This window comes from Cornus florida, unplaced genomic scaffold (genome assembly GCF_030987335.1).
Source record: "Cornus florida cultivar Cherokee Brave unplaced genomic scaffold, ASM3098733v1 CherokeeBrave_3.0.0_Hap2_Chr11, whole genome shotgun sequence".
Lineage (NCBI taxonomy): Eukaryota > Viridiplantae > Streptophyta > Magnoliopsida > Cornales > Cornaceae > Cornus > Cornus florida.
In genome coordinates, this window is record NW_026775581.1 from 96,479,658 (window position 1) to 96,623,836 (window position 144,179).

Consider the following 144,179-nt stretch of genomic DNA (forward strand, 5'->3'; position numbering starts at 1 on the left):
TTGTGTTCATTAAAGTTTGTTTACCATCTTAAAAATTACTAAATAATTAATTAATGGTCTGAATTCCATTCAGTATTGTTCTTATTTAATAAAAGTTTTAACAGAACCAAAATAATTTTTTTTTAAATAATAATAATTGTGCAAGAAATTTGATAAAAAAAAAAATAGAAAGAACTTTTTTATTTTTTTCGAAAATTCAAGCAATATATTGATATAAGAAGTAATGTATAGGGATGGACTGAAGTTGGACCAACTATACCACATAGTCCAAACAACTGGAAGCCAATACAAACAGAGAGACAATCAATTGTTTGGAGTGGGCTGTCTTGCACCAACTACATAGAAAGAACACTATCATCCCCAATCTAGGAAATGCTACTCATTAACACGTCCTCCAAGGCATTGGAGGGAAATATTTGGTTTGGGCTGGTGGGGTCCATCCAGTACCTTATGGCCCAACTTAAACAGACTTATGTAGTTTTTCAGGCTAATCCACTCATGTCATTTAAGAGGGCAGCCCAACGGTATGAGCAGGACCCTCAATAAATTGGCGCAACATTCAGATAGTTTAATATTGTCTAGGCCCAACCACATAGAAAGCTTCTCTCCGTTGTTATACACAAAAATGGATACTTAAACTTTTAAAGCATCTTCCAACGGACAATGTGGTTTGGTTCCGTGTAATTATGCATATGGACATGTGTAAGAGGTATCTCCGGTCGGATTTGAATGGGAAGTGAAATAGGTATAAATAGGTGGGTATACAATCAAGGGCGAATTCAGGAATTGTCAATGAGGTGGCTAATACAGTAATAATTTTTTAAAATTTTTGGGCTAAGCTAAATTTAGGTATATATATATATATATATATATATTTGGGACTGGGGCCTGGACTTGAATCCTCCCTGGATCCGCCAGTATATACAGCACTATCCGATATCTTAAGATTTTTGGTCAACATTTGAAGTGACAATTATATATAGGCTTAAGGTGAACGACTAAACGAGCTTAACCATAACCGTCAAAAAAAAATTATTTTTTATTTTTTATTTTTATTTTTTAAATTAAAGAAAACACAAATTCATTATTCACAATATCTAGGAGACTAGGACACGAACTCTTAACAGACTTTGGATAGAAATGGACTAGAGACCCTTTTAGGCATGAAGTTGATTGTTTGGTTCAGAGTCTAAACAATAGAAAAGAAAAATAATACTAATAGACTAGTAGTTGTAAATGGCAGTCATTATTGGCAGCCCATTTTGTCACACACTCCTACAAAAGAAAATTAATGCTAGTCGTTGTAATGGCAATCATTGTTGGCAGCCCATTTGGTCACAAGAACTTTTATCCTCAATCTCTGTGTCTCTCTCAATCAATCCTTATTCTACAAGTGTAAAATTAAAATTTGATTGGTTTGTGACCATTTTTTTTTTTTTTTTTGGTTGGCCAAGGTTTATGACACTTTGCTGAATGACATTGTGTTTTGTCTTGAATATATTTTACTTCTCTTTTTTTTTTTTTTTTTTTTTTTTTGCCTTTTTATGAATTTCTCTTTTACTTGTTTAGTTTAGTCTAATTACACAATCACAAAGCTAAATAAGAATGGGAGTTCGCCCCGGCCCATTTAAAATATTATGGAGACTGTTATAGAACAGAAACAACTTTATTGAAATGCCTTTTCATGTAAATATTTCGAAAAAAATGCTGATTATTATTATAAAGACATATGGTGTTTGGTCATTGTATGTTTTGTCCTTAATGGAACAAGGTAGCTAAAGCTGCTAATGCAGTCCTGTTCTTTCATAATCCCAATATGTGTGGGACAACTTGACCTGCATAGTGAAAGCTCCATTACATACACTAATACATACATACTATTAATTTAGGATATCTATTAATATTTATACTTCTCAATTGTAAAACAAGTTTGGTAGTTAGGTTCTTAATTGGGTAGTGTTAGGTAGAGGATAAAGTCAATGCAGCAAAGACCTAATTTTGAATTAATAGAAGCACAACATGAAGCTTACAAACACCATTGTTACATCTAATAAACATGTAAGATTTGCCTATACTCTCAGTGGTCCAAATTAAGCACATGAATAAAACACTCAAATCTGCCAGTTTTAGGCCATTATTGGGGATATTTTGTCTTTAAGAGTATCCTTTTCCTTCATTAATTGTCTGATACATACTTGTGTTTATTTACTTTACTCCTGGCAACTCAACTGAAACAGAAAAACAAAAAAAAAATGTTAATAAGAGAATTTATGCAACTTTGGAAGCATATTTGAATCTGGAATGAGCAAAAATTTCTTTCAAAGTTTTAACTAAATTTCTTTCAATTCTAAATTAAATATGTCGATCACAATCCAGTGGCGGTGCTCCCAAACGTCACACAAATTCCATTGAAATACTGGGCTTATGGCATAGCAATAACATTATATATGCTAATCATGATCACATTGCAATGTGTTGTACAAGTTGAAATATACATTCATTGATCTTTTTTGTGTGAATATATTAGCGTTAGGGACTAAATATGTGTTTCAACCAAAAAAATTGTTTGGTTAGCCAATATAGCCATTAATACACTGTTTGGGTCAGCCAAACAGTACCTAAAACGGTTATAATGTCAATAGGAATATTAAAAATTTTGAAAAAAAAATAAAAAATCACTTTTTTTCAATTTTTTAAAACTTTTTTTTTGCCCAAAAAGCCTTTAAGGCACTGTTTGTATCAGCCAAATAATGCTTAATGGCTCTTTAGTTCAATTATTTTGAGGAAAAAAAAAAAAAAAAAAGACCAAAATAACCCAAAAATCTGATTTTTAACTTTTATTTCAGCCAAACATGGCCTTACAAATGGTGTTCTGAGCTAAAACATGGACTTCAACCACAATTTTTTTTTTTTTTTGAAAAAAAAGAAATTATAGGCAGGTCCGCACTCACTAATTGGGTCGCCGAAAACGGTGACCCAATTTTGGCGACCCAAAATGGAGCAGGTTGGGTGGCCAAAATGGGCCCAAATCGCCAACAGGCTAACCGTTGTACTTGCTTTAAGGGACTAAATATGTATTTCAAACAATCACAAAATACCCGGCTAGCGAAGATTTATTGAGGGTTTTATCGGAGAAACGGTGTGTTCATGAGAGTTAGTTTGCCATCTTAAAAAGGATTGATCAAATTTCATTAAGTATTGTACTTATTTATAAAAATATTAACAGAAACAAAATAATTTTAAAATAATAATAATAATAATAATTGTGCTACTCATTAACATGTCCTCCAAGGCATTCGAGGGCAATCTTTGTTTTGGGCCGGTGGGGGTTCATCCAGTACCTTATGGCCCAACTAAAACAGACCAACGTAGACTTATTTCAGGCCAATCCACTCAGGTCATTTAAGAGGCCATCCCAACGGTATGAAACGGACTCTCAATAAATTGGCGCAATATTCAGAAAGTTTAATATTGTCTAGGCCCGTCCACAAAGAAAGCTTCTCTCCATTATTATAAACACAAATGGATTACAACCTTTGGAGAGAAGGGACACCCAGTACTCATAATATGTTTTTAGTTCAACACACATTTGGAGTGGAGAGAAGAGATCGTACCATTAGACTAGAGGCTCTTTAATAAAAAATATAAAGTTGATTGTTTGGTTCGACAAATAATAGAAAAGAAAAACAGACTAGTAGTTGTAAATGGCAGTCGATGTTGGCAGCCCATTTGGTCACACACTACAAAAGAAAATTAATGATAGCAGTTGTAATGGCACTCGTTGTTGGCACGAAACTTTTATCCCCTCTATCTATCAATTGTATCGTCTAGGCCCAACCACATAGAAAGCTTCTCTCCATTGTTGTAAACAAAAATGGATTACAACCTTTAGAGAGAAAAGACACACCCATTATTCACGATATGTTTTTAGTGGGACACGAACTCTTAATGCACCTTTGGAGAGAAGAGATTGTACGATTAGACTTAGAGGCCCTCTACTAAAAGGTATAAAGTTGATTGTTTGTTTCGAGTCTAAACAATAGAAAAGAAAAATAGACTACTAGTTGAAAATGGCAGTCATTGTTGGACAGCCCATTTGGTCGCACTAATACAAAAGAAAATTAATGGTAGCAGTTGTAATGGCACGCATTGTTGGCAAGCCCATTTGGTCACGCGAAACTTTTATCCCCTCTCTCAATCAATCAATCAGCTCAAAATCTTCTCCAACTCCAGCAGCTGTGGTGGTTCTGCAGTATGTGAGGGCCCACCCGTCTATTTTGTTGTTGCCAAAGATGCTCCACATATCTGTGTGAATTTAATTAAGTGGTGGTGAACTGAAAAGAAAAATGTGGAAGTAAAGTTGATTTTGATTCTTTTTTGTTTTTTGTTTTTTTTTTTTTTTTTTTTTTTTTTTTTTCTCGGCTTGAAAAAGGAAGACGCACTAAATTTCAATCATGGCTCTGCGATCATATTGGTTCACTTTGTTTTTTTGTGATACCTTTTCAGTAAATAATGGTCGTGACAGAAATGATGTTTTCACACACTAATACTCGATGAAGATATTAGACTTTCCTTGCGTTTAGATTCAAACTGGGAACTAATTTTCACAGATGAGGAAGAGGGGTAAATAAGTGTCATCTACCTTACCTTACTTTATCTTTTATAGGCAAAAAAACACATGTTATTCACACATTTATTTTGTTAATTTAAAGAATAAAATTCTTAAAGCTATTTTGATACGGATGAATGAAATAAGATAAGAATGAAATGAACCAAAGAATAAAAAATAAAAAGCCATTCTCTGGTTTGATTATGTATGGCTTAAAAAATAAAACTATCTATACATATGGGCGGAGCCAAGAGTTAAATTCAGGGAGTGAGAATTTTATTTTTAAAAAAATAAGAATAAAAAGGAGAAAAAAAGGAAAGAAAAATGAATTTTGAAAGAAACAAATTAAAGTATGATTAAACAAGGAGAATTTAACCTTCTAAAAAAGGTAACTAAAGAAATTTAAAAGTAAAAGATAAAAAATAGAAAAAAAATTTAAAAATTTGGAAACTAATAGAAAAAAAATTTAAAAATTTTGAAAACTAATAATTTTAGGAGGCAGAATATATAAATTTTTATATATGTGTGTAAAACAAAATTTTTAAAATCATATATATGCATAGGGCGGGGCCCGGCCGGGGGCATGTGCCCCCTATGCACAAGCTAGCTCCCCCTCTTTCTATATATATGTAAACCAAATATATATATTTATAGAACAATGTTTGTCTCACCCGCATAAGTAGAAATATTCTTCTGATACTAACCTGGATCAATAAAAATATGACATGTGTCAAAAGCTTTTTTAAATAATTAATAAAAATTGTTTGCTTTCATATTGCAATCCATTACAGAATAAGCTAAACAATTAGCCCAAACATGGTAAATTAATTGGTTGCTCAAAATTTTGGATGCCACTAGAGTTATCCGTATTTATTTATTGGTTGGTCGGCCTCTTGAATCATTCTGGAAATGGGTTGCAAAAGAGATGGCAGACAACGAATGTGGCGGCTAGAATCATCTCTAAAGATTAGATGTAAAAAATTAAGGTTTTGGAATGAAGAAGGTGGTGGAGGTCGGTTGGTGGAACAAATAATTAATATTAGGGTTTCAGAATTGGGGATTTGGTGGGAAGAGGGAAGGAATAATGAGTTAATGAGAGGGAAAGCCCACTACCAGGTCTCACACAAGTAGAGATGGCAATTTGACCCGCCTCCGCTGTTACCCACTTTGTTTTTGGCGATTTTAGGGGACCGTTTAACTTATTTGGGCGAAGATGGTTTGATGTAATAAAAACTTGTGTGGGTTTGGTGCAGAGGCGAGGGGAGGTCACCCCTCACAGCCCACCCCCCGCCCCGCCCAGCCCGTCCCGTTTAGATAGACAAATTATTTAAGTACCATTATTTCATTAGTATATATATTTCTCGGTATATATATTAAGTACTCTATCTAACAATATTAAAGTAACAATGGCGAAGAACTGAAGATGAAATAAAAAATAAAAAATAAAAAAATTATTTTAACAATAATTAAATTATGGTCTTAAACGGGGCGGAACGGGTAGCCGCGGGGGTAAAAATGTTAAACGGTTGCGGGAATGGGGTGGAAGGTTTCTTCGTTTTTACGGTTTTGGGAGAGGACGGGGGCGGGGTTTTTAAACAATTGCGGGGGTGTGGGAAGGTACACTCGCCTAAACCCGCTCCCGTTGCCATCCCTACACACAAGCATGAGAGAAATTTTTCTTCCTTTTTGGATGACCTATGAAAAGATTCAAATGATTCAGGTTTAATTTTTTAATTTTTTTTGACACATGTCATATTGTTATCGGTCCATATCAACATCAGAATGAGAACTCTGTTTATGCGGCTTAAGGCAAGCTTTTTTCATATTTGTATATGCGTAAATATATATTTTCTTTATCTTCTTCTCTTTGTTTTTTCAATCTTCCAAATACGATGTATATTTGAAAACTGAAGAGGAAATATCAAGAGAAGTTGTCTTTTATTGGTTCTCTCTCATTGACATGGAAATTTACTCTTGTTTCTTAGTCAATAATACAATCTCAACAACATGCATCTCTCGCATCAACATATTTTAGTGTTTTATCGCTTATCACTGTCCATGGATGCAAATCGCCGCCTTTTTGGTTATCGATTGACTTCAATGAATCAAATCGCCGTTTGATATCGGATTGGTCGTCGATCTATTTTAATGGTTGATTTTGGTTTGGTCAATTGACTTCAATGACTAATTTTGCACTGATTTCGAATTGGTTATTGATCGCCTTCAATGGTTGATTTGGTCTTCAATGTTGTTTAACATTGATCACCTTTAATGTTGATTTCTGATGCAAAACTGATGGAACTTGAGTTGTGTGAGAAAAATGTGTTAGCAATCGTTCAAGTAAAGCAATTTTTAATATTATTTTTACTCCATATTTTTTGAAGTGGGAATAAAATAGCCCATTCCTTTTATTAAAAAGTGGAATGATTTTGATGAATCGGCCTTTTTCCGAGAAAGGTGAAGAATGCCCTTCCAAAATAAAAGTAATGATTTCCTTCTTCTTCTTCTTCTTCTGAGAGATTTTTATTGGAGTAACAAGCGAATTTGGTAGATTTCTAACAAATTTTTTTTACTCTAAAATATTTTTAAATAAAGGAAAGATAAAGAGAGTGTGTAATAAAGAAACGGGAAAGTGATAATGTCTCTTTGATTTTTATGAGTTGAAAATTGCTGAATGATATTAAATATTATCCGATGGACCAAGTAAAGTAAGAAAGGAGGAAACGTATGCGAAGGAATATTAAAATGTAGTTAGGCTGTTTAATATTGTAATTTATTTTATCGGACTTTTTCCAGTGATGTCTGTTATTAGCATCTCATCATAGACTCTTATACTCCATATTAGATTAAAAATAAAACAATGTGGTCGGCTGCTCTCATTTAGGGTTGCAGAAAAATTTCAATCTAAATTTATAAAATCGTAAAAATATTATTTGGTGACGGTTTGAAATTTTTTAGAATCAAATCCAACTGTTTATATATATATATATATATATATATAATATAATATAATATAATCTTACAATTCAAATCACTTATAAATTTATATATATATAATATAATATAATCTTACAATTCAAATCACAGATAAATTTGTAACAACTATTAATTCTACAATTCACTCTTAATTTTCTCAAGTCTTATCAATTTATTATATACTTTTTATTTTTTGTTAATTTACAATGGTTGAATTTTGTTGATTTTCTGAATTGTGACTGAATGTTTGTTGTTAAATTAGTAATTTTGAATGTGGTTATTAACAATTTTGAATGTATTCACTTCAGTTTCAAAAGTGACATAGAATAATGGATTAAATGTTGTTGGTTTATTGTTGTGTATTTGGATTTTAAAGAGAAAAAAAAAAAAAAGGCGTGAAAATGAACCAAACCGAACTGAACCAAACCAATTTCTCACAGTTTGATTTCTTTGATCAAATGGTTCAATTTGGTTTTAGATTTTCCGGAACCCTTAGGATAGGTTTGGTTTCAAAAAACTTTTAAATTAATCCAAATAGAACCGTGCACCCCTACTCTCATTACAATAGTTATCTCTGTAAATAATATATAAATATATATATAATTGAATCAAACTCTTCTCAATCAATGCATATAAATAATAGTTGAAAAAAAAAAATACATATATAAGAAGAAGTCGGTACCTATCAAACTATGTCAACCATGAAAAGAAAGATGTTAGTTTTCAGGAGGATTAATGCAATGGATAAATTAATCTGATTATTTGGTATTTATTACTTTGTTATATCTTAAACTCTTTTGATAGTAGATGAAAGATGCATTGGTTAGTAGACGAAATATTACTTTTAAGTGTGAAAATTTAATAATGTCTTTATTTTCATATAAAAGAATAAAAATTGATGAATTGTTCTTTAAAAACATTAAAGATATTAATAAATGCTTAATAATTTATTTGTGTTATTGTGTAAAATTAGTTTGAGAATGGAGTTCATTTTACCATAAATAATTTATCTACGCTGAATTTCAAATGAGGTCCATTGCCATTGAAGGGTCCATAGACTTAGAAATGGAGTACATATTAAATGCGTGAAGTACATGTTAAATAGGTCAGTCATGTTAAGATATTCTCAATCAACAATAATGTATCATTTCACAAAAATTATATATATGAATATATATATATATATATATATATATATATATTTATTTATGAAATTACAGATATTTGATTGCACCGTTACCGCAGGCATGCTTGCGCAGTCAATATCTAAAAAGGATGTATTATCTTGGATTATCCATTGTGGATTATTAAAGCAACTGGTGAAGGTATTTATTGGGAAGGATGTGGTTCAGTTTACGAGAAAAAAGTGGATATGCAATCAACGATGCACGTGTAGGCGTTTAGTGGTAGCAGATTATCAATGACGCGGCCCACCTCTGACACGTAGTCCGGATTTCTCACGTGGCCCATACAGTCACTGATGTCGGCAGCCTACTTTCAACGCTCACAAGCCACGTGTCTTCTTTCTTATATACTCCTACTGAATCCGTTTGGGATTGCAATTGTAACTTGTTAGAGCGGTTTCAATTTGAAAAATTGTGTTCAACACTATTTGGTAGAATACGCACTTTTAAAAGTAGTAGTTTAATAAATAAAATAAAAAACGCATTTTGATAAATTTAAAAGGGCAAATTACACTTAGACCCTTTGAAATTAAGTTATTTCTCATTTAAATGAAAATTTTGATTTTAATTTTTACTTATGTTTAAAAGAGCGATTTATTATTTTACTTACATTCCAAATATCAATTTGTAACAACGTCAGATTACTTTTAAGTATAAAATGATTATATTACCCTTTAATCTCTTATTAACTATTTCTTGTGACCAAATTACCCCAAACACAAGACTAATGTGTAATCCGCCTTCTCTCTTTGTTCCCGTTAGTGGGCCAGCCGAAAGGTGGTTTATCCATGGCATTTGGCATGAGGATGATGTATCCTTATTACATGTAAAAGTCAAAAACCCATTACTGGCCAGTAGGCCTGAACAACTAAGGCTACATCACTGCCTCCTCTCTGTTTTTCCATGGCGGCAATAGAATCGTGGCGGAGAGCTCGAGAATGTAGGGGCACATCGACGGCGATTATGGAGTTGGTCGTGGCTGTTCCAGTAGTCAACAAAGCTATATTTGAAGTCAAAATGTTTCGAGTGGACAGCCTGGGGTTTAGGTCACCATCGCCGCCGCCGGCGGAGATCAGAACGACGAGCACACTGGACAGTTACGGAAAGAGCAACTTCCGATCAGTGAACCTTTCGACCGGCTTCCGCAACGCAATCGAACGGATCAGAACGAATGTCGGTTACTTTTGCATGAACTACGCCATCGTCGTCCCTTTGATCCTCTTCCTCAGCCTCTTCTGGCACCCGATCTCGCTGATCGTCTTCATAATGGCCGCCTGGCTCTTCCTCTACTTTCTCGCAACGAGCTGCTTGATTGACGACTGAGTTGTGCTGATCGTGCTCTCGGTTTTGACGATCTTGTTTATGTTCCTGACTCAGGCGACGGACAACATACTGATTGTGCTGATTGCGCTTTCGATCGGAGTGGTGGTTGTTGCGGTTCACACAAGGAAGACCGAAAACTTGTTTGGGGACAAAGAAATCATGGGAACCGGTGGATTTTGACCAAAACTGTAAGCCGTAGTATTAAAAAAAAAACTCTTATTTTATTATTTTCAAAATTGGATTTATGCTTTAACCAACTCATCAACTCATTTCATATATAGGGGATTTTTTGTCTTTTAAGATTACAAATATTCTGTATTAAAAAATTGAGAGTAAAATGGTCATTTAGCATGTATCAAAAGTCAAAAAGTAAGTTCGAGTATAAGTGAAAGTTAAAACCAAAATTTTCATCGAGCTAAAAATAACATAACATCAGGAGTCTTATTGTAATTTACCCAATTTAAAAATTAAAACATTTAAAATTACATTTGAGTAGAGTTTGATATATATATATATATAATATAACCTTCTTTTATTTTTATAATTACAAGACTATTCGTAATAAGAAAAAAAAGAATGTATACAAATAAAACTATTAGAATAATAACGTACAAGTAAATAAGAGTGTCTAATTGAAACTCCGTCATTGTATAAGAATATATTTAGACTAAAAGAGTCTTGTTTAAGTTTTTTGTAGTTACCCCAAAACATTGTGTGTCTAACAGTTTTTTAAAAAAATAAATTTAATTTTTAATTTCGTTTAGGGGTAATAAATATGTAAGATTCTAAGCATTGGACTCATGATTATTAAACTCAAATAAATTTACATATATTCCTTAATATGGGATTGTAAATATTTTCATAAATATAAATTTGTATAAATTGGTAAATTTTATTAATTTAAGTTCATGAACATGCCTCATAAATGTGAATCAGAGTGAACTTAAATACGCGTTTAAATCAAACTTTAATGTTTATTTATTTATTTATTAAACAAGTTCCATTTACACTTTGAAAAATGATTATTGTACGGATTAGTTTTAGTGAATTGTCAGACCTATTATTTTAATTAGTCAATTATACAATAAATAAGGAAATGAATCATTCCACTTAAAGACCATTTTTCAAGTTCGATACGTGATTCGTATCGGTCACTTTACAGTGACTTTGTCCGTGTCTGTTACACCACGACCGTGATCAATAAAGTGACCTTGTCCGTGTCTGTTACACCACGACCGCGATCAATACCGCGATTGTAACGAATGTTGCGAATCATGATCTGAACTAAGCCCACAAAATACAGAAACAATGAATCCTGGTTTGGCTTGGTCTATTTATCAATTCATTTTATACTAGTATTTAATTTATCTCTTTTTGTTGTTTTAATTTTGTTATTCTCTGGATTCGTCTAAAGGAAAAACAGTATTACACCTTATGAAGTATTTCTTTGGTTTATAAACTGATTTTTTTTTTTGTTGTAAAATAATATGTGACATAAGAGGAAAAGAAAATAATTTAGTTTGAAATAATATATGAAATTTAAAAGAAGATAATAAAAGTTAATTAGATTTTTTGCCAATAAAAATTTAACTTGCACAATAATTATAATTTAATATATATCTCATACCTCTAATATAACTTATCTTAAAATTTTGAAATCTAAATTTAATAATTAATCTTTGATTTTATAATTAATCTGAATGGACCATTAGTTTGAATTTCATGATTTACTTCATAAATTAAAATGGTGCTCATTTCACATGCTCGAGTCATTTCCTATCAAAAATTATTTGAGTTTTTTTCAAAATCTTTTTAATAAATTAAACTTTTTATAAAAAATTAATAAAACAAATTCACACACTCAATTCAAATAGTTTATTTGCCTTGCTTATGGTAACTCTCCCTGAATTAAGTATGAGGATATATTTTCTGGGTCGGCTCGTTTCAGCCGTACATGTTATTCACGCACAAGAGCATATTGTTTACGTGCGACTCAGATGAGTAAATCACCTACAACCCGCAACAGATTAATTAATTAAATGGATCAAATATTATTATACTCCATTAAAGAAGTGCTTGGAAGCCACGTGTCATCATGCCATGTGTAATTTACATGCGGCTCCCAAAGAAGTCGAAGTTATGCAAGCCTTTACACAAAATTTCAGTACTTTATAACCTTTCGAAAATAAAATTTGCAGTAGTTGATTGAACCCTCTCAAAAGTCCTATACTCAATTATGGTAGCACTCAATTACGGTTGCACTGGCCCACCCTTAATAAATCAACTTGTCCCACAATCAATTGTGACAGCTATTCAAATTATCTTTATGAAATCTTTGTTTAAGACTGAAGATGAAATTTTTTGAATAAATGAATGAAATGGATAGAGTTGTCACAGTTGCTTAAATTCATAGATTCAATCTATATAATATTATTTATTGCATAAAACTTACAATGGCAGTAGGGTTACGGATTGGATGGCAATGGGACGAAATATTTTTCATAAGCTTTTTCCTACCTGCAAAGTTTTAATATAAGTAATTATTCCAAAGCATATCCTTTGATGTACTGAATGAAAATCTCTAATATACCTCTTTTGCTTTGTTTAGTTATATTAGTGTTTTGAAATTAAAGATGGAGATATGTTTTAAGTTTGAGCTATTTTTTCTTCAATTTTGAATACACTAACTCCATACAATCCAACACAATATAAATACGGCAGGCAAGAAAAAAAAAAAAAAATCAAACTTCATAAGAAAAATATTTTTAAAAATTACAATATTGAAAAATAAGAGCGTACAAGTTCTTACCCTCTCACTCCCACTTTATAAAACTTAAAATTTATATCTTTCACACTTCCACTATTGCTCGGTCTAATTTGGGAAAATATGTTATCTTACCATTTCATTTATAATCAATCTAACCGTTGACGCACAATTCAAAGTTGAGGAGTAAGGAAAATCTTTCTATTAAATCTGCAACAAAATTTTGAGGTTCTATGCATATGTTAAATTTATTACTTATGTAATTCAAATAGGGAAATTAATTTTTATTCTCTAACATTAAAAGTTTTCTTGTTGGTTTTTTTTTTTTTTTGATTATTTTGGAGAATTTTCAAATGCAAAACTTTCTTATAAAGTATAATTAATTTGAAAAACAATAAATTTTGATATATCAATGTGAGTTAGAAGAACTTAATGCTGCATTTGGTGTGCATGAATGGAATGTAAGTGAAAATGGAATGAGAATATGATCCATTATATTATTTTATTGTAAATATGAAATGTGTAATAATGAACTGAAAATAACGTTCTAGCGTTTGGATAGACTAATTTAAAATCCAGAATGAAATAAATTTCAAATTGAATTCTCCAAAATATCTCTTTTAGTAACAAATAAATTAAATTAACAAAATCACATTATTTTATAATTTTTTAAAAATAAATGGAGGCAGTGCTAGTGGTGGAAAGCTGTAGTAGAGTAAGTGGTGGTGTTGGAAGGCAACGACAATGTGAAGGAGATAGTGGTGTAGGTGGCAGTGGTGAAAGGTGATGGCGGCAGTGGTGATGAAATACAATGGCGGTGGCAGTGGTGGAAAGCTGTGGGTAGTAGTGAAAGTTGGTGACAGCGGTAGTGGTGGTAGTGGTGGAAGTTGGTGGTGGTGGTGAAAGGCAGAGTTGGTTGTGGTAGAAGGTAATGATAGTTTTTGAACTTGAAATATGAGAGTTTTTTGGGAAGTTGATTTTTTAAAAAAATTATTTGAAAATGGAATGATTATTCCATAGATTTAGTTGTAGAATGAATTTTCATTTTAATAAAATGTCCCTTTCACTTCAAATTACATGCTAAATAAAAAAATTATTAGAGTAAATATTTCATTCCATTATATTCTTGCGCATCAAATATAATATAATAATAGATAAAATAGTAAAACAAATAAACATACTCTGTAATTACACGTTAGAAAAAAGTCCGAGAGAATAAAAAAAACGCCTGAAAAAATTGCACATACCTCCTCTAATGATTCAAAGATTATACTGACCTTAACCATCTAAAAATTTGCAGAAGTGACCAAGAAGTCTTATTGTCTCATATTATACTCATAATAAAAACGCGTAAGAGCAAGAGACAAAAAGGAAAGAGAGAGACTTACCCAAACAAAAAAAAAAAAAAAACCGTAATAAATAAAGAAAAAAAAAAAAGACGAGTGTGGTCCGTGTGGATTAGAGGAACACGTATCACGTGCACAGTTGGCCGACAGCACGGGCTTTGAAGCCGGTGGGTCCCACTCTAATGGACGAGTAAATCCGGTTGGATATCGCCGTCTAACTTATCAACTTTAACTCCACGTTAGAATTAATCTCGGTACACCCAATAACATATCGCCACGTGAGCACATTTCACTACGTGTTGCAATACAACCGGAAAAATAAAGTCCAAACTGGATTATTGGACTTTACCATTACATGAAAGAGGAAGTGCAACGTGGACCACTTACCCAGTGACAGATGGTTATCGATTAAGTAATATTCCACTGCAACGCGTATGGTTTCTATTACTCCTTTATAATAAGTTCTGGCAACCTGATTTACAGAATGATGCTAATGAAATCTCCGAAACAGTTTAACAATGTGTGTTGCGAAACAGGGTATTTTTACATTATGGAAAGAAAAAAAACAAAGGGACACATTGTGGAATTATTGGTATGGATGTGGGGATATGTGATTTGGTCCCCCCTCCCTTGTGAATCATCAAAATGTCCTTTTTCAATAACTATGACGTTTCTGAAAACCCCTCCTATTTTGGGTTATTTGTAATATTCCCCTAAATTCTTCAAATTCTTATAAGACCTATAAAGATTATTATATTTATTTTTAAGGCATATTTGGTTTGTAATTTTAAAAATAATTCTCAAGAGTTGAAAAATTAAAAAATTGTTTTCAGATAATTATCTTTTATAATTTCATAAAAATAAATATTTTATAATTACGTCTTCAAAAAATTAAACCAAGCAATACGTTTTCAAAAAATTAAACAAAGCAAAATTTTTGTACAAAATTTTTTATTTATTTTTATCTTTAAATAAAAACTGTTTAAAAATTACAAACTAAACAGCCCTAGATACTCACTTGTCTATGTGTTATTTGAATGTTAATTCACTAATTTAAAAACTAAGAAAACATCACTATGTTACATTCTTTGATTAATTATTATGTTATTTAAAAATATTAAATATTATACTTTAAAGCAGAATTACAACTTTTAGAAATTCTAAGATTTGTCACCGTTTTACAAGAGAGTGCATTTTTTAATGGCTGAACACCATATGATATTCATGTAAGTCAATTTAGGCCCGTCGCCTAAAACTCCGTTTCGAGAAATGCCCACCAACTTTCTTTTTTTTTTCCTTCTTGTTTGTATTGTTGATGTCCACGATCGTGACGCAGTTGTTTGATTATTTATTTATTTATTTATTAATGTATGATCTTTAATAAAGGGATAATATAGAAAACATGCATAGTTGAAGGGTATGTATATAATAATGGGTATATAAAGTAAATTTTAGTCTTGCGGAGATCCAATGCCTATCCATCTTTAAATACTGTTTTCGCGGATTGCTTTCATATCTCATTTCACACTTTTCTCTCTACAGCAAAGATCGGATCTGCAGACTGTGTTGGCCATCTTCAATATCTCTCATTTTGGAGTTCAGATCTCTCAATCAAGAGTTAGTTTCTACATCTACATCTCTTACTTCACCAAATGATCTCTCAACTCTCTCTCTTCAGATTATAGTGTAGATGATACGTCCATGAACTCAGATCGGCTCCATTAGGATAACTCGATCCATATATTTTACTCGATTCAAAGGTTTTTAGTGGTTTAATTTTATCCACTTGTCACTGTTTGTCTTCTTCTACGCGTCTCTCTCATTTTCTCAACAATTTAAGTTCATATATATTGGTTATTTAATATATACACATATTTGTATGGATCTGTGTGTTAATTCTTGTGTTTTATACTCGAAAGTAGCAAATTCAGTGTATATGTTTCTTATGCAGGTGAAAAATGGCTCAAATTCTGCTTCACGGGACACTCCATGTAACGATCTATGAAGTGGATCATCTGCACGGTGGTGGAGGTGGTAAGCCGGGTATCTTCAGGAAGGTATATTGTACTATTGCAGCGTGTCTGCTAGCATATGTATGAAATGAAAATAGACCATTATGGTCCTCTTAATTTTTAAGTGTAATGCCCGTTTTATGGTGTTCTTATCTTCATTACTGTTTCCGAAAGCAACTTTTGATGGTGTTCTTATCTTCATTACTGTTTCTTCCCCTCAGTGCCTCTTCTTTTTCTATTTACCCCCTTTTGTGATTACTACTTTTTTGGGACATTTACTATCGGTTTAGAATATCAGCCTTTTACCAAATGTAATTCTTTGGGATTCTGTTTTTCATCTTTTGATATAGGATCCATGTCATACAAAGTGCATCTGGACATACCCTAAAAGTTAGTGGGTGGCATGAATGATACCCGTGTGAGATCTCAATTGTGTCATAATGCAATTTAATATATGAGTGAATTTCTTGTGGCATGACAATTTACACTCCTCTAAATTCCACCCTTGTTCTAGAGAGTTCAATCATTGAGGCTCTGTTTGTTTCGATGTAACATCATTTTTCTTCATATTTTCTAGTGTTTGGTTGAAGTTCTAAAAATAAGTTACCGAATCTTAGAAAATGCATTATAAAGTTATAAACATCTATGTAAGCACATATTTAGTTGCAAATATAAACATTCTATATTAGTTTACATATATTGATATATAAGCATGTATTTGAGTATGTAGAAAAATCCGTACACAAATACACACACACACACACACACACTTACATATAACTTTTAGATGGATTTGTAAATATATTTGTGTGTGTATAGGTGTATATATACATGTTTGTTTTTAATGTGTATATATGCTAATGTCAATTGACAGGACTATTGGTTGGCATATTTTTTAGTGTAATTAAAATGACTTACGGAAAACCTTTTGTTTTTGTTTTGGTTTTTAAGCTATTTTTGTTTTCCTAAAAGATTGTGTATTTACTATCAACCAAACACTGGAAAATGTTTTAGTGCCAAACATCCTTTTCGAAAAATATTTTACGTCGAAACCAGAAGGGTCTGAATGTCTTCATCTCCAACCCCTTTTATCCTGCAATTTTGTATTTCATACGTGTCTTAATATGCATGGTGTATATCTATCAAAAAAAATATATATGCATGGTTTATTTCAATAATTGAAATTGCCCCTTTTTCTCTTTATTTATCATAGATGTTTTAATAGTATGATTACATTCAACAGGTGCATTTTAATTTTTATATGAAATTCAGTATTATCAATAACATATATTATCTTACTTTTATATTTTTCAGATTACAGTATCTAGTACCTATATTTTGGATATCAAGATATCGCCTTCCCCTTAAATTATATTTTCAAGAAAGAAAAAGGATATCTATTTATTTGGGTCCCATATGATTTAAAATGGATCTAGTGGTTCTCTTTTGCATATATAATTTATTTATTTTGCCTAATCTACAAGATATTCATGCGGCTCATGCCCATGCAGTGCTCAAAATCTGCTGTTATTTATAGCAATTTGTTTAACTGGTAAACATAATGTTGTAATATAAATATTGTAGGGAGGTCAAAAATCACGGTAACCCAGACGTAAACCCCTCATGTGGGGTTGGGACCGTTGGGAGTATCCAACCCAAAAGGTTAGCCCATTAGGTGGAGTGTTCCTTGGCCGATGTAAGTCCCAGATTTCCTTCTTCACCAGCAGATGTGGGAGCCTCGCGTCGGCCAAGGGATTCCTGAGTCGACATGGAGCTCCCTGGGACCTAGCTCTGATACCAGTTGTTGGGTTGGGAGTATCCAACACAAAAGATTAACCCATTAGGTGGAGTGACACTTGCCCCATATAAGTCCCGGATTTCCTTCTTCACCAACCAATGTGGGACTCGTTAGGCTGCTCAACACCTCATTATAGACGCCACTCCCCCCTACCCCCCCCCCCCCCCCAAAAAAAAAAAAAAAAAAACAAAAAACCTCCCCCCATAGCACAGCTATTTTCCATTTACGTAAAATGTTTCCTGACAGAAGAATCTCCATCTCGTCCCAAACACTAAACATTCCTATTGTTGTTTTACTATTTCATGAATAATTCTCATGTATTTGTATATGTCTGTTTATTTAAATTTTCTTAATTTCCCGCAAATGATGGGGAAGGAGGATTTTGTGATTGTATGGTAAATCTAAATATGGGTTTTTATATGCCCTATGAAATTTTATTTGGAATTGTGCTTATATCCCAACTATTGTGTTAATGTGCTGCTAGAACAGAGAACTTGAGGCTTTTCTCCTGTTCAGTTTAGTTTTAATATTGTAATGATATAACCAACAAAAGAAAATAAAGAAATTGTTCTGCTGATTCTATTATTTTACAAGCTATTAAAAGTTTACTTAATAGAATAAAGATGTGAAAGATAATGTAAATGCAAAGTTAGACTGGTGCAAAATGTTACTGTGTTTGAAGAGTGTGGTTCTATTGCTTCACCACGGTTCTTGTTTGCTTAAAATTTGTGATTTTTGCTACTCTAGTTACATTTATTTATGGAGACCTCGTGTCCAGGATTAAATGAACTCGATTAGCTTCTAATTGTCGTCCAATGATATTGATACTAATATGTATCTAATATTTTAAAATCTTACTGGAATTTTCGCTTTTCTTATAAACCTCTCTCTCTCTCCCTTAAATCAATACATATCTAGATCATTTTTCATATCTAGATCTTTTTGCTAGTCTTCCAAGTTCCAACATAAATCATGAATAAACAGCATACCAACCAAGGTTGCTGAATCAATGATGTTGAAAAGCAGAGTAAAATGTTTTGAGGAATATGGATTTATGAAGTAACTTTGCAAGTGATTTTTTTTATTTATTGTTTTGTACGTCAGACAACTGCAGACAGCGATGCTGTTTGTCCAGATCGGGCGAGTTGGGGCTAAATGTGAGCCCAACTCAAGGTACAAAAACCATCAAACCAGGCCTTAGCCAATCCAACTTTTAGTCCATCAAGCGCAACCAAAGCCCAACTCGGTCATGTTTTCTGAACTTGGGTTTGGTTCAGGTTGGTCTGATTATACTCAATTTGCTTAGATTAGACTAGGATTGCTCAGTTAGACTTGAGTTGGTCTTGGGTTAATTAAAATGTAGGTCAGATCGTGTTGGACTTGGGGTTTCCGAATCCTCTGCCAACCCCTACCCCAATTGAGGTCCAATCCAATGTAAAAATATATATATATATATGGAAAAGGGGCTGCCGAAGCCCGTCTGAAAATTGGATTGGCTTCATTTTGTGCTGCATGATGGTTGAAAAGTTTTATACACTTTAACATTCTCTAATGTCTTTCAAAGCTGAAAATTTATATAAGGTATGGGTTGAGCTTTTGTTTATGAACAATCACTATTTAGATGATTGGATCAATGGCTTATTTTTTTTATCCTTAAATGTAATTGAACTAATATGAAATTCAGTCCGTCCTTCAATTTACTTGTTCCATATATGGATTTTCAATTTTCAGTTCCGTTAAAAATTTATACTAGAGATCTGGCTTCCAGTGCATTTAATGTTTCGTTTCACAGATACTTCAAGTTATACTGAAAATCCCCCAATTTTTGTAGAAAGGGTAAAATTGAAGGCTTTGGTGATATTCTTGTAAGGCATGTGGTAGTTTATAAACTAAGGACAGCGACAAGGATATGTAACATTTTCTTCTATCTTATCAATGGAGTACTTAAATTGTGAAAATGGATATTTTCGCATTGTTAATGAAAGCTTTCCATGGTTCTATCACTCTTAGCAGCTCATTATTATATATAATATTTTCCATGCTCATTCTTTGAAGGTTTTTTTTTTAAGAGATTGTTTCATAACACAATAGATTCTTCCTTTGTTGAATTTGAATTTACCGTTAATTAATGGTTTATCTGCATTTTTCTTCCTTCTTTTGCGTTCTCATTGGTGAATTCTTCCAATAGCTTATGGCGAACATTGAGGAGACCGTTGGCATAGGCAAAGGGACTCCCAAAATCTATGCAACTATCGATCTAGAAAAGGCTAGGGTTGGGCGGACCAGAATTATAGAAAATGAACCCAACAGCCCCAGGTGGTATGAGTCTTTTCATATTTATTGTGCCCATACAGCTGCAAATGTTATATTTACTGTCAAAGATGATAATCCAATTGGGGCAACTTTAATTGGAAGAGCTTACGTACCAGTTGAAGAACTCCTAGATGGGGAAGAGACAGATAGATGGGTTGAGATTTTGGATGAGCACAAAAATCCTATACATGAAGGTTCCAAGATCCATGTGAAACTACAATTTTTTGATGTCGCTCGAGATCGTCAATGGGCTCGTGGAATTAGAGGCGCCAAGTTTCCCGGAGTTCCTTACACATTTTTCACACAGAGACAAGGATGCAGGGTTTCTTTGTACCAAGATGCTCATGTGCCTGACGGATTTATCCCAAAAATCCCTCTTTCTGGAGGCAAGTATTATGAGCCCCAGAGATGCTGGGAAGATGTCTTTGATGCACTCACTAATGCAAAGCACTTGATTTACATTACTGGCTGGTCTGTATATACTGAAATCAGCTTGATAAGGGACTCCCGGAGGCCAAAGCCAGGAGGAGACATCACGCTTGGGGAGCTGCTTAAGAAGAAGGCAAGTGAAGGGGTGAGGGTTTGTATGCTTGTTTGGGATGACAGAACTTCTGTGGATGTATTCAAGGAGGATGGGTTGATGGCCACCCATGACGAACACACTGAAGACTATTTCAGAGGTACTGATGTGCACTGTGTCTTGTGCCCTCGTAATCCCGATGATGGTGGAAGCATAGTTCAGGATTTACAAATCTCTACCATGTTCACTCACCACCAGAAGATTGTGGTGGTGGACAGTGAGATGCCTAGCGGAGGATCACAGAGGAGGAGGATTGTGAGTTTTGTTGGGGGTATTGATCTTTGCGACGGAAGATATGATTCCCCATTCCATTCCCTTTTCAGGACATTGGACACCGCGCACCATGATGATTTCCATCAGCCAAACTTCCCTGGTACTTCAATCACGAAAGGTGGACCCAGGGAGCCTTGGCATGACATTCATTCCCGGCTTGAAGGTCCCATTGCTTGGGATGTTTTGTTTAATTTTGAGCAGAGATGGAAAAAGCAAGGTGGGAAGGATGTACTTGTTTCGCTGAGAGAGCTTGAAAGTATTATTATTGCCCCATCTCCAGTAATGTACCCTGATGACCATGAGACATGGAATGTTCAGTTGTTCAGATCCATTGATGGGGGGGCTGCGTTTGGCTTCCCTGACACGCCTGAAGATGCGGCCAGAGCTGGTCTCGTCAGTGGGAAGGATAATATCATTGACCGAAGCATTCAGGATGCTTATATCCATGCTATTCGACGAGCGAAGCATTTTATATATATTGAAAATCAGTATTTTCTCGGAAGCTCCTTTGGCTGGTATTCGGATGATATTAAGATCGAGGATGTTGGTGCTTTGCATCTAATTCCAAAGGAACTTTCATTAAAGATTTGTAGTAAGATTGAGGCTGGGGAGAGGTTCACTGTCTATATTGTGGTTCCAATGTGGCCAGAGGGAATTCCAGAGAGTGGATCAGTTCAGGCAATATTAGATTGGCAGAAGAGGACAATGGAGATGATGTATAAAGATATTGTTCAGGCTCTCCAAGCTAAGGGAATTGAGGAGGATCCAAGGAACTATTTAACATTTTTCTGCCTTGGTAATCGGGAGGTCAAGAAGAGCGGAGAATATGAACCTTCAGAAAAGCCAGATGCCGATACAGATTATATGCGAGCCCAGGAGGCCCGGCGCTTCATGATCTATGTTCATGCCAAGATGATGATAGGTAAGTGGCAGCATTACATTTTTATAGTTAAGTTGCATTGCCTTGTGGAAATTTACTGCTATTCAAGATACAAAATCTTCAGAAGTCTCTGCTAATTTTAAATTAACACGAATCTTTTGTCTGCACCAAAACTTATAAAATGACTCGAAATCCAATCAAAATGTGTTGAAATTTTATTAACATAGAACTCCATGTCGTAGATATTGAATATCATTTGAGTTCAAAAATATCATTATTTAATGTTCTTGCACATTAATGAACATGTGCAAGAACAAAAAATTTAAGTCGGATTGTGAAGTTAACCCATTTCTTTTACAGTTGACGATGAATACATTATAATTGGATCTGCCAACATCAATCAGAGATCCATGGATGGTACCAGGGATTCAGAGATAGCCATGGGAGCCTACCAACCATATCATTTGGCAATCAGACAGCCAGCGCGAGGTCAGGTTCATGGTTTCCGGATGGCCTTATGGTATGAGCACCTTGGAATGCTTGATGACACCTTCGACTGCCCAGAAAGCACTGAATGTGTCGGGAAGGTGAATCAAATCGCTGACAAATATTGGGATATCTTCTCAAGTGAGAAACTTGAACACGACCTGCCTGGTCACTTGCTCCGCTACCCCATTGCGGTTGCCAGTGAGGGCAACGTCACAGAGCTGCCGGGATTTGAGTTCTTCCCCGACACCAAAGCACGCATTCTTGGTGCTAAATCGGATTACCTTCCTCCTATCCTTACTACCTAAGCGGGGAACCCTCTACTTGAAAAACATAGCGAACTCTTTTAACTTATCCTCTCCTCATTTTACAGGACCAGTGGTTCCTAGTAAGGATAATAAACTATGTTGTGGCATAATCTGCAGAGATGTTATAATTTTCTGCATATTTGTTCATACTAGGTTTTACAAACGGTTGGGTTATTGCTTTTGTGTGATTTTGATGCTCCGTATTCTAGTCACTCATCCCACTTCTTGTTATTGAAATGTTTTTGTTACTTGTTGAATTATGCTAGTCTTAACTAATCTCTTTGGGCGACATTTTAGTAACGTCTTTATTTTATTTGTAGACTTTTTAGTAACTCGCTATTCATAATATAGAAAGCTTTTTCCTAGGAAGCATGAACACTCTTTAGGGTGATGTGGCCACGACACGGGTCGGACACGGCTAAAAGTTAATTGTTAGGTTAATTATTTCAAATTTAGTAGAAGGTTCGAACCTCTGATTTATATCCAGAGTCAATTTGATAAGGACTACATGCATAATGTTGTTCAATTAAATTTTTATAAAAAGTGAAGTGCATTTATCTTCTCCTATTGTCAAAATATTTCAACTAAATTGATAAATATACTCAAGTGGAGTCGGCGAGTACGCAAAGTGCAGCTTTGTATACTCGGCTAAAATATTGTTAGTCTTAGGAATTATTCTGGTTGAAATAATTAGGTTAACTATTATTGTTATTTAAAGGCAAAATTATATATATATATTTTTAAAAGGTGGAGTGAGAAAAACTGCTAAGTCCTTTTGGTTTAATTCTCAAAATAACAAAAATTTCAATCAATTTGAAATTAGAAAAAAAAAAATATTTTGAGAATTTTAGTAGATTATTATTTAAAATCAAGTCTTATTTATAACTCAATTGTCAAAAAATAATCAACCAAATAATTATTCAAAACATCTTTTTAATTCCATGAGAAACTTTTTCTAAGAAAACCAAATAAAATTGATCCAAAATACAAGCCCTTTAGGATAAAAGGAGACGTGAAGCATTGGCTCATTTGTATAGTCCAAACCGAACCGAACACCAAGAAAGCACCAGCTACTACTTCTTTCTTTCATTCAAAAAGGCAAACTCACTCCTCCAGATTCTTAAGCCTATCAATATAGTCCTCACATTACAATTCTTTTTTTCTTTTTTGTATCAGGTAACTATTCTCCTACAACACACACACACACACTACATAGTCTACATGCTCGCGTGGACCTGTCATACAATAAATATAGTATATACTACTATACAGTTTATGCGTTCGATCTTTCTTGTGAATTGAAACCAATTATATATAATATATACTACTATATGTATTCTATTCTGAGCTCACATGGTGTGTTCTTAGCAACAGCCATAGCCGTCTCCGGCGCCGCAATCTTCCTCGCCCTGCTCCGGAGGGAAAAAAATTTCCCACCTACACAAATTTCCTCCGGTAATCAACTAATTCATCCCCATCATCCCACAAAGCAAATTCTACGTTCTTGCTTATCTTCAGGTAAAAGGTCACCTTTCCTTGCTTTATCATTCAATTATTTCTAGAGAACTATAAAAAAATAATTATTTTAAAATAATTTCTTTTTAATGGAATTTTCAGAAAACTGAAACTATTAACAAAATTAATTTTTTATAATTTTAAATTTTCAAAAAATTTTAAAAAAACTGAACCACACGTGCCTCAACCTCATTGTTATAGAGTTGAGATTCTGCTATGCCATTTGAATGAATGTGTATTTGTTACTTTTTTTAAGTTTTGGATGAGGATAATATTGATTTGTTTTGTTTGTTTGGTTTAAAACATAGATGAAAAGAGAAGGGAGAGAAAGAAGAAGAGAGTTCAATTTGCTGATAGCGTGAAGGATGGTGAGGAGTTGAGGAAAGAGAAGAAGAGGAAGTCAAAAAGAAGTTGGTGGACGGAAAATCCTGAAATCCACGGAATACCGGGGAATCGGGTGGCTTTGTACAATGGAATTCTCAGAGATCGTGTACCAAGGATGGAGTGCTCTTATTGATCAATCCAAGGTTTGGGTTTTGTAATTTGTTTGGGCTGAAACAAATTTGAAGGGAAAGGGACCATGGATTCTAAATACTGGAACTTGAAGCTTATTTGTCTATTCTCGCTAGCACGCTCTTAGGCGTGTTTTGTTTTAAGCCATTCTTTTGTTGCAGTCTGATTTAAATAGTAATAAGAAGTATGTTTGGTAGCATGTCCATTTGTCATAAGATTTTTTGAAATAAAAAATATTAAAATTTATTTTGTTAAAAAATATTACAAGTTCAAAAAATATAATAATTAGTTTAAAAATATCATTTAAAAGTTTTTCATAAAAAAAAAATTTATTTATTACTTTTCATCACTACAATATATATTACTAAATTGATGTTTTGATTTTTGGTCACTATCAGGAAATGTTTTAACACTGTATAAAACAACTGTCCATTATCTTAACATAAATAAAAACATAAAAAATAATGTTTTGATTTTTAGTTACTATTCACGAAATGTTTTAACACTGTATAAAACAACTGTCCATTATCTTAACAAAAACAAAAATATAAAAAATAAAAAGTGTATCAAACAGGCCTTACTCACTCAGAATAGATTTTATCAGGATAGAAAGAAAATATATGAAATACCAAATTATAAAGAAAAAAAAAATTTTATAAGTTTTTTTGACCGGCACCGGAACTCACCTGTGCAGGCCCGAATTTCAGTCGAGGGTTATAGTTGAGAGAAAAAAAATAAAAGAGTTGGTGACAATTATTATGTGGCTCCAATTTTATACTCTCTATTTCAAAAAGAATATTTCTTTTGAAAAACTGTCACTCACAAATAAAAGACCACAAATTAACCATAAAATTTTTAAAAATATATATTACTTGATTTTTGTTCTCTCAGCTTATAAAATTGATGACTTACAAATTTATTTATTTTCTCAAATTTTTTTTTTTTTTTTTTGGGTAAGATCAGTGATGCATGCGCCGAAAAAGTTTGACCGAATTTAAGCCTATTGCTGATATGGCAACACAGCAAATGTTCCAAGTCTAGCCACTTTGTTAAATAAAAATTTAAAGACCGAACAACCTTCTAGTATCCCTCCCCACCACAGTCTTCGTCAACCATCCAGAACCTCCACATTCTTCCCTCTTCTACATCACACGCCACTCTTCTGCTTCCTTATCATCCTTTTTAATTTCTACAATCTTTTGTAATATCAATTGTTCCCTTTTTTTAATTTTCACATTGTCCTTCTAAGTTTAACGGTGTATATTATTAAGTTAGGAAATATTTGAAAACTCAACGGATAATTATAAAAAAATTAATAGTTTTTTGAATTAATTTGTTAAATGAAAAAAATTAATTTAGAACACCCTAAAATAGAATAGTGAACAACTAATATAGAGAAAAATGGACAATATAATAAAAGGCTTAGTTTCTTCAATCTTTTGTAATATCAATGATCACTCTTGCACTTTATACTTTACAAGTATGTGTAGATACATACAAATTTAAGTTTAAGATAAATTAAAAAGAGAAGTTAATGTATCAATAAACAAAGGACAACTCCAATTGTGTAGCACACAGATTTGGCATTCTCTCATTCAATGTATTAAGAAATCTTATAAGATGTGTTCTGCGGCTTGAAATTTGAACATTGGAAGTAGAATTAGTAAAATTTGAAAAAATATTGATTCAATTTTTTTAGACTTCTTTTTTTTTTTCAAATTTTACAAAATTCAATTTTAAGTCTCCAATTCCATGCAACCGAATACATCTATAAAAAAATATAAATTGTACTCTCAACATGGCATGCATGCACCCGAGTCTCAACGGTAAAACCCCCTTTTAATTTCAAGCCTAACTAAGTTGACCAGACTAAATGCAATGAACATAGAAATCTCTCCATCTATGTGTAATCTGCAGACATTTTTAAGTAAATTTTGGAATGCAAGAGGCGGGAGGAGAGAGTGAGGACGAGGAAAATTCAAAGAAGAAATGGAGTAAGAAGGGGCTTCCTAGAGAATCCCAACTTACCATAACTGAGGGCATTTTTACACCATTTGAAGTCCAGATTCATCCTTTTCTATGTCTACAATTACAATTGAAAATGAGATTATTATTATTTTATTATTTTAAATATTTAGTTATTTTCAAAATATAAATAAACATAAAGTGAAATGTTGAACACAAAACATTTCAATTGTTTTGCGTTTTTCGCAACTTAATTATCATTTGCAAGTTCAATATGATTTTGTTATCTCCAAAATTTAGAATTTAATTATTATTTAAAAATTTAAGAATGCAAAATAAGTTATTCCTTCTTTCTTGAAATAAAAACACTGTGACCCGTAAAAATGAACACTTATTTTAGAACAGAAAAAAGTAATAAGTGTTTGAGAGAGAAAGTAATAAGATGCTTAATCAAGTTGTTAGCCTAATGGTTAAATTTCCTTTGTGAATGTTAATATTTATCTTTATTATTTTTATAATGTAAAAAGAAAAATTTAGTACAATTATTTACAAGCATTCGCTTGTATATTTTTGTTGCCTTTTTCTTTGTAATTTAACATTTGTACTCCATTTTATTACTTTAGTTTCTATTTCTATTTGATCAACATCAAAAGAATAATATTTGAAGAAAAATTAACATCGAGATTCAATAGTAGATTGTAAACACATTTTAATATTATTTGTGGAGTGTTAGAGGATTTTTACAGAATAATTGTTTAATTTAATTTAATTTATTTTAATATTGTTAAAAAATAGTAAATAAATATACTAGCAGTCTCTAAAATTCCCAATATATATAATTTTTCACTTCTGCTCATTAATTACAAAAAGAAAAAGGCAAAGGTATTCAAGTTCGGAAGGCGATCGATTTCAGGAAGGAGATCGAAAGCAATGGCGGAGGCTCTCAGGTCCCTCTCTCTCTCTCTACATATATATGATTGTATAAATATCAGATGCATTTATATATATATATCTGTATACGTCTCGGTCTGAGTTTGATTATTGCATAAATGAATCACAGGGCTCTATGATCTTTCCTTCCTGGATTCGATGTTTCTCGCGAGAGCACTGTTAGATATCAGATCTATTACAGCTTGGTTCGTTCACATAGCCGCATCGATGGGGTAAGTATATTATCAATTTGATTGTAGACATGTATCCATTTATCATTTTGGCAACATTGATAATTAATGTTCATCTTGGATCGATTTGGAAATATATTTGTGGATATGTAACTTGCGAGTGAGCTTCTTCTGATTTGGATTAGCCCTTTTTTTATTTGGCGGGGTAAAGATTGATGGTTTTTGAATTTATGCGCCACACTGTTCTGGTATCTAGATTTTTATACGAAATTGTTGATTGTGTATCTGTTGAGTGGATTTTGTTTTTTCAGGTCATAAATAATGAAAATTTCAATGTCATTGGAATTGGCAGTGTAAATGCCATTTGTTGAGTTAAGTGATGATTAAGTGAGTAATTTATCTTCTGGGTTTAGCTTAATTTGTTTGTCTGACCATAGGTGTTTGATGAAGAGTATTTGGAAAATGTTGAAAAATGTTTGAAACCTTGGCTTTGATAGCTGGTATTATCAATTCCAACACAATAATAGCATTTAAAAAAATTGTTTATCATTTAGAAAGAATTTATTTGCACATTTACGTCCATATATGATGATAATTTCCGGGATTAATAAATAGTAGTATGAATGAAGGTTACTTTTTATTACTTCATTAGGAATGGGTCATTATCCGGTGTGGTCTCAATTAACTAAGGTAATGGTAGGGATTGACTGAACACAGAGTGATTGCTCTTAGGATCCGAATTCATTTTCTCCTGCTTGACAGGCTGAGCACTATACTAGTGCGCAAAGCAATGGCCCATACAGAACTTCATTATGAATTGAAGGAAAATCTGTTATACAAAGTCCAAGTTACCTAGGCATCTAAAATGCTGGTATTTTTCTTCCTAAAATTTTGAAGAATTACATAAAAAAGATGTTTAGCAACAGATATGATACTTAGGTTGCTGACAAAAGATGAAATGCTTAGGTCTGATAACAGATGGAATGCATAGGTTGACTACATATTTTAGGACTTAGGAAGTCAGGTTGCCTAAGATCATCCAACTATAATTCTTGCCCTAAATAATCTTTGATTTCTATTACGTCATATAACAATTTAATTTATCTCATACATATTTTCCTGGGGGTGTACCTAAGCAGTTAATAGTTCCACTTGCCAATTTTCTTCTTGATTTTGGGTGGACGTTCACAGTGACCATAAGTGGAACTAAAACAAGAAGCGATCTACTTTGAGCAGCAGATCACCTTGTGTGAATGTCTAGTAGTTAGGTGCATCTCTAAAATCTGGGGGGATATTGGTGTCACTAACATATGCACCTGTTAGTTTTTGTGAGAACTACTTGGGATCCCTTTTTTTTTTTTTTTTTTTTGAATGAGTTGACTCTTTATCTTGATTCATATATGAATATTGCTATTCATATTTATACTTTTTAAATTTTTGCAAGTTATGGAATAAAATCCATGTACTGATCTTATTAAATTTCCTTTGATTAACTTCATACTTATTCTTTCACTTTTCCTTTTTTATTATCTCGCTTTAATTCTTTGAGTTATCACCTCTATAGTTGTGCCTTCTCTACTGATCATTGATGTTAATGGATGCTTATGCTTGTTTCCTAGTGTCAGTATATTCTATTTCCTGAAAGTGTAGTGACTATTATCCAACGCTCTAATATTTCAGAGTGTACGGTCATAACTAGACCTAGAGAGGGGGTAAATAGGTCTTGTCAATATTAATTTGAAATTTAAATCCCTTTTAATTTTCCTGCTATTTATGGCTTATTCAATTTACCAATTATCTAACATTCACAGAATCTAACAAATACAAGAGTTTATAAAGAGAGTAGAAACACCAAATTTTTACAAATCTAAGCCCTAAACCCTAAACAGAAAAAACCACAAGACCTATTCTGGCCATGAACAATCTACTATAAGAAAAAGAGGTTACAGTTTAAGCTACAGGACTCAAATTCCACGAATCCCTTAGTAACTCCCAACTCAAGACTTATGTAAGATCACCCCTGATCCTTTTGCTGATTCGTCAACAGACTTGCTTCTCACGAACTCTGTTTCTCCATGAATTGTTCAACACGTCTACTCTTGATCGGTTTACTTGTGTTGACTTTTCTGAACACCTTCTAGTTGATCTTTCTCATTTACATACACCAATTAAGCTATGGACATCCTAGATTGACATAACAAGGATTGGTCTCTCTAAAATTGTAGATTCTCTCTTCTCTCACATAGAGACTCATAAGTCTCGCTCTAGACTGATTATAACTTGGTATTTATAGTCAATATAGAAAAGAGCCTAAGCCTGCGCTCATTACAGCATTTTCTCGAAAATGATCATCACTTTATGCGGATCCCAAAGGAGACCCATGCTATAAGGTAGATTGAATCTTCTAAAAGTCTGATTAGAGAGAGTTCCAAAACTATATGTCTGAAGGGTTCGGCTGACTGACACCTTCTGGAGTTCCATCGATTGAACGAGACACACTGGATTCTATAACAATTTTCTGGAAAATCATTCGATCCATCCATCCATCAGTTGAGGCTTACTGGGCAGCCTTCGATTGATCGACCCATCAATCGAGTTGTTCTGTTTCTAATAAAACTTGACTTTTAAAACTTTTCAGAATCTCTCAATGTCAAAGCTTATTTTTGAGAAACATACTTAGGAAATAATTTTGAGTCTCTCAAGATCAAATCTAGATCACTTTAGGGTTTCTAAGGTCAATTTACCTTTGCCCTAAGTATGTGACTGAGGATCCGAATATCACGCCATGATTTTCACAAATCTTTATCTCCAATATTTTCAACTGTTATAACCCAACGACTCAAGACACTTTGACATGTTACAGCCCACGATTTGCGTAGGAATTTGCCAAGACATGACACATTCTTTGCATTTTCTTCTTTCAATTTTTTTTTTTTTTTCCCTTTTCTTTTTAGTGCTCTATACGTTATACTCCTTATTTTAAAATGCTCAGATTTATTAACTTCCTCTGTAGTAGTACCTTAAAAAGTTGAAAAATCAATAATTATTCTACTTTTGTGAATTAAGGCCGTGTCATCCATAAAAGACAAATAATGCGGGGTGTATTCCTGAATATGCCTCATAAGTCATCCGCTCTGGATCAAAGTAATAATGGCTTTATGTTGATCCTCAATGCGAGGCTGCTGTTGGCAGTTTATCCCTTTGTGGGAATCCTACAAGATCTTTTCTTCTTGAAAGGTGGCTTCTTAAACTTGCAAGTTATGAAATAACACCCCTTCCTCTCTCTCGCTCATACAAACCATTTTCCTTCATTACATTTTTTTCTTCTTAATTGATTATTCTTTAACATCTGTCCTCTGCAAAGTAGTCTCCGCAGCCATCTTTCACACTGTAACATGTTTATGCTGATTCTTACATGTTTCCTTCTTCTTGCTGCTGACCCTTCAGATGTCGCATCCACGTAGTTATCAGTTATCACAAAATTTCTTCTTCTTTTCTTATTAAATAGGTTGTCTTGTAAGTCCCCATTTGAAAGGTTTTGAAATCCTTGTCCTTTGTTTCTCTCTCTGGTTTCAGAAGGTGATTGCTTGAATTGTGTGATTCTGTGGGAATTGATTATTTTGTATCTAGTTGCAACACCATCAGTTATTTGGTCACACATGATTCCTTACAGAACTAGATATTTGTAACAGAGCAGTGGTTGCCATACCAAGCCCAAATTGATTACCTCAATTGATGAGCCATTGAAAGGACAAAAGTTTCAAAAAAAAGGACTTAAGCTTCAAGGCCGGACAGTGTCAAAACCTGGCACATCAGACGACTTTTGGACGACCAGCACATGTGAAATGGACAACAGTGCAGTTCAGTCACGGGGAAGCATTTCGTCAATCAGCACTTCAAACCAGAACCAGACTATTGATCTGCATGGTGCTAACAGTGTGAAGATGCCTTCTGAATTTGTAAATAACGGTAAGTTCTTTTTTATTCTTGTATGTTTACTGACCTTACTAGGCGTTTAGAATGTCCATGTATCTGACTGATTGTGTACATAGAAGCTTAAAGCAGTTAGTGACTTTCAGTTGGAGGGGTCTCTATAGGAACCCATCTGGTACTTTTTAAGAGGAGAATGTTTCTTTCTAATGACTACCTTTCTGTTTATTTTGGAGCTGTTTCTGTGCTTTTTGTTTGGGCTTTATTTTCTTTTGTTGGGGTGGGGGTTGATGGACTCCAATAAAATTTAGCAGGTGGTCAAATTTATTCAATTTCTTAATAATCATTATCATTTTTGACTGCTGGATCTTCTTTGGACATTGACTAATGCATGCTGGTATGAGGAAGAGGGATGGAAAAGGGAAAGTGCGTCCCCTCCATTTCTATGTTTTTGCACTAAAAAAGAAATCTTCATTTAACTTGTAAGAGAATATTAATCATTTAATGCCACTTTCCTCCTCAACCAAACAAATACACAGAAAATTCCTTCCATTTCTTAAGTATATGTCATTTCCTCCCTCATGCCAAACATTTAAACAATAAGGTGGTACACAGTGCATGTGATTTAACCTTGTGCTGTATTACATGGACTCTTCTATCCTTCTTAATGACCTGTATCACCACATCATAACCTGGGTATAGGAATGAGATATATGTTAGACGCATGAAACCAATTCGGTTTGATTATCTACATGTGAAGACTTTTTCAGAGTCCATGTAACATAGACAAAAATTAGATCGTTCTTTTTTTTTTTTTCCCTTCCCCCTTCCGGTTGTGGAGTGGAGTGAAAGAAACTTGGTTTGAAGGGGGAAGAAATGATTGGCGTCATCAATTTTTCATAATATTGCATAAACTACGAGTTGAACTCTGTTTCTGGTTGTTACTGTTTTACATTTGGTTGTGCAAAAATAGACAGTAGACACATTAGGGGTTAGAGACCAAAGGCAGAGGACAAACCTTGTCTTCTGACCTGCTGTGAAATGTTACCACTTTCGTTCTTCTTCCTTTATATCTTTAGCTTATTTTGAATGTTTTGATTGCAGGTCTTCTTTTGTGGAACCAAACTAGGCAGCAGTGGGTAGGAAATAAAAGGCCTGAGAATCGGGCACAACAGCTTCGTGAACCTAAGATAAGGTGAGTTGCTTTGATAGTTTTGAATTGGTCAAAGTGAAAATTGCCCATGATCTGGACATGTTCCAGCATAACCACTCACTATCCATCTATAAATCAAATATGCAAATCTACCGGTCACAACATCATCGAGGCGTAAATTATAATAATAGAATTACAATCATCAAAGTGACCTGCGTGATACTTGATTTGACACATTCTGGTTTGGGGCATGGGAGGATGTCTTAAGTTGAAAAAGAGTTTTTCTTCTCATATGTTCAATCAAATTTGTGAAGAAACTGGAGTGGGTTAGGCTTGGGGAACAGAAGACTAAAATTTAGGGTAAACTGCAAAAAACCCTCCTAAACTGTTACGTTTTTTCAGATGGACCCCTGAATGTACTTAAGGACATGAAGTTAGGTTACCATTAATAGAAACATGAAATTACGAAAATATGCAATTTTTAAATGTCGATGTTTTGCTAATTTCTATTTTACAATATGCACATCCAATAAATTAATGGCAAGTTTATGTGATTCTGAAAATGAAAATCTGCCCAGCCATGACTTGCTCATTTAAGAATAATCCAGTCTTTATGCATATTCTTCTCCTCCATTAATAAACCTCATATATACACATATATATCGATCTGAAGTATAGGACATCGTTATAGTCGTAAGACTGCATAAATTCTTGATCAGATTAACTTGACAAATTTCAAGCTTTCCTGAAAATTGGAAGCCCTGAACATCATAGATTTACTTCACAAGTGAGATGTCTTCATCTAATCCACTATGGGTTTTGTCCATATATAGTAGGATATATGTATCTATGTTTGAGTACGCATGTTGAGTGTGATGGGTCAAATTCCTAAACAGATGGACACTACTAAATATTTATATTATTTTCTAGAGTAAAATAATTTCTTTATATAAATAACTAACATAGTTTCCAATATAGGAATTTTACTCATTTTGAAGCAATGATGTGATAAAAATAAATTAAAAGCTGAATTAGTGGATATGTTTTTTTCCAAAAGTGCCAGATACATATCTCATACCTGTGTCTTAGAATTGTGTTCTGACATGGTTACTTCAAATGCTTTTGAAGAGTCTATGCACACACACACATGCTAAGTTACGGTGTCGGGTGATTTTGGTGGCTATGATTGGGAGTGGTTATTGTGGATGTTGAAGTTGTGATGTGGCCATTGTGAGGATCAGTTCTGATAGTTTCCTTACAAGGTAGTCATGGTATAGAATTGAGAAGATCTGTATGATCAAGAAATATCAAGGGCTAGGTGTCTCTAACTTAGGCTCAGAAATGACTCCATGGGCATGCCCAAGTCAGAAATAGTATTTTCTTCGGTAAAGCTGTTCCACTTTTAGGTCAAGAAATGGTTGATGGGTTGGGTTTCTATGGATTTAAAGGGTATAATAGTCATATTAGTCTTGTGCAATGCACGTGACTAAATTCCGTTAGTTTTTATATTGTTAGTATGATGGCAAGAGGACTATTTGCCAAAATTTGAATTGATTAGGGGTTTATTTTGCCAAAAAATTAGTTCTGGGAGTTGGATAGAAAAAAAATATTCTCAGTGGTGTCTATGCAGTTACCGTAAAATTTATAGCCTATTTTTTTGTCAGTCCATTTGATTTTTTTAAATGGAATTATTTTGATCTATTTGTTTGGAGTTTGGACTCCTATAAAATTTTGTTTCAATCTTTGGGTAGTCATCTTTAAATATATTTTTATAATTCTAAATTTTTTTTTCGATATGACATACTGTGAATTGGAACTCACAAGGCTTCCACAATTTATTGTTAACATGAGAGGCGTTCGGGTAGTTTTTTTTTTTTTTTCTTCTGCATTCCTACTGTGTTCAGTCAAACACTGATGGTGTTTCCAAGGTAAAAAATTTCTGGCTTTGCAGTTGGAATGCAACCTATGAGGGTTTGCTTGGGAGCAGCAAGCCATTTTCCCAGCCTGTACCCCTTTGTGTAAGTTTTGCACCTGCAAGATATTGGTTTTGACTCTTTCGATCTCATTGTTTGATGACATGTTCTGCTCATTTATTTGGAATGAACAGGAAATGGTGGATTTTCTGGTCGACGTCTGGGAGCAGGAAGGGATGTACGATTGAGAAAACAGAAGCAGGAGGTTTTGATGGTTGGTTAGATATTAGAATCCGCCAACACTGTTGTAGAATCAACTTGCTTCAATAGCAGAAACTCAATTGAAAAGAGGACATTTTGTATATTAATTGTAACATTAATATCGCCTGCCTATGCTGATCTTTTTCACTCTACAAGCCTTTTTAGACATGCCACTTGTATGTATGTCAGTATATTAAATTAAAAAAAAAAAAAAAAAAAAAAAAAAAAAAAACTGAGCCTCTGCTTTTCTACCCAGCAGGTCGTTTCTCAGGATTTCTGAATATTGCTTCAGAACATATCGGAAAAGTTTACCAGAGAGTAGAAAATGGTTAATAGGTTGGTTATTCTTCTGTTTTGTCTTTTATATATACTTGGTTTAGGTGAATTAATGAGTTAACCAATTATGTGGAAAGGAAAAAAATAAAAAAATACTATGGTGGTTGTTGGTTAGGAAAGAATTAGAGATAAGCTTAGCATTTGTCATTATTTTCAGATTATGTGATTGTTGTCGATCTTTAAAGATAAGTATGCTCTTAGCAAATGGTCTCAAATCTTTTGAGCTAACTAGAGCAGATATACTATGTTTCTAGTTTCAACTGAGCATGGACAATACGTTGACCATCCATTAGATGCGTGTGTATTGATGGGCTTGGACAAGGCTCATAAGGAAGTGGTCAAGTAACTCTAAGAATAAAAAAATAAAAATTACTCAGCTTAAATAAAGTGAATTTTATAAAAAAGAAAAAAGAAAAGTGAAATTCCCTCTGGATTACTCGCTAAGAATCCGTAGTATGGTTAAGGAACAAGCAAGAAGGTTCTGGTGCTCGTATGGGCCGTGACATGACACCCCCTCCTAGAGACATCTCTTACTGTGCAAAAGCCAACACCTCCAACCTCTTTAAAAATCTCTAATAATACTCTCTCTCTCTCTCACTCATAATAGAAAAAAATACAGCTTCTGTAATCTCTCTCTAAAAGCTTCTCCGGCTATGGCTTTAGTTCGTTTGGCTATGAAGAATGTGCAACAGAGGGTGGTCTCACCTTCTTCATGTTCTCTGTTGTCCCAAAGTTTTAGTGAGAGGAGTCTGAGTGCAGCACACAAACAGAGGTGGGGATCTGAACTTGTGAAGAGTCTGTCGACAACAACCGAGAAGACAACGCAACAACTGCAAGCTGAGGGTGCCAAATCATCAGACAACCGGGAGGTCTCGGTGTCTGAGGGTGCCAAAAAATCCAAGCTGTTTCCCAGTAGGAAAGGCAGGAAGGGACTCTGGAGGAACAACGACCCTCAGCTTGTTCCTTCTCTCCATGGTACAAATTCAACTCTCTCTATGTATAGTTTGTCCATCTCTAGTTGGAAATATTACATACTTCCCTCTTTAAGTCCCAACTCCAACTATGTTTAAAAGTGTAAGAAATTCACCATCGCTTGTCACTTAGTAGCCTCGGATGGTTGCAAACTTTGTATGTTTGTTTTCAAACTAAAATAAATTTTGATAATTCCGTTTGTTGTAGAATTCATTCCTTCAGGGCTTGGAGATGCAATCGTGCAAGCAACCCATAACATGACCAGGCTTCTGGAGAAGTTGGCGCCTTCGCGCCTCCTTGGCCGATTCAAAGAAAAAGATGAGTGCTACATGATGAAGTTTGAGGTGCCGGGTATCTCGAAAGAGGACATAAAGATCACGGTTGTAGATGGTGTGTTGACAATAGTAGGAGAGCACAAGGAAGAGGAGGAAGAAGGGTCTGATGACGAGTTTTGGTCGGCTAGAACCTATGGTTTCTATAACACAAGTATTATACTTCCCGAGGATGCAAAGGTGGATGAAATTAAAGCTGAAATGAAGGATGGTGTGCTGTTGATTACCATACCCAAAAGTGAGGAGAAGAAAAAAGATGTGAAGGAGGTTCAAGTTCAGTGATGTCATTAATTCAATTCTCTATGTAACGAGGCTGCGTTTTGTTGTTTCTTGTGTTTTCATAAGGTACTTTCCCTTTGTTTGGAGTTCAAATGGAAATAAGAGCATGTTTTTGTGATGCTTTTAGGTACTTGTGAATCTGTGTAATGAATGTATAGTTGCAATCTGGTGCGGGCCGATAAGATCATGTTTTTCTGGCCAATTTGGTATGATTACAGAACGATTATGGAAGATGGAGAAATTGGTTTCTAGTCTTCAAGGACTAGGAAATGATTTTTTTAAAAAAAATGAAATTAAGTTTCCGAGGGTGTGAATACTTGAAATTTTGACTGTGACTTGGGCCCAGTGTAAGGCCCTTATACCCGAAACAACAAATTTTTTTTTTTTTTTTTTTTTTGGGGGGGTAAATCAACGGGCTTTTAGGTTAGTTTGGGCCGGGCTTCTTTTGGGTGCCTTTTGTGGCTTATTTGGTCTCTGGGCCTTTTTTGATGGACCTCTTCTGAAATGTTAGATGCGACAATGCCCACAATAGGCCATATTGGCCTATGCGCCTCATCTCCAGACTCTTCAGATGGGTAACTTGGTTATTTTTCACATATATATATATATATATATATATAAGTGTACACTTATTTACAGAAGAGCATCACATGGAGGAAATTTTCATATATTATTCATTAATATGCTTTTAACATTTCAACCACAATAAGTGATTTAGTTAATTGGATTCATAATTTATTTATTTTCAAAAGTTTCATTTGAGGGTATTTTTGCCGAGTAATTGAACCATAATATTATTTATTTATATTGGGTAAAACCTTTATGTAGGGTGGAGTTTGGTTTGTCTGAAAATAGGAAGTGGTCCGAAAAGACAATTGAAACATGTCTGTTTTATACGGATATGACGCCATGCTTTTGAACAGTTATAAGCACAGAGTTGGTGGACTGCAAAGTCTTATCATCTTGTACCAAGACTTTGACGTGTATTTATAATTAATTAAGGAAGATATATGCATTCTCTGAGAGTCGGACACACACATATATAGTCACATGAATATGAATATATATCTCTCCTGTGAAATCTGAACCGTCGGTGTCAATTAACTTTCTTGTCATTTATCGTACTGACAATGGATTCCTATTTAAGATTCTTTTATGAAGAAACAAGTGATACTTGTCGTTGGATTCTTCTGAAGCTTGCAAGTCTCCAAACCTGTAGAAAAATACTCCATACACACTCTTTAAATACTCTGTACCCCATCTCCTAAGGTGGCTCATTGATAGGGTGAATTTAATTCTGTGACTAAAACAGCTAGAATATTTGATGACACATTGTTAAAAGTCACCCATTAGCGGTGGTCTCCGTTAATTAAAAAAAATTACTATAGTTGTATCAAATAAATAATTTCAAGGAGGTTAAAAAAACAGGAGCTGTGTTACGTTAAGGCGATTGTGGTTTGATACTTTATTTTCATCTTTTAATAGTGATATCGTCATTGAAGGTGACTCTGAACCACAGTCAGCTCCTCTTCAACTACAAATGATACTGGGCTCCTCTCGAATGGTGAATATCATTCCAACTCCGTCGTGGTCCAACCGCTAAACACAATAATATATATATTGGTTCACATTAGAAGTTAAACCATGGTCCACCAAAGATAATGATTCAAATCGATCGTGCACTTTCTATGTGACACCCTCATTTTGAAATTCACACACACACCAAATTAAAGACTTTCTTGAGAATTGAAGCTTAATATAATATATATATGTATAAATATATATATATATATATATTCCAAGGAAAATAACTCAGTTCCCAAGTCTATTCAAACAGAACTGTACTGAAAACACACAGTTAACAAAACCCTAACCTTTTCAACTGTTAACAACAGTTCATGCTAAAAAGAAAAAGCAATGTGAACCTCTAAAATGAATCCTTCAACAATATCATTGGGAACCTATAAAATTTGTCATATTTGCATTATATATATATATATATATATATATATATGTATGTAAAGCCTATCAGATAATAACTCAGAGTGTGAGTGAGCATGCATTTAAGCATTTTTGTCAAGATATAGTACATCTTAAGTTTTGACTCCTGTCATTCTCTTACTCTTTCAAACAGATGTTTAAGTTGGTATTCAGCAGCACAGATAACACCAACCATTCATATAATAACATTCACTTGTTTCTAGCTGGAATCAATATTCAATCGCAGAGATAGGACATCTCAACTGAGTAATATTTATTGAGAAAACTATACATTATTTATTTTTATTTTATTAATTTTATTTTTTTACCGTAGATTATTACAAAACACCAACTTCAATTTTGTTGCAGTCTGATCCTAAGGGTAATTTGGTAATTTCAGGAGTCTATAGGATAGTCAAGTCCTCCATTAGCTAGCTACTCAATCGAGGACATCACATACTCAGTTTAGTCCTTCACTGAAAACCTAAAGTCAGTGCAACATTTTCCCAAAAGTAGAAAGTGAATATAAATTTTCCTTTTGTTTGTGTGTGATGCATTTAATTAGTGAAATAGCTCACTGGTTCAGACTACTGTCTCTTTTTCTTGGAAACAGTTTTTAACCTTGTCTCCAAATATATATACTTATATATCTCCACCTTTTCTAAGCACTCAAGTCCATCAAAACTAATTTTCTTCTCCTCCTCCCTCCTCCTTTCACAACATCCCTTTCTTCTACTGCCACATTTATATATACATCAAAAGTTCCATATATATATATATATATATATAATATATATATATCAGTTTTCATTCACTTATGGCTCCATCAAGAAACAATATAATCACAGTGATTCTCATCTTTTCTCTCATATTTCTACCTTCCAAATCAGGTAATTAAGACCAAATCATTTCACTAGACTTTTGTAGAACTTTTCAGTTTCTATATATACAAAAATTATATATGCATGCATTTAAGCATATGCATGTTTTGTCTATTTTACTAATTGCTATGAACAATAATATTATATATGCAGATTTAGTAGTTCAGTCGAAGTACTTATCAACAAGTGAGATTGTGCAGCAAATGAAAATGGTGTTGGGTTCAAGACCTCCAGCTTGCGTGAACAAGTGCATGAATTGTAGGCCTTGTTTGGCTACTCTAGTTATTCCTCCACACCAAAAGAAGGGCTTTAGAGAATCATCTCATGGAGAGGAGGATAACTATTATCTCCTCTCATGGAAGTGCAAATGTGGAGAAAAGTTTTATAAACCATGATCGATGCCATAACGTACATATACATATATATGCGTCATGCATGCTGTCTCTATGTATATCATTTATAGCTAGATAGAAGATCATGACTCATGAGATGATAACATATATATGTGTTATGCTCTCGCTATATATAGATCATTATAATTAGCTAATTAAGAGATTATGCAGGTTACAGTTAATTGTAATGTTAAGTTTCCCTCTCTTGATCTCCTTATTCTCTATGATGGTACTTATTTATTTATAATGACCACACGCATTATGAAAATTTATTGCTAGTTAATTCATCGAATATTATTTCACACTTGAATACGGTGATCGAATTAAAAGGAAATCTCGGATTATAATTCTGCCAAATCTCTTAATTCAAGAATGTATGTAGTTCGAGTGGTTAAACAGTATAAGAAGTAATCTGTAAGTCAGTGAGACACTAATCAGCTAGACTTTATTTTAATCCATGGTTTATGTACTGAAATTAATGGATCATGTAATTTCTTTTATTATTTATTTATTTTTGTTTTTTTCAAAGTTCCTATGTTATAGTCATGGAAGTATTATCGTGAAGAGAATCATTTCCCAACAATTAAAGCATCGTATACCACACAGAGAGGCTTGTGGTCAAAATGTTTCTTTTATGTTGACACAGTTCAAGTGATTAAACATTTGAGATAATAATTATGAAAGTCGGTGTGACACTAATCAGCTTAAACTTAGAAAGATAATCATTTTCTAACAATGAAGCATAACCACTGCCCTTACCTAAAGTGGTTGACCTCCATGGGGTTCAAGTCCGAGTATTTTTCTAGTAAAATACATGTATCGTACTCATATAAAAACAATAAGGGCAAATTTCATCCCTTCACTTCCAATTTTTGGCACAAAATCTCCCTACAATTTTTTTTTTAATAACTTAAACCTCCTCCCCCTACAGAGGTTTTTAAGTCAAAAAAAAATTTGTGAAGGGATTTTGTGCCAAAAATTGAAAGTGGAGGGGGTTTAATGCAATTTGCCCTAAAACAATAATGCATTGTACTTCTTTCAACATTTAAGTGAAAAGACCTTTCTCTCCCTCCTTTACCAAAATTAAGATGGTCAAAAGATAATAAATAGCACCAAACATGGAGATGTCATTTGTAAAGTTGAATTAAAAAGCAGCAGAGTGATGCTTTGGAAGGTCAATAGAACTGTTGGGGCAGCTGTACTGGAGTTACAGAGTAGAAGACAAATACCAAAAGTACACCGACTTGTCCCATGCTATTTGTACCCTTTGGTCAAGCATCTACCTATGCGTTTGGTTTTGCAAAATCTTTTCAATCACTAGGAAACAAAGAAAGCAAAAACACGAGTGTTTTTGGTTACATGAGATTGGAGCATTGGAGTCGGAGTTTGAAAAATTTTTGGTTTAATTTTTTTCATTATTTTTTTAAAAATTTTATCAATTTTAATTTTAAAATTCTAATTTCTTACAACTGAATACACCGTGATCTAATTGAAATAAGCTAACCTGGTTTTTACTCTGAGGATGAACTAGTCCAGGCTTGTTTGGTTCTCAATTTGGCTGATGGGTTGACAGCAGGAAATGCTTCTTCAGGTACTATATTGTTTCTGGTTCAATAGTAATAAAAGAAATGTTTCTTTTTTCTTTTTCTTTTTTTATCTGGAAATGTTTCTTAGAGACTGTAAATAGTTAACTAAAAACTGAAATCAAATCAGAAAGGAAAACAAAACTTCAAATTATCAGTACAGTGCTAAAGCTTGATTAAAAAAAAAAAAATTATTGACTGAATGAAAATATGTCCTGGACAATTTAATCAAACAAAGAATGTACACCTTTTGGCCCTTTCTAGAGCCCGAATAAAATAACAGCAACTGATAAATGATGATGTTGGTGATCATATGCATTAACATTGACCATTTGGGGAAGTTTTTGACTGGAATCAAGGTTCTTTCGCGACCGATAACATCGAATCAAGGCTCGTTCGCGACCGGTATCGAATCACGCTGATAACAACTTAAAATGTTGCAGATAGTATGAGGAAGTTTTTGACTGCAAACATGTAACAAAGAGTGCTGGAAGAGCAACATGGGCCAGGTTTTATTTGTCCACTCTTCACAGCCTGTCTCCATGGACTCAAATGGTTGAATTCCAATGAGATTTTTGACTGGCATGTTTGGGCTGACCAATGGGTATATAATGAGTACCCTTATGATCCTTGCTCCAAAATCAGTATTGGTTGAGGAATCAGAAACAGTTGGAATTGTAATGACTCTCTTCTTGGCAATTGGTTTAGCAGAGGTTCAGATCTTGGCAGGTAATGGAACATAGCCCAGTCCTTGATCCTTCTGAACTTAATGCTGTGTTCGGTAGGAAGGAAATAAAATGTGTGAAAAGAAAATAGGAAAGAATGAGCAAACTTCTTTTGTTTGGTAGAGATATATAAGGAAAGAAAAGAGAATAGGAAGATGACCCATCCTTCTTCCTTTACAAATTTTCATTCATCTTTCTTCCTTTACAAATTTTCATCCACCAAAAAATGGGCCGAAGAAAGGAGGGAAGACAACTAGACTATTACAGAATTTTTAAATTAAATACTATCATAAGTTATAGAAAAAAACAATTAAAATTTTCTCTTTCCTTCTCTCCTAAGGAAGATAAAAAATTATGAGTTCATTCTTTTCTCTTCTATCCAACCGAACAAAAAGAAAGAAATACACTATCTCTTTCTTAGGGATATCTCATCCATCATTTCTTTTCTCCCTTCCATCTGATTTTTTTCTTTCCTACGGAACCGAGCATAAAATTGGAAGAGGGATCAATTACACAAGACTTTCCATGTCTTAGTCATATATTTAAATATGAGAACAGCATTTGCAAACTGGAAGTTCTAATTTCCAATTTCTTGGACAATTTGTTTGGATGTCATAGAGAGTAGAGGAATAGGAAAAGTACTTGTGAACTCTGACAGAAATTAATCATGTGAAAGTAAATAGTCATGAGATTTCACCCTCCAAATAGACAATACTATACTCCTAGCATTTGAAGAACGCCCAAATTTGAAAACTCGTGATCCATGTAAACATAAGCTCATTAGAAATCCCAAAAAGAAGAATAAAATCTTTAAAAGCTTCAGTTTCTTTTTCAGTGGCAACTGAAGCTGATCTTTTGATTCTAAACACAATCAACTGAATATACAAAGGTGCTACACCTATAAAATATCCAGAATACATGATCTATATATCACAAAAATTAATATTTATGGCTCAAAAATGTAAAGAGAGGCTAAGAATGATACATTTCATCCAATGGAAGTTCAGACCCTGTAAGTACATCTTTGTCCTCAACATCTGCTTCTATCATCTTGGACCTGATAGCCGAACATCTGACACGAATGTATCACTATTGCAATTAGTCAATGCTGAAGTGCTTTCTTCACTGCTAGATTTAAAGAAACCTGAATAAAGACGTGAAGTCGTCTTGGAGAAAGTTGGGGGATCAGGTATAGGACAAAGGCCTTCAAGCATTTGGACCACCCTAGTCATTGGTGGTCTCGAGTACATATCATCCTGAATACACCATATGGCAACTTTCATTGCAATGATAACCCTTTCATCGTTTACATCGATGTTGAGTTTCGAATCAAGGATTTCTGTCAGTTTTCCTTCTTGCATCATCTTGAAGGCATAAGAGGGAAAATGGGCTTTCTCTGAAGTATCCTCTGGGTTGTAATTCTTCCTTCCCCCAATGATCTCAAGCAAGACCAAACCAAAGCTGTACACATCACTCTTATCCGAGATGGCATAGTTTGTGATCCACTCTGGTGCAAGGTAACCCCTTGTACCCCTTACTGCTGTGAATACATGACTTTGTTCCCGTGTCATTAGCTTTGCTAAACCAAAATCTGAAACTTTGGCCAGGAAATTATCATCAAGGAGAATATTTTCAGGTTTTATATCACAGTGGACAATCTTTGCATCACACTCCTCATGGAGATATGCCAATCCTTTTGCTGTGCCCAATGCAATATTGAATCTTGTTTCCCAATCCAACACATGATCCTCGCCATACCCAATGTAATTGTTATTCCTGAATATCCATCTATCTAGAGACCCTTTCCCCATGTACTCATAAACAAGGAGCCGGTGAGACCCCTCAGAACAGAAGCCTTTGAGCTTGACCAGATGGATATGATGGATACTACCTATGATGCTAACTTCAGCTCTAAACTCTTTCTTCCCCTGCCCAATGTTTTCCAATTTCTTGACAGCCACTTGGATCCCATCTGGAAGCGCCCCTTGGTAGACCGAGCCAAACCCGCCTTGGCCAAGCTTCACAGAGAAGTTTTTAGTTGCATTACAAAGATCATTATAACTGAAACGTACAGGCATCCCAGAAACATTATCAAGGAAATTGTCCTCTTCCAAGGCCTCTTCAGACGAATCCTGAAATTTCTTATTCGTCTTGCAGAATCGCAATCCTAGAAAAATGAGACCAGCAATAGCTAGTACAGTAGCAACAGCTATAGTCACAGTCACTATAACTAGGACATGCTTGGTTTTCCCTCCCTTTTCTCTATCAATAGAGTTTTTGATAAACGCAACGAAGGCAGTAGCATTTTGTTCAGCACGTCGTAAACTTCCTATCTGGTCAAACAAAAAGCACCTGCCTGAACTGTTATTGTAGAACAGAGCAAGGCATGAGCAATTGCTAAGGCAGGCTTCTTTGCAATCATTCAGACTGAGACTCAAATGGGGTGTAGCAAACCCAATTGAAAAATAATCAAGTCTATCTCCAACATATAAAAGCTCTAATGAACTCCTTGAGCTATCACAGGCTAAGTTGATCAGTGGTTTGCAATTAGGAAGAGAGCCGAGAGTGGATGGGCATTGGCAGCGGTTGTCAAAGCTACACACCTTGTATGGGTCACAAGGCTCCGGTGTACTGCAGTAACTTTGTGGTATTTTCATTTGCTCGGCATTTGATGATCTTCCCTTTTGAAGATCAAAGAACGAGATTGTCCCATCTGTGCCTAAAACGGCAGCCCATGTGGAATTCTGCTCGTTTTGTTCGGTGAAGTTAAACTGCCAAACTAACGTTCTGCTTTGGTCATAAAAATTCCATGAATTGGCAACTAGAGATGCAGAGGATACTTTGCCATTTGTTTTGTATACGGTTTTCCGGGTATCATTTGTCATGGACCAATACAGTTGTGCAGTTCGATATCCTGCATACAAAACCAAATCACCTGACTTGAATTCAAGAAAATGAAACAAGTTAGTGTGGTAGGGAAAACTTTTAAGTCTCATCCCTTCAATAAATTCCTGGCCAGATAAAAGGGTGTCAGTAGGATGGCTAAAACTCTGCCAAAGAATTTCTCTGCCACGGCCAAGCACTACTAAATTCCCCGAGTCCCACAATTCCATAGCTGTAACTCCTTTTCCTGCTGTATCTGTAGACCAAACCACGCCTGTTGCATTTTGCAAGTAAACATTTCCATTTTCATCAAAGACAAACTTGTCACTTTTTCTAACCAACAACTGTCTATTGGCGGTCCAAACATCTCTATAACTGCTCAAATGCTTGACAACTAGTACAAACGATTCTTCCTCCAAACCAGGGAAGAAGCCCAAAGCGAATATCGAGTTGTTAGATAGCAAAAACCATCCTTCTTTGTCAATCCAGTTCATCTGAGACCCTCCAAACCCCGGAGGAATCTGCCCAATGTATTGAGTACCGGCTATGCAAAGTTCAAACGCAAGGAGGAGATAAAAACAGAATGAAGTAATGGAATGGAATCTACCCATAGTCTCCAAAGCAGCAGCCACTGACAGAATTCAGCTAAAATAGCCCAAAATTTGTGTCAGAATTAGAAATTTTCGTTAAGATAGCCAGAAAATATTAATACCCACAATTTTTTCCCCCTTAGTTCGGATATATTCGATTAATTGCAGAAGGAAAACAATGGAAGCACAGTTACAAGGAGAGGGACTTCTAGTTATTGTCCAACCAAAAAAAAGGAATTTTCAGTAAAAAAAATTGAATGAAGTGATTGATTTGGAAAAAACAAAACACACACACACCTTCTCGATAACAATTTCAAGAAAAGATTTCTATATTCAAAAAGTAAAGTAAGATGATCACTAAATTAAAGAAAATCAGCCAATAAACAGTACAGATTTGAACTAGTTCAGTGAAAAGCAATACATCAACTACATGAACTACATCCATATTCATGAATTGAGGAAAGCAGAAAAAGAAAACAGATACGAGCTCTTTCTCATGTATTTAAACCAAATAAAATGAAAAACAAAGTGACAGAAACAAGCTAATACGAGGGAAATTCTTAAAATAATTGATGGGTTCTTTTGTCTGTCATTGGAGATAGCATTACCAGATCATATGCAAAAAAGTTATCGTTTGGCTACTAATTTAGGGCAAAATTAACAAGACAGTGAAAACAGACTACAGAGAAGTAACTCACCTCATTTCGTCATTTTTTTTGCAGAAGAAACAAGTGAATTGCAGATATGGGTTCATAGCTATCTCCTCTGGATGTGTAGAGAGAGAGAGAAAAAGAGAGAGAGAGATTTTCGATGAATATGGCCGGGTTCACTCTTTTTGACGAGTGAAGCAACAGAGATGAAGACTTTGGAAGACTTGAATGAGTTGGCTTTGTCTTTTGGTTTGGAGAAAGGAAGGGGTAAGTTGCGACGTGCGTATTTATTTAAATGACACTGTTTCAATGTTTCAACTACGGATGAAAAGTCCATTTCATCCTCACGAAAGCTTCCATGAGATGATTCGGAGTGCAAATAATATCAACAAAACAATTTTTTCACTCGATCCATTTTAAACTTTGAGCTGCAAATATATATATATATATATTTTTTTTTTCTTTTCAAAATCAAATTGCTTTATTGTCATTCAAAAGCGCTCTTTGGTTTGACGAAGTTAAAATAAAAATGAGTGAATGAAAGGAAAATAGATGCATTTGATTAGTATAAATAAAATTTACAATAGTTATAAAAAACTATCATTTCATGATTTGGAACGTATGAAACATATTAGAAAAGAAAATTATTAAAAAAAAGAAAAAAAAGAATCATGTTCATTTTTGTAGAAATTTTTACGGAAAAGTGGTGGTCACAAATCAGATTGAAAAGATATAAGACAAATTATAAATTTAAAGAATTTTTTTTTTTTTAATTTGTTGTCAAGTTTTTAATCAATTATTGAAAAAATCTCATAATAGAGAAAATGTTGCTTATCAATTATTTAAAAAATTAAAAATATAGAAAAGGAATTGAAAAAATTCATAACAAATAAAATGTAACATAGTGATTTGTTTTATAAAAAAATCTGAACTTTGTATGGAATAGAAAGGTAGCAGAAATCTAATTAAAAATCTTAATTTTGCACTTATAATTTTTTATTCTTCTTCTTCTTCCGTTGAAAACTCTAGAGGCAAAACAATAGCAGCTCTATAAGCAAAACAGAGAAAATAAGATAAATAAAAAATTTAAAAATTTTAACTTACTTAAAAATATAAAATCTGAACAACAATTATAAAGAGGAAATGAGCAGATATAATAGATGTAAAGTACAGAATAAAAAATAAATAAAATACTTTCATTATATTTTTGAAAAAATAAAAATAAAAAATCACAATGCAAACTAAATTTACAAGATCAACCAACCATTGTTGTCACCAATCAAACATTAAAAAAAATAATAAAAAAATAAAATACTTTCATGGTGTTTCGGAGAAAGAAAAAAGAAAAAAAAAAAAAAAAAAACTAAGGAAGAAAAACATAATCCTAATGAACTTACCAGATGAAGCATGTACGATTGTCTTCTGAGAGAAAATTCTGAACACCAATAACAAAGAAAAAAGGATCCGATATTGTAAAGGTAAAATACAAAATAATAAATAAATAAAATACTTTAATGATACTTTTGAAATAATAAAAAACAAATCACAATGCAAACTAAATTTATAATTTCAACTTACCATTGTTATCACCAACCAAATATAAAACACACAATAAAAAAATAAAATACTTTCATGATACTTCTGAAATCCTATCTAACTTATCAGATCAAGTACGTTGCCGCTTTGTGAGAAAAATAATCTAAACACCAATTACAAAGAGAAATGGGCAAATATAAAGACGTAAAAGTAAAACATATAATAAAAAATCAATTTCTTCTTTCCAATTTTATTTTCTTATTCAATACTAATTCTATTAATAGAATTTTGAATTTAAGTATATTCTATCTCTAGACATTTTAATTAATTAATTTATTTATTTATACTGCATTTTAGTTTCTATGTCTAGACTTTTTAATTTTTTTATAAAACCAAATATTATTTATTTCAATACATACATAGAAACATAACTTTCCTTAACTCTTACCAAACATGCATTATTTTTTAATTCTATTTCTTCATACTAAAATTAAAATTAGTAGAAGAATTTTTACCAAACACGTGTTATCATTTCTACATATAAGTTGGTAATGATTAATTTTCAATTAAACAATTACCTATTTTATTTTAAGGGAGGGTATTCCACTTTTTTACGTTTGCACTACGTTCTTATACGAAATGACAATTACATCATTAACTTTATAAATAAATAATTATTACTTTTCAAATGACACAACTATCCTTTTAGATTTTCTTTCCTTATCTGTAATCTTTAATACATTAGATCTCTTTTGGTAAGATAATAATAATAAAAAAATAATAATATTTTGTTTCGAGAAGCAAAAAATTTTTTATGTTGAATAAATTCTCTTTTGACCAGACCCAAAAAAAATAATAACCTTAAAAAAAATTCTCTCTTTTTACATAAAAAAAAACCAATATATATATATATATATATATATATATATATATATATATATATATATTTATTTATTTATTTATTTATTGAAGAAATTATCTCTTTTGTCAGGATCAAAGTAAAAAAGTACGAAAAAGAGGATTAAAAAAATATATATCTCTGTTGAATAAATTATCTCTTTTGATAATACCCAAAAATATATATATATATTTCTATTGAATATATTTTTTTTTTGACAAAAAAAAAAAATAAAGTTACTTCTTTTAACAAGACAAAAAAAATAAAAAATAAATAACTTTGTTGAATAAATTATTTGTTTTGATTGCACCAAAAAAAATAATAATAATAATCTCTTTTGATTGCCAAAAATAAAAGGAAAAATTATATTTTGGTGACCAAAATTAAACATAATTGCTATATAGTGACCTTAAATTTAAGAAAAGGTGAATAGTGACCAATTTTAAAACTTAATTGATATTAAGTGACCATTTGATGGTTTATTACCTAAATAGCCTTCTTATAATATATTATTATATAAGTAGACAAATTTACTCTTTACATTAACCTAAATAAACACTTACTTAAATTGACTAACAAAAAGATAACAGATTATTAGGGTGAGTCTCTGAAGAGAAGATCAAGATGGGAGAGAACTGATGATGGATATTATACATCATTTTCTTCAAGATTCTAAGAGACATGACGAGAAAATTGTAAATTTTCTTCTTATTCATTATTTTCAAGGTATAGTTATTATATTTTACGAGTTGATTTGTCTGAGAGATCTTCCTTAAGATATAAGATTGTAATTTTTAGGAATTTTTAATACTACTTAGTTATAGTTCAAGAAATAATGACTATTGTTGATTAATTTCATAATTTTACTAACTGTTAAAGGGTGTTTCAAAAGTATGATTTGCCACTGTAAATGTTATGAGCGTTCATGTTGGAGAGCCTTGAAAAATAAATAAAGATTGGAAAAGAGATAATGTTGATAAAGAAATTTTAATTTTTTAAATTGGTAAATTGTAAACTAAAAAGGAAAATATTAGATGGTTGAGAGCCTTGAAAAATGAATAAAGGGTGAAAAAAATATAATGTTGGTAAAGAAATCTTAATTTTTTAAATTGGTAAATTATAAACTAAAAAGGAAAAAAAGAAAACGTTGGATTAGAGAGAGAGAGAGAGTAGGAGGATGATGAATTTAATGACTTATTATTTATATTGGATGGCAATTTTGTCATCTAAAATTTATTTTTAAAATGTTTATTAAACTTTTAAGTGTTTTTGACCAAATTATCCTTAAATAGTCACTTAATATCAATTAAGTTTCAAGATTGGTCACTATTCACCTTTTCTTGACTTTAAAGTCACTATATAGCAATTATGTTTAATTTTGGTCACCAAAATATAATTTTCCCAAAATAAAATTATCATTTTGAGAGGATCTCCCAAAAGAAAAGAGTTGGATGAAGGGTAGTTATGGCATTATCAAATAAAGGCATAATGCCTTAATGAATTCAATGACCTTCTCACTTTAAAAGAAAAAGATAAATGGAGTGCAAATAGAGAAAAGTGGAGTGCGAATATCGTCTTCCTATTTTAATTGGTAACTTATTTTAGTTCTTTTAGCCTTGAAGAATTTCAGGTGTGATAAGATTTATTTTAATTGGTAACTTATTTTATTATTTGGTATATTATTTTATTTAAAAGTTTTTTTTTTTGTTTATTAATATAATGGTTTAGTTTACAATAAGGTAAAGATTAATTTTCAAATAAATAATTACCTATTTTATTTTAATTGATAACGTATTTTATTATTTAGTAAATTATTTTATTAAACAATTACCTATTTTATCTATTTTATTTTAGTTGATAACTTGTTTTATTATTTATATATTTTTAATGATGATTTAAAATTCTTGACGTCGCTGTATTTTTAATAATAGTATAGAGCCCTAAAAATTACACTTAACTTACCTTCAAAAAATAATTTGTTGTTTAGTTTATTAAAGAAATAAATTTATTTCAAGTTAAATTCAATTCTTTGCTCTTGCTTGTGTTTCTCCATTCTAAAATAGTGATGGTATTGTTATGAAAATAAATAATGGAATTGATTCCGAAGCTTGGTTATTTCAAGTGCAGGTTGAGATTTTCTTTCGAGGAGTAGTTGATTTCAAATTATTATTTTTCTATATAAAAAAAAAATCCTAATATAATCCTCGGTCAAACGATCAAATGGATTCCTTAATATTTTTATGCATGATAATGTGAATATACTGCGAGAGTGCCCCACTCATCATTATAAAATCATTAGCAGTATTTGGCAGTGGATGAGGGTTATTTTGAGTAATAAAAGTTCTCTTTAGTGTGTGTTTGTGTTCTATATATTATTATTATTTTTTACATATAACACCCTATAATCTTACAAAAACAAGCAAAATAGCCATTGTCACGCACTGCCATGCATAACTAAGCGAGAGAATGATCTATTTTTATTCTATTTCCATTCCATTCTCTGATTCATTTCATTCTTATCTTATTTCATTCCTCCATACCAAACTAACCCTGAATGTATTTACTTTACCGTTCAAACATTAAATTGGTGTAGAAGAAATTTCAAAGAATCTTTTTACATTTTAACCTTTTATGAAGATGATGGTCATATTTGCTTTTATCCTTTTATAAACATGGAGGTCATATTTGTAAATCCAGTTATGCAATTTCAAAGAATCTTTTACGGCACATATATATATATATACATGAAGGGTGTGATTAGTGTGATAATCGGGTATTTTATGTACTTCACCCTTATAGGTGTGATTATCACACTAATCACACCCTTCATGAGCCAAAAATACCATTTTAGTATCAATTTGGGCAAATAAATCTCATCTTATACATTTAAGAAATACTTTATCCAAATTATCTTTATGGAGAGAATTTACATATTAATTAAATAAAAACAAGTCATTGTGTGAAGTGAAGAAAAATGATAACACCGTTAAGGTGGGGGTGATTGAACGCCCATTTGTTTTTTTTATGGTTATTATCATTATTTTTAATAATACTTTAACACTCATTTGTTGCTATGCAGTGACTTATGTGTGTGTGTGAAATTTTAAGGACTAGAGGACAATGATGTCGGATTTTTTTCTCCAATAAAAAATTAACACCTATTTATTGCTATGTAAAGAATTACACACACATATATATATTTGTGATAATTTATTGTAAATTTTAACGTTTAAAAAATTAAATGTGTATTATATATATAATAATAATGAATCGGTATCGTTAATTTAAATATTAAATTATATATTTAATGAAAAATGATAACTATATTAAATTTTAATTGGGAATACAATTTTTTATTTATTTATAATTATAGAAAGAACTAGGTTTTTATTCCATATGATACACTATATATTAATATGACAACTATATTGAGAACAAATATACTCCCTATTTTCTTTGAGATACTTTTTTTTTATCTCCATTTGACCAGTAAAAGAAATAAGAATTTTGTAACTTATAAGAAACTTTTAAGTTTTAGAAAATATAAAACAGTCAACTCAAAAAGAGATAATACATTGTTAGAGAAAATATATAAATAATTTTTTTTTCTTTCCAGAAGATGAAATAAAATCCTTAAAAGTGGATAACACATATCTACTATGAGATTATTAGTCTACACATTTCTTTTGATATTTTCGAAAGAGTAAAATAGTAAAATGAACATTACAACATATTTTATGTCAGATCTATGCAAAAAGTAATTTGAGAAGTATTTTTACTCAATTTTTAAAGAATATGGGATTAATAACATATTTTTTAAAATAGAGAACGAAAGTGCTACGTGGAGTATGCTTTAGGGTATTTCCTGTACTTTATCCAATAATTAAAACTAAAATGTGTTGGTTGTAGGCTCCTGGTACAAGACCATCACTCTTTCTATACACAATAACTCAAAAGAACATAGAAATTGAGAAAGAAGTGTGGTGAGGTACAAGCCTTCAATCACAATGGACTCGATAAGCCCTCTTATGGAGCTTGACCAGATTTGTATTTAGGTAGCTCAGCTGGTTAGAGAAAAGGACGTAAAAATTTTCTTTGGAAAATATTTTTATTTTTTAGGTAAAATATATATATTTTTTAACAACAAAAAAAATATATTTTTTATTCTTTAGTGTTTTGTAAATATTTAAGTCGAGATTGAGGTCAGCTACATTGAATAGATTTTGTAAAATTATTTGTCGAAAATTGATGGGTAATTATTTTTGTTAGTTTTAACACATTTTTTTCTTCATAAATATTTTACGACAACAAAATATCAATATATATATATATATATATATATATATATATAAATATTTTACATTGAAATAAACGTTTTTTTTTTAGACAAGAAGTGTTAAATTAGTAGATACAGAAAGTCAAGTATTGACACTTCAAAATTTAAAAGATAAACAAATCAAAGTCAAGTAAAATATGTTCATATAATTTTAAAATATGATGTCTGGGATTGGGATTGGGGCAATAGTTTAAAAATGAAATAATTGTTCATATAAATATGAAATAACAATCTTTTCCTTAAGTTATCTATTAAAAGATGGATGACCTATGGCTTTTCTAAAATTGTCCCTTTCAGTCTTCTTTTTATTTTTCTATTTCTCCTACCTAACAATGCATTAATTTCGTAAAATTCATTTGAAAACGACCAATGTTCATTATCTTCAACCTATGAAAATAATATATATATATATATATATTTCAAAAGTTGAATGTTTTAGTGCTATTCCATTCAAGAGGCGACTATTTTTATTTAAATATCCAAGAACACCCATGCGTATAAAGAGTATTCAAATCAACATTCAAAGGGTGAAAATGTAATTTGAATCAAACATCGCGATCAATTAATATTTTAAGTTTTCCAGTTCCTATTAATATTATAAACATATTTTTTCGGTCAATTATACCATTTCTGGCCACCTAACAGTTAACACCCACTATCATTTGTCTCATTAGTGCATAATCACTTTCCTAGCATATTCTTATTGACAGACACTTTTAAAATCCCAACATTATTTTAATTCAAGTTTGGTTGAGATGTGTGGAAATACCAACCACACCCCTAGTCAACCTAAGTTTATTATTATATTATAGGCATGTTAAAAGGTCGGACATTACCACAGCCGATAATATATATATATATATATATTTACACTCCGTAGTATAAAATAAAAACTGCACACTACATCTCACTTTATTGTTGCTATTTCATTCAAATTGTCTATTATAATTAATTTTTATTTAAATTAATTAAATAATTATTAATGACAAGGATAAATTATAGTAAACAGTCCCTTGAAGTTTGCCTTAATTACAAATACCTCATTCTTTTCTTAAAAAATTATACTGACCTCACATGTTAGAGACTTTATGTCCAAATGCACACATTGCTTAAAATAACAAAATCGGGAAACAATAAATAAGGAAAACATAGAGGGTGAATGAATTTATTCCCCAAAAAATATTTTCCTTATTTATTTTTTCCATTGTTGTAAACTATAATTATTGTGTGAAGCATTAATCACAAAGAAACATGTTATAATATTTGTAGGAGAACATTAAACACAAACATAATCATAGAAAATTTAACTTCATTATTTTCACATGTCTATAATGCATATCAGACTAATATTATAAATAGTTAAATATAACTCGTAGAGATAAAGCCCAACGTCCTCTTTGCGAAACGAACAACCTGCAATTCCGTACAATAATCAAAGCGTGAAATCCAATTTTTCGCATGGGATATGAACTTTTATAAAGATAAAGAGATGACCCGTTTCCATTGTAACCCTAATATTCACTTTTTATCAAAGTAATGAGTAAATAGTAAAACATTTTCCCTATAATTAATTACTAAAAATATAATTTATAAGTTGACTAAATAATATAATATTAGTTTAATATCTATTTACTTAACAACGTTCAAATTATGTGGGCCACAATTAAAATATAATCTTACAATTGCCACCTTATATCCCTACCCCCAACATCTCCGCATTCCACTGCCATTGCCTACTTCCACCACCACTACCATTGCAATCGCCTTTCTACCACCATCACCATCCACCAATGTCACCTTCGCTTTCAATAGTTGTCAAGAACCAGGGATATTATTGTCAAAAAAAATTAATTTAAAAGTTAAAGTAAATGTAAGAAATATGCTAGCCAAATGTCTTTTTCTCATATTTTTTTTTTGATAAATATATAAAAAAAAGTAAATGTCTTGTTAACGTAACTGCTCATCAATCAATAAAGTTCCGCCTAGAAAGAGAGTTTTCCACCGTAATCCAAAAAAAGTAAAATAAAGTCGGAATCCAATTATAGCAACAAGATTACCCAAATATCCTTCCCGGCCACATTAATATCACCATGATCTCAAACCCCACATGCATTCAAGATGACAAGAACTAGCAAATAAAACCAAACCACAAATATCTATATAATAATAAAGAAAATGTACAAATATGAAAGATAAAAAAGGACAAAAGGAAAAAGAAAAAGAAAAAGAAAAAGAAAAAGAAGCAATTGAAACAAAGAACAAATGAATGAATAGAAAAGATAGAGACACCATAAATATGAGGGAGCAATGGAGAAATAAAAATGAGAGATAACTTAGGAGTAACAACGAGTTACTGATGTTTCAATCATCACAAATTACAATTGGCCACTATCAAGTGCAATCAACGTATAAAAATATGGGTATAATAAAATTTTAAAATACAAATATTTTTTTTTATATGTTTTATGCGGAAAGGTTTTGAAGAAAATAAACCACTTGCAAAAATTATAATTTTCTAAAAAAATTATTTTTATCCTATCCAAAACTCATAAAAGTTTTAAACTTTTTTATTTTTAATTTTTCCTTTGTTGCTACTTCATGCACCCTAAGAAGCCCAATCATTCCTCATTAGGACAACATTTCTTTCTGGGGTTAAATTTGACAGTGATGTGCATTGAGCTGACGGTCAGGCATGGGCCTGGACTTATCGGTCTGCACTGGCCCGGACAGGCCCGGCCCGATATGTTGGCAGGAACATGTGAGGTGCCCCCACGTCTTATCCACATTTTCTCATCACATAGCCAATTCCACTCTCGTAATTAAGCGCGTGTATCGACGGAACTGGAAACGACCGTTAAACTTATGCGTTTACTTCAGACGCCACCCTTGCGCGTGGAATTTTCAAGCTAGTCCACAATAAAGCAAACAAGACACGTGTTAAACAGGTGGTGATCTCATAATCATAAAGCCACACAAAGTTTTTGTAATGGAGACAAACACAGCATTAACGGGCAAATCATACCCGTCAACCGAAATAAAACAAATCGTAAGGCGCAAGTTCATAAGATCTTTGACACCTCCCCAGGTGGGCTTATCATAGCTCCTCCGGTAAGTGGGCATGTGGTGTTTTGTGGCGGTTGCTTCGTTCTAGAGAGAGAAAGTAAGGATTGCGTTGAGAGATCAGAGAGAGAGAGAGAGAGAGAGAGAGAGGGAGAAAAGAGCAAATCTGCGACTCCGCAACGAGGTTTGTGGCTCTGTTCTTACAACTCAACGAAAGAAGCTTGGGATTGGTACAATTTTAGAGAGAGGGGTATGCTTAGAGAGGGAGAGAGGGGTTTTGCTTAATTTGCTTGAAGCTCTGTTTGACGTCTTTTCTTTTTCTGAAAAAAAAGATGAGAGCCCCCAGGCAGCAGGCAAGCTTCTCAATACTCATGATTGTTTCAATTTGCAGGTGAAAAATGGCGAGTGGTGTGGATAAGGAGATCCAAACTGGACCCAAAGACGATACCATGTCCTTGGAACTCCCAGCTCCTCCTGCTTGGAAGAAATTGGTTTCTCTCTCCTCTCTCTCTCTCTCTCTCTACTTTGATTCTATTATTCCTTGCAATTTTTTTTTCCTCATATTATCCATCAATTTTTTCCTGTTAAATTTTGTTTTTCCTTAGCACAATTTCGGATCTGATTTTTTTGATCTCTTATCTGTGTTCCTCTCGTAGAATTTGGGCTAAATTTTCACTGTTTCACTGTTTCAAAGCGAAGGTTTGTTGAATTTTTTTTGTGTTGTGGCAGTGCTTTAGTAGTAAGTTATTATTATTATTATTTAATTTTTTTTACAGTGGTGTGAAACTGTTGCTTGATTAAAGAGTTCTACAATGTGGGTATTGGATGAATAATTTAACTCTCTAGAGTTTAAAATACCAATCTTGTTTATTTCAACGACAAATTCTTTTTTTTTTTTTTTTTTTTTGCCTGGGTTCTTTTTGGTGGTGGTGGGGCCACAAGGGTTTCAAGTGCACTTATTAAAAAGGAAAAAAACAAAGGTTTCAAGTGCACTTATTAAAAAGGAAAAAAACAAAGGTTTCAAGTGTACTTATTAAAAAGGAAAAAAACAAAAGTTTCAAGTGTGAAGGTTCCTAAAATTGAGAGGACTTCAACAACAAATTCTTAGTGTCATGTAGTCTTGGACTGTCTTCATATTGAGAGGATTATGGCCTTTTTGAGTCATTTCTCTGTAATGGAAACTTTGTAGTTTATAACAACAAACTGTGAAAGAACTGTCCGAGATGTGGCCGAGCTGAGAACTTTGTTTGGGATATAGTGCAAGTCTTGCATAGGCCGTCTCCTTCTGCAGCTTGGTAGTCAGCAAGTGAGAATGAGCCGAGAACTTGATATAGGATACTACAGGAGTCTTACTTAGGCTGGCAATATTGCATATGGGCATTTCAACTCAGCTAAACAAAGCCAATTTTTCCCCCAAGTAAACTTTCATTAAACCACCAAAACAAGAATACAAGGAAACAAAGCCATTTTTCAACTAAGTGCATCTGGGAACTTGCCAAAAGAGAAAAATAAAGGCATGGAGGCCAGTTTTGCTTTCTTTTGTGCCAAGTTATTTGTTTCATAATATGTATATTGTTGGCACAATTCTATTCGTTTTTTGAAGTCCATCAACTCGATGCTTTCCAGTCTGTCTATTACTTTGTGCTCTTGGACTTTATTGATTTTGAATTTTAGGATGAAGACTCCAGTATTTAATTGACTTCTCTCTCGACCGTATATCGATTCTTGGATCCTGACCCTAGGAACATCATAATCAGGTTATTCGTCATTTCCATATTGTCAACATGAGTATACGATAATGAGTCAAGGATTTGTTCCCACCTTAACTGTCGATAGTTGAAAGGAAACATAAGCATAGGAGTTATCTTATGTGAAATTCTGCTGGAGGAATTGGTTGTCAATGTAAACATTTTTATTGCTTAATCTAAGTGTTCTAATAGACAGAAAACACCTACACACATTGGATGTAATTGTGGCTCAGGCTGGTGAAGACAATTTGATGGGTGCTTTCGTACAATTTGTTAAGTCTCTCAAGGATTAGGAATGTGTGCAACATGAATCCTGACCCTATGGAAGTCATAATTTGGTGATTCATCATTTCCGTATTCACAACACGAATATATGCTGACAAAAGTATTCAGGGAAAAAAATATGCTGACAAAAGCTTTAGGTTCAAGTGGTATCATTGGGGCAATAGTGGGTGTATGTGTGCTTACCGACCTCCACTCCACCACACAGTCAAAAAAAAAAAAAAAATTGAATGTACGTTGATGAGCTTATCATGCTCAACTTAAGAAAACAGAAGTGCAAGTTTTTCACCTGTGAAATTCTGCTGAAGTAAGAGTTCATTATTATGGTAAAGATATTTATTACCTGATCAAAATGTTGCAATAGAGCAAAAGCACCTTTAGAAATTGGACGTAATTGTGGCACAGTTCGGTGAGTATGGTTTGATGGGTGTTTTGTGAACTGTGTTATGCCTGTTGTAGATTTTTAAAGGAGCATGCACATTAAGGTCATTAGAAAATGTTTGAAAGTGTCCTCCTTGACAAAACAATTGAAAGAAAACAGCAGTACAAGATTTATCATCTGTAAAATTCTGTTGGAGTTTGTTAAATAATTTTATTGCCTGAACAAATTGTTGCAATAGATTGTAAACACCTGTAGGCATTGGATTTAATCGTGGCAGAATTTGATGAGTACAGTTTGATGGTTGCTTTTGTGCAATGTGTCAAGTCTCTTGACGATTAGGAAATGAAGAAACTTGGAAGGTGTGCATTCAGATTATTAGAGACTTATTGGAAGTGTTCTCCATGACAGAAATTTGACTCTGAGTTGAATTGGATGAGAAAAGTCGAGCAATGCTTGCCAAACAATTTGGAATTTAGGAGTTATGTGTCTACTGCTTTCCTGATTACATGCAAATAAAACAATGTCTTATTATACAAATACAATTTGTTGAAGTACTAGGTACTGAAAATGTCAAAAGATAAGTAGTAAATCAATGTTTATTTTTGATTATAACCAAGGTATTATGATATGTGGAAGAAATTTTTTTTATGACATTTGGGGGGGATATTTTGGTCCAAAATGGGAGTAAATTTGGAAAAGAGAGTGATGATAATGTTTGGCATTTTTTGAATTGTTTGGGACAGAAGGGTAAAGCAATCAATTTAAGAAAACCCAAAATTGGATTTATCAAGACCAAGCTCGTTGGGGATGGTGGGTTTGGTTGAAAAATGCCTAAAATGATTTGAAATGGATCAATATTTCTTTTTCATGTTCCTTAAGCATTTTTGTTAAAAACATATAAATGCTAGTGTATTTGTGCTGAACCTTGGTCAGTAATTCCTGTGCAAATATTTATTGGAGGTCATTGGTTCCATGTTTGATGCTCGCCAAAACCAAATTCATCAATTGGTGCACTTCAGCTGGTCAACTTTAGTAAGCATGGATTCTGAGTATTAGTATAGGTGGTTGGGTCCCATGTACTATGACCTTCTTGCTAAAAGTGAACACTTAAATAGAGGCATTTGGGGTTGATTTATAAAATATTTTGGGGTGGTTTCTGGATTAACTTGTGATCAAAATGGAAGTTTTCAGAAATCCTTGTGTCAAGCTAAAATTTGTCAAAATGTGGTGGACTTTTGTGAATTTTGATTCTCTCTCTCTCTCTCTCTCTATATATATATATATATATATATATATATATGTATATGTATAAAATATAAACAGGTGGTGCAAAATGGGGAGTCTATACATAGGAGGATTTTGATCCCATTTTCAGTTGACACATATTATGAAACACTATTAGGAGGGCAGCAATGGCCTCAAAGTTCTCTTGTTTTCCTCTATCTTTGTCATTATATCTCTCTGAAGGCTGCCTAGTTTAAACTTCTCTCTAATTTTTTGGGATCTCCAACTTACGTCTAACATGACTAGCATGACAATACCGAGACACCCACAATTTGTCAGCTCTATTGGGAAGGTATTTTTGTGCAATAGTGGATGCCTAAGACAAACATTGTCAGTGACCTTACAATCGCATTGCCACTAGTGCTAGTCACATTGTTAGCACTTCATCACAAGGTCAACTCAACGATTGTCAAGGTCATTCTGTTTTCTCCGTGAGAGTCAATTATTGCCTTACACCTGCAACGGTATAAAGTTTAAGGTTACATATTGGCGGAAGTGATCTGAGTATCAAAACAATCACTATGTGCAAAATAATGCCAAAGGCTATTTCTATTTCCAATCTTTCCCTCCTAAAATTCCATGTAGCGTGAAGTACATTGAATAATGCACCAACACATTTTGGAAAGATGAAACAAGACGAACAACTCATTCTGACGAAGAATAAAACTGTTTCACTGCAGTATGTACCTCATGATACTAGGTGTTTTCACCTCCCACACATAAGGATTAAAGGCACGCCTAGGCTCCAAAAAAGGCCCAGGCTCGTCAAGACTTTGCTGGTGCTACAAGCCAGGCTCCTTCGGTCAAGTTCACATAAAGTCCTCAGGCTCATGCTTTTTAGCAGGCTCCAGGCTCAGCAAAAGTGCGCCTCTTTTTTTTTAATCATTCGTTCATATGCTTCTATTATTTTTTTTAAACAACGAATTTAGAAACTCTGCATTATGTCATGGTCTTATTCTACGAACCATATTATTTGATCTATATTTAACAGAATTCATGTGTGTATGTTGACTATTTAAATTAAAATAATATATGTTTAAAATCTACATGGTTATTGATTTTTTCTATTGCACAAAATTAAGAGTATTTGATGTAGTTAATGTATATACATATGAAAAGGATTTATGCACATTTTCATTTTCATTTTCATTTTTAATCAATATACATATGATCCTATACGTTTATATGCCAAAATTTTCATTTTAAAAGACCTTTGATTAGTTGTGTTGCATATCTTGAACTGTTCCAAGTGTGTATTGATTTTATTGAACTCATATGCAAACTAGAAAGATGTATGTATACTGATTTAGCTAATCCATTGAATTGACATGTGAAAAAATTCCTTTATTTTGATCTTGACTAGTTTGTAATAAATATTTTATTTTATTTTTTCACTTAATACTCATTTTTATCACACAAGCGTCACACTTGAACTAGGTTCACTCTTGCACTTAGGCTCCAGGAGACCTTGGTGCCCTAGTGCACCTTGAGCCTTTAATAACTGTGCTTCCTGTTGAGCAACATGGTGCCTATATGGCCCTAATGGTGAATATATCCCTGGCTGCATCTACAATGAATCCCAACACTACCCCCACCGTGGATGGTTGATTCAAGACAAGAAGGAGAAGGAGAGAGGTAAAGAGAAGAAGAGTGGGGAAGAAGAAGAAATTAGGGAGGAGAAACTTTGAAATGCATTGTTGGATAATCAAATCAAAAGTGAAAAATCTATATTACATCAGAGAGCGCTTATACAGGCAACCAAAATGAACCCTAATTACAAATTACAATAAGATTAGAAAACTCTAGATACCAACTTAAGTTAATTAGTTAACAATCACTAAAAATGGCAAAAATGAATAGTGAAAATAAGAATAAAAATTAACCATAATTCTATCAATCCTTAATTCCATTTATCTTTGCCCCTTCTAGCATAGGTGTGAATCATCTGTGGCTTGTTAATGCGGGTCATATATTAATTTCCATTTTGGTCCTATGGTTAATGAGACCAGAGTAATTACCACCATGTCTACACCATCACCAATCAATCTTCCTACTACAACGACATCAATCAGCTTTACTTTCCTTGTAACAACCCCTGGTCAAGAGATGCTACTCGCAACATGTAACTCCTGCCTCATCAAGGTTCCCATCTAACAAGAATGGTCTAAACAAACCCGTTTCTACCCTAGCCATACTAGGCCATGACATTTGGCCTCGTTATCCCATTAAAGCTACCATCAAGACCTATTCACTCCCCTTTAGATCTAAATCACGGACTTTGTGCTTACTCTATAATAGAGCTTAGAGTTTCGGTCCCTACCCCATTTGAATCCTTTGGTGGATCAACATCTCACACATGAATGGCTGTATTGGGAAGATTCTACCATCTAAACAAAAGGCTCACCAAGACGCTCATTGAAACAAAAAGTGCTTGAATGAGGATGTCTCACTAAAGACACTTGTTCTCTCCTCACCAATTGGGATTGGCTCACTACGAGCCATGCGCTCTCTCCACATTGTGTCGTCATCAATCCTCCCATAACTTTTAGAGGCGAGGCTGTCCAAAATAATCTTAGGGCACACTCAAGGGTCACCTCATCGTGACCCCATCCGAAATATTCTAAACAGGGGCATTTGAAGGTTGAGATGGAACTTGAGAGGTTGAGCCTTGCAAAGAGGAATCCAAGTTGCCAAACAGACCAAGTGATGGATAATTAAATTTGATTTACCTTCTACAACATATTTGGTGCACCTCTCCTTGTAGCCTCAATTTGGGAACTTATTTTATCAGCTCCTGGACCAAAGATCTTTCTATGTTGCTTGTCCTCGGATGTAACGACCCACTCCACCACATGGTATGATATTGTTCGCTTTGGGCCCCAACCCGCACGGTTTTGTTATTGGGTTTACCCCAAAAGGCTTCATACCAATTGGAGTGACACACATACATACATAGCTCTTTTCCTTTCCACACCCAGGCAATATGGGATTGTGCACCTACAGCTCACCCAATGTGGTAGCTTGTCAGTGCCTCTTGCACACGCCCACAAGGTTGCCATAATCAACCCTCCTTGGGGTTCAATGTCCCCGTTGGCCACACTTCTGGCCGGGTGACTTTGATACCATTTGTAACGACTCGCTTCACCACATGGTATGATATTGTCTGCTTTGGGGTTGAGCCCATATGATTTTCTTCTTGGATTTTACCCCAAAAGGTCTCGTACCAGTTGGAGTGACACACCTACATATATAACACTTCCCCTTTCCACACCCAAACGATGTGTAATTGTGTACTTATAGTTCGCTCAGTGTGGTAACCTGCCAATGTGTCTTGCACCCGCCCACAAGGTTGTCACATCGGGGCTGTCTAGGCCCTTGGATGCAGCTATTGCAAAGCCTTCATACACATTCTATTGCCCATGCCTTTTTCTATTTGAAAATATGACATGGCCATTGCATTGACGGGTCTTGGCTTTGGGTGCAGAGACAAAAATCCTCTAGTATATATTGTAACCTTCACCTAGACTGCATAACATTGAGGGGAGGAAAGTTGAAGAAATTTTTTGAGGTTGCTTGGTCAGTACAATGGCCTAGGTTCAAGACCACATTTTCCTGGATGACGAAGATAAGAACTTGCTGACTCCCAAGGTAAACAAGTCAAACTCTTGGGTTAGAAATTGATGGAAGCTCATTTTGTAAGGTTCAATACCCTGGTGAGAAGTACAGTAAAGATACACCTTGATGAAAGCTGAGCTAATGACCAACACCGTGGGGTTTGAAAGCCACTATTAATTCATTGCTGGCAAGTGTATTAGAAGAGCAGTGGCAGTTGTGGGGAATAAAACAAGGGAAATGATGATCTGAAATCCAAACAGCTAATGAACCCATTCACCTTGCCAAAGCTGTCTTTATAATGGTTCTTTGATACTGCTTGGATATGGGCATGGCAAGTGCCCTCATTGGGCACATTGTGAATACAGTGAAGTAGTATGTCTTATACAAGAAGAAAGTTATAATTATACTTCTCGTGTCTCTGTGTTCATGTCCATATCCTGTTGAATCTTGTCTCTCGTGTCGTGGCATTAAATTTAATAGTTTGAAGGGGTAAATTGAACCTTTCACTGGTGTTGGTAGGTGATTGTGTAAAAGATTAGTGCTGTGTATGTTGGAGAATGTCAGGGGCAGCTGCATAATGCAAAAAAATGCCGAAGGTTAAATTAGTACGAGTTAGCACCCCCCAAATTGATGGGACCAATACTTAGTGATACTCGAAGAAGTTTGCAGCATCTATAAGATATTATAATGACATGTCATAAAATCATACTCAAGGATATTTTCATGTAATTAGAGCTGTCTTATATGTGCTTGACGAGAATTACAAGTTTGTCTGCCTGTTAGCTTACCAATTGCCCCCAAAGTGAAGTTGTTGAATAATGGTCTCAATACTGATATCAATCTCTAACGCCCTCCCTTGCATAGTTGTGTGTGATCCTCAAGCTCAGACACTAGACCTTTCCTGTGATCCTGACTTCCAAAATTTGTACATCAAGTGGGGAAACAAGTACAAATTCAACACATTCCAGGACATACAATGCCCACTAATTACTCCAAAAGCTTAAGCTTTTGAGGATTAGGTGCAACAATACAATGTAATATCAGACAGTGGTGTACACTACTTATGGAGTTAGTGTCAAGTGGGCATGATTTGAGGTGTTGAAAAAGAGCATTAGGAGGTGTAATGTTGAGGTGGACACATGAAGGTTGATCAGTGGCAAGACCATGAACTGATGGATATAGCTCTACTAAGTTTTAAAGAAGTGATGACATAAGAAGAATATATATATATATATATATTTTTTTTCACATGAAGAAATTTATGACAGTTAAGTTGTTAAATTTAGCCAACATGAATCTGTCTTGGCAGCAATTAGTTAACTGGTAACACCTGGATGATGACAATGCTGATGCGTCGTCAAATGAGTGCCTTGTGATTCTATCCTGAAACTTATTTAAATACCAATAACAATTGTTGATAATTCATTTTTAGAATTCATTAAAAAAAAAAAAAATAATAATATGCAAAATTGAACATTTTCATTTTTCAACTAATGATCAAATATGACTATTTCCTTAGAATGTGTGAAGGTTAATGGACCTGTGCAAATTAAAATGATTTGCTTTTATAATTATGGTCGTGTAACTAATGTTCTGTGTTTGTTTGTAGTTTTTAAACATTCTTCTTGTGTCACACATTTCTCCTTGTTTCTCTACAGTTCATGCAGAAGAAAGGTACACCAAGGAAGAATGAGGTCATATTTATTGCTCCAACAGGGGAGGAAATTAATAACAGAAGACAGTTGGAGCAATACCTAAAATCGCACCCTGGTAATCCTGCAATATCAGAGTTTGATTGGGGCACTGGTGAGACTCCAAGGAGATCAGCAAGGATAAGTGAAAAGGCCAAGGCAACACCTCCATCAGCTGGAAGTGAGCCACCTAAGAAACGAGGACGAAAATCGTCGGGTTCTAAGAAGGATAGCAAAGCGATGGAATCAGCAATTGAAGAAATTGAAGGAAAGAAAGAAGTTGAAATGAAAGATGTGGAGGTCACAGAGAAGGAAAATGCAGAGGAAGCACAGAAAGAAAATGAGGCTGAGATCAAAGGTGAAACACGGGAAGAAGCTGAAAAAACTAATAACCTAGATGCCAAAATGGATGAAACTAGTCGAGAGGAAGATGTTGTAAAAGATGCAAAGCTCCAAAATGATGACCTGGAAACCAAAAACGTTGAAGTAGCAGTATCAACGGACAAATCCACAAATGAAGCTGGTGGTGGTACAGAAGTGATTCTAAATAAAGCAGAGAATCTAGAAGCCTCCAGGGAAAATGCGGTTGAGAACGGCGGTGAAGAAACAAAGGAAGAAGCTGATAAAACCAATGACCTAGCTGCCAAAATGGAAGAAACTGGTCCAGAGGAAGACGTCCAGAAAGATGCCAAAATGGAAGAAACTGGTCCAGAGGAAGAAGTCCAGAAAGATGCTGAGATCCAAAGTGACAACCTGGGAAACAAGAACGTAGAAGTTGTGGCTGCAGATAAACCAACAATTGAAGCTGATGGTACTGAAGTAACTCTGAATAAGGCAGAGAGTGAATCCGCCAAACAGGTGTTGGGAGAGGTAGATCAACCACAGGATGATACTGCAGAAGTTCACGGTGCAAATGATGAGAAACAGGGCAAGCTGGAAAATGTCACGTTGGAAACCAACCACGGAGCAGATCAAGCGAAAGCCAATGGAGTGACCCGTCCATCGGAGGAGACTACTAAAGAGAAACAAGAGATGCAGAATAATGACGACACATGTAGTTTTCAGCTCGAGGGCAAAGATGAAAAAATGGAGGGAGAGATGATGGGGAATAATGGCAAGGTTAACCAAGTGGCTCGAGCTGATGCCCCGCAACATCCAAAACCCTCTCCAGTAAGCTGCTAAATATATGCAACACCCTTGTTGGGTTTCCCTGGATTACTGTAATTTAATGTTTATTGATGCTAGATTTAGTTGTCAGTAGTTGGCAAACAAAGCTGTATCCCTTTCAGTGACTCTTTCTATGATGCTGTAGCCCTTGTGACATTATGAACTAACTTAAATTATAATCTGTAGACATCTTATTTGACTTCTTCAGGCACTGATTCCCTTTCTTATGCCTGAGATGATACCCTTGTTTTCTCCCAGTAGATTGTATGATTTCACATTCTTAACTGTTCCACACATGTTTGTAAGGTTGTCTCAGACGGATTGGTAACATAGACGTTAAGTTTTTAGCCAGTTCTTGCTAGGAAACTGGTATGTGATGCTGGTAATTAACCACAAGGAGTTGGTAAGATAAATACTGTGATTAGGCGGGTAAGAGGAAAAGTTGCTGTTGAAATGGTTTAAAATCCTCAGACCAGAAAACTATTTTGCATATTGAGGTGGAAGATATTGGTCTGGTAGGTTGAACCTTCTCTGTTTTTTCCCTTCTCTTTTTCGTAATTGAAAATGATAGGTTAAAACTTATTGATATTACTACAAAAAGTATTTTATTGGAAGATTAGGGGATGGTAGTTGGAAGTTAGAGGGGAGGAGAGTGGAGGGTGTAAGGTTACAGGTTTTCAGATACAGAAACAACATAATTATTCGAACGACACAGTACTTGTCACTGGTAGAATGACGAAGACGGAGAATTTGAAAATATTTTACCCTCTTTTTTTTTTTTTTTTTTTTTTTTTGGGTCATATTGTTATATTTTGGTTCTGTACTCGTCCTTATTGAGTAAACAAAATGAAAAGTTTTTGTGATAGTTAATTGGTGCAATTGTGCAGTTGTGTTAGGCATATATAATCATATTAAAAATAAATACCACGTAAATAAATTATTACCTGAACAGATTAGGACATGCCTACAGCAAGGTCATTTCTTTTATTCTTCCCCTTATTATTCACGTGCAAAAATTAGTGGATAAACTGATTTGCTTTTATCATACATGTAAATATATATATATATATATACATGTAAATATATATATATATATATATATATATATATATATATTATATTAATCACACCAGCATAGATCTCCTTACCCAGTTCAAAGGCTAATGCTGCTCATTCTGGTCACCTCTTTGAATTGCCGCTTCCACTCACCCTCTCCAAATTCTAAACTTCAACGTATCAACCTACGAAAGGTATATAACAATAGATAAGTGCATATAAATAAAGCCCTTTTTAGAGAGAGAGAGAGAGAGTCTTCATACCAATCATGAAACCCAGAAAGGTGTACTTTGGGAGAGAGAGAGAGAGAGAGAGAGAGAGTGAAAAAGGTGGAATCTATTCGAAGCCCTCAAAACCAGAACTGTGGGACTGAAGTATTGGAATCTTTGTTTCTTGGGTCCATGGCATGCCTTGAGAAGAAGCATTGCATTCCAGAAACCACGGTTACCTTCTTTGGATTGCTACAAATCTACATATTGTACGCTCATTTCTTAAAAGGGAATGGTCCTTTGCATTTGATTCTCCATTCAGATCAATGGGGTTCTCTTATTTCTTCCTCGGGTTTCTTCTCCTTTTCATGCTCATCTTTCCCAATTGTATGTACCTTTCTGTCTTTTCAATGTTCAATTTAATTTATTTTGATTTAATTATGCAATGGGTTTGTTGAGGAATTTCATGTTGAATTTGAATAAATAAGGTTGTAGTTAATTGTTAGTAGCTGAGTGGTCTTGCTGATATGAATTATGAAGATAAAATCTAGTTCAAGTTTTCTTATAGATGCTCGAATTTAGTTGATATAAAAAATGGCTTGAGTTTTAATAGGAGTTGCTTTAATTCTTCATGTTAAGTTGTATAAACTTAGGGTATTCTTGGAACTTGTTGAATATATATGAGAAATCGTAGAGACTGCAATTAGTGTTTCCTTTTAAGTTGGGCAGTTCACTAGTGCTATGATTTTTAACTGACCATTGTGTAAATATTGTCTATTTTGCACTCACCCTACTCACGGTCTTCCACACATTTAAGTGTCAGCAACCTCTCTCCCAGGCATTGTATAACAATACTTATATTTGAATGTATTCAATTCTCAAATGAAAAACAACTTAGCTTTCACTTGAACTGAAGTTGGCTGTTTAAATGGGCATGATTGAATCTCTTATATTTATTAGTGCATTGAGCCAATTAAAAAGAGTTTGTAATTAAAATCTTTATGTCCTACAATTTTTTTATTGAGTTTGTGTACCGGTCCTTTATTGAGTTTTACAAAATTTGAGTGATCATATACAAGAGAGGTCTTATTTCTCATCAAATTAGTAGTTTTCCCTAGAAAATGGGGAAGGCAAAGTGTAGTCATGTTTCAAAACATAATTTGTTTTTGTTGTCATATATTTGTGAATCTGTATCTGATGGACTATTCTCCCCCCTCCTTGGCAGTTTTAACGGTGCTTGCATTCACGGGAACATATGGAGTGAATTATGGCAGGATTGCCGACAATATCCCTCAACCTGAAAGTGTAGTGACACTTCTGAAGGCAGCAAAGATTAAGAATATCAGAATTTATGATGCTAGTCATGAAGTCCTCACTGCCTTCAAAGGGTCCGGCATTGAAATAGTGGTCGGAGTGGGGAATGAGTATTTGGAAGAGATGAGCGTGAATGAGGTTCGTGCCATGGATTGGGTGAAAGAAAATGTGCAGCCATTCCTCCCCAAAACTAGCATTAGAGGGATTGCTGTGGGGAATGAGATCCTGGGGAGTACTGATCCGGAACTCTGGGAGGTTTTGGTGGGTGCTGTCAAAAATGTGTACAATGCCCTTGACCGACTCGACCTAAGTAAAGTAGTGGAGGTCTCGTCCCCACATTCAGAGGCTGTATTCGCTAATTCCTTCCCTCCTTCTGCATGTGTATTTAAGGAGAGTATTCTTCCATACATGAAACCTCTTCTGCAGTTCTTTTCACAAATTGGTTCACCTTTCTATATTAATGCTTACCCATTTCTCGCCTATATGAGTGATCCCGAACACATTGACATTAACTATGCTCTTTTCCAGTCAAATCCTGGGATTTATGATGCGAAAACTAAATTGCATTACTACAACATGTTTGAGGCTCAAGTTGATGCGGCTTATGCTGCTTTGGAGAAAGTTGGTTTTGAGAAGATGGATGTCATTGTTTCGGAAACTGGTTGGGCTTCTCGTGGGGATGAAAGTGAAGCAGGGGCCACTGTAAAAAATGCAAGGACTTACAATTATAATTTGAAGAAACTGTTGGCAAAAAAGAAGGGGACCCCTTACAGGCCTAAAAAAGTGATTAAGGCATATGTTTTTGCCTTGTTTAATGAGAACTTGAAGCCTGGGCCGACCTCTGAAAGAAATTTTGGACTTTTTAAAGCTGATGGGAGCATTGCATATGATATTGGATTTACTGGACTTGTACCTTCCTCTGCAGTGTCATCTCGTCTCTCCTCAAAGGTATGCGTTCCTGAATACGTCTTGATTTTTTTTCTCGGTTTTATAAGTAGCTACAAGAATATGGTTTTGCCATTTTATTGAAACATATCATGTTCTTGACCCTTGAACTTGTGTCTCTTGGGATTTCTTAGCAACTCAACTCTTGTGATTGAATAAATGCTACTGGGCATAAATTTCAGGCTGATTCTGGAAAGAGTTCTGTTGTTTCATGTTTAATTGTTCCCACACATATGAATTATTCATAATCTCATTAATGATCACTGTAACTCACACATTTCAAAAGTTAGCTATATGAATTAATATATGGTTCTGCAACAAAATTTTCTTCTTTCATGAACAGTCATACCTCTAGTTCATCTTCTCACTGATCGAATTTTTTTCACCATTGGCGATATGATGATATCATCTCCATCAACCCACCCGACTCACCAGATATCATCACACCAAATGCCATCAGCATCATCAATGATAACTCCATAACCCCACTTTTGCCTCATCTTTACCATTTAAGGGATTTTTTCTCCTCTTCTTTTGCTCTCTCTTGTGAAACCAGAATGATAAAGAATCGCTTTTAATCTTCTATAATGCTTCTTATCTTCTCTGTTTTCTCTCATTTTCTTGGTGATCAAGTGGAGCTAAGTGCTCTCAAAAGGTATGCCATGTCTGCAAAAGCAAAATGACGAATTTATTTTCTCCCATTGGTTTCTTGATTATGACATTCAGCAAATTTAACCAATATGAATGTAAGTTAGGTGGTTCACTGAAATCGCAACATTTGACGAATTTATCTAAACAATGACTTCCAATTTACTAAATTCGCAAGGCATGCATTTGACTATTTCGGCATATTATTTTGTACTTCTTTGTAGTGATTGCATGTAGTAGCATCACGACATTGTAGCATGCTGTTTAGTAGTAACATCAAACAAAATTATCATTCTAAGGATTGAGGATTACAGCGATAAACGAAAGAGCTTAGAAGTGTTTACATTTCTTATGCAAGCCAGATCCTTGTTCTTACTTGTGTTTTGCCTCGTGATATTTATCTTTCTGTTTCCTTGTATTTTAATTCTACAGGATATTGGTCTACAAGGGTGGTTTGGGTCATTTTACTCGTTGCTTTACACGACTTGTGCTGCAGTTCTGCTTTTGATTTTGATGTCTTGACTGGCCATAGCTTCAAGCTCTCATTGTCCCCATTCTATTGATGCAGAATCAGTTCATAGGAGCACTCGGAAGTTCTTAAATGTGCACAAATCATTGTAAAGGAACATGGTATTGATTCATTATTATTATTGTATTTACCAACGCATTCCTGAAATACTTGATGACTGATATGTTTTTGAAATCATTTAAGCAATGTAGTGCAGTCTTTGTAAGAATTTTTCTTGTGTGTGAGAAACCCATACATCATCGTCGTCATCATCATTATACGTGATGTATATAGAAAATCCAAAAACTATCCCGAGTCATTCATGTTCTATGACGAAATCTGTAACGACCCTAACTGATGCCAAAATTTAAAAAAAATTCGGCATAACCTCTCCTAAAAATGGGCCTTCAACAACCTGTCCCAAAACACAAAACACATAAAATTATCTAGCATCCCATTCATCCGTTCATTATACCTTAACATAGTTACTTTCATGGTGGAACATCCACACACCAATTAATCTAAATTATCATAATTACAGTTCCAAAATACAAGATTAATATTTAAAGTCCCTGTCTTACAACGTTACATGATACAATTGCATGGAAACATATACCATAATTCCACTAGATTCATTTACATAAAAAAAAAGATAAGTTCGTTCTTAAGTTACAAGGCCATGAATACTAACTTAGTTACATTTCCATAACTACGAATATACATAGAACGGTCAAAATACAAAATAGCAAATAACCTTCTAACAATTTTCAAGCTTGAGGTGGATTGTCGTCCACTAGTTCATTTCCAAGACCTGAAAAAAATAATATAAATAGTAGGGTGAGCATAAAGCTCATCAGGTGACACTTAAGACACATCTTGTGTCCTTGTGAATCCAAACAAAGCATAGGCCAATGGGAAATGGGGATCATACAATGTCGGGGAATAATACAGCATAACGATTCAATGTCAAGTATATCCAATGCAATGGTATGAGATGCAATACATGCTGGTGTCGCTCCCCATTTTCATAATCCAAAACATCATTTCCAAACTGTTAATACAGCCCGCCCTTTGGTAGCCCCGCCGCGACACGAGAGGAGGATTGGCTAGTGTCCCTGACCCTTGGTAACCCTGCGGCGTCATTATGGGGCCCAGCTAGCTCAACCACGCTAGGGCGACTCCCTAGTCCCCTCTAGGCTATATTAACCTCCGGCCCGTTGGTAACCCCGCAGCGACCGGGTTTCGCATAAAACCATTTCATCAAAAACACTTCCCTGAAATTCCCCATATTTATTTCAAGAACAATTTCTCCCATTTCATGCAAACCCAATGGTATGTGCATGTATCTATGTTCCATACATTCAATGTCATGGCATTTAAAATTCTACACCATAAAATTAAACATTTAACATGTTCAACATCTCCCAAGTAATTATTAACACATTAAGATACATCAAAATACATTTAAACATGCTTTACACATAAAATAACTCACATTCAAATGCATGAATTTCTCTAGACAACATTTAAAATAATCATTGATACAATTAACTTCTAATTAAGCATGCTTGGTATAACAAATGATTATAACTCACAATGGAATAAGAAGGTAGTGGATTAAGGTGTCCCTACCTCAAGTTTGCACCAAAACCCTTAAAAATGGGTCACAAATTTCAAACTCCAAGGAGAGGCTAAAAGCTAGAATTTCTGGTATGGATGCGTAGAGCTTGACGTGAGCTTTGTTTTGCCTCAAACGACACCTAAATCCGCCAAGTAACGAAGAATAAATCTTGCCTCAAAGATTGGGTTGAAAAAGAAAAGAAAATGAAATAGAAAATTGAGAGAGAGAGATAGATACGGGGAGAGAGAAAGAATGAGAGACCAAAAATGGTCTCTAGCCACTTAAGGCTTAGTGGTGGGACCCACCAAAAATTCTTTTCTTTTCTCTTTTTCTTTTTTCTTTTTAATTTACAGACATTACATTCTCCCTAACTTTAAAAGATTTCGTCATCGAAATCAAGACATACCTGGAGAAGAAAACAACTCTGGATACTTAGAGTGAACCTCCTGTTCGAGCTCCCAAGTAGCCTCCTCGACTCCGTGGTGTCTCCAAAGGACTTTCACCATTGGTATCGTCTTGTTCCTCAACACCTTTTGTTGTGTGTCAAGAATCTGAACTGGTCCTTCCTCGTAGGAAACATCCTCATCAATGTCTACATCAACCCAACTCAAAATGTGAGATGGATCTGGCTCGTACTTCCGTAACATCGATACATGGAAAACATTGTGGACCCTATCCAACTGTTGTGGCAAAGCAAGTCTGTAGGCAACCTCTCTTACATGGTCCAAAATCTCAAATGGTCCAATGAATCGTGGAGACAACTTGCCACTTTTCCCGAATCTCATCAATCCCTTCCGTGGAGAAACCCGAAGAAAAACGTGGTCTCCTACCTCAAAGGATAACGACCGTCTTCGCTTATCTGCATAACTCTTCTGTCGGCTCTGAGCTGTAAGTAACCTCTGTCTTATCAACTTAATCTTCTCAGTAGTCTCGAGTACAATGTCAGGTCCTAAGGCGGCTGTCTCGCCTACCTTAGTCCAACAAACAGGAGACCTACAAGGTCTACCATACAACGCCTCAAATGGATCTATCTGAATGCTCGTCTGATAACTGTTGTTGTAGGCAAATTCAATAAGTGGAAGGTGATCCTCCCAACTACCACCCAAGTCAAGCACACATGCTCGAAGCATATCCTCCAAAATCTGGATAGTACGCTCCGACTGACCGTCAGTCTGTGGATGGAATGCCGTACTCAGGTGCAACGCTGAGCCAAACGCTGCTTGAAGTCCTTCCCAAAACTTCGAAGTGAACTTAGCATCCCTATCTGAAACAATGGTTACTGGAACTCCTTGCAACCTTACAATCTCTTTCACATAAAGAACACCAAGCTTCTCTGCATCATCCGTTGCCTTAATAAGCAAAAAGTGAGCCGTCTTGGTCAATCTGTCAATGATGACCCATACGGACTCATTGCCCCTTCGTGACCTTGGAAGACCTGTCATAAAATCCATAGCAATATGCTCCCATTTCCATTGCGCTACAGGTAATGGTTGCAACAAACCGGCTGGTCTCTGATGCTCGGCCTTCACCTGCTGACAGGTAAGGCATCTAGTCATAAACTGTGCAACATCTTTTTTCATCCCGTTCCACCAATACTGACGTCTCAAATTATGATACATCTTGGTACCACCTGGATAAACTGCCAAGCGGGAAGTGTGAAACTCCCGTAAGACGTCCTCACGACAAACAGTAGGAACCACCAACAAACCCCTGAACCGTAGACCCCCATCTGTATACAAAGCCCAATCTTTCACTGTCTCACCACTGGAGATCAAAGCGTGAATGGCATCTAAATCCGGGTCCTGTCTCTGTGACTCAATCACTCGTACAACAAGAGTAGGCCGAGCCATAAGACTAAACAAGAATGCCGGCTCGCTGTCAACATCATCATCAAAACAATACAATCCCATCTCTGCCAAATCCTTAAGCATCTTCCACTTCCGAATAACCAGACAGGCCAAAGGTCCACGAGATTTTCGGCTTAAGGCATCTGCTACCACATTTGCCTTGCCCGAATGATACTGCAAGTCAAAATTATAATCTTCCAAGAATTCAACCCATCTTCTCTGTCTATTGTTCAAGTCCTTTTGGGAGAAAAGGTACTTGAGACTTTTATGATCCGAGTACACCTCGAATTTTTCACCATACAAGTAGTGTCTCCAACACTTCAAAGCAAACACAACTGCTGCCAACTCCAAATCATGAGTAGGGTAGTTGTGCTCGTGAGTCTTCAACTGTCGAGACCCATAAGCCACTACTCTACCATCCTGCATCAACACACACCCTAAACCATTACGTGAAGCATCACAATAGATCACATAACCTAAGCCACGCTCAGGTATCACCAACACTGGAGTGTAGTCAATCTTGTCTTCAATTCCTGGAAAGATGACTCACAGGCTTCATTCTATGCAAACTTAATCCCTTTCCGGGTTAAACGGGTCATAGACGCTGCTAAACGGGAGAAATCTTTCACAAATCTCCGGTAGTAACCCGCTAGACCAAGAAAACTACGGATCTCAAACACATCATTGGGTTGCTCCCAATTCAAAACAGTTTCAATCTTTGATGGATCGACTGACACTCCGCCTTCTGAAACAACATGTCCCAAAAACTTCACCTCTTGTAGCCAAAACTCACATTTCTCATATTTGGCATACAACCGGTGCTCCCGCAAAATCTGTAAAACAATACTTAAATGGATCTCGTGTTCCTCCCGAGATCGTGAATACACAAGAATGTCATCCACGAAAACTACCACAAACTGGTCTAAGTAATCGTGAAAGACGCGGTTCATTAAGTCCATGAATGCCGCTGGAGCATTAGTCAAGCCAAAAGGCATAACAAGGAACTCATAGTGTCCATACCATATACGAAATGCTGTCTTCGGGATATCCTCATCCCTAACCCGCAACTGATAATAGCCAGACCTCAAGTCAATCTTGGATAAACAACTGGCTCCCCTCAACTGATCAAATAAATCATCTATCATTGGCAAAGGATACTTATTCTTGATGGTGGCGTGATTCAATTTCCGATAATTGATGCATAATCTCAAAGAACCATATTTCTTCTTAGCAAACAAGACCGGTGCGCCCCATGGTGACACACTCGGTCGGATGAAACCTTTCATCCTCAAATCATCAAGCTGTCTTTTTAATTCCTCCAATTCAACTGGTGCCATACGATACGGTGTCATAGAAATCGGCGCGGTACCTGGCATTAACTCAATAGAGAACTCCACTTTTCGGTGTGGAGGCAACTCTGTCAAATCCTCCGGAAACACATCTAGAAAATCACGAACAACTGCAGGATAATGTTCTTCCACAACATCATCCTCTTCGGCTATAAGGGTAGCCAAAAAGTAATTACCATGACTCCGTCCACGAATTCCATAAAACGATGAAATGTGGGAATCACTCCGATCTCCCACGAAAAAGAAACAGTCTCCCTCGGGAGTACAAACTGTAACCTTTCCTCTGAAACAGTCGATCGTGGCATGAAAGGAAGCTAACCAATCCATCCCGAGAATGACATCAAAGCTAGTCATTTTTAGGAGGATAAGGTCAAACACAAAAGTCCGCTCGGCTATCACAATGGAACAGTCCCTCACGACTCGGCTCAAAGACACTGAAACTCCAACTGGCGTATCAACACACAACGCCCGATCCATAAAACTGACCTCTAACCCCGATGCAAGTGCAAATGATGATGAAATGAAAGAATGAGATGCACCAGAATCAAACAAAACACGGGCCCAAGAACCAAACACTGGAAATATACCTCGGAGAACTGAAGATCCAGGAGATGCATCAGTCGGTGCAAGGGCAAAGACACGCCCCTGCGGTGCCTGTGCCTGTGAACTACTAATATGAACACCAGACTATTGTGCCGACACAGTAGGAGTATCCCTCCTAGCTGGTCGTGAACCCTGAGAAGACAAGGCAGGCTGTGGTGGTGGTGGCGGCGGTGGTCTGAAACCTGATTGAACCGTAGCCGACTGTAACGGCCTTTGCCGTGACCCTCTGCCACTAGTGGTGCCTGCTCCCTGACTCGGACAGTCCCGAATCAAATGGCCCTGCTGGCCACACCCATAACAAGCCTTCGGAGCTGAAGAAATTGAAGTCAATCTCATAGGACAACTGGACTTGTAATGCCCAGGCTGCTGACATTGAAAGCAAACAATTGCATTCCTATCAAACCCAGCTGGCAACGGAGTGGTAGGAGCAGATCGTGCAGACTGCTGTCCCTGAAACTGAGATGGACCACCCCTGTTCCTTTTCCAAGAAGATCATTCTGAAGATGGCCCTGCACCCCTCTTTTGCTTCAACTGCTCTCTTCTTGCATCCTTCTCTTTATTATCAGCTTCCAGCATCAAAGCCCTTTCCATTGCTTCAGAGTAAACCTTAATGAACTGTGCCGTGATCAATGGCCTCATCCGATCATTAAGACCAGAAACAAACTTCCGAGTCTTGTTAACTTCATCTCTAACCATTTCTGGAGTAAAGCGAGAAAGTGAAGTGAACTTGTTTTCATATTCTGCCACTGACATGCTCCCTTGGATAAGGTTATGAAACTGGTCTTGTAACTCCCATCTTTTGGAAAGCGGAAAGTACTTTTCATAAAATAATTCCTTGAACTTGTCCCAACTCATCTCTTCTACCTTGTATCGGCTCGTAACCGACTTTCACCATAATTTAGCATCCTTAGCAAACTTATAAGTAGCTAGGATGATCTTCAAATGATCCTCTGTCACATCCATATAAGTCAATTGAGTTTCAACTTGCTCCATGTAGTCATCTGCTATCATTGGATCCGCACCTCCCTCAAACATAACCGGCATTAGCTGAGAAAACCCCTTAATAATCTTGAGACGCTTCTGAGCTGGCGTCTCCTCAACTTGAACTGTAGGTTGTGGTGCCGACTGCGACTGAGCAGCAATCGTTGCCCTCACGACATTTTGCAACAAACGATTAAACTTCAGTGCCACAGAACCTCCACCCACTTCTACGGGTGCTTCAATATTATCCCTCTTTGTGGGGACAGCTCTCGGGGGAATCAAGTCCCTAAGAAATGTGTCCTCATCATTTAGCTCCTCCGGATTGGAGCTGGAGCTCTCACCAACATCACCCCTAGTCGGTCTAGGGCCAACTTCCCTGATTTCCTCACGCCGTGATATCGTTCTATAAAACAAAGGAAAATATTCAATAACGATAACACTAAGGTCCAACCGTGAACAACCCAACGCAAAAACATACTGTATAAACATTTAGCATGTAATACTATGCAATGAACACATTAATGTAAGCATATAAACACATAAGCACGTAAGTAAGTATGTAGTTAAGCATGCTTTTTCACATAGCAAAACACTTTTCCAAACAAGGAAATAACAATGCAAATGACTTCCCAGACAACCCTAGGCAAGCCTCTACCCGTCGTCCTAATGGTATTCGAACCATCGCTCTGATACCAAATTTGTAACGACCCTAGCTGATGCCAAAATTTAAAAAAAATTCGGCATAACCTCCCCTAAAAATGGGCCTTCAACAACCTGTCCCAAAACATAAAACACATAAAATCATCTAACATCCCATTCATCCGTTCATTATACCTTAACATAGTTCCTTTCATGGTGGAACATCCACACACCAATTAATCTAAATTATCATAATTACAGTCCCAAAATACAAGATTAATATTTAAAGTCCCTGTCTTACAACGTTATATGATACAATTGCATGGAAACATATACCATAATTTCACTAGATTCATTTACATTAAACAAAAGATAAGTTCGTTCTTAAGTTACAAGGCCATGAATACTAACTTAGTTACATTTCCACAACTTCGAATATACATAGAATGGTCAAAATACAAAATAGCAAACAACCTTCTAACAATTTTCAAGCTTGAGGTGGATTTTCGTCCACTAGTTCATTTCCAAGATCTGAAAAAAGTAATATAAATAGTAAGGTGAGCATAAAGCTCAACAGATGACACTTAAGACACACATCTTGTGTCCTTGTGAATCCAAACAAAGTATAGGCCAATGGGAAATGAGGATTATACAATGTTGGGGAATAATACAACATAACGATTCAATGTCAAGTATATCCAATGCAATGGTATGAGATGCAATACATGCTGGTGTCGCTCCCCATTTTCATAATCCAAAACATCATTTCCAAACTGTTAATACAGCTCGCCCTTTGGTAGCCCCGCCGCGACACGAGAGGAGGATTGACTAGTGTCCCTGACCCTTGGTAACCTCGCGGCGTCATTATGGGGCCCAGCTAGCTCAACCACGCTAGGGCGACTCCCTAGTCCCCTCTAGGCTATATTAACCTCCGGTCCGTTGGTAACCCCGCAGCGACCGGGTTTCGCATAAAACCATTTCATCAAAAACACTTCCCTGAAATTCCCCATATTTATTTCAAGAACAATTTCTCCCATTTCATGCAAACCCAATGGTATGTGCATGTATCTATGTTCCATACATTCAATGTCATGGCATTTAAAATTCTACACCATAAAATTAAACATTCAACATGTTCAACATTTCCCAAGTAATTATTAACACATTAAGATACATCAAAATACATTTAAGCATGCTTTACACATAAAACAACTCACATTCAAATGCATGAATTTCTCTAGACAACATTTAAAATAATCATTGATACAATTAACTTCTAATTAAGCATGCTTGGCATAACAAATGATTATAACTCACAATGGAACAAGAAGGTAGTGGATTAAGGTGTCCCTACCTCAAGTTTGCACTAAAACCCTTAAAAATGGGTCACAAATTTCAAACTCCAAGGAGAGGCTAAAAGCTGGAATTTCCGGTATGGATGCGTAGAGCTTGACATGAGCTTCGTTTTGCCTCAAACGGCACCTAAATCCGCCAAGTAACGAAGAATAAATCTTGTCTCAAAGATTGGGTTGAAAAAGAAAAGAAAATGAAATAGAAAATTGAGAGAGAGAGATAGATACGGGGAGAGAGAAAGAATGAGAGATCAAAAATGGTCTCTAGCCACTTAAGGCTTAGTGGTGGGACCCACCAAAAATTCTTTTCTTTTCTTTTTTTCTTTTTTCTTTTTAATTTACAGACATTACAAAATCACCACTGAAAAGATATATACGGGGATTTAATACAATCAGATATTTTGCCTCAAACCCTCCATAAAATCTAAAACCCCAAAATCTGTGATAAAAAAAAAAAAAAAAGTTTGATTAAAAGTAAGAAGTTTCGATTGAAAGTAAAAAAAAGTTTGATAAAGAATATTATAAACTTGAAAGGAAGAAATATAGAATAAACTTTTTCTTTGTATTAACACACTATTCACAAGTTTACACGAGTTCTCTTTGTAAAAGAGAATACATGCACATAACTAGCTGGCCTAATTAATAATTTCCTAATTTACAGTATTTGACCTAATTAAAAGTAAAAAGTTTCGATTGAAAGTAAAAAAAAGTTTGATTAAGAATATATATATATATATTTTGGACAATTCCATTTTCTTATCCTGAACACTTTATTATTTACAGTGAGATTGTGTTTACGATTTTCTCTCTTCTGAAAAGCTTTGGGAGAATATCTATAAATGAAAATAAGGTTATGCAAACGTAGTGAACCAAATTATGATGGGTGCAATAAGGTGATTATTTCAAAATTTCAAGGCCATCTATAATAAATTTGATTATGGAGAACTTGATATGGCACCATCCGCGACACTATGATAAAGGGGGTCGTCTACTGTCAGTGCAAAGCCTATTCATACCGCGAACTTGATATGGCACCATCCATATCGTTCATTTAAAACTTTTGTTTGTAATTTCAGAATCATCCGAGTCCCGTGAGCTGATAGAGTTGTATCTATAAAAACTTTATAAAACTTGAGTTAGAAAGAGTCTGAAACTGTCTCGTCTTGTCTTATAAGGAGTCAGTTGGATAGAATAAAATTTTTCTTTATGTAAAAACTTCATAACGAGTGTTTCAACGCGTGAATCATGTATTAGGAGAGTTTGTAACATATGTGTCATTGGAGTGAGGTCTAAGGCCATTTCCAATGTAAAAAGCTATTTTTACATGTCAAAGTTATATTATGAGAGATGCCACAGTGTCAAAATGTTATTTTTTAGCAATTATGTTTCAACGGTGCATTTTATCTAAAATGTTATTTGTTGACACAACTACCATTTTTTTTTTCCAACTACCATTGTGTATGGAGTATCAAGAACATATAATCATATGTGGGTGAGTTATATATAAATGGATTTACTTAACTAAATAAAATAAAATAAGTTAACCGGGAATTTTTTTTCTAGAAATGTATGAAGAATTATAAAAATTGCCTAGTATGTGCTTAAGTGATCCTTGTCACAATTATAGCAAATACAAAGGTAAAGCATAAAACTAAATCTTTTCAAAAAAAAAAAAAAAAAAACCATTCACATAATGGATGCTACTGAAAAGTCATTAAAACAAGCAGGGAAATAACTAACTAGAGTACCTCATTACAGAAAGAATTTCCCTAAGGTATCTGAAAGGAACTTTAGCAGTGATATTAAACAAGTGTGAATATTCAACAAGCTATATTGATGTGAATGACATAGTTGTTTTCCTACTTTTTCTATGCAATTCACAACAAATTAAACCATCAAAATTAGAAAATTCTTCTATTCCATGTCTTCAAATCTATAGGTGTTTTGGGATATGTTGCATAATTAAACAGAAAACATGCTACTTTCTTGACATTGATTAATATGATTTGATATTTAATTTTTTGGTAAGCAAGTGCGATGAAAACAATATGCTTAAAATTTCAGCCCCCTAAAAAAAGGTCCAAGATAACAAAAGATAAAGTACCAACTAATATTATATTGTCTCCAAACATCTAAATTATTGAAAATTACCAGCTGCATATATTCTTCAACGCTTGCTGCCTCGGCAGGGAAGACATCCTCGAATGTTGTCTACAAGAAGTAAACAGAAAATGAGGACAAATAGTAAACATTAATGCACAGAGGACAAATTAAAAAGGGAAGAAGAAAAGCAAACAAAAGAACTTGTTCCTAGCATAAAAGCTTAACATCTTCCTAATACTTTATTTTGTGATGATATTGATAGCATATGAGTCTGTAATAGCAATTGAATATCATGAATTTATGTTCTCATCAACAAACTAACTAAAAAACTCTTATTATATATCAAGCAAATTCAAAAACCCAATTCACCCAAATTTTTCCTCACGTATATTGCGATCATTTAAAAAAATAATAATATTAATGAATCAAATTTTCCATATATGTAAGCATTAATTGAGTAACACAGAATCACTCCCACAAAAAAAAAAAAAAAAAAAGAGTACCTAAAAGAGAGCAAGTTTGGTGTGACACATATACATGACGCCCTTTTTCTTCTCTTTTTGTCGTACACAAAAATCAGATTAAGCTCCACATCTCTCTCTATACACACATAGGGGAAAAGAAAATACAGGATGCCCCTTTTATTCTCTTTCTGTCACTGTTTGCCGGTCTCTTCCCTTTCTGTTGCTGCCGTTTTCTTCTCTCTCTTTGTTGCCTTAAAGAAATAGGAGCGAAATAGGAGCCGGTCCCTTCTATTTCTGTGGCCCTAGAGAAATAACAATTGTTATTTCTTGTGCTATAATTGGCATCAGTTTTGGCAAAGTTAAAAATTGGCAACCCATTTTAAACCCACTTGCTATATTTTAAAAATGACAGCTCATATAGCATTGCATTGGAGATGGTCTAAAATGTCTAACATTACACACATTAGAAATATGTTTGCGTTAGTGCACTGAACACATGTTCGTGCACAACACGTGCAGATACCAGGATCTACATGGATCACGTGTCATGAGAAACAAAGTATGACGCACCCCAATCCAATTTACACCATTTAATAAATTGAACAATTGAAATGCATCTAACCATCTACATTAACCTCGTATATACGTGACGTCATCATACATCAGAGTGCCTACTTAACTGTTAACAATTAAAAACAAACCATAAACCCATTTTTGAGAGTTCTGACAAAACTAAACCATTAATTACAAGTTATACTACCAAATTCTACTAGAATAATTACATTTTATACAAAAGATTTTCTGTTGTTCCTTTCCCCCATTCACACAGTTCAGTTCATCCATCAACAAGGGGGTATAGCGTTCCTTTAAGGTCACGCAAATGGGCATTGAATGGAAAGTTTATTTGATTAGATAAAGAGGATATTCCACATTTCCTTAAAGGTGGATCCGGCCGGTGGGCAAGGACTCTTTCTAAAGTAGCTTAGCCGGAGGGCGAAGGCACTGACCAGAGAGTTTCTAAAGGGCAAACCTGCAAGACCCTAGACTTGGCAGTAACAACTCGACCTTGTACCTGAAAAATATAGATATGGAAGGAGTGAACTTAAAGCCCAGTAAATGCAACACTATTACATCAGAGTAATATAAACAAATATTATCTGATAACTTCAATTAAACTTCATTAACATATAACTTTCAGCTTTACAGGTATTAAAATATAGTTCTCTCCTTCTAAGCCAGAGTATGGACCTTATATAATATAATACTCTCATTCTATGCCAGAGTATGAACCATATATAATTTATTACTCTCATTTCAGGCCAAAGTATGGACCTTATATATATATTACTCTCATCCAAGTCAGAGTACGAACCTTATATAATATAGTCAAGCTATATCAGCATCTTCATTTTATATAAACATCTTCAATACTACAATTAACACATTCAAGTGTAAAACTTCCCGTGAGTAGACTCACCTTTGCTACTTTTGAAATTGTTTACTTATCCTTCCGTATTGTTGTAGCTTCCATCTCTTTCTCCTTGCTTATACAATATTATAATCATGTTATATTTATTTCTACATAAAATTAAATAATAATTATGACTTCTATAACAATTCCAACCATATACACAATTATAATTAAAATTGTAATTACAGCCCTTTATACGAAATCTCAACAATTCCAACTAATTGACAATTCCTTCTGTTCAGAAAATTTAATACTTGAATCTATCAAGTTAAATAAATAGAAATCTAAATAATTTATACAAAACTCATGAACTAGGTTATCCATGGAAAGTTTAAATAATAAACATCAAATACAGAAATTTAAAATATAAATTTCTTTACCTGTACCTGAATCTAACAAAGATTGTAAAAAAATCTATTTCCTTTTTCTATTCCCTTTATTCTTTGCCGAACTTACTTTCTGGGCCTCTCTATTTTTTTCTTTTATTTTGTAAACCCAACAAGTCGTAACATGTTTACACAGCTTCAAAACCAATTTCTATAAGAAACTTGGTATATGTATTATGTAAATCTATATGCCTACGTGTTATGTGTGTGAGTCTTGTGCTGGCAACAATTATTTTTATTATTTTCCTTTATAATAATAAACATATACTAACAATATCTAGCCAACCCACACATATCCAGCAACACACCAAACCCACTCGTTGCCAAGCAAACTTGTCTTCTTTTCTTTCCTTGCTAATATATCATACTTTATACATATAAGCAATTAATTTGGTCAAAACTTCCTTCAGAAGCTTGTTTAATTAAATAATATATATACCTCCACATACATACATACCTTATTTGTGTGAGTGGTAACACGTGAAGGAAAAATCTATAATAAGCTTACTCTGTGCAACGTGTCACAAAACTTATTGATGCTAGCTTTCTTTTTCTATTGTTATTATTAGTATTAATATTATTATTTCTACTCATTTTAGACATGCAATTCAAGCTCAAGTAAGTATTAATATGCTCTTAATATCAAATGAATAATTGAATACAAATTCAAGATATGACCAAGTATCACGAGGAGTATGTATTTGGTGTGCCCAGTGCACGAGTAGATATTGGGTGCACGCTATGTCATAAGTGTGCTAACCCAATGAAACATATTTATCTTGTTATCAACAATTTTATAATTAGATGGACCAACTTTTTTTGAAATAACGAATTTTCATTGGGTGGCTACACTAATGACATGGCACGCTTGGCACATCCAATATCTACTCACAGTACATCGATCACATATTCGTGCATAACATGTGCAGATACGTCACAACTACACAATGGCACGTGTGAGAACAGCATGATGGCGCATGCATAATATGTACAAGAATGAAAAATTGAATATATTTTCTTGTCACCCACACACTCCAGAGGAAACGTGGATTACATATTATGAGACGAAATCAAATAATCACACCTATCGAATATATTCTGCATGGATCACGTGTCACGAAAGGCAAAACATGTTCGCTTATTGTGAAACTTGTTAGAAAATCACACATACCGTGTATAGATGATGTGTTAGGAGAGGATAAACGTGTCTGCTTAACTTGTCAAATCACATATACGAAGTCGGAGATAATGTGTCAGAGAATCATATACATCGAGTCTGCATGGAGCAAACGTGTAAGAGAATCACATACACCGAGTCTGCATAGAAGAAACGTGTCCGCATCTCGTCAAAAGTGAATCTGCATGTACAAAACGTGTCTGCATCTCGTCAACGATCAGTCTACATGGAAGAAATGTGTTTGCATCTCGTCAAACGATCAGTTTGCACGCATAGAGGAAATGTGTTCGTGTCTTGTCAAACGTGAATCGTTGTTGGTTTATATATAATACTCTTCTTTCTCACCCTTACAACCAGATACACCGTGCTAAATTAACATTTGTTTTTGTCACAAACATTTACAAACTATATCTTGAATTACATTTCATTGTCAAAATTTTCAATTTTTTTTTAAGCTCTTCATCAAAATTGTTGTCTTACTCTTTGTATGGCAATAATTTAAGCATCAGGAATTCAAGCGATGTAATTCTTTCACCTGAAAGTTGAACGTTGTAATTAAGTACATGACTAGATTAGATGGCGAAGTTGTCAATTTTTTTTTAACTTGCCGAACCGAGAGAAATACAGGGCTTCTAATCCTTTTGGATGGGAAACAAGAAAAATTGAACGAAGAGATGATTAGCACCTCTCGAGCACCTGAAATCATTTCAGGGAAACCATTTTCCAGAAAACCAATAAAAATTTGGCTAAGAATTCTTTACAAAGTTTTAATTTATATTTTTATTGTTTTATTTTTTAAAAAATCTTTTTTAAATACCCTCTCACACATAGCCAAAAATGCTGTGATATATATATATATATATATATATATATATATATATATTGGAGAGATTGTGAAAAATATATATATTTTGTATTGGCTAATTTCGTTATCAAAACAAGTCCGATCAAGTTATAATTTTTCGGTTCAAAATTTTCAAGATTGAAGATCAGATGTGGATTTAAAGAAGTTCAAGTGTTTATACTTTAATACACTTCCGGGATGATATAAACAATGCTTTAAAAAGGTTTGTGAGTGTGTGGGAACACTTAGGAAGTTTTGGAAGTTTGAAGTTTTTCGAATGTTTACATTTTGCCTATTTCGAACTGGTAGCCAAATCAAGGAACAGGTTCAACTTTTTGATTTTTCAGTTCTGTCCATTAGGAACCGGTAGCCAACTTCTGTTCATAAAGAGGATTTTTCTCTACCCATCCTGAACCGGTAGCCAAAATCCAGTACAAGTTTAAGACTTCAGATCTGCTTAGGTAACTTTAGTTTCCTGATCTGTTTTGATTCCTATTTGATATAGAATTCCTTCCAAAAGTCCCATGTATGAAAATTACCTTTTTCCTATACATATCTAGGTCTTTGAAATTTTATATAAACCTTGATTTACATTTAGGTTAGTATGGCTTTTTACATACAAAATTCTGATTTAATTGAGAGCTATCTTTGTGAGATTTTATTCAGAAAATCAATTTGATTTTTCTGATTTTATTTTTGAGAGCACACACACAAACACAAGAGTGATTTATGAGTGTTGTTCTTTATCTCATCATAATAGGAGCATAATTGAAGATTTAGAAATTCCGAAAAGTAGAATTCATTCATTCTTCATCAAATTCAGATCTTAAAGAAAAGGGGTGAATCGATCACACTTTGAATGGGTCAAAGTATTCGTGGAGTGTTATTTTTTTTTTCCTAATTGATACTCACACACACACACGCCTCCACTGAGGTTCGAATCCTTGACCTCCCTTTGGGAAGTAGGGGCTTGATATCGCTAGGCCACAAGCCTATTAGTCGTAGAGTGTTGTTTGATCTACCTACAATTCTTCTACAGAGATCAAGAGTAAGCCTGAGGTCAAGAGTTGTTGGCGGGGGAGTCGCAAAGCCAGGGATTGTCAGTGTTTGATTTTTGGTAAAACAATAGGGTGTGAGCCTGAGTCAAAGTTCAGTGTACTTTGCTTCAAACAAAGTGGATCGATTTGCTCTGGACTGCATAGTCCACGAGGTTTTTCCCACAACAATTAATTTATTCTATCAATTGGAGTTTTCCTGTTAAAAATCTTAATGTCATCTCTCAAACTTTATTTACATTACTTGCACTTTATTTTTGCTTTGTGAGTTTGATTTTAATTTTATTTCGGTAAAATTAAAATAAGTAAAAATTAGATAAATGAGCAAATAAAACCTATTCACCACCCATCTAAGTTAATTATCCATATTATTTAACACAATCATTCCGCTGCGTACAACTCACAAATCACAAATGCCAACTCCAATCACTTCCTTGAAAGAGAGGTCATATCAGCTGTGTGGCATGGTGGTCCTATACAAAATATTTTGTATTTTTTTTTTTTTAGAAATTCCTAAATTCTTCATCTATTGTCCATATAAAGTTTTTTTAAAAAAAGAAAGAAAAAAAAATAGTAACAATTGCTCTGTTTATGTATGGTGTAGTCTGCTGTTTAGATATAGACCGAAGTCGAAAAAGCGGATAGTAACATAGAATGGAGAGGGATTTTGGGAAATGAATCCAGGTTTATGGAGATAATCAGTCCAACCCACATCTCCATTTTGTACAATTTTTTTATTCCCATATCCAAAAGGATTAGAAGCTCTGTTTGTCTCTGGTTGTGGCAAGTTGAAGAACTTAATTGCTTCGGCTTCTAATCTCTTCTCGGACTCAAAAAGTTCTATAAATGCTTTGCGTTAATGATGATGCCATTTTGCTAACCAATCTGCCCAATTGGTTTTAGTCATTTTCCGGAGCTCATTTCACAGATCCTCCCCACGGTGAGTGAGATAGCTCTGTGTTTTTTGTTTACTCGTTTATTTTTATATAACTTTCACTTTTATTGTTGTTGCTGTTAGTATTGAATGTTAATGCGGCAAAAGCCTTCCTGTTTGTATTGACATGTTCTAAGATAATCCGGAACGACTTGAGCATTAGTAGGAATGTTATATATGTTGCATTCTTTTAATCTAAAACATAATATGGAGGGGGAAAAAATGCAAATTATAGTAGGAATGTTCTACTACTTTGCATCCTTTTAATCCTAAACATAATCTTTTCATGAACGTTTATTATCAAAAGTCACAAATTCATTCTTAGAAGTAATTGAGACCATCACTAATTCTTAGGAAGAGGGAAGCATATAACTCTCACTAGAATTGATACAAAATGAAATAATTCCCCAACCAATTAAGAATGAAGATGAGACCATCACTGATTCTTTTATTTCTTTTATTGTACGTCTACTATAAAACGTCTATATATATTTTCTTAATTTACATATATTATTCTCTAAAAAGTTATATCAAATATTATTACCTTCTGTCCAAGTGTTCCATTCTTTGTGATAGATTGATTTTATCAAGCAATGGAAGATCAAAGTGTCAGCAATATTGATCAAGCAGAGTCCAACCGAGCCACCGCCACCGCCACCGAGACCAAAATTGATATGGCCTCAGTTTACCACCCTTTGATTGTACATGCCCCACCCATCGCCCCCAACACACCCCTAAACACTTTGATGCGCCGCCCAAGCCACCGAAGTGCGACACTTTTACTAAATTTATGGTCGCTGTGAACTGTATCTACTCGATTCTTTCAATCAGTATAATGTATCTATACTGGCACTATGAACCACGCCCTCCAATATTTCATCTTCACTCACTCTCCATCAATGTATCTCGTACTCCTCCTGATCAATTCAACGTAAATACTACTACTACTCATGGGATGATCAATTGGAATGTTAGTTTTGACGTTCGAAACCCTAACAAGGATGTAAGAATTATTCACAAAGAAGTCATTAAAGCTTCAATTTTCTACAAAGAGGTTAAGCTCTCGTCCACTGCTGTCTCACATCAATTGGGGAAGGATCAAAGATCACCAGAGGAGGCTTCCATTTTCGTGGCCGGCAATAATATTTTGGTAAGAGATTGGTCAAAAAATAGTGGTGTATTGAATTTTACGGTGAGCATAGATTATGTTGTGAGTCTTTTTTTGGAGGTCATACTATCCCGACATTCGGTTGGATATGAGGGTCACTTGTGAGAATGTAACGGTCGTATTTTCTTCTACAACAACAACAAGCACGTCAATGTTCTGTGATCATTCCAAGCAATGCAAGATCCAATATTGCTCCATTGTCGATTTTGTACAAGTCCTCCTTCCCAAAGAGAAGGTTGAGCGTTGGAGCCTTAGTAGAGGCATAGGTGTGTAAACAAATTGCTATGGTGATTGTTAGTAGCTAACTTTCACATCTGAGCTTCGTTTGGGCCAGAAGTTCGTTTTGGTCACTTTTGATAAGTCTGTGTCTTTGTTGGGCGTAACCTAATGGGCCACTTGCTAAGTTTTTATTTACACACTTATTTAGCGCGGGGGTGTTTAAAAATAAAAAAAATAAAAGCCCATAGAAGTGCTTTTGTCACCTTTTCGTCACAATTACTAAGATGAGTTTTTTTTTTTTATTTTTGCAATTTGAAAACGTGCATTTTTTTTTTTTTTTCTCAATTTTGACCCTTTTTATTCTTCTGGTTTGTGCCATTGTTTCTAGTTATTAATAAATTTAATAATTAGGACATTCTTTGTGAGTTAATATTATACATTGTACAACCAATCCTTTCTTATTAATTAGAGACAATAAGATATGGAAAAAAATAATTTAAAGTAATGTTCTTAATTCTTTTACATTGACAAACAGGTCTGAATATTATTTTCTGAAGACAAAAACATATGTTAGCAAGCTTGCATGATAATTTAGGTGTTGATAGATAGAGTTTCCCTCTTCCAAGCATAATTAAGGAAAATGATAAATTTGACAATTGGTAGTAAAAACCGATTGATATGACAATTAACAATTGGAGCATTATTCGGTGTCCTAGTTGGTAGAGTCTAACTCAAAGAACGAGTTGTTTTGAATTCACAAAGTATAGTATTTTGAATTCACAAAATAAGAGATAAATTCAGAAAAAATCTGATAATTATATTGATAATTAATTGAATGATTTAATCTTTGCATTGAAAACTCTAATTTATAAAGAAACTAACTGCAATACTAATACTCAAAAATAAGTCTAAAATAAAGTTTCTACAAAAAATTTGGAAAATTAGAGAAGGAAACATAATCAAATAAAACTACTAAATATATAAAATATGAGTGCAATTCAAGTTCGTTTAGACAACGAACAAAAAAATTCCCAAATATTCGACAAGCTTTTTATAAGCCAAAAAATTCCGTTTTGAAATCTTAAACAATGGTATAGTCTTCCTATAGAATAGAAAACCCCTGTTTTGAGCCTTAAACGATGATATTTTGCCGAAAAACGACATACATCATAGTCAAGAAAATTATTATTGGATAAAAAATATATACTTCGGGATAGTAAAAAAAAATCGGTCAGCATACCCGTTTGGCTCCCTGACGGTTCAAATAAGTCACAAATGTTTCGACAATTAGTTTTACATCGAACAGGTGTATTTGTGTTCAAATCCTCTTTCCTTTGTTTGTTTTCCTAATTAAGATAAACACTTGGGAGAGGTTACATGAAGTAAAATTTTGTACTTGGTATGATACAGAATTAATTATTGGAATGCTAATATGATATCGAATTAATTATTGGATGGTAATATTGCTACAGTCTTTCTAAATAGTGTATATTTCTTGAACCAGCAAACCAATAACGTGAGGCGATGGATTCTCTTGGGAGTCTCTACAACACCCATTACTTTAAATATATTAGCAAGAGACTTGACTTATTTGATACGATGTAAATGATACGTTTTAAGGCATTCAAATCAGGTATCCTCTTTGGGTCATCAATTCGGTCCAAATAGAATCCTCTCTCCTTTTAAATAAACCCTTTTAGAGAAAGCAAGAGCTAGAGTGAGAGTCTTCACGGTACCAATAATGAAACCCAAAAAGGTGGTAGTTTGAGAGGCAGAGATAATAGTGAAAAGGGTGGAATCTATTCGAAACCAGAACCACCCACCAAAACAAATTTCATTCCAACTTTGGACTGAGGTTTTGGAATCTCTCTATGTTTGGTCTATGGCATGCCTTGAGAAGAAGCATTGCATCCCAGAAACCACTGTTGGTTTTGTCTCAATCGACGCTACCTTCTTTGAAATGGTACAAATTACCACATTCTACCCACATCATTTCTTAAAATGGAATGGTCTTTTGCATTTGATTCTCCTCTCAAATCAATGGGGTTCTCTTCTTTCTTCCTCAGGTTCCTTTTCCTTTTCTTCATCATCTTTCCCAATGGTATGCACCTTTTTGTCTCTACTTTCAATGTTAACAATGATTTTTTTATTTATTTAACTATGCAATATATTCTTGTAGCATGTCTATGTGGAATTTGATTGAATAAGGTAAAATCTTGTTGAATTTTTCTGATAGATGATAGAATTTAGTTGTTGAATTTTTCTGCAGATAGATGATAGAATTTAGTTGACATAAAAAGTGGCTTTAATTCATCATGTTATTGGGTATTCTTGGACCTTGATGAATAGATGAGAAATCATATTCTCTGCAATTAATGTTTGTTTTTGAGTTGGACCGGGTTTGATTCATTTAGAACATTGATCTTTTGTTAAATTCAGTTCACTATATGTTGTATTCCGACTGCTAGTGCTATGATTTTTAGCTGAATGCAAGGCATACTTGTAATTTTGTTTTTCCTAAATGGGAAGGTTGTATTAATATGAAAATTGAAGTGCAAGATAATTAGTAAGGGCAGACACATACTTGTATTTAATTGTATCCAAATCTCAAATGAAAAACAACTTTGCTTTCAATTGGAGTCTAAAGTTGGCTGTTTGAATAGGCATGATTGAATCTCTTATATTTATGAGTGCATTGAGCCAATTAAAAAGAGATTGTAATTAAAATATTTATGTCCTTCAATTTATTAGTGAGTTTGTGTACTTGTCCTCCATTGAATTTTTGAAAATTTGAGTGAATTAATACACCATATACAAGAGTTGTCATGTTTATGATCAAATCAGTAGTTTCCCCAAGAAAATGGGGAAAGGCAAAGCTTAGTGGCATGTCAAAACATAATTTGCCTTTAATTGTACTATATTGGTGAATCTGTGTGATGGATTATTCATTATTGTACCTCCTTGTTTGGCAGTTTTAACGGTGCGGGGATTCACGGGAACATATGGAGTGAATTATGGCAGGGTTGCAGACAACCTCCCTCGACCTGAAAGTGTAGCGACACTGCTGAAGGCAGCAAAGATTAAGAATATCAGAATTTATGATGCTGATCATGAAGTCCTCACGGCTTTCAATGGTTCTGGCATCGAAATAATGGTGTGTGTGCCAAATGAGTTACTGATAGAGATGAGCGTGAACGAGGCTCGTGCCATGGATTGGGTGAAAGAAAATGTGGAGCCATTCCTCCCCCAAACAAAAATTACTGGGATTTCAATGGGGAATGAGATTCTGGGGGTTGTTAGTCCAGATGTCTGGGAGGCTTTGCTGAGTGCTACAAAAAATGTTTACAATGCCCTTGACCGACTCGGCCTAACTAAAGTAGTTAAGGTCTCAACCCCCCATTCTGAGGCTGTATTCGATCATTCCTTCCCTCCATCTGCATGTGTTTTTAGGGATAATATTCTTCCATACATGAAACCACTTCTGCAATTCTTTTCGCAGATTGGTTCTCCTTTCTATATCAATGCTTACCCATTCCTTGCCTATAAGAGTGATCCTGAACATATTGACATTAAGTATGCCCTTTTCCAAAAGAATTCTGGGATTTATGATGCCAAAACTAAATTGCATTACGACAACATGTTTATGGCTCAAATTGATGCTGCTTATTTTGCTTTGGAGAAAGTTGGTTTTGGGAAGATGGATGTCATTGTTTCAGAAACTGGTTGGGCTTCTAATGGGGATGAAACTGATGCAGGGGCTTCACTAAAAAATGCGAAGACTTACAATTATAATCTGAAAAAGCTGTTAGCAAAAAAGAAGGGGACCCCCTACAGACCTAAAAAAGTTATTAAGGCATATATTTTTGCCTTGTTTAATGAGAACAAGAAGTTCGGGCCGCTCTCTGAGAGAAATTTTGGACTGTTTAAAGCTGATGGGAGCATTGCATATGATATTGGGTTTACTGGACTTGTACCTTCCTCCGCAGCATCATCTCGTCTCTCCTCAAAGGTATGAGTTCCCCCTAATGCCTCTGATTTTGTTTTATTTTTTAAAATTTTTTGGTTTTGTGAAATTGTGATTCGCCACAAGAATATGTCTTTGCCATTTCATTGAAAGCATGTCATGTTCTTAGCCCTTGAACTTGTGTCTCTTGGGATATCTGAGCAACCCAACTCTGCTGATTGAATATATGCAACTAGGCATAAATTTCAGAATTGATCCTGAAAATAGTTCTGTGGTTTCATGTTTAATTGTTCCCCCACAGGACAAATGTTTCTAGAAGCACATACAAAATGAAAACATCCATAATTTCATCAATGCTCACTTGTAATTTAAACATTTCAAAAGTTACATATGTGAATCAATAAATTGTTGTTTCTTAGCTTCTCTGTTTTCTCTCACTTTCTTGGTGATCAAGTGGAGATAAGTTTTCTCCAAAAGTTATGCCATGTATGCATTTGACAACTTCTTTGTAGAAATTACTACGATAACGAAATAGCTTAGCAGTGCTTACATTTCTTTGTAGAAATTTGTAGTAGCATGCTGTCTAGTAGTAACCTCAAAGCAAATGATCATTTTAAGGATTGAGGATTACAGCGATAACGAAATAGCTTAGAAGTGCTTACATTTCTGGCAGTGTCACGGAAATCAAATCCGTGTTCTTGTGTTTCCGCTTATATTATTAATGTTTCTATTTTCTAACATTTTGATTCTACAGGATATTGGTCTGCGAGGCTGGTTTGGGTCATGCTACTCGTTGCTTCTCACGACTTGTGCTTCAGTTCTGCTTTTGATTTTGATGTCTTGACTGGCTATAGCTTCAAGCTCTCATTACCTCTTCCTATTGATGCAGAATTAGTTCATAGAAGCACTCTGACATTCTTAAATGTGTACAAATCATTGTAAAGGAACAAACTGTTGATTCATTATTATTATTATTACTGTATTTAACAACACGACTGGAAATTGTTAATATGTTTTTGAAATTGTTTAAGCAATGTAATGCATTCTTTGTCAGAATTTTTCTGGTGTGTGAGAAAGCATACTTTATCATCATCATCATCATTATATATATGTATATGTTATATGTGTGTGTGTATTTGTGAAAAATCCGAAAACTGCTTTACACATCATGTTTCAAGTTTTCAACCCTTGGAAAATGAAATTGACGAAGACAATGAATTTGGTGACTCTGAAGCTCATCAGAGTCCATCAGCCTCCCAACATAACCACCAAAAAGTCAAACTACTTTAACTTCTATATCAAATGCTTCCAATTTCACTGTCTTTTGAGGTTTGTATCATCACAACTTCTACAATTAAAAAAGAATTCAAGTTCTTGAGGAGAATATAGGCTTGAGGATTCGAGTGGGATATATTGGTGTTCACCGAAATGGACCTAATGATACCTGAACATCCTAGTCTCAATTCTAAGAATGTTCATTAATAGAGATTGTAATTCGTAAGGTATCGCGGAGAAAAGCTATGATTTGCTTGTCATACATTGATGGTCTCGTTGGATTCCTTCTCAAAAATCCTTCTTTGATGAGAAATTATTAGATGAGCCATGATGCAACATTACGACTAAACGCATACACAAGTGGTGTATAAGCTATAAATTGTCTTATTGAATTCCTTCCAAAAATATTTTGTAGATGACAAGTGGGCATGGAGTTTTATTGTAATATCAATATTTTTTTGACAATCAAATTATACAATAAATGCAAAAAACAAAAATATATATATATATTGAAGTTAGGGTGTATATGTGCAGACCCCAGAATACCAGTGGCACGTGTATTTGTGATTGATTCATATAAGAATCTGAACCAAACCCAGTTAACCAACCAAAAGTTTGGTATCTTTTATTCTTTTTAGAAATTCATTTTTGGGTGCTAGAGAAATTTTATTTTCTAAAATTTTTAAATTTTGAACATATACATAAGTTTTCGGGGCATATATAATTGCAATTCCGAATCCAGTTGTCGACAGAGCCGGAGTCTTTAAATGCATAATGTGATTTTAATTTTTCTTAGGTTGTTGTCAACTGGCACACAGCTGTATAAATTGAATAATACTGAAATTTATTTATTTATTTACTTATTATAATTCAAAATTTTGTGAAGCTATGGTTGAATCTATATAGAAAAAGTGTTGGGTTTCAATAAATTAATTAATACATAGAAATCAAGAATATTGTAATTAATTAAATAAGAAAATTTAGCCAGAATTAAATCATATAGTCCCTTTAGATTTTGAATAATATCCTTATACTATATTTGGAAGCACCGAATCAGGTAGTAGATTTAGAATTGAAAAAAAATTAATTAAAATTTCTCTAATCTCAAATTCAAAATACTGTTCCCAAACGCAACATTATGATAACAACAAGGAAATGACTTTCTCTACAAATAAAATACTTAAATCTCCATTCTCATCATACAAAATAAATCAAAAAATACAACACAATCCATCAAAATAATCACGTTACAATCCTTTTTTTTTTTAAAGTAACACATGCATTGTCAGATACTATCACAAAAGAATTTTATTTATTTAAAAATTGCAACAAATTAAAAAGCAGCGATGAGGTATGAACATGGAAAGTCTTATGTTAGTTTAAAGAGAGATTAAAATAATGTGGAAATAAAGATGTGTCATCCACACCGTTAGAAATCTATGGCTGATGAAGGGTTCAAACTCCTTTATTAATTCTGGAAGCTTTTTGAAATTTGATTCATTGACCTTTTCATTCCAAAGAAAACAACATTCTAACAGTATTCCACGAAATTACTTAGAAATTATGTGGCCTTGGAAAAGATTCAAATGCCTTAACTTAGGAAGCTTGGAAATTTGGTTCATTGACCGTTTGATCCGACATTTTAACTTTTCCATCACGCGGGGAATTTACTAGTTTTCTTCTTGACGTATTCGTGAAGTCATTATTACACAATTTGCATATTTTTTTTTATTTTTTATTTTGAAACAAAATATATTAATTGTAAATCATTTTTATTTTATTTATGTTTGTTTTGGGAAAATTCCAAATCAATCCATTGATAGAGGCTTCTTTTAACAAAAAAATATCTTTTTTTCTTTTCTTACCTTTTTTTTTTTTTCTTTTTTTTTTTTATGAATTTTGATTTTTAGCTAAATGCAATCTCTAATATCACGAGGGGAACGGTATTGCTATCAAATGCCATGTGATAAAAAGGGACGTAACAAAAAAAGTGTCCAAAGTGACAATTATTTTAGCTTTTTTCGGCAATTATTTTAGGTATTACCCCACTGTTGCACGAAAAAGTTGTTGGGTTCAATTGAATCACTATCAGATATCACATCTAACTTGTTTTGTATTATTATTCAAATAATTTCAAGGTTGTTTTCCTAAACATTTATAAAATATTTACCATCGTAATAAATTAATTTAAAAATCTTTAATTACTTTGTGATTATAAAGACGTAAATCTCGACTTTTTATTTTAAAAAATGATGAAGTCTTAAAAGACGTTGAAGTATCATTAAATTACGAATTTTTGATAAATTTAAGGCCTATTTGTTAAAACCTAAATAAATAATTTAATTTAAGTTTTTTTTTTTAGAGTGTATCGGTCCCACAACACATGCACTATTTAAGTTAAGAATGTTGTTTAAAAGAGAGATATCAAGAACTTACCTACCCATTATTAGTTAATATGATACTTAATATGGAGATCATCAACAATTTTGTGAACAGGGAGATAGATTTCAGGTATCACTCGAGATACAAGGACTTGAAGATCACCCACTTATCTTATGCAGATAACCTCCTCCTCTTTTGCCATGGGGATGTTACCTCAGTTTCGGTGATTAAATCAGCTATGGACTACTTCAACACAATGTCTGGTTTAAACATCAACACTTCCAAAAGCATTATTTTCTTCTCAGGAGCTGATCAACTCACTCAGCACTCAATTACTTCTTTACTGGGAATTGAAGTAGGCTATCTACCAATCAAATACCTTGGAGTACCTTTGATCTCCACCAATCTCAAGTCTTCTCATTGCAGCCTACTAATTGAGAAGATTACCAAAAGAATATCTCATTGGTCTTCTAGGTCACTCTCTTGTGCAGGCAGGCTTCAAATAATCAAGGTTGTTCTTGTCTCTATACAGATTTACTGGTCTAGCATTTTCATCCTCCTTAAAGCAGTGATTAATGAGCTTAATAAGATTTTTAGATCTTTTCTCTGGTCTGGTGCTGAAATGAGATCTACAAGGGCCAAAGTATGTTGAGAGAAAGTTTGCAAGCCAAAAGAAGTTGGAGGGCTTGGGATTCCTAATTTGGAATTGTCAAATAAGGCAGGGATCATGAGATTCATTTGGGAACTACAAACTGATAGCAATGATAGGCTATAGATTAAATGGTGCAACAACTATCTAATCAAGTCAAAGAACCTGTGGGAGCTTAACATTCCATAATCTTGCTCCTAGAATTGGAGGAAAATACTACAGCTTAGACATCCAGCTATACTTCTCTTAAGGCATTCCATTGGCAATGGTATAGACACATCATTTTGGCTAAATAATTGGGCTCCAGGAGGGCCAATATGCACTAGATTCCCATCCTCAATTCTCACACAGGCTGGCATCAATCAAGCTACTACAGTTGACAATTTCATTGTTGACTCCTCTTGATCTTTCCCACCACTCATCACATGTTCTATTCCTGAGTTACTGCAATTGCAGCCTCCAGTAAAATCAAGAAGGGACAAGAAGAGATGGACTGCATCTCCTACAGGAATTTTCAGCCTGGGCCACACAGCTGCTTTCCTTGCAGGTCATTTCCCTAAGGTTGATTGGCACAACTTAGTGTGGTGCTCACCAATTATCCCTAGAATGAAGCTGAATCTTTGGTTGGCAGTGCAGTCCAGATTGCCAACTCTGGATAGCAAATCAATGAAAAATTATCTCAATATCTGCCCTTTATGTCAAACACATCCTGAATCACACGACCACATCTTCTTCAAATGTTGTTTTACCTCTCCATTGTGGCTATTTATCAAGTACAAACGCCAATTCTACACACCAATCACAAACTGGGAGCAACTCATTCAATGTATCAGTGAAAAATGGAAAGCAAAATCAGTTCCTAACCTGTTAAGGAAGGTATGTTTTTCTGCATTAGTTTATCACACTCTGGAGGAAAGGAATCAAAGGATCTTCAACATCAAGAGATCTTCTCAGAGGTCAGTGCTAGCTCGAGTCTACTCTACCATCACTGCAATCCTTAAGCTTGGTTTCCTTCAAGATTGTTCTACTTCTAGGAAAATTCTCTCTGAATGGAACATCTCCCCTTCCTGTTGTCGACCTCCACCTCGTCCACCAGATTGAAGCTTGTCGGTAAGTCGCCGGCTTCATGCCCTAAAGTGCACTGGATTGAAAGGCAAACAACCTCCATTAACGGAATTACAATCCGTTAATTCAGGTTATTAGCTTTGTGTTGTATTGGGCCGATTCATGAGCCTGGTCTTTTGGTTTTGCCCAAAATTGGGCTGTTCCCCTTAAAGGGTCGTTCGGCTTCTGGCCCATACTGTAACTATTACTTTTATTTCAATGAATTTGCTTTAAATTCCAAAAAAAAAAAATGATACTTAATATGGAGGGATTTGTTGATGCAAGCGTATGGTACTTTTAATTATTAACAACAAAAGTCAGGCCCTTGAGTAAATTATAAAAAAAAAACCTAATTACAGGAAAAAAATAAATAAATAAAATAAATAAATAATAAATAAATAAATAAATAAAATCTTGACTCCATAAGTTTGTGTATATTACAGAAAACCGATCTGATCAATCAGATGGATTGTTACGTAGGAATGAATGTGCAAATATACATTTATATATAAAATAATAATAATAATATAAAAATGGATAAATTTACACTACCTCCCCTGTAGAATGTTTAAATAACAAAAATCTCACCTATAATTTCAAAAATAACACTAACCTACCATATCAGTATTATTGATTTATCATATAATGACAATTATACACATTGAATTTTTTTTTTTTACCATTACAAGATATAAACATAAATGTATATCTTTTTTCAAAAATTCTAAGGGCAAAATTGAGTTTTTATATTTTTCAGACATAGAGTTCCTATTACTATAACTAGAATTACGGAGTTTTAAAACTAAAGTGAAGATCCTGTATTTAAGTATTTACAAGTGTAATTTATCCTATAAAAATCGAGTACACTTGTATAACTCCATCACAAAACCATATATGATGGGTGTAGTTGTATGAAAAAGTTGTGACAAACGAGTGAGATTGATACATGTATGTATATATTGAGAAAATATATAATATTTATAAAATATTTTTACGTGATACCTCACCAATGTATGTATAGTCATATATAGAGAATCCCAATTTGCCTTGATGTACAAGGAATGAATAGATTTTAAAACATTACATGACTATGCAATGGGTTGGGGATACCAGGTGAAAAATACTTGTGATTAATTGTATACTTTCTGAAAATAGTATATATTACGTGGGGCTTACAATCATATGATGCAATGATATGGGACCCATCCCATGGTGTCGCATTGTCATGCATGTTCTTAATGCATGACTGGATGTGTCTTACAAGAAGCTGCAAAAGACTTTCATATATGGATCGAAGAAGAAGTCCGGAGTCAAGCTCCATTGAACCTATGCGTGTGTGTGTGTGTGAAATGGAGGACTCAACAGCGTGAACACTTTCTTCTTTGGGTTGGTAAAGGTCCGCTGTGCGTTGAAGGCTGAAGCCTTTCCCTTCACGTCGGTCAGTGGCAATTAAGTTGTCTCTTCGATCTTACCCGTACGTTAAGCCCGCGTCCAACACCAATTCCATTATATATATACACACTTTCTAACCCTCCCAACCATCACTTGCAACAACAATACATACCTTACTTACCAAATAAAAACCACCACTTGCAATTTCTCTCATTCACATACATTATATATATATATAAATTTCTAGAGAGAGAGAGATGGACAAATATTGGATGTGCATGGTTGTTGCAGGTCTTATTGCAGCTGTGATGGCGAAATCTGCAGTGGCACAAACGAAGTATGTGGTTGGAGGTAGCTTGGGTTGGGTGGTACCTCCAAATGGTGCACAGGCTTTCTCTTCATGGGCTTCTGATAAGCAGTTCATGATCGGGGATATTCTAAGTGAGTGTCTGTCTCACCACTTCTTTTTTCATTCATATTTTCTTTGCTTTGTTCGATTGGAGAAAAATTAATTTAATTTTTAAATTAATTTAATTTGAATTTCAATTCCAACCGACTAATTTTAGTTTTTTTGTGCTCAACTCTGATAATTAGTCAAGAAATGCTCTTAGTCAATAATAGATACTAACAAAAAACATTTTTTTAAAATTTAAATTAGAATAATAATTTGGAGTCACAACTTCTACTCAATTATGTGAATGGGTTCTTACGTCATTACGATAAAGATAGTCTCAGCTTTCACCCGTTCTCATACCCTTATATTTAGACTTTGTGTTCGTGGTGATCAGTTCATGTCAACCACACTAGCAGCATAGCTTATTAAGGATAAACTTCGACTACCTTATTTACAATTAATATCATTTCACGTTATGATAACATCAATCAATTATTACTCACATGAAATTAGTCGAATTTATTGCACTATATATCCCACTCCCTTTAAATTATATATATGTACCAAAATGAAATGCATGTTCTCTATAAACCACAGACGTCCGTGAGTCAAGGTAGCTCCTTGTATGATGTATCGATATTCTATGGACTAATCGATCTTTTCTTTGATGATGTTTTCTATTTCAGTTTTCAACTTCTCAACCAATGAACATGATGTCTTACAAGTATCCAAAGTCTCTTTCGATGCTTGCAACTCGGCCAACGCTATAGGTACACTAATCACACAAGGTCCAGCAAACATCACTCTCACTTCTTCCGGTGACCATTACTATATCTGCACTGTCGGCCGCCACTGCCAGGCCGGCCAGAAGCTGGCCATCAATGTCTCCGGTGCTCCCGGTGCAGCCCCCACGCCTTCCTCCATCACTCCCACTACGCCTTCTCCAACCTCGACCACCCCTAAAGCTTGCGCTCCAACTCCAACACCAACACCGATGCCAGAAGTGCCACCTTCTTCCTCGTCTGCTGCATTTGCTAGTTTCTTGCTTACCTTGTTGGCCATTTCCATGGCCTTCATTCTATAGATCATAGAGATGGTGTTACAATTTTGATTCTCTTTGGTTACATGTCCACTAAAATAAAAATGTACTTGGTGCAATTTCATATATATTCAGTTTTGTATTGGAAATAATTCATTGTTGTGGGAATTTGGACCGGGTTGGATGAACCTGTGGGATGTCTGACATATAAATATATCTCTCAGCAAAACGTGACTTTAATGAATAGAGTTCAACAAAATCTTTTTTTTTTTTATTTGTCAATAATTAATATTTATTTCAATCAGGATTATCAAATACTGATTGTCACATTTATTAATTTTCTTTTGATTCATTTTTTTTATTTTTAAAATTGAGGAGCAACGAAGTAGGGTCTCTTTGACATGTGCAATCAGCAATGTGATGATAGAGATGGCTTGTCTAAGATTTTCATATATATATATATATATATATTTTCACATTTCTGGATGGACTACTGTATGCCGCACACCATCGGTGAAAGTAATTCAATATAAGGAATTTTTTTGTCATTAAATGATCTAAATTTTGACTGATGGAAGTACTAATTTGTTTGACAGATGATAAGACTGTGAATTGGAGAAATTCATTGTTAGTGTGAGTCTCAAACTCAAATTTTTGCCATTAGTCAAAATTGGGGGAGGCCATTCGAAAACATGGTATTTTAATTGTAATACTTTACCACTATGCAATTTCTATTGTATACTCGTGAACTATTCTATATTTTTTTTATTTATAGGGATATAGGTTGTTCGTAATTTTGACAATTATAATAATAAAATTAAAATAAAAATAAAAAAATTAAGAAAATATAATAAGAGTTTCAATCGCTATATGTTCATTTGCAAATTACATCTAAGATCAAATTTCACATTTTGAACTTGTCATGAGCTCAAACTTATTAGCCCAAATTAAAATCGTAAACAATCGAGTCAAATCTAAATAATCTCAAACTTTTAATTCTACTCGATATGTGAGTCACGATTCCCGAAATATGTGTGTGTATATATATATATGTATGCAAGTTAAGAATAATTTATATAATTATATTTGTACCATATGACAATCCCAATCAATTGAACGCAATTATTGCCCCTACACATTAGTTCATACTTGACAAGAAGTAATATGTGCTAAATTCTAACTTCGGTCACCAAAGAGCACCCTTGTGACCTAGTGGTAACGTGGAAGTGGGTGTAAAAAACCCGAAAAAAAAAAAAAAAAAAAAAAAAAAAAAAAAAAAAAAAAAAAAAGAACAGTTCCAACTTTTGGTCCCAAAACTCATTTATGGCACAAATTAAAAGGATATCCTTTCAAATCCATATCTTTCTTTTGGGAATCCAATTTTAATGATTCTTAACCAATTATAACTATTGCCATCAGTCAAAAAAACCTTATTTCACAGTACTATTATTTTGCCCACCATTTTGAGATTCCTTTTAATTAATCATCACGCCCGTCATTGCACGAGGAAAGTGCATTCATATTGAATTTTGAAAATTTGAGTAAGCATTATTAATCCATTGCCTAGTTAGAAAAAGTATTCAGCACTTTAAGTAAGTGCATTCGTGTTCAAATCTCCCTCTAAAAAACCTCTAGATATTTTTGACAAGTAAATTAGACGGACTTCTTCAAAGATTTGTCATAAGTATACATACATCTCTTTTTTATTTGAAAATTTTCACAACAAATCAACAATATTAGATTGGTTGCAAATATCAATGATGTATGCATCATGAAATTACGTAAACCCTTTATGTTTACTGGGAGTAAATAACACTGATCTTCCTTTGTTTAGGTAAATTATACAAAAGTACACAATTTTAATATTTATTACTTTAACCACTCTTGAGATTTGACTTGTCGACCAAATTTTATAAAATAACAATATTGTCATTTCTTTGTATAAAATGCAACATAAATATATTACTATTACTCAACACGAGCATTACTGCAAAGTTACTTTTCGGGGCTGCCGAGTGTGTCTGCGCAACAACATCCTAATTTTTTATTTTTTATACTTCCAGCTGATTTGTGGACCAAATTTTATAAATGGCAATATTGTCTTTCCCTTATATAAAATGCAACATAAATATATTATTATAATATAAGATCATGCATATGAACGGGTTTAGGAGAAATCAAAATAAACATCGAGCGGTATACCTATGTACAATTTGACCAAACCTTAAAAAGGCCGATCTAATTTGCCATTTTTAATGTTATAGTTGTTATTAGGGTAAATTACACCCATCTCCCCTAAGGTTTCGTAAATATATACTGAGCTACAGCCTTATTTACCAAATTACACTTGCCTCCCTTAAAATTTTTATGTAAATAACACAAACCCCCTTCATTAAGGATCGAAGATGAAAAATGTTGATGTCTGCAATTTTATTAATTATAATTTTCAATTTTAATAAAATACAATATATATATATATATAAACACACACACATATACAAGGACAAAAATTTAATTATATACCCGACAAGTCAGACAGAAGAGACTGTAATTTAACAAATTGGAGAAAAAAACAGTTAATAAGACTTAAAACTTTGATGAGGTTGGTGCAATATACTCTTGTTATTATTTTGTTAAAATGGTATCTCTAAACGAACTTGGCCAAAGCCGCCTGACTGAACTGTTTCAGGCATAACTATCTTTTTGTTGTTTGTGGAGTTCAATAGCCCAATTTAAGACTTAAAACTTCAAAATCTTTTATTTCTGTACTTTGCAGTCTGGATACAATTTTTTGGAACGGTGAAAAAAATAATAATAAAAAATAGTTTTTATCTTATCATTATATATATATGTATAGTTTTCAAAAAAAAAAAAAAGTGTGATCTAAAAATTGAATTACTTTTTCCCTTATATTTAAAAATAAAAACCGACTCAGAAAGAATTTAGAGACCATAGTAGCAAGCAAGCAAGCAAGCAAAACAGGGAAAGAGATGCGTGTTGCACTTAAAGCAATACCCGAATATTTCAGAACAATTAAAGATGGCCTGGCCAGTCTTTGTGCCAAAGATGGTTGAAAAACACTATTTGGGTTTTTAAGCATCAAAAAAAAAAAAAAATAGAAATAGAGTTTGATTAGGCCTAGCTCAAACGACTCAAACCTAGCACCTAGTTGACTCTACTATATAGACTTTTGTAAAACAAAGTAGTACTACTAGCAGCAAAGATCAAGGATCAAGACACCTAGACAAGGGTGTACAAACCGAAGTCGATTGGGGTGGTTCCACAACGGTGGAGTCCACCTCGAGCCCGCCGTCCCTACCGTCCCCACCGTCATCAGCCCAGTCTTCACCGTTGATCTGATCAAGGACGAGCACCAATCCCATGGCAAAGGCACTATCAAAACCGGGTTTCAGGCAGAGAGAGAAAACTTCCTTCCCAAGCACCACATGATGGGCCGAAGCATCTACTTTGCGTCTGATCTCACCCATCGATTCCTTCGCTGCATTCAAGATTGTGCAGCTTCGCTGACCGAATGACCCCTCTATCTGGTACTCCTCACCTGCATCTCCGAACACCTCCACCGTCACGCTCGACCGTCCCATCATCGACGATCTCCGCACACTGAATATAGGTTGCTGACCCTCCGTTTTCTCTCCCAAAAACCCTTCCCACCGATGATGCAGACTCGGCCTCTATTGGAAACAAACATCAATAATTACATGAATCACAACTCGTCCCACTTGACTCAGCCCTCGTTCAAATGAACAACAAATCTCTCACATCCATTATATTGAATTTCACACTCATATCTATTGAAAATGGTTTGTACGCATCCAAGATTTTTTTCAGAGACACATAACTGAATGAGTCCGAATTGTATAATCCATTGAGTCATACTATATAAATTACAATCCAGTAGTGACCCATCAATCAACTCACAAGTTTAAGGAAAATACAAGGCTTTTTTTTAAAAAAATCTTTTTAGCATAGCATATTCTGATTTGAAATAAATTTTAAAATAAATCGAAATCCGAATTGATACCCATTAATGCAAATTAGAAATGGAAACATTGACCAATTCAATGTTTTGCAATTTTGATATACTAGGTCTAGCAGGTTTTTTAATATTATTATTATTTTATTAATTCAAAGTCCTGATTAAACTGATTAAACAACGAGCATAAAGTTTACCTTTCGCAGGACCGTGAGGAGGCAGTGGCCGGAGGCTTCCATGAGTACGACCTCGGCCTTGTCACGTGCATCGGCCCCATACGAGTCGACTCGGAAGACGACCTCACCTTTGGAATCGTAGACGGTGAATCCATCGCCGGTGGAGAAGAGAGAGGTCTTGAGAACAGTGAGATAGGTCTCTTCTTCGCACACGAACCTATCTTTAACAATAATACCACCTTTCATTCTTCTAATAAAACAGTTAGATTTAGGAGCTTTCAATACAATCTCTTTGTGTGTGGCTATGCAAATCAAAATCTTAGTAACAAAAAATGTGTACTAAGAACAAGATATAGGAGGAGAAAGAGGACAAAGAGAAAAGTCGAGCTCATTGGCGAACACTAATTAATATCTGGGATGATATCTGTTTTCTCTACACCTCTCTAAAATGTCTATTCTTCTCTCTCTACCTATCCCTCTCAAAAGTCTAATTCACTCCTGACCCCCCAAATGTGTTTCTCTTACTTCGATTCTGATAACAAAGGATAAATTATTGCGTTTGTCCGAGCCCATCACAATCCGACGGTGGTTGAGATTTTTTAATTGATATATTAGTACATTTTTATGGGATTAATTTTTTAATTTGAATTATTTTGATCTACTCATTATCAATTGTAAAGATCATCTAATACTTTTTTCATGTTAACCAGCAATTAATTTAATTTTTTTTTTTTTTTTTTTTTTGACAAGGTCCAATAATCCCCGTAACCATATAATAATTTTTCTATTATATAATGTATGAATTGAGATAAAGATTGTAATGAATTTAAATTCAAAAATATTCGATGTTCGTGCGACCATATAATAATTTTTCTATTATAAAATGCACAATTTTTTCTTTTAATTTTTTTTAGGGTAATGTGCAAAAAACCCCCCTAAACTTTACTCTTTCTTCCAAAAAACCCCCTTGAATTATTTTTTTAACAGAAAATTCCCTAAACTATCACACTTTTTGCAAAAAAAGCCAGGTGACACTGTTCCAGTAAATTTTGGCCGTAAAATAGTCACGTGCATATGCTGTAAATTGAAAATGCCAATCCTACCCTCTTTCTCTCTCTATGTCTAAATTCTTTCCCAAATTACAGACATTGGACCCTGCAATTTATTGTTCTGCAATGAGACATTCACCAATTTGGGAAGAGAACTCAGCGTCGGATGCACGACACCGGTGAACTGAATGTCCCAGAGCTGCAAAACGAAGAGATTCTGAGACAGGTCCGGGATAGGACCCGTGAACCATCGTCGAGCTCTCCATCTCTAAGCTCACCGCGCCTACCAAAAGCTCATCACACAGCCGCCGGACTAGAGCTCAACACACAGCCGCCGGATTTGTTCTCACAGCCGTCTCCTTGTCTCCCCCAGATCCGTTTCGAGCTCGATCCACCACCGCCGAATTTGTTTTCATCAACCTCGCAATCGCAGCCTCCTCCTCTCCGATCGACCACTACCTCATCGACTGTGGCTCAACTGAATCCATCACCGTCAACGTTGACAACCGCCGTTTCGTCGGCGACTCTCCATAGCTCGAACGATCTCACACAGGGATTCGAACCCACTTCCGAATTTTGTCCCGGTTCATTGTATGCCAGTTCCGGCCCAAGTTCTTGGCTGTAATAAAACAAGAGAATTGACATAGAGAGAGAAGATCTAAGCATTAACGGTGCAATCGCAGCGGCCAAAGTGAAGTCTCCGGCCAAAAAATTGGTGCAATAACAGCGGCCAAACCACTAAAATCTCCTGCAAAAGAGGAGCGGTGCTACACCGAAGTTGTTGATGCAGAGGTCTCGGTAGGAGGAAAATTCTCCACGTTGATGGCGGTGGTGAGCTGGCTGCCGGGCGATTCCGGTGACTTGGAGACCTGTACCACGGCGACACAAGGTCGCCAAGTAGTAGATTTGGACATGCGTCGCCATGAAGTCGACCTTTCCAAGCTGTGATGCACTTACGTAGCCGCAACCTTGCGGTCGCTTTTTCGCGACGCCGATGACCACTGCCGGAGCAGTGCCTCCATCATCGGCCACGAAAAGGAAAGAGAGGGGAAGAGAAGGTTAGACAGAAGAGAGAGATACAGAGGGAGGAGGGGGGAGGTTCGTACAGTAGCTATGTTGGTGTTGCAATAGATGAGTTATTGTTTCAAAGCTTAGCTTTCACTGGTTGGTTCAGCGCTGACTCTGTTTGGCGTTGAAGTTTTGGTAAAGTGATAATGAGTTGTCCAAATATCATTGGCTGTTCACAATTTGTCTGACACATCCGCAATAGAAGCCCATCAAACACAAAAACGACGTCCTTTTATAAAAGGGTAATTTTGTAATCAAACATCTCCGGTGACCTTTTATGCCGGAGACAATTCATTTTGTCCTTAAATTGTACATTTTTAATAGATCAGGGGGTATTTTTTAGTTTAGGGGGGTTTTGTGTTTTTTGCTGAAAGTTTAGGGGGGTTAAATGCACTTTACCCTTTTTTTTATTTTTGTACTAGGATCTCACCTAGGCAGGGCCCCTAAAGGATACACCATAGACTAGAAATCTAGATATATTGTCGACGGCCCCACACTTCAGCACCAATTTAGTCAGAGAATATAATGGAAATGGACGGGCTCGAACTTAGGACATATGCCACCTCAAGCCGTTTCCTTACCAACTCTACCAAGCCCTCGAAACATAAAATGCACAAATTGAGATAAAGATTGCGTTGTATTTAAATTTTGGAAATATATTCTAGGATCGAAATTTAGAGGGTTTTTTTTTTTTTTATATTATGTAGTATAATGTTGTATAGATTTTGACATTGGTATATTATTATTATTATTAATGGTAGGAATTAGTCCTATTTTTAGGCATTTGTCTTACTCAACAAACACTGGACCAAATAACGTCATTTTACCATGACTATTTTTGCCTTTATGCCATCATTACCATGACAATTATCAGTCGCTAATATTGTCTATGATTCTTTATTTGTGAGGGGCGAAATGGTCAATTGCTCGTTCTCATTCATGGCTATGAAAATTCAAAGATTCGAAGTGCAATCTTCAATCAAACTCGGTTTAATTCGTGGATGCAGAGAACTTAACAAAACCTTTAGCATATACAATCTTGGAATTCTCCAAAATCTATGTTTTAGTGAATTGTTTTCTTGTTTCAAAAGCATTAAGCTTTACCCCACATACCGCCAAAAAAATGGCGATAGAATAAAGGTACTGACATTATTTTTTTTATCTATAAAAACGACTCCACGTCTGTTCAATATCCATCCAATATTCAAACATTATGTTTCTATTTGTTTGGATGTAAAATATTTTTAAAAAAATTTAATAAAAAAATATTTTTAAAAGAAAAAAAATAAAATTTAACAAAAATAACTTATTCATCAATTTTTGATAAATTATTTTACATTTTTCACTCAATGGATTCAACTTCAATCTCGATAATATTTTATCTGAAAAAAAAGCATTTTAAAAAAAAAATATTTTACTTAAAAACAAAAGGAGCCGATATGTAAAAGATCTTCACGTTTGTTTTTTGTTTATTTTTTTATTTTTTTTTTTGCCCTTTTCTTTACACATTCTTCAACCCAATAGATTTTCTTCCAGATCGACGGAAAAGTCCCTGCCATAGCCCATGTGCCAAAAGCGGTGGACATTCAGAAATGAAAGAGGTGACCGGTGACGGCTCACAGTGACGGGTTTTTAATCAAGGGGTAACTTTGAAGTGTGTTGACTAACAGAAATATTTAAAATTAGGATTAAATCTCAAATATGTTTGTAAAATGAGACCTGTAACAACCGCGATTTTTCAAGAGACGTGTTATATATATATATATATATATATATATCTTTAGTTTTTTATATAAGCATATAAAGCTATCATCTTATTTATTTTGAAATTTAAATGAGTTTTAATTAAACTCAACCTCTGGATATACATGTATATATGTCTAGAATTAATTGTATTAAGTTTTTACTACGTTACTATCCCGAGAATTCTACGCAATGTTGTTGTGAAGCGAAGAAAAGTCAGGCAAGTTAATTTTTGCTTGTAACCCCCTTTATATATTTGTGCTAAGATCATTATTTATGATTTAATTATAGAATTCATGAATTTTGATTTGGTTAGAATGGTGGAGATTGCATATAGAAGCACTGAGTTAATATGATGTTATAGATTTGTATGATGCTATATTCCGTACTTCTGGATTATTCTTGTATAAGGATACTGTGGATAATTACTAGTGATGTTTACAAGTCATTTTGGAATTTTGTCAATCTCCAATAGAATTAGCTTTGAGTTTATGACGCATCTTAAATTTCGCATAGATCGATAAGCTTGAGTAGATTGTTTTGATTTATTAATTATATTTATATAATCATGATTTAGAGAGAGACTGATATTATTGCAGGGGTTGGGAATTATATATTAGTTAAATTGATTACATGTATTGAACTTTTGTGTGGCCTGTAGTAGAGCACTATGGTGCATATGTATTCATAAATGACACAGTACCTATATTTACATAGATTAGGTTTCTAGTTTTGTTGTCGTTAATATAAATTATTGTCAGAAGAATTTGTTTCATAACCTGTATAGTCAGTAGCAAAAGAGATATTGAACCAAGATGAGATGATTATTTTTAACCAATTAAGGACTGGTTTATGGGTTATGGGACCATGTTCGTAGCATATTTAACAGATGTTGTCTTAATGGAGTATAAGTCATTGTGTGGTTTGAAAAAGAGTAAATGCTTGGAGTTCTGTATTTTACAAAGAATAGAATTGCTTTAGTTATCACACATGAATTGATAATGGTGATTAAAAGTATTAAATTATTGGAGTAATGAATAAGATGATGGTGGTGGTTGGCGGTAAATGGGTTTTGAGGTTTTGCATGTCATTAATACACTAGTACTGAATGTTGGATGATTGATCGGGAGATAATTATTTAATAATCTGGTGTAAGAATTTATTTAGAAGAATTATGAACTCTTGATGTTGTGCATGTGTTGTACATAAATATTATGAAGAATTTAGAGATATATCTAATAGATGGTATTTTATTGCACACATATATGTGAATTAGTTGTTCAATTAGTTCAACTTGGTTGCTGGTAGCTTTACGGCTATGGTACATATAATCCATGGTTATATAGGTGTCAATTAAAGATTTGTGGATTTCAGTAAAGAAATTGAACTAGTATTAGAAGTTAAGCGATGGTATAGATGATGGTTAGTGTAGTTAAAGTCAACTCAGATTGGCCGATAATGAGGGTGATTTTTAGAATGTAAGTTAGCAGGTTGCAAAATCTAAGACTACGAGTATGTTATGGAATGTTTTTATTTATTAATTATTTAGGTAATTAATTAAGGTATTTGATGTACTCGGGAAATTATGAGTTATGATTACTAAATGGTAAAGATATTTATTAAAGCAATGCTTTTGGTATGTAGATGAGGTATGTGAACTAGACGGAACAATAGTTCGGGACTAACCTCTTAATGATTGGTCGAGATTATCGGATCAGTTAGGCATGGTCAGGGACCAGCCTTATGCAAGTGCACTATTTTGTGTTATGGCCATGGGTCTAATGAGCCCTTATTGTGTGGACGTGATCAGGATCATCTGGGTGAGTAGATATGCAACCCAGCCACATGTGTGCAATTGGTAGTCAGGGATTATGCAATTCACACCATTTAATCGGAGTGGAGCTAGGGGCTCATGTGAGGTAATGGCATTAGAACGCCAACTGATTGAGGGGAGCCAGGGGCTCATGTGAGGTAAGTGGAATTTTAGTAATTTAAATTCTTGATGGGTTATAAGTTCACAGTTTGAGTTAATGTTATAGAATGACGATGATTAGTAGATATTTTCGTGGTCACTTATATATGTATATATATACGGATTAAGTAAGGATTGACTTGCTGAACGATGTTAGAGTTTAGCAATTTCTTGCTGAGCTTGTGAGCTCACCCTTTTATTACTTTCAGGTGCACACGGATTTAGCTTGCAAAGGAGACTCAATGGGAGATGGAGATTTTCCGGATTTCCACATATTGATTTTATTATTGTTTCTTAGCAAACACTTTGTAATAAGATTCATTTAGTTGGTGGAATTTTTATTAGTTGGGGTTGTAATAAATTTCCTTTGGATTGATGGATTTTTAAATACAATGTATCTTACTGTTTAATCATGGATTATTGTGGATGAATAATGTGAGTCACGTACCAGATTTTAGTATAAGACAACGGTTTTTGTGTTAAAATTTTTGGGGCGTGACAAGACCAATGTTGGGATTTAAGTAAAAAATAAAAATAAAAATTCCCCCAAATTTAAAACTAAAATAGAAAGAGTTCTAATAATATAATATATTGTAGATTTTGAGCAACAACCGATTTATTACATAATTACTCAATTTGAATAAGGAAGATCTATGTGAATTTATTAAAAATGTATTTCGAATGTATCTCCGATCAAATCAATCATTTTCGAGTCTTACCTTAAGTACCTGGACATGCACCAATGTGCGTCTGGTGGCTCTTTGCAAGACGAAGATTGAGTTTACTAACTAGGAAGAGTCAATAAAAATTCGAACGCACCTTTCTCTTTCAGTGAATTAAAAAAAAAAAAAAAAAAAAATTGCAAACAGGCCTAAGATCACAAGAAAAAATAAATAAAAACAATTGATGGTCAAATAATGTAGTCACCGTCAATCACTAATTGATATCAACTTTATTTAACCTCTTGTTTATATATAGCCCGTACAGTGGTTGGGACTGAAGGCATGCAATTCAAAAATAGAGTTACCCTAATGAAGGTTAAGGAAAATTTATTACCAAAACATAAGTTTTATTCAATTTTTTTTTCTTAAATGCCAATTAATAATTAGTTGAGATTAATGATTCACCAACTATATAATAATTTATCCTAACAATAATACAAAAGAATGAGGGAGAGAAAAACAAGCCAACAACTAACTCAATAAAGTATAGAGATATAAAATGGAGCATTAATAATAGTCAACTTAGAAATGTCAATTAGCTGAAAAACTCAAGGTCCCTATCATTAATAATAGGAAATATTTTTAAACTATTAGATTGGCCGTCGACATGAGGAAAGTTCTTAATACAATCAAGTGGGACATGGGAGATTCATATATCGTGGTGCTGGAATATTGTGCTATGTTTGTAAGAAGAAAGGAAAAGGAGCTGAGCGAAGATAGGAATGAATAAATAAATTTTGTTCATTTAGCAGGGAGATGTAAGGAGATGATAGAAAAGATGATGAACATCAATTCTTCCTTCATAAATTTTTATCTCTCCAAATATGGATGGAAAAAAAGGCAAGGCTATTTAAAAGTTTTTAATTTACAATTTTTCCTTATAATTAACACTCTGTTCCATTCTCTTTTAACAAACAAAATAAATAAGTATTATCTAATTTTCCCTTCTCTTCCATTCAATAAAACAAAAACAATCAAACAAAAAAAGAGAAAAACACAATATCTTCTCTATAATGTTTCATTCATCCCTTCTTCTTTTCCTTTCATCCAAATTTCTTTCTTCCTTCCAAATGGAACATCCAAATCTCACAATGAGACGGGCTTCACAAGGAAATATTTTCGAAAAAATACAAAATATTATTTTCTAAAATAACATTATGTTCTTCTCAAAAAATAATAATAATAACACTATGTTCAAAAGTTTGGTATCACAATTTGAAATTGAAATTTTTGACCAATTATTTTAAAGTTTAATTTTATTTATTTATTTATTTATTTTTGTCAAATTCCAATCTCACCTGCAAACGCAATATATGCCATGTTTTTTAAATCCATCTTCAAATATCAATTTTCACCACCATCTTAACTTGAGTGGTATGTCTTCCCTAGGGATGGAGCCATTTATATTCGTTACTGTAAATCTAATGGTATGAAATTATAAAATTATTGTAATATTTTTGTTTGAAAATATCTCTTAAGATATGTTTTTAAAAACATTTTAGTAAACTAATTAGGGTTAAGTGCATTTAACCCCTTCTCTCTCCCAAGAAAACCTGTAAACTATTATTATGCCACTTAACTCTCTGAGTTACAAAAAATCCCAACCCCTTTAATGTTCTGTTGATTCAGTAAACAAACTATACAAGTCACGTGACCGACCCATCTTTTAAAAAGACATTATTACCTTTTTATATATATTCCTCTCCTCAATCACTCTTCTTGAAAAATTATTAAGTACTCTTGAACCATTAATATTTAGTGGATCAGTTGAATACAAATTCTTAGATTGGCAAAATAATCTTACAAAAATGTATTAATAAATTACAGAGTTTCATAATCGGTCACTCTGCTCAACCACATATACCTCCTCTCACCTGCAAATAGGGACGGAGGGAGTTAAGGGCCAAAGGGCACATGCCCCCTGGGATTTTCTTCCTCTTGTATTCTATATGTATTTTATAATAATATATATATATATATATTTTTGATGAAAATATGAAAAGTGTCCCCTAAATTTTCTCATTCCTCATAGAATTTTATATATGTCTCTTATTTTTTTCTCTTAAATTATTTCTATAATCCTTATATTATATATCGGTAAATTAATTTCATTCCAAAAATATATATCCCTCTCTCTTTCTATATATATACACACTCATAAACATTGATTTATTACATTATATTGTAAATATATGTACAATGTGTGCTGAAATTTTTTAACACTTCGTCCCTGCAAACCTGTAAAACACAACCTTCTTACATTTCTTAATGCATCAAATCCATTGCGTGTATTTGCATTCTTGCTCAGGGTGCTTGGATTTGCATCATCTTGACTAGCAAATTGCATTCCTTACAACCCACACCCTGTGAAAATAATTTCACTAATCCACCATGTATATTATCAGAAAAGAAATGAAAATTAAATACAGCATAGATTATGATGTATGTAATTGCTTCCCTCCATTATCATATTCTTTTACAAAAAAACACACGTCCTGATTAGATAGCAACCCATCACCCAACTATTCCAATCAACTCTAACACTGCTTCGTCGTTCACGTGAGGTTTGTCCTTCACAGGAGACGTTTTTTGTTTTTGTGTCATTGGTAGAAATTGACTTCTTCTTCTTAGGTAACTAGAACGTACGTTTATTCATTTTCTTCCTCGTTATAGATTTTAACCTGGCCATTAAATTTTGAAATTTCGAAGTTCAGATGAAGACGAAGAGGAGAGTACAGGAGTTGGAACGAAGAAGAATAGTGGAAGGTTCAGACGACGCGAAGAAGATGAAGAGGAGAGTAGCGGAGAGAGATTAGGGTTCTGTAATTTTACCCAAAGGTAAAGTTAAAGGTAATTTTTAACAAAAAGAATTAAATCTAATTGTAAATCATGTATTTTCGTATAATGTATAAGAGTATGGTGTATTATAAATGAAAATAATAAATAAGTAACTTTATTGTGTAAATGCTAACTTGGATGCTGACTGGACAATGATGTGACAAATGGGTTGGATCGCTCCATGAGAGATGCCCTTGAATAGATTCGTGTCCATGAAAATGGGGTCCATCATTACTACAACTAGAAGTCAGGCGACGAACATCACTCTCACTTCTTCCGGGGACCGTAACCATTACTACATCTGCACCGTCGGCCGCTACTGCCAGCCTGGTCAGAAGCTGTCCATCAATGTCTCCGATGCAGCCCCCACGCCTTCCTCCAACACTCCTACTACGCCTTCTCCAACCTCGACCACCCCTGAATCTTGCGCTCCAACTCCGACACCATCGTCCATCCCGATGCCAGAAGTGTCACCTTCTTCCTCGTCTGATGAGTGCATTTGCTAGTTTCTTGCTTACCTTGTTGGCCATTTCCATGGCCTTCATTCTATAGATCATAGCGATGATCCAGCAAACATTACTCTCACTTTTTGAACTTGTCATGAGCTCAAGCATATTAGCCCAGATTGAAACCGCGAGTTAAATCTGAATAACCTCAAACTTTTAACTCTATTCATTTGCCCACCATTGGTCTCACAGTGAAGTTAGTGTAATTTAACAGATAGGAGGAGGGAAAATCAATTTGTTATTTTGTTAAAATAGTGTCTGTAAGCAAACTTGGCCAAAGTGGTCTGACCCAACTATTTCAGGCATAACTATCTTTTTGTTGTTTGTGGAGTTACAATAGTCCAAATTAACACTTAAAACTTCAATATCGTTCTGTACTCTGGATACAAATTTTAGGAATGGTTAAAAATAATAATTATTTTTATTTTTAGCTTATCAATATATATATATATATATAGTTTTCAAAAGAAAAAGTGTGTGATCTAAAAATTGAATTCTTTTTTCACTTATATTTCAAAAGTACTAGTAGCAAGCAAGCAAAGCAGGGAAGGAGATGCTTGTTGCACTTGAATCAATACCCAAATATTTCAGAACAATTAAAGATGGCCAAGGCCAGGCCAGGCCAGTCTTTGAGCCAAAAGAGTGTTGAAAATCGCTATTTGGTTTTTAAGCATCACAAAAATATATATATATAGACTTAACCAAAGGTCCAAAACCAATTGAACTTAAATACTAGCACTTTTAAATATAAACACACCCATATCATTATAGATTGTCAGTAGTAATTAATTTTTCTAATCAATCTTCATTGCTCAACAACAGCAACAACAACAAACCAAGTCTAGACATACATAGAGTTCGACTAGGCCTAGCCTCTTTTTCTTTATAGACTTTTGTAAAATAAAGTACTGAAAGGATCAGACAAGGTTGTACAAACCCCAATCTTACTATTACCAGACAAGGGTAACCCCATTTACCATTACCAGACATGCAAAATCATCTGACATTCAAATCAAGCTGATTCGGATTCCACACTGGTGGGGTCAAGGGATCCCACACTGCCTTCATCACCCCAATCATCACCGTGGATCTGATCAAGGACGAGCACCAATCCCATGGCAAAGGCACTATCAAAACCCGGTTTCACGCACAGAGAGAAGACTTCCTTCCCAAGCACCACATGATGGGCCGAAGCATCTACTTTGCGTCTGATCTCAGCCATCGATTCCTTCGCTGCATTGTAGATGGTGCAGCTTCGCTGACTGAATGATCCCTCTATCTGGTACTCCTCACCTGCATCTCCACCCACCTCCACCGTCATGCTAGACCGACGTCCCATCATCGACGATCTCCGCACACTGAATATCGGTTGCTGACCCTCCGTCTTCTCTCCCAGAAACCCTTCCCACCGATGATGCAGACTCGGCCTCTATTGGAGACAAACACATGAATCACAACTCGTCCGAGTTAACTCAGGCTCGTTCAAATGAACAAATCACTCGTCATTATATTGAATTTCACGGTCCTAGCTATCTATTGAAAATGTTTGTACGCTAGCATGATTTTTTTTACAAAGACATAACTGAGTGAGTCGACTCCGAGTTGTGTAATCGATTTAAAGTCTTTCTATATTACAGTAAATTACAATTCAGTAGTGACCCATCAATCAACTCACAAATCAAGGAAAATATAAGTGTTTTTTTTTTTTCATAGCATATTCTGATTTGAAATGAATGTTATAAAAAATCCAAATCCGAATTGAAGGGGCAGTCAGAATATGATTAGGCATCAATCCTTATATGATCTGTTCAAAAAAAATTTTAATCGAATCGGACGGAATTGAATCGGCATATTAAATTTTATCTAAATTATTTATTATTATTTTTATAAATAATATTATTTATTATTTATTTATCTTTTTAATCCTAACTCAATACATAAAATTTTAATATATTAATATTAATTCATATATTTAAATAATTATTAATTAATACATCATTAAAATATATTAAATTATCATTAATTAATATATTATTTAAAAAATATGTATTTAAATTTCATAGATCGAATCAATTTTTAACAACTTACTTAATTCGTGATTCGATTCATGAATTACTAATTTAATTTTTTTAAATCCGTGAGACCGAATTGAATTGAAAGACTCAAGGAATATTTGCCCACCATTTCAATGTTTTTTTCTTTTTTTCATTGCTTGCGCATTTGAGTTGTGTTTTTTTCATTGTTTGCAAGTTTGCATATGGAGATGTAGCGATGCTGCCGAGTCAGGCCCGCCTAACCGCCTAGGTCAGGCCTTAAGTAACCACCCCATACTGCTAGGTTCGAATTTCTTCACCCCTCCCCTCACTAACTTTCAAACCATGTAGGTTAGAAAAAAAAAAAAAAAAGGAAAGAAAAGAAAAGAAAAGAAACTTTGCATATTCGATTTATAATCAGCTAATTAAATGACTCGCCAAGTTAACTCGTGTGCTAATGTGACAGACACGTACTAGAACTGGTTAAACGCCAAAATGAAATTTACCTTTCGCCGGACCGTGAGGAGGCAGCGGCCGGAGGCTTCCATGAGTACGACATCGGCCTTGTCACGTGCATCGCCCCCATACGAGTCGACTCGGAGGACGAGCTCACCTTTGGAATCGTAGACGGTGAATCCATCGTCGGCGAAGAAGAGAGAGGTCTTGAGAACAGTGAGATGGGTCTCTTCTTCGCACATGAACCTATCTTCAACAACAAAACCACCTTTCATTCTTCTAAAATAGTTATTAGGAGGTTTCAATGCAATCTCTCTGTGTGTGGCTATGCAAATCAATATCTTAGTGAGAGAAAATGTGATGAAGTTAGTAGAAGATATATAGGAGGAGAGAGATGACAGGGAGGAAAGTCGGAGCTCATCGCCTGAGACAAGTGGCGAACACTTCATATCTGGGATGACGATGAGGGGCAGAGTCAATACGTCTTCTCTCCGAGTAAATATCTGGTGCGCTGAGCATACTAATGACACCATAAGTTTGGCCAATAAAAATTAATATAATAATTTGTTAAAAGTAATGTATTATTTTTTAAAGTAAATAAAATTAATTTTATAAAATAATACATTTCTATTGACTTCAACGTACCAATAACATAATATATCTAACAAACTTAATATCTTCCTCCTCCTCTCCACCTCTCAAAAACATGTCCATTTTTCTCTCTCTCTCTCTCTCAAAAGTCTAATTTACCAGGGACCCAAATGTGTTGCGCTTGCTGCGAGCCAATAAAAATTAATATAATAATTTGTTAAAAGTAATGTATTATTTTTTAAAGTAAATAAAATTAATTTTATAAAATAATACATTTTTATTGACTTCAACGTACCAATAACATAATATATCTAACAAACTTAATATCTTCCTCCTCCTCTCCACCTCTCAAAAACATGTCCATTTTTCTCTCTCTCTCTCTCTCTCTCTCTCTCAAAAGTCTAATTTACCAGGGACCCAAATGTGTTGCGCTTGCTGCGAATCTTATTACAAATGATAAATTATTGCGTTTGTCCAGCAGATCACAATCCAGCCAATTGTTTGGATACATTAACCCATTTTTGTGGCTCATTTTTTTAGAGAGTTTGAAATTGATTTGGTTCACAAAATGTCAATGAGCACCACCTAATAATTTATTCATTGTTAATCTACTGAAACTTTGTGATTGACTAATTTCAATAGTCATGGATTGAAATCCAGAAATATATTTTAATATTAAAATGAGGATGTTAATTGCAAACGTGCAAGTAACTGTGAACGAAATAACGGTTAGAATTGGTTACTTTTAAATGCATTAATTATTTAATTTTTTGTTTTCATGAAACTTTACAAATATTAATTTTTTTTAGACAAAAGTATCATTTTAAATTATGAACTTTTATTCTTTTCTCCTCTTTTAATCAATGAGTGTGTGTGTAATATATATACTAAATAATTAGTGTTATGTGAATGGATTCTGAAAAAGAAAAAAAAAAAAAAAAAATAGATAGGATAATCCATTCATAAGAGATGGATGGATTCTAGAAAAAATAAAAATAAAAGGAAGGAGAAAAAAAATAATAATAAGTGCGAGAAAAGAATCGTATAAGATGGATTCTAAGATCAATTATATATTTCTTATTACAACTATTTTTGAGTGAATAAATTCTTTCATTTTTTGTTTTTTCCTATATATATTTCTTTTTGTTTTTATTTTTTTATTTTTACAACTATCCTTGTATAAATGGATTTAAAAGAAAAAAAAGGAAATAATTCATTCACCAAAAATAGTTGTAAAAAGAAATATATATATATATATATATATAACTAATTATATATATATTTTTTAAATCTCAGAATCTATCTTGTATATATATGGACTATTTTTTTGCATTTTTTTTTTTAGAATCCATCTCTTGTGAATGAATTATCCTATCTAATCATTTTTTTTTTCCCGAGTTCATTCACATAACGTTAGTTATTTTACACACACACACATCCGCATTTGAATAGATTAAAAGAGGAGAGAAGAAGAAAGAGTACGTAATTTAAAAAGATATTCTTGTCTAAAAAAGTAATATTTGTAGAATTTCGTGAAAATATAAACTAAGTAATTAATACATTTAAATCTAACCCATCCTAATGGCCATCGTGAAAGGACACTAATAGTCACTGTGAAAAGGCAATTGTTTGAAAGACTGCAATTAGCACTCCTCTTTCAAAATTTATAACTCAAATATAAAGTTCTATTAATATAATAATATGGTAGATTTTGAGCTAAGTTTTGAGCAACATCCCATTTATTACATAATTACTCAATGAAGATGTATGTGAATTTATTAAAAATATATTTGGAATGTATCTGGGTCAAAATCAATCATTTTCAAGTGTTACATTAAATACCTGGACATGCACCAATGTGTGCAGCTCTTTGCAAAATGAAGAAACGTCAGTCAATAAAAAATTTCAAGCACACCTTTTTCTTTCGTTGAATTAAAATTATACAACAATAAAAGTCACAAAAACAAAAACCTGCAAAGAGGCCCAAGTTCAGAGCATATAGAAAAAAAGGAATAAATTAAAAATAAATAATTAATGGTGAAATAATGTAGTCACAGTCAATCAAATTTATTTAACTTTTTGTTTATTTATGGTTTGGTTGGTGATCAGAGGCGGAACTAGGAATTCGTTTAAGAGGAGCCCTGTGTTAAAGAGGATAAATTATTATTATTTTTTTCAAATTGACAGCGCAGCAAGACAATAAGCCGAAATATACTACTATAATGATGGAATAATAGCATTTAACAAATTTGAAAAATAATTATTTAAAAAAATTAGAAACATAAAATACCAACATTAAGAGTCCTTTTAGCAACAAATTTATTTTGCAAACTTTGATGAAAAAAAAAAAGGTAATAGTTTGAATAAAGGAATGTAAATTTTTTTTTTTTTGAAGAGAATATAAAAAATTAGAAGAAGTGGGCATTTTTGCAAAATTTTATAAATCATAGGCCTTTGTGGAATAAAAATTAATGGGCCTAGAGGTAAATAATTATTTCAGGGAGTATTGTTCACTTTTTTATAAATTATTAGCCTATGTGTAGTAAAAATTTATTGCCATGAGTGAAGAATTTTCTAAAAAAAAATTATTATAGGGGGTTGTTTTAAAAACTTATAAAAGTCATAGACTAATTTGTAATTAAAATTAATGGGCCCGGGGGCATGTGCCCCCCTGCCTGTGCAGGCTTCCGCCCAGGTGGTGATTGAACACGTCCAATTCAAAATTGGAGCTACCCTAATAAAGGTTAACTAGAAATTATTACTAAAATGTACATAGTTTATTTAATTTCTCTTAAATGTCAAATAATAATTTGTTGAGATAAATGATTTGCAAACTATGTAACAATTTTTCGTAACAATAAACAAAAGGATAAAGAAGAGAAAAACAAACAAACGACTCACTCAAAAGAAAATTACAAAAGAAAATGACAAAATCTGCTTAGATGTCACTTAGCTGAAAAATTCAGGGGTCCCGATCGTTAATAATAGGAAACATTTTTCAACGTATTAGGCTGGCCATCGACCACTCGACCTGAGGTAAGTTCTCTTAATACAATGAAGTGGGACATCTGAGGTACATAAAGGATTGTGTTTGAATCTTGTGCGTTGTTTATAAGAAAATTTGAAAATTGGACATAGAAAGTTTGTTTCTTGCTATCAAATAACAATTTTCACCACCAAAACCTTAACTCAGTTATATGTCCTCCTAGGGATGGTGCCAGTTATATTCATTAAGGGTAAATCTAATATTTTCTATATATATATTTAAATGTCTATCATATCAATTATAAAAGATGGTTAGAGCATCTCCAATGCAAAATGCTATATTTTCATGCCAAATCTATATTTTGAAAGAAATTATAATGTCAAAACGCTATATTTTTGCAATTCTATTCCAATGGTGCATTTCATCTAAAATATTGTTTTTTTATACAACCACCATTCCATATTTTGAAATTCCATTGGAGTGTCTTATTTTTATTTTAATAACTCTTCACAATCTCAAAATATGAGAAGTCTTTTGAGGGAATCCATTGGAGTGCCTATTTTCATCTGCTTGCTATATTTTAAATTTGAGAGGTCATTTGAGAGCTGATATATTTGAGAATACATTTGAGAATCTCAAAATATGAGAGATCTTTTGAGAGGTTATTGGAGTACCTTATTTTCTTCCAACTCTTATATTTTGAGTTTGAGAGCTCGTTTGAGAGGCCATTAAAAATACTCTTAGGCATTTGCGATCCATTGGCGATATTTTTTTGCTATTCTTGACATATAATTGAAAAGATGCTATTCTTGACATATAATTGAAAAGATTGAAAAATGTAGTACAACCTAACCTAAGTTAAAAAAATTGAAAATACTGTTTTGAGGATGGGTCCATTATTAGCCCACCATTCATGTTTTGCATGCATTATTGTGAATGACGGAAGAGAAATACTATATGGCTTGAATAAGCATGAATTGTGAACAAGAAAGTAGGGAAAAAAACAATTAAGTGTTGGTGCAGAAGTCAGAGAATTTCAATAGAAAAAAATTATTTCTCCTTTCCTCGCATATTTAAATGTCTGGTATTTTATGTTTTCTCTTATATTTATAATAAAGTACAATTTGAATTATTATTATTATTTTTCCTCTCCAATGATCAGAAATCCAAACTAGGCTTTAATTCTCCACTACTTTCATAATGAATACAATATAATTTAGGGCAAATTACACAGATCACTTTTGATATTGTACATGTAGATAGGAGTTACAATAATATTACACAAAGGTCCATATCAACCGTTTGACTCCCAAAAAATTAATATAAATTTACACTTTTAACCTTAAAATTAAAGTATTTATTTTTAATAAAAAAATAAAAAATATTGTATTTTAAGAAGTTTCATTTTTGCCCCTGCTACACCCCATCTTCCCTTCACATCACTCCTATTTTCTCTCTCTATACTATGGGTCTGAATTGAACGGTGATGATGCTCTACCAGTGCTTACCGACGTGAGGTCTAAACGACGAGCAAGCAGCTCGCAATTGTGTGCACAGACTCTTATCGGCAATGATGGAGGACGGATTTGTGGTCGTTGAAAACAATGGTTGTAGAGAGAGAAGTGAGCCCGACGACGTAAGATACCGGCGGTGAACTAGTGAGATAAGCTGTGAAGCGGTGCCAATTTATTTGGACTTCAGGTATATGTTGATTATTGGGTTTGAGCTTTGAAATGATATTACATATTCACGAGAAGATTTGAGCTTGGCTGTGGCGGATGTTGGTTGTGATGGAGGTGGCAGTGACTGAGGTTGAGCTCGGACGGTGGAGAGTTGTGTGGTGACGGACCGGCGAGCTTGGAACAGAGGACTCGGGCCACTCGACTGTGATGAGGTCCGAATGATTTGTGGCTCTGTGGTTGGATTTGGGTTTTGTGGCTCTGTGGCTGGATTTGGTCTGTGATTAGTTCTCTTGGAGATGGAGATGTGGTTTTTGCAATTTAGTGTTGGAGTTTTAGGGGCAAAATTGTAATTTTAATAATACACAAAAAGTTTTAAATTTTTTTATTAAATAAATAGTTTAACTCTAAGGATAAAAACATAAATTTATGTTAATCCACTGACCTTAATTTAGACATTTTTGTTATATTTTGACCATTTTTTATCTACACGCATAAATTAAAAACTTGAGGGTCGTTCGTGTAATTTGCCTTATAATTTATTCTTCCACCTCTGTTTTTCTTTTCTTTTATCTCCAACACCATCCAATCATATCCAACATTCATATCCAAGCAAATTTGTAAAGAACTATTTGAGTGAATATGACTAGTCTTGACTCTCGTGTCAACCACCCATCTTTATTCTCCTTGCCCCTCCCTTGCCCCACCTTACTTAAACTACATAACTGGCGTGAAACGGACGGCAGGTAAAGTAATTGTGAGATATGGACCCACTACTTAAATACATGTGCATGGGTGTAATAAAAATATCCAAACGCACTATAACCAGTGTAAAAAACTCACGAAAATTTAGTACCTCTACTCTTTTTTCTTTTTTTATTTACTTATTTAAATTTTTTTTTTTTTTTTTTGTCATTGGACATAAACTCATACACGTTTTACTTATTTGAAAACTCAAATCCTGACAATACACTTTAAAAAATAGAGAAAATATCACTGGATCACAAACAATTATTACTGAAGGACTAACCTTGGTTATAGCTCAGGTCCAGAAAAAATATTTAGTGTCACCGTATATCAATTCACAACCCAGTTTATATGCAATATTATTTTTCCTCTTAATCCAGTTCACCTTGCAATCCTGACTCTGTCGCTGGCCACAAGGTCCTTGGTTGAGTATATGTACTTTGCTTTCATTTGAAGAAAAATATATTCTTATTACCTTGATGGAAGATTTAAAAAGAACGTATCATTTTAATTAAACAAAATTTTGCAAGCTTTATTAGCAAAATATGATTATATATAACGAGTTGCTACAAAAAAATCATTTAATAAGTGAGAGCTAAAAATATTAGTGTGTGTGTATATATATATATATATCATTGTTGTTGTCATTTTTGTCATCTTGGTCTCATAGCATTTTCATTTTTTCTCCTTCCCAATGCTCTCAAGACTCGCTGAGATTAACAAATAATTCTTACTTATTTTTATTGGAAAAACCATTTAACAAAAGTAGAGGAAGGCGAATTATTATCAAACATGGAATTTTCTTTTCTTCTCTCTTGAATTCATACAAGGCAGATTATGTATGTAAATGTAATTGCAAATGTAGAAATAATATGTTCAAAAGTAGGGCTAAAAAAGATCAGGGTGAATATTTTTTATGAGTTTCAAAGAGATAAAATATATTTATTTCTAAAAAAATATTTGGAAAACAAAGGCAAGAAATGAATCAAATCTTCTAAGTAGAATTTTAACCGATGATCAGTCACTTAACAGCCGATCGCTCCACCACTGAGTTATTGAGAAACAACGAGATATTAGATCTCATAAACTTCAATTCTCATTCTCAACCCATATCCAATATAAGCTCGAAACTTTCTTCCTAACTCGTGAAACTTCTTCACAGTGGCTCCCTTTAACGCCTCATTTCATAAGGAAGCTCAATTCCATCCAATATCCCAATTCCATTCATTTAATATCCATTCTATATATGGAAGGTTAAAAATTATCATATAATAATTCAGAAATTGCAAAAGAAAAGAGCGAGAGAGGTTTGTGATCTTTTAGTAGCCCCTCCCTCCATCCGTGATTTATTTAGTGATGAAAACATTTTTATGGAGCATATTTCTAGCTTCTGCTACTTGATGTATTCTACAAACTTGAGCACATTTCTAAATTCTCCACTGCTTAGATTAGCATATTTGACTGTATAATTATACTATAGTGAGTTGGTTAATTAGTGGGTTAGGAGACCACATATGATACTTTTTCAAATATTAAATTATTGTTTTTTTTATATATATATCTCGTCCTATTTTTCCCTCCCCTCATTTTTCTCTCTCCTCTATCTCTCCTTTCGTTTCTCTCTCTCCCCTCTCTCTCTCTCTCTCTCTCTCTCTCTCCTCGTGTGTATGGGCTTGTATCAGGAGATATGGTTGATGGGCTTAAAAATAAAAGGTTTTGAAAGAAAGTTGAAAGGGCTTTATGCACATGGGCTTTAGTTTATGGGTTATGTTCTTCACTTGTACCGTCAAGTCCTATAAAATAGGAAAATGAACTAGTTAGCAATAAGTCCTTTTTTTAAAAAAATAAATATTCCCATTTTGAAAATTAATGACTGAAAATCAGTCTTTGAAATGTGAGTACATTAAAATATAAATTTATATATATATAAAAGTTATACACAAACATAATTTGTTAGTAGAGGAGGGAAAAAAATGAAATAATAAAAATAATAATAAATTATGTGAACCGACCAACAAGTTATATGTGGGATGATCAGTTCATTTAACACCCAATTCACTTATGACCCCCAGGTTGATAATGTGCTACTAACCCATTCATGATCAGCCCACTTATGATTAATTCAAAGTCTGTCAAAACCCACCAAATTACCAACTTTATTAATAATAGTACGACATTATAACAATGATGTTTATGCATTTATTGGCTCACTCTTGCATCCTATAACGAGGGGGGGGGGGGGGGGGAGAGGGGGGGGTCCACTAAAAAACCTCATTGGGGGGGGGGGGGTCCACTAAAAAACCTCATTCTTCCCCATTACCAAAATCCTTCCCCATTACCAAAATCCGAAATTGCAATTTAATATTTTTTTATGCTAACAAGATCAATTACATCATTCAACTCTGTTATTTTTTTTCTATTTGTGAAATCTTTCATTATTACTTACAAAAATCAATATCAAACCTTAATGAGAGATAAAAGAGAAAGTTAATACAAAACAGAGAAAGAATTTAAAAAAAAAAAAAGGATATACCAAAAAAGTTAATTAATGAAAAAGAACAAAAGACAAAAAGATCATACAATAACTAAAAAGGGTAATTGTGTCATTTTAAAACTGAAGTGCAATTTTATAAAAGTGAACTGAGAATATTGTCACGCCCCGCCTATGGAGGTTGTGCCACGCAGGCGACACGCAGACGCTGAGGAGGACGCTGCATGGCAACTGCATGGCAAGTAGAGTTTCTAGAGTCTTCCGGAGTAGTCTAGAGTTGTGTGGAAGATTCTAGATATGTGTAGAAATATGTAGAAGTGTGTGGAAGGTTCTAGAGTTCTCCAGAGTTGTGTGGAGTAGTATGGAGAATTTCAGAATGTTGTAGATATTTATGGATAAGTATGGAAGTGTGAAGAAGGTGGGAGAAGATTCTAAAGAATCGATCTCCACCATCGGTTAAAATGCATCCTAGCCGTCCATTGGGGATGGGGATGCCTATAAATAGAGGTAGGACTTCATTTTGTAGACAACAAGTCCTAGAGTGAGTCTTGAGAGCCTTGTAGAGAGCTTGAGTGTTAGCCTTGTACAAAGCATTCTTTGAAGTAACCGAAACTAAAAAACCTCATTCTTCCCTATTACCAAAATCCGAAATCACAATTTAATGTTTTTTTATGCTAACAAGATCAATTACATCATTCAACTCTGTTATTTTTTTTTTCTATTTGTGAAATCTTTCATTATTACTTACAAAAATCAATATCAAACCTTAATGAGAGATAAAAGAGAAAGTTAATACAAAACAGAGAAAGAATTTTAAAAAAAAAAGGATATACCAAAAAAGTTAATTAATGAAAAAGAACAAAAGACAAAAAGATCATACAATAATTAAAAAGGGTAATTGTATCATTTTAAAACTGAAGTGCAATTTTATAAAAGTGAACTGAGAATATTGTCACGCCCCGCCTATGGAGGTTGTGCCACGCAGGCGACACGCAGACGTTGAGGAGGACGCTGCATGGCAACTGCATGGCAAGTGGAGTTTCTAGAGTCTTCCGGAGTAGTCTAGAGTTGTGTGGAAGATTCTAGATATGTGTAGAAATATGTAGAAGTGTGTGAAAGGTTCTAGAGTTCTCCAGAGTTGTGTGGAGTAGTATGGAGAATTCTAGAATGTTGTAGATATTTATGGATAAGTATGGAAGTGTGAAGAAGGTGGGAGAAGATTCTAGAGAATCGATCTCCACCATCGGTTAAAATGCATCCTAGCCGTCCATTGGGGATGGGGATGCCTATAAATAGAGGTAGGACTTCATTTTGTAGACAACAAGTCCTAGAGTGAGTCTTGAGAGCCTTGTAGAGAGCTTGAGTGTTAGCCTTGTACAAAGCATTCTTTGAAGTAACCGAAACTAAAAAACCTCATTCTTCCCTATTACCAAAATCCGAAATCACAATTTAATGTTTTTTTATGCTAACAAGATCAATTACATCATTCAACTCTGTTATTTTTTTTTTCTATTTGTGAAATCTTTCATTATTACTTACAAAAATCAATATCAAACCTTAATGAGAGATAAAAGAGAAAGTTAATACAAAACAGAGAAAGAATTTTGAAAAAAAAAGGATATACCAAAAAAGTTAATTAATGAAAAAGAACAAAAGACAAAAAGATCATACAATAATTAAAAAGGGTAATTGTATCATTTTAAAACTGAAGTGCAATTTTATAAAAGTGAACTGAGAATATTGTCACGCCCCGCCTATGGAGGTTGTGCCACGCAGGCGACACGCAGACGTTGAGGAGGACGCTGCATGGCAACTGCATGGCAAGTGGAGTTTCTAGAGTCTTCCGGAGTAGTCTAGAGTTGTGTGGAAGATTCTAGATATGTGTAGAAATATGTAGAAGTGTGTGGAAGGTTCTAGAGTTCTCCAGAGTTGTGTGGAGTAGTATGGAGAATTCTAGAATGTTGTAGATATTTATGGATAAGTATGGAAGTGTGAAGAAGGTGGGAGAAGATTCTAGAGAATCGATCTCCACCATCGGTTAAAATGTATCCTAGCCGTCCATTGGGGATGGGGATGCCTATAAATAGAGGTAGGACTTCATTTTGTAGACAACAAGTCCTAGAGTGAGTCTTGAGAGCCTTGTAGAGAGCTTGAGTGTTAGCCTTGTACAAAGCATTCTTTGAAGTAATAGAAGTGTTTTTTCCTTGCCAACTTAAGTGCCTTAGTGTGTGCGAGTGTGCAAGCCAAGTGAGGAGAGGGCGAGGGCAACTACAACACTAGTAAGCGCAGGAGGGGAGTGTGTTGGCTAAAGTGTGCATGGGAGTTAGGCTGACCAAGTACTTGTGAGAGTAAAAGCAACGTCTTGGTGTCGCACAGGAGCAGCTAGAGTGGTGCTGAAACTCTAAGCCCGTGACAATATGCTTTCCTAAAAAAAAAAAATTTATTTCACACTAGTATTCTGGCCACCAAATTCCTTTTAATTAGTCATCACCAGTCATGGCATCACGCCCCCTTACCGTCTAAGGAAAGTGCTGTTCGTTCCATCGAGTCTCGTCTAAAAAATATCATATTGCACTCTGAAAATCAAGCAACCAACAACTCAATATACTTAAAGGATTTTGACCCTCTCACTTGTAGATGAAATAAACAAGAATTAGAGAAGGATTTTTTAGCTTGCTTATTAAACTCAGCTCATTACACATATAAATGAGATATATCTTTAACATTATGTCATAAACATTCTTGTTTTAACACCATAGTGTCATAAACATAAACATAAACATAAACATAAACACGTTAGTAATTAATTTTTCTAACGGATCTTCGTCACTCCAGAACAAACCAAGTTTGGACATGCGTTTGACTAACCCCAGCTCAAACCTAGCACCTTTTTTTTCTTTATAGACTTTTGAAAAACAAAGTACTGAGGATCAAGACAACGTTGTACAAACCCATTACATTACCCAACTACTATATATGCAAAATCATACGACATTCAAATCAATGTGTGATTTGGGTTCCACAGTGGTGGGGTCCACCTCAACCCTACCTTCGGATTCCACAATGGTGGTGTCCACCTCAACCATACCTTCGGATTCCATAATGGTGGGGTCCACATCAGCCCAATCACCACCACCGTAGATTTGATCAAGGACGAGCACCAATCCCATGGCGAAGGCACTATCAAAACCGGGTTTGAGGCAGAGAGAGAAGACGTCCTTCCCAAGCATCACGTGGGCCGAAGCATCCACTTTGCGTCTGATCTCAGCCATTGATTCCTTCGCCGCATTGAAGATGGTGCAGCTGCGCTGACAGAAAGATCCCTCTATCTGGTACTCCTCACCTGTTTCTCCGAACACCTCCACCGTCATGCTCGACCGTCCCACGATCGACGATCTCCGCACACTGAAGATCGGTTGCTGACCTTCCGTCTTCTCTCCCATAAACCCTTCCCATCGATGATGCAGACTCGGCCACTATTGGAAACGAACATCAGTAATTACATGAATCAGAACTTGTTCGAGTTGACTCAGGCTCGTTCAAGTAGGGACCCATCAAACAACTCAGAAGTTAAAGACAAATATAAGATATCCATTAATGCAATTTAGAAATATGGAAACAATCCATGTCCCACCAATTCAATGGGTGTTTTTTTCTTTTTTTCCTTGTTTGTAACTTTGAATATTCGATTTATAACAGCTACTTAAATGAGTCGCCGAGTTAACTCGGTGTGGTAATGTGACAGACATGGAGGACTAGCAGTGATTAAACGAGAAGAATAAAATTTTACCTTTCGCCGGACAGTGAGGAGGCAGCGGCCGGAGGCGTCCATGAGTATTACCTCATTATCGGGTCCATAGGAGTCAACTCGGAAGACGAGCTCACCTTTGGAATCGTAGACGGTGAATCCATCGCCGGCGAAGAAGAGAGAGGTCTTGAGAACAGTGAGATGGGTCTCTTCTTCGCACATGAACCCATCTTCAACAACAGTATCACCTTTCATTGGTCTAAGATAGAGTTAGACTTAGGAGCTTCCAATACAATAATCTCTGTGTGCGTGTGGCTATATATGCAAATCAAAACGTTAGTGAGAGAAAATGTGATGAAGTTAGAAGAAGATATATAGGAGGAGGAAAGTCGGAGACCATTGCCTAATTCGCCTGAGACATGTGGCGAGGGGGGTACTGTCTATCTTCTTACCTGTCTTCTTCTCACTAAAAAGTATAAACTTTTTCTATGTAAAAAGCCTAACTCCCTCTATACCTAAAATCGCACTTACTGCTGTGAATCTTACAAAATGTGTCGCACTCACTGCTGCGAATCTTATTACAAAGGACAAATTATTACGTTTGTCTGCCAATCACAAACGAATACGTAAACAAATATAAAAACTTCACGTCATTGTTACCAAAAATTACTAGTACAGTATTAGTTTTGGGCCATTTAATTCTTTGTCGACCAACTCAATCCAAGGGTGCTTGAGATTTCTTGTGATATATTAATACATTTGTCTCGGTTCATTTTCTCTTGAAGAGTTTATATTTCATCAAATGTGATCATTAATCAATAATTTTGTTTATGTATTTAATAATTTATCTATTATTAACATGCATCATAGTTTATAACTCAAATATAAATAGAGTTATAATAATATAATATTGAATAAAGTACAAAAAAAACTTCTAAACCGTGTTGGAAATTGCAAATAACTCATTTGAATCATATTTCATGCATAAAATTCCATAAATTATCACAATTAATTACAAAATGTCTCAATGTCTTGACCATGTTTCATTAAATGATCATAATGTTCTTCCTTATTGAATTACATTTGATCTATTTTTCTTATTGAAATAAATTATGAGAAGAATTCATATTAAATTTGATAACATATTTTTCATTAAATTTGCATTAATTTATCTTTAATTTTTTAAATAAAAATTTTAAGTAGAAAGTTTAAAAAAAAAATTAAAGTAATTTCTTATTTTTTAATCAATATATTGCATAAAAAAGTATTTTTTATTTAAGTATTTATTAATTTTTCATAAATATATTGCACGAAAAGAATGTATTTTTATAGGTAAAAAAGTTTAAAGTGAGTATAAATTTTTATATTATAAATAATAAAATTTTAATAATAAGTTAATTATTTTAGAAAATAGTAGTTAAAAATTTATATATATTTTTTATTTTTATTATAAATTGATACAAATAATTGAATTAATATAAATGATATAATTAATATTTAAATAATAAATAATAATAAAAATATTTTACTAACGGCCACTGGCGTACCTTCAAGAAGGAGAAGGACTCACTGAAGGAGGTTGCAGTTCAAGCCTGAATTTACTAATTGGGATTTTATTTGGAATGTATCTTAAGGTCAAATCAATCACTTTCGAGCGTTAATTAAAATACACTTGCAAAATGAAGAATGAGTTTACTAACTGGAGTTTATTTGGAATGTATCTCGAAGTCAAATCACTCACTTTCGAGTTTCAAGCCTTAATTCGATCAAATGCATTTGCAAGACTAAGTTTACTAACTCCGACGAGTCAATAAGAATTTCAAGAACTAATTTCACTTAACAATTTTAAAGTTTGACAAATTTTTATGGAGATACATTTTAAAAATTACTTCACTCTAAGTCATAGATATTTGATTCGTTTTTACTCAAATTCCAAACAAAAATTATTATCACTTATATCACAAATATTTAATATGAAGGATTCTAATTCTATTTTTACTTGATTCGTTTTTAACTCAAACTCCAAACAAAAATTATTATTACTTACATCATAAATGTTTAATCTGAAGGATTCTAATTCTCGTTTTACTTCAAAATCGTTGATGTAGCATAAGGAAGATTGGAGATAGAGGGTGCAAACTGCAAAACATCTTCTTGTTCGTGAAAGAAGAAACAAAACATCTTCTAAGCGAAAATAAAAAACTAAAAGAATGTTAGAAATTCTTAGGATTCATTTTACCTTTGCTTAAAATTGTTTTAAACTCTTTAACTTTGGGTACCATCAGCTAACTATTTACGCAAAAAAATAAAAATAAAAATAACCAGCAGGCCATTTGCAATCTCACCCAAAAAAAAATCTGAAAAGCACAAAATCATTTCACGATTTCAAAGAGAGAAATTGATATGCATTTGCAAGTTCACAATTCATCCTCCTTTTTACATTGCATTTACTTTTCAATTTTTTTGAATATTTTTTGTTTGATAGGGTTTTTTTATTTTTTTTTATTTTTTTATTTTTTAATATTCACCCAACAATGTATATAGATATAAATTTAAATGAAGAAGAGCTAGTAACGAGCTTCCCATCTCCAGCACTATCGAAGCAATAGATCACATAAGCCATCTCTGTGTCCATTCAAGTAAAATATTGTGCAGTTACTAACAAACTTATGATCTAGCGGTATCAGAATTCTACTTTTTAAAAAGAAGTTAGGGGTTCGAATCTCAATGGAGACACGTGTGTGTGAGTTTTCCCAACTAAACAAAAGAAGTGGATTTGGAGAGATGACATTTATTAGGGGCATTTTTTTTATTATTATTATTCACCCAACAATACATATAGATATAAATTCAAATGAAGAAGTGCAAGTAATGAGCTTCCCATCTCCAGCACTATCGAAGCAATAGATCATATAAGCCATATCTGTGTCCATTCAAGTAAAATATTATGCAGTTACCCACAGGCCTGTGATCTAATGATATAAGGCCCCTACTTTCCAAAGGGAGATTAGAGGTTCGAACCTCAGTGGAGGAATGTGTGTGTAAGTTTCCCAACTAGGAAAAAAAAAAAAATTGTGCAGTTGGCTGGTTGGTGGAGAGAGAAAAAGAAGAGGGTTGGGAGAGATGACATTTATTAGGGGCAATTTTTACTTTCTAGATTTATGATATTTTGAGTTAAAAAATGAGGGTATATATGACATTTTGCTTATTTTTAACAAAAAAGTAAGTTGGGATTTGAGTGATAGTAATTTTTAAAAGGTATCTCAATGTGAGATTTGTCCAAACTTCAAGGAGCGTCATTATACAAGGAGCGTCATTATACAAGAATAAAATAATGGGTAAAGTACCAAAAAAAAAACTCCCACTCCTTAATTAAATACTGCCCCCTAACTATTGATTTGTTACAATTAAGGACAAACACATCACAAAAGTCTATTTTAACCTTTCTCATTAAATTTGTCATTTCTTATAAAATTATTTTTATTATTTTTTCTTTTATCTTAATATCAATTTTATTATTAGTATCAATTTATCATAAAAATAAATAAAAAATTGTAACTACCGTTTTTTTAAGTGATTAACTCATTATTAAAATTTTATTATTTAAAATAAAACTTAATATATCTAGTTTAAACTTTTTTACCTTATTTCTCATACAATATATTGATGAAAAATTAATAAATAACCTAAATAAAAATTACCTATTTTCTTGTAATGGTATTGTGCACAAAATATAAGGAGTTATTTTAAAATTCAAACATAGTTCAAGAAAGTAAGAAAACCACAAAGAAAACCAACAAACACGCCTAAGTTCACACCATATAGGAAGGAACAAAATAATTGATGGCGGAATAATGTAGTCCCGATCAATCACTGTCTAATATCATCTTTATTTAACTTTTTGTCTATATATGAACAATTGGTGATTCGTCGTTCAAAAATTATACAAGAATAAAATAATGGGTAAAGTACCAAAAAAAAAAAATTCGCTCCTGAACTAAATACTGCTCCTTACTATTGATTTGTTGTAATTAAGGACAGACACATCTCAAACGTCTATTTTAACCTTTCTCATTAAATTTGTCATTTCTTATGAAATTATTTTTACTATCTTTTCTTTTATCTCAATATTAATTTTATTCACCTTAATTTTATTATTAGTATAAATTTATCATAAAAATAAATAAAATAAAATAAAAAATTGTAACTACCATTTTTTAAAATGATTAACTTATTATTAAAATTTTATTATTTAAAATAAGCTTAATATAACAAGTTTAACTTTTTTACGATAGAAAAATACCTTCTTTTTTCATACAATATATTGATAAAATATAAATAAATAACTTAAATAAAAAAACACCTTTTTCATGTAATATATTCATGAAAAATTAAGAAACTAATTAAATTTTTTTCAAATTTTCTACTTAATATTTTTATTTAAATAATTAATTTTAAAAATTAAAGATAAATTTATACAAATTTAATGGAGAATATGCCATCAAATTAGTATATATTTTTTTCATAATTTATTTCAATAAAAAAATTGATTAATTGTAATTTGAAAGGGCATTATAGTCATTTGATGAAATATAATATAGGCTTTTGGATATTTTGTAATAAAATGTTATAGTTTAGAATGCATGTACAAAATATAATTAAGAAGGATTATTTACAAATTCAAACATACTACAAGAAGATTTTTTTGCACATTACCCTAAGATAATAAAAGCAAGAATAAAAGTCACAAAGAAAACCTGCAAACGCACCTAAGTTCACACCATATGGATGGAAACAAAAATAATTGATGGTCGTATAATTAGCCCCGGTCAATCACTATTTGATATCATCTTTATTTATCTTTTTGTCTGTATATGAACGATTGGTGATTGGCCGCATCCAATTCAAAATTGGAGTTATCCATAACAAATGGTAAGATGAAATTATTACCAAAATGTATAAGTTTTATTTAATTTTTTACTTAAAATGTGAAATAATAGTCAGTCAAGATCAATAATTCATGTAATAATTTTGCAATAACTAAGTAACATAAAGTGAATTTGAGAACAGAAGTGTGAGAGCTGGAACACACCTGAAGCGTAAGAGCGACACATATTGAGAAGAATTACGTGACTTAGCGCGATAACACAAAAGGATAAAAAAGAAAAAAATAAACAACCAACTAACTCAAAAGACAAAAATACAAAGTCGACTACAACAAAGACACTCACCTATTAGGCTGGATGCTAATAGGAGGGGAGCCTAGTTGTTGCACAAGGCACCATCCTTGAATCTAGAGGAGAGAGGCATTACAAGGAAATATTTTTAAAGAAATACAAAATATCATTTTCTAAAATAACACAATCTGATTTTTTTAAAAAAATTTAAATAAAAATAAATAACACTGTATTCATTAAAAGTATGGTATCTAATTTGAAATTGAAATTTATGACCAAATTATTTTAAATTTTAAACTATTTTTTTTTTCCTTTCAATTTCATTCTCACCTGCAAACGCAACATAAGCCATTTTTTAGATCTATTTTCAAATAACAATTTTCACCACCATCGTCTCAACTTGAGTGGTATGTCCTTCCTAGGGATGTAGCCATTTAGGAGTAAATGTAGTAGTATAAAATTATAAAATTATAGTAATTTTTTTAAAAAAAAAAATCTCTTAAAATATGTTTTTAAGAACATGCCTATCAAATCAATTAGGAAAGATGGTGACACCTTACAATCCAGTGATTACAAGGGACGAGCTCAATAAGAGCGTCCTCGTGATAGTTAATTTTTTTTTTTTTGGCTATTCTTGATGTACAATTGAAAAGATTGAAAAATATAGTACAGCCTAAGATAAAAATTGAAAATATTGTTATGAGAATGGGTTCAACATTAGCCACCATTAATGTTTTGCTTGTATAATTGTGAATTGTGAGCAATAAATGAGGGAAAAAGAACAGTAAAGTGCTAGGGCAGAAGTCCCTTCTTTTTTTTTCTCAAATTATCACAAATCATAATAAATACAATATAATTTATTCTTCCACCTCTTGTTTCTTTTATCTCCAAGGTGTAAACTGCAAACCAAATTGTGACGTCAGAATGAGAAAATCACCACCCCCGATTATATATATATATATATATATATGTAGTCTCACGTACCCCCAATAATATCCAGCATTCACGTTCAAGCAATTTGTATTTACGTACCAAGCCTGCTAGTTTCGTCAACTAACCTGTTGCTGTAGTTGTGGAGCCGACTGCAGTATTCCCAATTTGGTGCGACATGGTGGGGTCCGTAAGGACCGCTCCGTGGGAGTTCTGGGTCATAAAATAATAATAATAATAATAATAATAATAATTTGTATTTACGTAGTTGAATGGAATATGACTAGTCTTGAGTCAACCACGCCATCTTTATTCTCTATGCCCCCTTCCTCATCCACCCAACTCTTTAACTAGCGTGAAAGTGAAACTAGGGATGGCAACGGGACGGGTTTGGAGCGGGTTTCCCTAAATCCCACCCCGCCCTTTTTAATTTTTGTTAAGTTCATGCCCGCTCCAAGACCCTCGATGGGTTGGATTTTCATGTCCAGCCCCGCCCCGTTGGGAAATATTGTGCCCCCGTGCCCTTTCCGCTAACAAATTTTTTTCTCCCACTTTTTGAAACTTAAGCTCCTGCTATTTGAATATAGAAAGCCTAGAAATGACACAACATAAATGAAATTATGTATCCTAACAAAAAAAAAAAATAAATAACATACACATAACATAATTCAGAGAACATAATAAATAAAAATAAAAGTTTAATACAATCAAATCACAAAAAGTTCTAAACTCCAACTTCCACCATAATCAAAACAAAAACAAATTTAATACCAAGTTTACGTGTATATATATATATATGCTTAGCGGGGCGGGGTGGGGCGGGACCCTAGGATATGTATATTGAACCCTTACCCGCCCCGTGATCCGCGACGGGTACAAAATTTGTATCCATGCCCGCCCCACGGTATAAAAAGTGTTCCCATATCCGTTATTAACGGGGCGGTAAAAATTGACATCCCTATGTGAAACGGACCTCACCTAAAACTGAGATATGGACCCACAAATTCGACACAACACCAAACCCATTCTCTATGACTATGAATAAAATGAAATTTGGAATGAATAAATATATATATATATATATATATATATATATATATATATATATATGGTAACAAAAAGAATCGAAACCCACTATAACATGTGAAAAATATAAATTTGATTACTTTGCTTTCATTTTGAAAAAAATATATCATTAATTTGATCAGTGAGAACCATATATATATATATATATATATATATATAGAGAGAGAGAGAGAGAGAGAGAGAGAGTATATATATCATCGTTGTCGGTATTTTTGTCATCTTGGTCTCATACCACCTTGGTTATTTTTATTTTATTTTAAGTGCGCTCAAGAATAACATAGATTAACAAATAATTTTAGATATTTTTTATTGGAAAAACCATTTAACAAAAGTTTTACAAGGAAGATTCAAGAATTTTTATTAAATATGAAAATTTCTTTTTCTCTCTCTTGAACCATATAAGGCGGATTATACATGTAAATATGTAATTGCAAATGTTGAAATAATATGTTCAAAAGTAAGGCTAAAAAATGTTGAAGTGGAATTTTTTATGAGTTTCAAAAAAATAAAATCTATTTATCCCCAAAGTCACTAATTTAAAAACACTTTTATGGAGCCCAGGTCAGGTATGGAGCCAAGATTGGGGCACCAGGCAAAATAAATATATATAAACATAACAAATATAAAATACAAAAGAAGATCAAGAATAAAATTATTCAAATATGCATGTTAAAAAGAAAAATTTTAAGGAAAAAAAAAAAAAGAAAAGAAAAATTTTAAGGAGTAGAAATAGAAAAAAGAAAGAAAAATGAGAGAACTTTAAAAGTAAAAAGTTAAGAGTACTAACGGGCCAGTGGCCTAGTGATATCAGTCTCTTACTTTCCAAAAGTAGGTTAAGAGTTCAAATCTTAGAAGATACAAGTGTGTGAGTACCAACTAGAAAAAGAAAAAAAAATGTTAAGAGTTTCAATTAAGGAAAGAAAATTCAACTTCTTAAAAAAAAAAAAAAAAAAAAATGAAGAGTAAAAGATAAAATAAAGAGATAATTTTAGAAATCACAAAATTTCAGGAGGGTACTGCATAAATTTTTTCATACATATAGAAAAATATATAAAAAAAATTACTACATGTATTATTGAGGTCGACCAGGGCAGGGAGCACGTGCTCCCACTTGCCCTTGGCTCCGTCCTTGGCCCAGATCCTCTAATGTATTATATAGTACATTATTGGCGGGCGAGTTGGCCCCCTCTTTCCCTTTAACTGTTGGAAACGAGGGTATTAAAAACATAAATTTTGAATGAGATTTGAAATAGATTCTGCTAATAATTTTTTACGCATCTCTAGACAAGCGCGTTTCTCCCCGCAAGGAGATGAACGTGGTATATTTACTTTCTGAATCCGTTTCCGGATGAATGAGAAATTAGCTCCAAAGTGTGGTGTTTTGATAAACCTAAATGGATATGCAAAATGTGGGAAGTGTTTGTCCCACATAGAAAAAATGTTGAAACAAATTGAAATTTAAATAAGCTGAGTTTAGGATTTGGGCTTGGGCTTGGGTTTAATTGTAAAGTTCAGATTATTCTTTTTTGAAATTTTGGATTGAGCCTAATTTTGGGCTGGGCTTATTTAAATAGGTTTCACAAATGAGTGGATTTTTTGGGTGGTTAGTTTTTTGAATTAAAAAAACTACTTTTTAGTTTTTCTAAAAGGTTACACCTTTTAAATTAAATAACCATATTTTAGTTATTCTAAAGGGTTATACCTTTTAAATTAAAATATCACTTTTTAGTTTTTTCAAAGGGTTACACCTTTTTTCGAACCATCATAACCCATGGTTGCACCCACTCGAAAAAGCACATTGCAACCTATTGGAATGGATGTGTCTATTGGTGAACAGACACCATGTGAACCATTGCAGCCTATTGGAATAGATGTGTCTAGTGGTGAATAGACACCATGTGAACCATTGCAACCTATTGTAATGGTTGTGTCCAATAATGAAGAGATACACCCAATCCGAAAAGGCATTTATGTTTCTATAAATACCCCCCTTTGGATCATTTGCAAGTGGTTTAATTTTCATTTTCTTCTTTCTTCCTCTCTAAACTTGAACCCAACCCAAGTGGGTTCAAACCATATGTTAAGTGGTCCGAACCACTTAGACCCTAATCCAATTTTATCGAACCATATTAAGATTAGTCTGAACCATTTGGTTCGGATTGCACCAAATTCAGTATTTATATAGTATAGATGCATTTTTGAATCTGAGAGAGTATTACACGGAGAAGGTTCGCCGTATCCACGAGTTTATAGTGCTGCTACTGGTGGATGTAAACCGTTGTATCCTGAGAGATAGACGTCACTGAGTCCGTTAGCACCATAGCGGGGCGAATATGTCTTAAGGACATAGTATCTAATACTAGCCTCGGTCCAGGTTCTTTATTTATTATTATTATTTTATTAATTTATCTTGCATATTTAATTAAATATAGAGTTGCATATTTAATTAGTGATTTCTTAGCATATTGTTAATTATCTCATGACATATTAGTATAAGGTTTGTTATATCTTAAATGTCACATGAAGCATATATTTTACCAACATTAACCTAGATATTTTAGTAACAAAGTCATTTTCATGGAGCCCGGCCATATCTTTCAGTCACAATGAAGATAGGCACCCATGCAGTACAACAGAGGAACATGACTCTATTTTGATGATGCATGTTACAAAAGTCTCAATTGGTATTGGTACATAAAGTTGAAGAAAATCAAGTATGGAGTGTTTTAAGAGCTGATTTTTAAATGTTCAAAAATAGTGTTAATCTTGAGAATAATTTGCAATTCTGATTTTTTTTTTTTTAAGAAAATATTAGAATTTATCCAAAAAAATAAAATCTAATTTTTTTAATGACCCTAGCAGAATATATTAATAGTGTTAAAATCACAAGGTTTTTAAAATATATTGACAACATAATAAAATAAAAGAAACCCTTGATCTATTCAACATACTACAGCTACAATGGGAATTGAATAAAAGGATATTTGGTTTTAAATACTCACACATGACACCCACCAATAAATAAATAAGATACTTGTGCTACTTGATGTATTCTACACATTTCTGAAGTCTCCCTCTGCCTACCTAAGCACATGGGAGCATTCTGAAACTAACTAGCATATTTGACCCTATAATCATACTACAAGGTGAACCTCATGGAATTGATTTTATATATGTATGTATATATATTTGCATTCTTATCTCCTCGATTGGTGGTCCTTTGAAGGCAGACTGGGTATCATATTCGTGGAGCACAAATGGGTATAACATGTGGAAAATACCAACCCTATTGCTAGATGTACGAGGCTATGGATGAAAAGTTGGCATATGGAAAAGTTAATAAATTGATATTTGCCTCGAGGAATTGAGAGATCAATCATGTTTCTTGCACGCCCAACTTCAGAAAAAGAGGACCACCACAATGTTGTTGGTAGTGGGGTTTTATGGGCCTAATTGCTGGGCTTTTCCCAAAACCAACTCTTTTTCCTTTTTACCATCTCTTTCCAACTTTCATGATGCAAAGCCACCTTCGACATCCAATCACCTTCTTTTCTGTCCTTCACCTTCATATCTCTACAAGTTTGACCAAAAACTAGTTTCTAATTCTATAGATGCTTATCAATACGTATACAGAGAGTTCGTGATGCAAAGTTGTGATACCCTCAGATTTTTTTGATTAAATCCTTACCCGAATACCTGAGGATATCAAAAATAAATCGATAATAATTAAACACAGAATACAAGAGGATAAAAAAATAAATAAAGATGCTGAAATGAACACTAAAATGATGATCCAATGAATTTTCAGAATAAATTTTTATGAAATAATAAAATATTCTGATACAATCAATCTTTCAATACAACTCGGAAATCCATACTGTGTGGACCCCTAACAAAATAACAATTGAATAAGTAACCATAATAACTGTCTACATCTAAAAAATGAAACATAAATGAATATCCTAAGTAGACTCAGAAAAGTGAAGTAAACTGATCTCTGCTCAGCCCGAATAATCCTCAACAACTGAAGAATACCTGAAAAAAAATAGCGGGTCAAGCCCACAAATAAGTTCTACTATACTACAGTCCAAGTAGAGATCCGATACACGTATACATTCTAGTCAATACAACAATAACTAGCAGTCCGTATACACACACACACACACACTAAAGGCCGCAACTTGAATAGTAGGCAACATGCAAAACGCACATATAGTGGGCATGAGTACCTAGACCTACAAGGGCACACAACTACACTATATCTAGCTACACATCCCTGACAATATACGCACCCTAACCACTGATCCTGAGGCTCAAGCTCATATCATGGCATATAATTATATATATATATATATAATTCATCCTATCCAGTATAAAGTAATTCTCTATAGTCGGTCAACTTGTTCAGCTAACCTGACTTGAATATAAGGAGGATTTAACATTTTAGTTAATCCATTCCCTTATACAAAATAGGTAAGACTTAACTGATGAGTTCATCCGTCCCAAGAATGCCACCGTCCCATACCAGTGCATTAAATCGCACAATCCAACAATTGATGTAACAAATAAAATAATACATCAAATAATTAAAAAATTAATATAATAATAGAATATCATGCTATCACAAAATATGAATAACTTATAAACTTCTTTAAGCTTCTTACGTCCTGTATCCTACACAAACTGAATCTTAAATATGATGATATTTATTTTACAACCAAGTAAGCATTCTAAAATTTCAATTCATGCTGAATATTTAATCTCAATTTTTAGAACAATTTAAAAGATTAAATCCATTCATTTGTTTAAAACATTTAAATAGCATGCATCGTTATGATCAAGTTTATTTAAAATTTATTTAAACTCCTACTTAGTCCCTATTTAATGGTCAGGACCCTTCAAAACCAATTAAAATCAATTTAATGTTGTTTACGGAAATTTCCCACGCAAGGCTCGAGCTTTCCTCCTAATAGCTCGAGCTTCCTAACCATAGCTCGAGCTTTTCTCCAATAGCTCGAGCTTTCAATCCATGGCTTGAGCTTCCTAACCATAGCTCGAGCTTTTCTCCTATGGCTCGAGTCTTGCTTCTAAGGCTCGAGCACTGTAACAGCGGATCGAGTACTGTTATGCGATTCAACCCAGAAACCCTACTATGAATTTATTCTTTACTGTTTAAGGATTCTAAGGCATGTTTCTAGGTTCCATCAATACACAGACATGAAATTGCATCATTTAAAACATGTAAAAATTCATAAAGAAATCAGATCAAATCCATGAATTTATCAATTCATACAATAAGAATAAATATAAACCAAATTCATAAAACCTATGTTCTAATTCAATTAAACATGCATAATTATTTAGTTTTATGTATTTAAGAATCCTGGAATCTCCTAGGCATGTATAGAAACACAAATCAAAGGAAGAGAGATAGAAAAAGAACTTACCTTAAACTTTCAGATCAAAAGTTAAACTTCTTATTCCTTGATCTTCTTCTCTAAAGATTTTTTCTCCTCCTTCCTTCATCTTCCTCCTTTCTCTCTAACTCTCTCTCTCTAAAATATATTACGTGATATCTTTTTAACCCTAGTTTACAAACATAGCTCTATTTTTATAGGCTAAATAATAACCCTACTCCTTTTCCCAATTCAAGTCAACTTAATAAAAAAAATGTTAAAAAGGTAACTTAAAATATGTTACGTATATAATCTATGTATATCCTCATTAAATAAATAAAATATATACATCAGATTATTTATTAATACTAAAGTTACCAAAATATTAAAAGGTAACTTAAAACATGATACGTATAAAATCTATATATATCCTTATTATATAAATATATAAAATATATGCATCAGATTATTTATTAATACTAAAGTTACCATAATATTGATTATTAAATTACTTTCCTTTTATATATATATGTATATATATATATATACCTATATATATACATATACAATTATCCATGGATAATTATCTATACCCATTAAACCTCCTATCCAATTAGTATATGGGACCTAATTAGTTGTCCCATTACTACTAACCATAACCGTAAAATAAAATAAAATATTTAAACATTTAATTTATAATTAATCAAACACATCATTTAAGCACACAATCTAATAAACAAATAATACAAATAACACCTAGACAAATAGCAAATTAATCAAGTAACACTTAATTCCATTAAACACATAAGTAATTTGTCAAATAATCAATTAAACAATTAAAAATACAATTAAAATAAATAAATAAATACCGAGA

At 33.9% G+C, this 144,179-nt stretch overlaps 15 protein-coding genes across 18 annotated transcripts; 11 read left to right on the forward strand and 4 right to left on the reverse strand.

Annotated features, from left to right (window-relative positions):
- Nucleotides 1-9,517: 9,517 nt before the first annotated feature.
- Nucleotides 9,518-10,542, forward strand: LOC132286627 (uncharacterized). Its single transcript, XM_059788987.1, has one exon. The coding sequence runs from the start codon at nucleotides 9,673-9,675 to the stop codon at nucleotides 10,090-10,092; it is 420 nt and encodes a 139-aa protein (XP_059644970.1). The 5' UTR covers nucleotides 9,518-9,672; the 3' UTR covers nucleotides 10,093-10,542.
- A 5,119-nt stretch (nucleotides 10,543-15,661) lies between these two features.
- LOC132287208 (phospholipase D alpha 1) lies at nucleotides 15,662-23,109 on the forward strand. Of its 2 annotated transcripts, none has more exons than XM_059789747.1 (4): nucleotides 15,662-15,819; nucleotides 16,154-16,259; nucleotides 20,201-22,100; nucleotides 22,419-23,109. In XM_059789747.1, exons 2-4 carry the CDS (start codon nucleotides 16,161-16,163, stop codon nucleotides 22,850-22,852), a joined length of 2,433 nt encoding a protein of 810 aa, XP_059645730.1. In that variant the 5' UTR covers nucleotides 15,662-15,819; nucleotides 16,154-16,160; the 3' UTR covers nucleotides 22,853-23,109. The 2 variants fall into 2 exon arrangements, with proteins under 2 accessions (XP_059645730.1, XP_059645731.1); XM_059789748.1 differs by lacking the exon at nucleotides 15,662-15,819 and adding an exon at nucleotides 15,826-15,962.
- A 155-nt stretch (nucleotides 23,110-23,264) lies between these two features.
- On the forward strand, nucleotides 23,265-25,139 carry LOC132287210 (uncharacterized). Its single transcript, XM_059789749.1, has 2 exons — nucleotides 23,265-24,370; nucleotides 24,676-25,139. Exons 1-2 carry the CDS (start codon nucleotides 24,184-24,186, stop codon nucleotides 24,882-24,884), a joined length of 396 nt encoding a protein of 131 aa, XP_059645732.1. The 5' UTR covers nucleotides 23,265-24,183; the 3' UTR covers nucleotides 24,885-25,139.
- Nucleotides 25,140-27,670: 2,531 nt separating this feature from the next.
- Nucleotides 27,671-35,378, forward strand: LOC132283014 (uncharacterized). Its single transcript, XM_059784883.1, has 6 exons — nucleotides 27,671-27,792; nucleotides 27,906-28,008; nucleotides 31,664-31,935; nucleotides 33,001-33,091; nucleotides 35,001-35,067; nucleotides 35,157-35,378. The coding sequence occupies exons 2-6, from the start codon at nucleotides 27,935-27,937 to the stop codon at nucleotides 35,208-35,210; spliced, it is 558 nt and encodes a 185-aa protein (XP_059640866.1). The 5' UTR covers nucleotides 27,671-27,792; nucleotides 27,906-27,934; the 3' UTR covers nucleotides 35,211-35,378.
- Nucleotides 35,379-35,571: 193 nt separating this feature from the next.
- On the forward strand, nucleotides 35,572-37,657 carry LOC132283013 (26.5 kDa heat shock protein, mitochondrial). Its single transcript, XM_059784882.1, has 2 exons — nucleotides 35,572-36,534; nucleotides 36,739-37,657. The coding sequence occupies exons 1-2, from the start codon at nucleotides 36,213-36,215 to the stop codon at nucleotides 37,143-37,145; spliced, it is 729 nt and encodes a 242-aa protein (XP_059640865.1). The 5' UTR covers nucleotides 35,572-36,212; the 3' UTR covers nucleotides 37,146-37,657.
- Nucleotides 37,658-39,939: 2,282 nt separating this feature from the next.
- On the forward strand, nucleotides 39,940-40,398 carry LOC132281614 (EPIDERMAL PATTERNING FACTOR-like protein 8). Its single transcript, XM_059783309.1, has 2 exons — nucleotides 39,940-40,012; nucleotides 40,157-40,398. Exons 1-2 carry the CDS (start codon nucleotides 39,940-39,942, stop codon nucleotides 40,396-40,398), a joined length of 315 nt encoding a protein of 104 aa, XP_059639292.1.
- Nucleotides 40,399-43,463: 3,065 nt separating this feature from the next.
- On the reverse strand, nucleotides 43,464-47,080 carry LOC132283415 (G-type lectin S-receptor-like serine/threonine-protein kinase SD2-5). The gene is made up of 2 exons (XM_059785358.1): nucleotides 46,875-47,080; nucleotides 43,464-46,231 (listed from the first exon to the last, which is right to left on the reverse strand). The coding sequence occupies exon 2, from the start codon at nucleotides 46,195-46,197 to the stop codon at nucleotides 43,750-43,752; it is 2,448 nt and encodes an 815-aa protein (XP_059641341.1). The 5' UTR covers nucleotides 46,198-46,231; nucleotides 46,875-47,080; the 3' UTR covers nucleotides 43,464-43,749.
- A 9,541-nt stretch (nucleotides 47,081-56,621) lies between these two features.
- On the forward strand, nucleotides 56,622-67,032 carry LOC132283323 (methyl-CpG-binding domain-containing protein 11-like). Of its 3 annotated transcripts, none has more exons than XM_059785262.1 (3): nucleotides 56,622-56,906; nucleotides 57,048-57,147; nucleotides 65,626-67,032. In XM_059785262.1, exons 2-3 carry the CDS (start codon nucleotides 57,055-57,057, stop codon nucleotides 66,838-66,840), a joined length of 1,308 nt encoding a protein of 435 aa, XP_059641245.1. In that variant the 5' UTR covers nucleotides 56,622-56,906; nucleotides 57,048-57,054; the 3' UTR covers nucleotides 66,841-67,032. The 3 variants fall into 3 exon arrangements, with proteins under 3 accessions (XP_059641245.1, XP_059641246.1, XP_059641247.1); XM_059785263.1 differs by having other exon boundaries at nucleotides 56,622-56,840; XM_059785264.1 differs by lacking the exon at nucleotides 56,622-56,906 and adding an exon at nucleotides 61,033-61,214.
- A 1,267-nt stretch (nucleotides 67,033-68,299) lies between these two features.
- LOC132284487 (glucan endo-1,3-beta-glucosidase 14-like) lies at nucleotides 68,300-71,680 on the forward strand. The gene is made up of 3 exons (XM_059786598.1): nucleotides 68,300-68,477; nucleotides 69,316-70,352; nucleotides 71,430-71,680. Exons 1-3 carry the CDS (start codon nucleotides 68,417-68,419, stop codon nucleotides 71,517-71,519), a joined length of 1,188 nt encoding a protein of 395 aa, XP_059642581.1. The 5' UTR covers nucleotides 68,300-68,416; the 3' UTR covers nucleotides 71,520-71,680.
- A 19,699-nt stretch (nucleotides 71,681-91,379) lies between these two features.
- LOC132286152 (glucan endo-1,3-beta-glucosidase 14-like) lies at nucleotides 91,380-94,738 on the forward strand. Its single transcript, XM_059788418.1, has 3 exons — nucleotides 91,380-91,819; nucleotides 92,691-93,727; nucleotides 94,437-94,738. The coding sequence occupies exons 1-3, from the start codon at nucleotides 91,720-91,722 to the stop codon at nucleotides 94,524-94,526; spliced, it is 1,227 nt and encodes a 408-aa protein (XP_059644401.1). The 5' UTR covers nucleotides 91,380-91,719; the 3' UTR covers nucleotides 94,527-94,738.
- A 5,663-nt stretch (nucleotides 94,739-100,401) lies between these two features.
- Nucleotides 100,402-102,176, forward strand: LOC132283637 (umecyanin-like). Its single transcript, XM_059785623.1, has 2 exons — nucleotides 100,402-100,925; nucleotides 101,565-102,176. The coding sequence occupies exons 1-2, from the start codon at nucleotides 100,742-100,744 to the stop codon at nucleotides 101,960-101,962; spliced, it is 582 nt and encodes a 193-aa protein (XP_059641606.1). The 5' UTR covers nucleotides 100,402-100,741; the 3' UTR covers nucleotides 101,963-102,176.
- Nucleotides 102,177-104,885: 2,709 nt separating this feature from the next.
- LOC132285744 (protein LURP-one-related 5-like) lies at nucleotides 104,886-106,502 on the reverse strand. Its single transcript, XM_059787940.1, has 2 exons — nucleotides 106,109-106,502; nucleotides 104,886-105,609 (listed from the first exon to the last, which is right to left on the reverse strand). The coding sequence occupies exons 1-2, from the start codon at nucleotides 106,331-106,333 to the stop codon at nucleotides 105,142-105,144; spliced, it is 693 nt and encodes a 230-aa protein (XP_059643923.1). The 5' UTR covers nucleotides 106,334-106,502; the 3' UTR covers nucleotides 104,886-105,141.
- A 9,195-nt stretch (nucleotides 106,503-115,697) lies between these two features.
- On the forward strand, nucleotides 115,698-115,985 carry LOC132281615 (cucumber peeling cupredoxin-like). The gene has a single exon (XM_059783310.1). It carries the CDS (start codon nucleotides 115,698-115,700, stop codon nucleotides 115,983-115,985), a length of 288 nt encoding a protein of 95 aa, XP_059639293.1.
- Nucleotides 115,986-116,724: 739 nt separating this feature from the next.
- LOC132285995 (protein LURP-one-related 5-like) lies at nucleotides 116,725-119,152 on the reverse strand. Its single transcript, XM_059788247.1, has 2 exons — nucleotides 118,525-119,152; nucleotides 116,725-117,414 (listed from the first exon to the last, which is right to left on the reverse strand). Exons 1-2 carry the CDS (start codon nucleotides 119,005-119,007, stop codon nucleotides 116,998-117,000), a joined length of 900 nt encoding a protein of 299 aa, XP_059644230.1. The 5' UTR covers nucleotides 119,008-119,152; the 3' UTR covers nucleotides 116,725-116,997.
- Nucleotides 119,153-129,621: 10,469 nt separating this feature from the next.
- Nucleotides 129,622-131,185, reverse strand: LOC132285500 (protein LURP-one-related 5-like). Its single transcript, XM_059787692.1, has 2 exons — nucleotides 130,759-131,185; nucleotides 129,622-130,444 (listed from the first exon to the last, which is right to left on the reverse strand). Exons 1-2 carry the CDS (start codon nucleotides 130,969-130,971, stop codon nucleotides 129,953-129,955), a joined length of 705 nt encoding a protein of 234 aa, XP_059643675.1. The 5' UTR covers nucleotides 130,972-131,185; the 3' UTR covers nucleotides 129,622-129,952.
- Between the last annotated feature and the right edge of the window lie 12,994 nt (nucleotides 131,186-144,179).

Excerpts from the sequence above, each read along its gene's own strand:
- LOC132286627 (XM_059788987.1), top strand. The coding sequence starts at position 9,673 with ATGGCGGCAATAGAATCGTGGCGGAGAGCTCGAGAATGTAGGGGCACA.
- LOC132287208 (XM_059789747.1), top strand. The coding sequence starts at position 16,161 with ATGGCTCAAATTCTGCTTCACGGGACACTCCATGTAACGATCTATGAA. Across the intron at positions 16,260-20,200 it reads AGCCGGGTATCTTCAGGAAG|CTTATGGCGAACATTGAGGA; the intron begins GTATATTGTACT and ends TTCTTCCAATAG. Across the intron at positions 22,101-22,418 it reads TCATGCCAAGATGATGATAG|TTGACGATGAATACATTATA; the intron begins GTAAGTGGCAGC and ends TTTCTTTTACAG.
- LOC132287210 (XM_059789749.1), top strand. The coding sequence starts at position 24,184 with ATGTATTCTATTCTGAGCTCACATGGTGTGTTCTTAGCAACAGCCATA. Across the intron at positions 24,371-24,675 it reads ACGTTCTTGCTTATCTTCAG|ATGAAAAGAGAAGGGAGAGA; the intron begins GTAAAAGGTCAC and ends TTTAAAACATAG.
- LOC132283014 (XM_059784883.1), top strand. The coding sequence starts at position 27,935 with ATGTTTCTCGCGAGAGCACTGTTAGATATCAGATCTATTACAGCTTGG. Across the intron at positions 31,936-33,000 it reads TTCTGAATTTGTAAATAACG|GTCTTCTTTTGTGGAACCAA; the intron begins GTAAGTTCTTTT and ends TTTTGATTGCAG. Across the intron at positions 33,092-35,000 it reads CTTCGTGAACCTAAGATAAG|TTGGAATGCAACCTATGAGG; the intron begins GTGAGTTGCTTT and ends CTGGCTTTGCAG.
- LOC132283013 (XM_059784882.1), top strand. The coding sequence starts at position 36,213 with ATGGCTTTAGTTCGTTTGGCTATGAAGAATGTGCAACAGAGGGTGGTC. Across the intron at positions 36,535-36,738 it reads GCTTGTTCCTTCTCTCCATG|AATTCATTCCTTCAGGGCTT; the intron begins GTACAAATTCAA and ends CGTTTGTTGTAG.
- LOC132281614 (XM_059783309.1), top strand. The coding sequence starts at position 39,940 with ATGGCTCCATCAAGAAACAATATAATCACAGTGATTCTCATCTTTTCT. Across the intron at positions 40,013-40,156 it reads ATTTCTACCTTCCAAATCAG|ATTTAGTAGTTCAGTCGAAG; the intron begins GTAATTAAGACC and ends TTATATATGCAG.
- LOC132283415 (XM_059785358.1), bottom strand. The coding sequence starts at position 46,197 with ATGGGTAGATTCCATTCCATTACTTCATTCTGTTTTTATCTCCTCCTT.
- LOC132283323 (XM_059785262.1), top strand. The coding sequence starts at position 57,055 with ATGGCGAGTGGTGTGGATAAGGAGATCCAAACTGGACCCAAAGACGAT. Across the intron at positions 57,148-65,625 it reads CTCCTGCTTGGAAGAAATTG|TTCATGCAGAAGAAAGGTAC; the intron begins GTTTCTCTCTCC and ends GTTTCTCTACAG.
- LOC132284487 (XM_059786598.1), top strand. The coding sequence starts at position 68,417 with ATGGGGTTCTCTTATTTCTTCCTCGGGTTTCTTCTCCTTTTCATGCTC. Across the intron at positions 68,478-69,315 it reads CATGCTCATCTTTCCCAATT|TTTTAACGGTGCTTGCATTC; the intron begins GTATGTACCTTT and ends CCTCCTTGGCAG. Across the intron at positions 70,353-71,429 it reads CATCTCGTCTCTCCTCAAAG|GATATTGGTCTACAAGGGTG; the intron begins GTATGCGTTCCT and ends TTAATTCTACAG.
- LOC132286152 (XM_059788418.1), top strand. The coding sequence starts at position 91,720 with ATGGAATGGTCTTTTGCATTTGATTCTCCTCTCAAATCAATGGGGTTC. Across the intron at positions 91,820-92,690 it reads CTTCATCATCTTTCCCAATG|TTTTAACGGTGCGGGGATTC; the intron begins GTATGCACCTTT and ends CTTGTTTGGCAG. Across the intron at positions 93,728-94,436 it reads CATCTCGTCTCTCCTCAAAG|GATATTGGTCTGCGAGGCTG; the intron begins GTATGAGTTCCC and ends TTGATTCTACAG.
- LOC132283637 (XM_059785623.1), top strand. The coding sequence starts at position 100,742 with ATGGACAAATATTGGATGTGCATGGTTGTTGCAGGTCTTATTGCAGCT. Across the intron at positions 100,926-101,564 it reads CATGATCGGGGATATTCTAA|TTTTCAACTTCTCAACCAAT; the intron begins GTGAGTGTCTGT and ends TTTCTATTTCAG.
- LOC132285744 (XM_059787940.1), bottom strand. The coding sequence starts at position 106,333 with ATGAAAGGTGGTATTATTGTTAAAGATAGGTTCGTGTGCGAAGAAGAG. Across the intron at positions 105,610-106,108 it reads TCCTCACGGTCCTGCGAAAG|AGGCCGAGTCTGCATCATCG; the intron begins GTAAACTTTATG and ends TGTTTCCAATAG.
- LOC132281615 (XM_059783310.1), top strand. The coding sequence starts at position 115,698 with ATGGGGTCCATCATTACTACAACTAGAAGTCAGGCGACGAACATCACT.
- LOC132285995 (XM_059788247.1), bottom strand. The coding sequence starts at position 119,007 with ATGGTGTCATTAGTATGCTCAGCGCACCAGATATTTACTCGGAGAGAA. Across the intron at positions 117,415-118,524 it reads TCCTCACGGTCCGGCGAAAG|AGGCCGAGTCTGCATCATCG; the intron begins GTAAATTTCATT and ends TGTCTCCAATAG.
- LOC132285500 (XM_059787692.1), bottom strand. The coding sequence starts at position 130,971 with ATGAAAGGTGATACTGTTGTTGAAGATGGGTTCATGTGCGAAGAAGAG. Across the intron at positions 130,445-130,758 it reads TCCTCACTGTCCGGCGAAAG|TGGCCGAGTCTGCATCATCG; the intron begins GTAAAATTTTAT and ends CGTTTCCAATAG.